We start from the raw sequence: 138580 nt of genomic DNA, 5'->3' as shown, positions 1-138580 counted from the left end.
GCTATCAGTGCATGCTGGCAATTGTAGTGCCACAAAGGTTTGTACTTGTCAGGATTGTGTATTGGATGGAGCTACTAACTGGTATTAATACAACTGAAGAAGGAGGCGTGGAATCTAACGCACTCCCGATTTTCCCCAGGAACCCCCTGTAAGGAGGTTTGGGCTTGGCTGCAAGAGGTGCGCAGGTCGCGGTTCTCCAGGACAGTTACCAGTGTAGTAGTGTTAAGAGTAGTCAAATGATCCGGGTCAAGCCAATCTGGATAAGCAGTACCAAGGGGAGATCCAAAAGGAAGGTCAGATTTGCAACAGAACCAAATCAGTATCCAGGATATTTTTTTTACTTATCACAGAAGCAGGGCCATAACTAGGGCTGTGCAACAGGGGCGACCGCCCAGGGCGCAACGCTGAAGGGGGGCGCAATTTAGGAATATTTTAGGTTCATTTGGTTAAAATTGAGGGCTAGGTTGGCGGCATTTGTCTTTCTCGCCCCAGGTGCTAGAATTCTAAGTTACGGCTCTGCACAGAAGTCTGTAGCTTAATCTTTTAGGTGCCTATATTTGCTGCTGGCTATCATGTTATTTTTCGAATACACATGCTTTTGATTATGTTATTTAATAAACATGAAAAAATTATATTTTTTTATTATAGGTTTTTACAATATATTTGTATTTAATATCACATAAAATTATATCATGATCTCATTGAAGGAAGTCGATTCTTTCCTCTCTTACTATTTGTTTTACTTAGAGCCACAAACCTCTTATGGTCCCAACCACTCTACTTCAGTAAATAAGGAGTAATCTTAATTTCTTAATAATTATATAGCACCCAAGGTATTTTTGTTTATTTTTCCTTCATGTATGCTTTAAAGTAAACTATCTCTAAGTACACCAATTGTCAACTATCATTTGAGCTAGACTTGTTATTCAGTATAAAGCTGGACCGAATGATTTCCCAGAACTCAGCAAGAAGAGGTACCTTCCTCCACCCCTCCATCATACCAGGGTGAGTTGAGGACAAAGAGCACAAGTTTTAACTAAATGCATATAATATGGTAATATAATACAGACAGGGAAGACCATATACCCAGAGACCTAAATGAAATGTAGAGAAAACACAATGGGTTAGATTTACTAAGCTGCGGCTTTGAAAAAGTGGGGATGTTGCCTATAGCAACCAATGAGATCCTTTTGCCCTGACTTCTGTTGAAACTTCCCCCAGGGCACCGAGTTTTCTGCCATCCCGCTTTCAAAAGGAGGGGATTTCAGCAGTATATTAGATTATATATATATATATTTGCCCATTTTGCCCATATGCAATTATCTGTAGCCTTCTAATAAGTAGTGGGTCTGTTTCTTAATGGTTGGAGTGGGAAATATTTCATATCTTTTTTTTTACCGGAATAAAACATTGGCCAAAGCTGTTTTATTGTTTGCATGAAAACTGATGATTTCTGTTCTCCAGACCACATAGTGTCTTTTATTCAAGTTTTCACCCAGTGACACAGATTTTGTATTCATCCTAATTTATGCGACCAAGTTCTGTTCCGTTCCGTCATAGCTCACCCCCTCTTCCAGGAATATCCTCAGCTGCCTGTATGTGAGCTCCTACAAGTCTGTGCTTGGTCAGAGTGTGAAATTCTGTTCCACAAGAAAAACACAATACTGCAGTGTCAGTTTCCCCTTGTAAGTTCTGTTTGCTAATTCATTTGGTTCAAAAGAGGAAAATGGAAGCCAGTGACCCATGTAAGGTTACATTTCCTGTTAAATATATGGATCTATTCTATTATATTTATAGAACAAGGTTAGTTGTGTATTTTTGCAGCTTGCTGATATAGAACAGCATCAGGAATCCACCAAAGACTGGTGATCTATGTTTGTTTCAGCTTCTTAAAGAGAGGAGGACTATGGCAACTCATTGTTGTTCAAGCCAAGAAATATTGTCAAAAAACGCCAAGAAAGTTAAAAAAAAAAAAAAGTATTTTTATATATATATATATATATATATATATATATATATATATATGAAATAATTCATAGTTGCTTAATCACCTAGAATGCCTGAGACACTCCTGAACTAGGGAAAGTCCTGAGACAGCAGTCAATTCTCCCAAAGTTTGCTTATCTACCTGCAAGGTGAGCAGGGACGAGCTGTGATTATGCAAATTGCTAATTACTGCCCTATCCACTGAGGGATAGATTTATCAAACCCTCTAAAAAGATAAATTTGATGTGTTGCTCATGGCAACCAATCAGAATGTAGCTATCATTTATCTAGTACATTCTAGAAAGTGATAGCTAGAATCTGATTGGTTCCTATAGTCAACCTCCACTTTTCCTTTTTAAAAGGTCTGATAAATCTACCCTGTGTGGCCAAAGGCAATTAGTGTTATTGTACACTTTGATTCACCCACTTGAGGATACAAATGTCATAAAATTGCACCTACCTCTGATTTTTATAGCTCTTTTCTCCAGAGAGGAGATATGAAAAGTAGAGAGGTATGAAAGACGAAGAGAGAGCTGCAGACAGTGTATATTAGGCATATTCTAGGTATGGATCTCCAAAATATAGGCAAAAAACTCTTTCTGGAAAGCCCAAGCATTCTAGATAATATATCCCATACCTGTGCTATAGTTATATATAAAAATGTAATGTGGCATTTATTGGCCTGGCAGAAGTATTCTGTCAAAATAATCATGCCCTTTTTATTTATTTTTTTAAATGTAAATGACACATCTCATAATATTTATAAATGGCAAAAAATTTGCATAATCTTATAATGCTACTAAGCAGCAACCTTGTACATCATCATATTGAATGCTAATGCAGTTTTTCCCAGAGTTCCACCATTTCTAAGAAAGGATTCTGAATTAATCGGCTAGTTAAAAGCATTAACCAGCCAAATATGTTTGCTAGACAAGGAACTTAGCCCACAAAAGTTAGCCGTGGATCACAACGTAATGCATAAGATCTAAAAAGCTGATTCTTGCTTGGACTATGCCTAAATACACTAGTCACGGCATCGATTCTCCCTGAGGGGCTATATGACATGTGGAATTGGAAGTAACACTATAGTGATCTCTTACATACACATCTGGAGACTGGTTGGGAGCAGCGTACAAGAACACAATCATCTTTTGCAAGTATGCACAGCTAGTGTTAATTAGCAATAAGAAACAAAAGAATTAGTACGTTGCTATTATCTTAGATTGAATTGTGGCCTGATAACAAAAAAACTTTATTAGAGAGAGCCTTACATCTACTTGTAAGTGCTTTGTTATTAAAGTGTAAGTTTTATACTATAAATATATATCCCTTTCAACATATTTGGATTTATGGAGACAGTTTTGTAACATTGCAATACAATACAATATTTTTATTTTGTTAGTGCCCTAGAATGGCTGCTGAGGTCTGAGCGATGAACTATATCAATAATATCAATTAGGATATCCTATTGTCCATAGATTTTTATTTATTTATATAGAATGTATATTTTTCAATCTATTATTTGTGTTCAGCACCATTTCTAGGTATACATTTAAATTGGCTGCTATAAGTGAATTAGTCTATTCACAATTGGGTTATATGAGTCATTGTACATCTTGAACCCGGTGTTAGTACATAGCTGAACCGAATCTGGCTTAAGAATGTGAATGAATCAACTCTTGCCTGAGGAGCAGGTGTGTGTGTGAGGAGCATCTAACATCTGCCTCAGTCTCTCAGTCTTTTCTCACAAATGTTGTGTGTGATGTTTTGTATTCACAGTCTTTCCTACAAGTATAAGTACTAATAACATATAGTCACACAGAGAAGAGACATCCAACATCATAGAGAAGCCTTTTGTGATCTGCTTGGTTTATATGGGTTACGGCACATGAGTGCACTTTACACCATATTATTAAATAAACTTCATAGTGCAATTTGCTAGGCACAGCCAGGGCATGGATTTGGAGAATCTGTTTGTGGCATAAATATTTCTGTACCAATTTGGTAGCTATAGTTTTTTTCCTCCCATTATTTCAGCACTTCAACAATCAAGAGCAATCTGTTAGTTCATCCGAGCTGTTGTGAAAGTAATAACTGGATTGGTGCACTTCTTCTGCCTTACTGCACAGATCACCATGAACATAACATTAGTGCATAGTATTTAATAATTTATTACATGTACTAACAAAATATAAATCACAAATTTACACCCATTTAGCACAATTTCAACTTCTTTTTTTTTATTTTTGGAGGTTTGGGATTGTCTTCACTGGCTGTGGGAGCCCCAATGGGATGGATTAACTTTTTGTAGGCTTGAGGGCAAACCCTTGCAATTTTCACTATGAGTGCAAACCAATTGTGACCGATGTGCTGCAATTGATCACAACATACATAAATCAGTGAGTTGATTTGGCTGTTCAGACCCCATTTCCTACAGGAGGTTCCTGTCCAGCAGGTGTCTTCAGCCCCTAGGGACATATTTGTTCTCTGTGATATAAATAATGTGATATCTTAGAAAGGCCTAACTTAAAAACAGAACAGCAGAAATAAATACATTGAGCCAATGATTGGGTGTATTCTGTTTGGGACACTCCAATAGTCCCAGCACAGCACCAGCGGGTCTAATGTGTTACCTAGTGTTAGCCGAATATAGTTGTCCCAATGAAGTTACGCCATAGTGCATTCAATCTTGCCCAGCTCCCATTGAGGCCAATTTTGGCAACATGGAGGAACGCCATAGGGGGGTATCATGATCGAAACCATCACCTCCAAGGAGTTTGTGCACTAAATCCCAAATTTTTATGGCTTGCTCGACTGGGGATAATCTATTACCCATTCTCTTTTCTCCTTGCAGAGCCTGTAGTGGACTGTAATCATATCCTTCCTGTTTAACCAAAATGGTATGAAGCCCTTGGCACTCACAATCCATGACCCATTGCCGTTTATGCACCAACTGAGTGGCATAATAATATATCTTAAAATTAGGAAGTGCTAATCTACTGCTTCATGCTTGACAGTGGACTTAATCTAATACTAGGCTTTTTTTTCTGTCGAGACCAAATAAGTCAATTTTTACGTACAACTTCTGGCGGAATGAATACTGGGAACTGCTATAGGACATAATTTTGGGTTGGACTGCCATGTAATTAGGTTTATTCTGCCATACGCAGACAGGGTCAGTCTTTTCCAAACCTGAGACCTACTCTTGAGATATTCAATTTGTTTGTAAACATTCAATTGTATATATTGCAAACATATTATTTGTAAGCAATGCACCTAGATATTTAAACATAGATGTCCATTGAAGGGGCAACTGTTCTACCCCTGGTTTCTTTAAAAGTAGAATATTGGACTTCTCCCAGTTGTTTTTATAACCTGAAAATGTACCAAATCTATCAACCAGTCACAGCAGAGAGTTTAGGGACTCATCAGACTAGCAGCATATCATCTCAAAACACCCCAGACCATGAATAGCAAGGTGTTTTCTAATTATACAAACAAGTGGTTCAATGGCCATTGCAAACAAAAGAGGAGAGAGAGGGGCATCCCCAAAACCGAGCTGCAGGATTAGAGTACAGCAGCTTTACCCAATCTTTAAATATTGGACCTACAGTGTATCTTTTAGTAGTATGTTTTGTAGTATTGTGTATGGTCGCCGAAGATTAGCCGTGGACTTCCCAGGCATAAATCCGGTTTGGACTGGGTGGATTTGTTGAGATACTGCAACAGATTCAGACTTAATGTTGCATGAGTCATCTAACTGGAGGAACTACAGGTGGAGCTGTTCTTAAATGTGTTAGTTACTGTGTTGGCACACTGTATTATAGTAATGTACTCTCTTGTACATGGAATCTTCTAGTTTCTTCTCATGTTGATGTTACATGTGAAATGTGTTCTGTATGCTGATATAACACTAGTATGTCTATGTTAGGGAATTTAGACTGTAAGCTCCTATTGGACAAGGACTGATGCGAATGACAATTGTTCTCTGTACAGCGCTATGGAATTAGTGGCACTATATAAATAAATAATATGATGATAAATGCACTGTTTAATATAAAGTTATTATTCCACAAAGAAATTCCCAGCATGTGCCTATGGACAGTGTATGAAAGAAGCACAATCTGCAAGAGGATTACCTCCTGAATAACTATATTGAAGAGAGTTGTCAAAATTTCAAGAACTTTAACATCCATAGAAAGCAAGAAAATCGAGCAATAAGAGTCAGTGTAAAGTGGATCCCTCCTTCACTTTGGAAGCATCACAATCAGAGCCTCAGACATGGATTGGGATAGAGAACCAGAGGTCATCAACCCATTAAAAGTCTCATGGGACATAAACTGTTCCTTTCAGTAGTACATAGTAGTACATCTACCCCCGTGTGCAGCACAGTGGCTTAGTGGTTAGCACTTCTGCCTTACAGCACTGGAGTCATGAGTTAAATTCCCGACCATGGCCTTATCTGTGAGGAGTTTGTATGTTCTCCCCGTGTTTGTGTGGGTTTCCTCCAGGTGCTCCAGTTTCCTCCCACACTCCAAAAACATACTGGTAGGTTAATTGGCTGCTAACAAATTGACCCAAGTCTGTGTGTCTGTGTGTGTGTTAGGGAATTTAGACTGTAAGCCCCAATAGGGCAGGGACTGATGTGAGTGAGTTCTCTGTACAGCGCTGCAGAATTAATGGCGCTATATAAATAAATGATGATGAGTGTTCTTTAATATATTGTCAGAGGATCAATTTCCTTTTTTAGTTTGTGAGCACAATACGAGGTACCTGCATGTAGCAAGGCACGCTCCTTCCATCAGAAGATGCATATTTTGTAATGCCCAAAGATGCCTCCATCGTGATTTGTAAATGTTGAGCCTCCCATAAAAACTGGTGCACTTGCACAAAGTTAGGCATATATTGGCTTTAATAAATGAACATGAGCTTAAGATCTACTAGTATACATTTGTGTACAGTTATGTTTTTATGTTTTATGCATTTTGTTTCATGAATTAGCTGCGTGTCAGTGGAGAGGTTTGCTTCCTAATCCATCTCAATAACTTTCCAGATTTCACAAAACTTCTGTTGAATAAATAATCTTCTGCTTTAAATGTCATTGCACACAGCCTGGTATTATTTGTGTGATGTCTTTCATGGCGTATGACATCATTACATCATTATTACAAATAAACTTTATTATTAAATGGTGTGATGTTGCCCAACTAAATTAAAGGGATTTAGCTTGCAAAGTCACGAATAATTAAAAAAAATAAAGATATTACACTGTGTATTAGCTGTCTGCAAGTCCGAGGTGACAAATATCTTCTAGGAAGGATCAAATTTGTAAGATGTTTTCTGTGTTTATATTCACAGAAGTTATAATTAAGGAAGTGACATAGTTTGCTGTTCTGTAATTAATCTTCATGTGTTAAAATTAGAAGTTGCCAAAATTAATGGTTGTGTATATACCTCGCAGAGTTGGAGGCCATAACAATAAGGATTAGCTGTATAGTTATTATATAGAATATGACTAGTATTGTTACATCAAAGTGAAGTGAGAAATATATGCATTATATAGCTTAATAAGTATATGCCCTAATGAGGAGCCACTTTCACCAGAGGACCCATGCAACAGGAACTGGGTCCCATGCCACCCAGGGAAAGGCAAACAATCCCAATTGTGGGGCGGTAGGTTCCCCCAGTAGTCCACGCCATGGGAACAGAAGAGCCTTTAAAAATGGTGGCTGGGGATATTGGGGTATTTGAATGATGGCAACTGATTGGAGGTTATGGCTGTGTCAGACAGTATGAATCGGGTGCTGAGGACCTGTGGATACCCTGTTTGACTTATTCTTAAAAGAGTTATGGCACTTTTGGTGATTATTTTTGTAACAAATAAAATTATACCATTCTCATACTTCCCAAAATACTGATTCAGGGGCGCACGTAGGATTTGTGAGGGGGGGTTTCCTCCGCCCCCGGGGAAAAATAAATAAATCCTAGAGACCTGCCGCGCATGCGCGGCAGCTCCGTTTCAGCTACACTGTAGTATACAGCAGGCGCGGCGCTGTCAAAGAAGCGTCCGCGGCGGTGCTGTATACAATACAGCACGGACGCTTCTTAGACAGCGCCGCGGCTGCTGTATACTACAGTGCCGACATGTAGGGCACTTTTTAGCGGAGGGGGGGTTTCTGGAGACCCAGAAACCCCCCCCCCCTGCGTGCGCCACTGTGATTTAGGCAGGACAGTTCCATTTTGAGGGACAGTTCGGACAGTTGGGAGGATGGGAGTTAAAATGGGTGTATTAAATGAGGGGTAGAGAGTGCCAGACATGTCCCTAGGGCGATCTTCTTCGGTAAGCACTGAGGTATGCACAAAAAGGGGTTTCCCAACTGAAAAAGTTGTGAGATATGCATATTTAAAGTATGATATCTTCTGGGTGTGAAATTACTTACCCACAACACAGAATTTTGTGATAAACTGACATGATCCCTGCCAATTAGGTCTGGGAGTTGTTACCGGTTAGCTCCAGGACCCAGGACACTTAATGCCGATTAGTGATTTTAAATAGTCCACCCTAACATTGTGACACATACTCTCTTTCACACCTCTGCTACAGGTTTAAATGGCCAAAGAGAAGTGAGGCAGAAAGTCACTGAGAACCATGCACTTCAGTAATGCACTGTGTGGATTGGTTGATTTACACACAGAGGCAGATCCAGTGATGTCACAGCAACTGTAAAATGAAGGGAGGGCCATCAGCTGTAAGAGAGTGGGAAGTGTATATTTTACTTTTTTAACTGAGATTAAGTAGAATGTCATATTATCACTGATCACTTGTCAGTCTTTTGGCTAATATCAAGTGTAGTATCAGTTCTTATCAGGCCCAACACCTGGTGGTTGAAATGCTGATCGTGGCTCGCTCCATAGCATGATCTAACACTGGTGAGGGTTCAAACTGTGTAAGACTGTGCTGCATCTTGCTACCTACACTGGCCGGAAGAAGGAAGACAACGAGAAAGATCAACTTCGGGGAAAGAAACTCTGCTAGATCCTGCCTGCTGGAAGAAAATTTCAGAATCAACTCCTGCTAAAGAAGCCTTCTTCCCTTTAGGAGACCCTGTCCTGCTCTTCTCTGCTTGGGAGAAGACTTTGGGATCAACCCCAGCGGAAGAAACCCTCTTCTCAGTGGAAGATGCTGCTCTTCCCTGCCCAGCGGGAAGAAATCTTCATAGCACCACCCCCTTGAAGATCTCTCTCCTGACCAGTTATTCAAGCCCCTCTCCCCTGGGAAGAAGTTGGCTTGTGGAGCCTCAGAGACCTTACCATCGAAGGGAAAGCACTGCTGCTACACGACGAGATCCTTCCCGTTCTGCAGTACACAGCCCAAGCTTGGCCACCTCTTGCTGCCATCTGCAAGACAATCACAAGGACAATCTTCCACTCCATCTGGGGCTCCAAAATGGACAGAGTGAAGCGGTCGGTTATGTACAAGGAGCCCTTCAAAAGTGGGAAAGGAATCCGGGATATCCCGACCATGCTGCCAGCCTTCTTTGTTTGTAACTGCACCCCCTGAAGTCTTATTGAAAAGAACATTTTCTCTGCTGGCAAGTCCATGTTTTGCTTTTTCCGCCTGCCTCTTTGGAGAACCCTTGGTTGAGACAAGAGGGACGGCTCCTTCCCTTACAACTGGACTAGAACTTGGTTTTACCTGGATGTTGAACAATGTGTGAGGGAGCATCATCTGGAGGGACTTAAACCAGACTTGTGGAAGCCAAAAACTGTCCACAAGCTCATCAGAGTGAAAGACATTATGGAGTCTGTTCCAGGGCTCCCTGTTGCTACAGCAAAACACGTGTTGGAGAATGTGGCCTCTAAGAGGCTGACTAATAGACATAAAGACATTACTTGGATGGCTATCCAGGCTGGGTCTGCCTCCCAGGACATTTATGCACTCCTGGAACCTGTGCACATATGTTCACTTCCCCTTCTGTATCTCCAGAAGGGAAATAACACAGCATATTTTTTGGGACTGCCCCACTGCGCAGGCACTGTTGGATGCCTTGGAACATGAACTTAAGGACAGTGTGCCCAGGACTTGCCTTTCATATCATTCAGTATTTTATGGATTATTTCCTGGAACCCACACTATTGGGGCAATCCAGGAGGCCTGGTGCCTTATGAACTGCAGGAATTGACTCATCTTGAAAAGGGAGAAGACCATCCAGGACTGTCACAGGCTCATCCACAGCCTGCTAAGAGACTATAACACCCTTGACAGTCCTGAGGAAGATGATTGATTGTTGTCTCCTTCTTCTCCTTCTCCCCCCTATGTGTCTGTTTTTTTTCCATTAAAGTCTTGGGCTTGTGTTTCCCCTCCAATCCCTTCCCCCATCACTGTTTGAAGTGTTATTGAATATCATGCCTTATTTATAATCCCTTCCCATATTTGTGTCTGTCCTCAATAAAGCTTTCAGCCTGTGATCTCCCCACCCTACCCACAGGGCTGCGAAGAGGAATTCAGGGCCCGGGTACAACAAATTCATGGGGGCCCCCCTCATAGTCGAGTAAGCCCCCCAAAAAAATTTCCACCGCCTAGCGGCGGCGCAAAAATTTTCGAGGGTGTGGTCATACATTTTAAAGGGGTGGCAATGTGCCATTGGGGCGTTGCTAGCCTAACGGCGGTGCAAAAAATTTCGGGGGTGTGGTCATACATTCAAGGGGGTGGCAATGTGCCGTTGGGGCGTGGCTAGCCTAACGGCGGTGCAAAAATTTTCGGGGGTGTGGTCATACATTTGGGGGCATGGCAATGCGCCGTTGGGGCGTGGCTAGCACATCAAAATCACTAGGTCCTGAATTCACCAGAGTGTCACATATGTCCCAGCACTCCTGACTTTTAAGACATCTAGCACCACAGTGTAGTATACAAACAATGCAGTGTGTACACAAAGAGTTCAGTCTTGGCCTGCACCTTACATTGGGCACAACACTCACCAAAAAGTGACATTGTCCCTACTAGAATCACAACATTTCACACACTGTGCTGCTCTCTCCTACCTGTTCTTCTCACTTTCTCCACCTGTGGCTGCTGCTTTCTTTAGTTGTGGCTTGTCCGGATCCTGGAATGTTGAAGGACCTATTTGGAAAAAAAAAAATGGCTACATTTAGAAAATTACAACCAGCCCCGACGTTAAATCAATAGCACCCACAATTAATAATTAGGCCTTCCTCCAGCCCCAACATTAAAATAATAGTATTCACATTTAATAAATAAACCTATTCCCTTCCTGCAAACAGCAATACCTATTTCCTGCAATCATTATTACTGCCATTAAATAACTCATAGTCACATTTAATAAATAAACCTCATTCTCCCCAAACTCACCCCCATATTTATTAGCCCCCAAACCACCCCATCTTAAATTAATAGTCCCCACTATTAAATTGCCCCACCATCACCCTACAAACAAAATAGCACCAATTAATTAGTGCTTCTCTCCACCTTTTTTTTTAAATTAGTGCTTCTCTCCCCTTTTTTTTTTTATTAGTGCTTCTCTTCCCTTTTTTTTTTAATTAGTGCTTCTCTCCCCTTTTTATTTTAATTAGTGTTTCTCTCTGTTTTTTTTTTAATTAGTGTTTCTCTCCCCTTTTTTTTTAGTGTTTCCCTCCCTTTTTTTTTTTTAGTGTTTCTCTCCTTTTTTTTAATTAGTGTTTCTCTCCCCTTTTTTTTTAATTAGTGCTTCTCTCCCCTTTTTATTTTAATTAGTGCTTCTCTCCCCTTTTTATTTTAATTAGTGTTTCTCTCCCCCTTTTTTTTTTTACTCTCTGCCTCTCTCCCCTGTTTTTTTTACTTGCTCTTCCTTATAGCACCGTCCCTTTCTGTTTCCCTCCCCTTGCCTCTCCGCTTCTTTACTTACCTTCTTTCTTTTCTTTTCTTCTCTTCTCTTCTCTTCTTTCTTCTGTCTTCTCTGCTTTCTTCTGGTCTTGTCTGGTGCTCCTCACTGACTGCCGCGCGTGACTTGATGACGTCACGCCCGGCAGTCAGTGTGAATGAAGAAGAGAGGAAGGAGGGACGCAGCGCCGATCACGTGAGTATGAATCATTTTATTTTTTTTACTCTCCAGCTCCCCCCACTAACGACGGACCCCCCCTTCCCCGCGGAAAAATAAAATAAAAATAAAATAAAAAAAAACACCAAATAGAAAAAAATAATAAAAAAAAATTAATTACAAATTAGGACGCGAGGGCCCGGCCCGGGCAACATGTACCCGCTCCCCCCCCCCCCTCTCGGCGGCCCTGCCTACCCATCTCACCTCCCATCCCCTCACATCCATAGTTTTTTTGAAATGTTATATTGTTTAAGTTTGTATGGTTAGTGCAGTACTTGATGTATAGTGTAGGATGTTATATCTTGTACTTTATGCCTTGTATTGTACTAAAATGTATGAATGATTATGTTTCACAGTGTACTGTGTACACTTGAATGTAATGAATCGTGTGTTTTTTGTACCTTTATACAAATAAAGTCATGTTATCACTGAACCATATATATTACTTCATGGTTCATATCTGAAAATTCCAGTTTTGAGGCCCAGGTTCATTTGAAGGGGTATTCTACCTTTCTACTATATATCTTTTAATCTCTTCCCCCACATTAGTCCTTTGATGGGAGCCCTGCAGCCGTCATCAAAACCGAAGCTTGTTATCATTTTAAGACCTGCATTGATTCCTCTAGTGCTTAGTCATCGTTATGGGGGCTGTTTACTCTTCCTAAAGAGGAATTAAATACTATCTATAGATTACACAGAAAGTGTGCCTCTGACAGATTATCATATTGCCCTGGTGTATAGGAGACATGTCTTGGTCCTCAAAATAATAATCTGTATGTTTAGGGGTCCTAAAAAATTTGAATGTTTGAACTTAAAGTAAACTGTTTAATATAAAGGTGTACTTTACATGTCAGTCTTCCTGCACCAGTTAGATAGGAGCCCCACAATGCTAGTCTGTTTTGTTGGGTATTTACACTGTTTAATGCTTTGCCTGTTGCTCCCTGCTTGCCTATTACCCTCCTCTCACCCTCTTCCTTACATCATAACACTGCCCTCTTACATGCAGCCCTGTCCTCACTGACATAATCATAATCAAGTGGACAGGTCATTTCCAAAATTCTACTTTGATGCTGATCTGAATGACTACAGGTTGTTTTATCTCCACCACTTTAAAACTGAGGACCAAAAGGCCTTTAAAAAAACAGTACCCAGGGAAATTCCAAAGTCGTGTCTCTTCATGTAGAAGCAGGGGTGGGCTAAATCCATCTCTCTGCATATGTGGTGGCCCCCGATGTACATCAAATAATGAAGGAGGAGGAGGAAGAAGTGTTGGAAATAGGAGTAATTGTCCCCTCCTGTATTGCCTGGCAGCCAGTGTTCTGTCTTACTCTATTTCCCCAAGAAAGACAGTATCACACAGTTCTGAAAGTGACCAATGCCTACTCCATGCTCTGCATTGACAGCTTCCTGGCCAGCTAAAGGAGGCCCATTATGTGTATACTTTAGCAGTACCTGGGAGGACCATCTGAAACATATCGCCAAGGTCCTGGCCTGCATCTTAAGGCAAACTGACAAGTATCAGATAGGATGGAGGGGCAGTATTTGACACCTGAGTTGGAAGGGGAAAAATATAGCCTAAACCAGCCTAAGTGAGGGCTAATCTGAATTGGCCTTGACCCTCCATCCAGCGGCAGGTGCACACCTTCTTGGGCACAGGTCAGGTTTTGTATCACAGCCCCAAAATATAAGTTTGGACCCTGCTATGGTCTCTAAAATGTTAAAATGCATTCCTCCGGTGCTAGTGGCTCTGGACTTCCACAAGAAGGTCAGAGTCCAGACGGATGTTCCCGAACATTCTTAAATTCTCTTGTGTGATCCCTAATGTGAAAACCAATTGTGTATAAAACTGATACTGAAGATAAGCCACTTAACTTTTGACTGTAAGGTTTTAATCCAAGGAAGGTACTACATCTTCCCAGCTGTAAGCTGATCATCGGTCAATGTTCCCCGAGTATAATTCCCCATTGCATGCACACTGTTCTTCAGACCATGCAGGTCCATCAGAAGGCTGATCGGTTGTCTCCTAACTTGTCCATACACTCAGTATGGTTGTGATGGGGTCTTTTTTAAAGCGATTACCTCATTTTCGTATTGCTCTTAGAAATAAAATGTACATTTTTTTTCTACAGAGATTTGCCTAGATGTGAAATATTTACCCATGTAATAGTAGTGGTCCTAGGGGATACTAGCGGGCCTAGAGGAGGCAGTGTAACCTGATAAGTGTTGCATCACTGCAGAGTAGTAACTAATAGTCATTGGAGACATTGCCAATTAACACAGGGTAAATAGCCATGGCTCACCCTGGTTTTAGGACACAATTAAATGCATTTTTAGTGTAATAGTTGCAAATATAATGTAAGAGAATGGACCTATGCACACATACATTTTTCTAAGAATCGTTCACTTTGCTTAAACATTAATGTTGCCTGCAGAATTCAGAAGCATTAATACATTGTAATATACAATGGCATTCTACGGGAGTACTTATTAAGTACATAGTGCACTATGCTGCAGGGAGGCTTTGAGAACACACTTCTCATACTCTGTTAAAAGCAAGCACACAGTACAAGGTTTTGCCTATGCTTTAACTGCATTTGACTTATTTTAAAATAACAAATAATTTCAGACAAAATGTAAGTGATAAATGTTTATCTTCCTTAAGTGTGTTGTGTTATCACGCCTTCAGATAGATTTCAGGAACTATTTTCTGTATTTCAGACCACCCATATTAATATATGTAAGGCTGGCCTTAGCTCAACATTCTCCTGCAAACATATCAATAACCTGGGAAGTGGCCTTACTGTGGCTAGAACAATAGAACGTTCCAAGGCACTTATCCTCTAGCAAAAGATATCAGGATACTGAAATCAATACAATCAGAGCTGGATTACAGGTGGGGCATCCTAGTAAAGCGACTGCTTGAAAAAGTCTGTTCATCAGACGAAACGCGTCGCCTTATTTTATGTTGCCTACCACTATCTGAGTGCCTGAGTAATTTGATTGCTATTACCAAGCTTGAAACGTTATTATCATTGGGACCTATCATCCACACGTCATTTGTGTGTCTGGATCCGGATTTGGTGCCCACCGAAGGAACTGCTGTGTGTTTTTTATCCAGACCCGCTTTCTAGTAAGGTGGTTAATCTTTGCCATTGCTGACAGACACTCATCATCAGCCGATTTGGATCCCCAGAGGTATGTGGTCTTTTGATTATATAGAGCCACTGAAGCGGAAAGATGCTGCACCTCTGTTGGACGCTTAACATACATAGTATGCTTCTATATACGGAATTGTTATTGAATTTCAGTCGCGGCTGCGACAGGAGATCTTATTTTACTGATGATTTATAATATTCAAATTCTCTTCATCTGTCTATTTACCGGATATTATTCGTATTAGATCTACAATAACGGAACTGTTTTTTTTCTCGGAGACATGTGGTATTTGATTGCCAATAGCCGCTGAAGCACTAATAAGCGGTGCCTCTATTTGATGTTTCACACACACAGTGTGCTACTCTCTATACATAGGATCATAATTGTTTTCTAACAGTGACTGTGACAAGAGACTCCACTTTCTGGATAATTAACAGCATTTTCATTATTCCCTTGCACTGTTTGATAACTGGATATCATCTATATTTGATCCTTATAAGGACAGTTTTTTGAAGATCTAAACTCCAATAAGAAACATCATTTGCATGTACATGTAATAGTTCAATTTCAACTGTATTTATATATTTGAAGAGCAAAAAGGGAAAAACAATTTCTCTGCCTTCCTTATATCCTGCAGGATCCAATTAAATCTGGATATCCCAATTATATTTACCAGCTGGTGATAGATAGGTGTATTGGGTTGCATCACAATATATGTATGTATATACATGATTATGAGGTCATGCGATCTGTTTTTCATTGAGATCTATTTATATCTTTACATTTTTATGTTGATTTTATTTGTTTCTTAGAAAAGCTAGTGTATACATAGTATACGTTCCACCGTAACTTTGTGGTTGTCAGCATGCGATACATGTATTTTACACAGCTGTTTGACATTTTTTATTAAAAACCTATTAGGTACTTCTGCGCAACTCTCCTTTTTCCCTTTTGTATCCTAGTAAAGCTAGCCATGGGGCCTTCACTCAAGAGGGCAATACAAACTACCCCTGATGCAGCCCCCCTGCCCTACTCATTGTGTGACAGCACAGTGTGCACTGTTACTGAGAGGTGTGTGGTTCCTCTGTCCTTCTTTCTGCCAAGACTACACAACATTCACTGCAGGTAGACAAGTAACCAGTGAGGTGTTTGTCTGACCATGTACATGGGCCGGTTGGATAGGACCATGGATGCCAAGTGCCGGCAATGCTATATTTTTCATTAATACTGCTTAATGAGCTAAGGCTGTTGAAGTAAATGCAGTTTTAGTGGCAGAGCACCCACAAGTTACTAGCCCTGGGGCCTCCCCAAATCTTAACCCAAAGCTTAAGTGTTACATATGCCAGCTGAAGGTGGAGGTTTATTTGCTGCCACCTATAATTTTAATATGGTGTTTTAGCACATGCATTTTGGAATAAACCGCGTTCGCTTCAATGGTACCTTGGACCTTTCTCTTTATTTTTCATTCATTAAGAATCTACCTGTTGACCTGTTCAGTGTCTGGCCAAGCTACGGTCTGACTGAGCCACCAGTCTGACTGAGCGCCTGGACATATGGGGCTCCAAAATGTCTGATTTTGGCTCCTAATAAAGCCAGGAATCTGTCTTGGGGAGGGGAGGCTTTGAACGCCGTCCTGCATGTCTGAGTGACTCATACTGTCACACAGACATACAGGACAGACAGGTAACTCTGTGCTGGGCGCTGTGACCTTAGTAAACTGTTTTAATGACTCCTCCCATTCTGTGACATAAGCTGTCTGCCCGTGGCACCAGAACGCTTGGGCGAGCACTACGTCTCTTCAGGTACACTGGGGAACTATTCATGGAGCTACTTTAAACCATGTGATTGCATAGTACGTCAGTTCATTCTACATAACTAGAAACTCAGCTCATATACAATACAGTCTAAATTCCACATTCCACCTTCACGTTCCCCATCACTGGTTGTGTGTAATAATAAAGTTATATAAGGAGGGGGAGGGCTGTAGTTATCAAACAGCAAAATCAGTTGGTGCTGCAATTAGTGGAAACACTTCATGATATTACAACATTCTACTTTCTTTAATATTGGATTCACATTTATCATACCGTTTCTGCTGTAACATCAAAGCCCTAAAGCCTAAGGTGGAACAGCATGACACGAAATATCACGATGAGCACAACACACTATATAAACCAAAGGGGAAATAGAAACAACTGTTAAATGCAACATTTGTCAGCTCATAATATACACCAAACCATAGAGGATTTAGCAGAACGTAATTAATATGGCCCCATATTATTATTTCTATTATTGAGTCATAAAAGAAAAAAAAGATAAGAATATTTCACAGTCAAGTGCCCGGTTAAGGCCGTAACAATCAATAAAGCATTCTCAGTTGAACCTCTCCTAAAAAAAGTGAATACTGTATAATGGTGCAGGGTGCATGCAGCCACCCCCCCCCCCCTCCTGGAAATAAGAATACTGCAATATATAATGATGCAGTCTATATGCACAATAGATTGTTTCCCTGTAGACCAAAGTGACGTGAGCTGTGACTTGGTTACACATCTGAAGTACGGATGTTTGTGTCATCTAGACTATATGGAAATGGATCATCTCTTGGCCGTTGGGGCTCGGACATATGTCTGGATCTTCCCATCCCTTCAACATAATCGCTAGAGCCCCCCAGTGTCTTTGCTCCAGACAGCTCTGTTTCGTATTTGGGTACTGGGGTCCAGGGCTGCCAGGATGATTTCATTGACGTACACTTCTCCAGTGGCCTTTTGGCATCACAGTGTGGCAAGGAGTGGACAGAAGCCGGGGAGGAGACTGGCGTGGAGGCACGGTTTAAAGACATGGTGCGTGCAAAGGAGTCCTGTGGAGAGAAATAATGGTTTATAGGTTTATAATTTATAGTTATCAACTCTGTGCTACAATTATATGGAGGGCATAGGGTACGTTCATGTAAGCCCCTGACCATAAATAGTGGTTCTAGTGTTGTAACCACCATTTTGCTGGCATGCCACCATCCACCTCAAACTTACCCAGAAACCCCCGCACAGGGAATATGGCATAACGATGAAGCATTTTACTGGATGAAATGCAATTTATGTAATAAAGGGATGTAGAGAGAGAATTGTGTAACTTTAATTATGTAATATGATTAAAGCTATAAATTTTAGAATAATTTGATTGACATATCCAGCATGTTTATTGCAATGAATGATGCAACATTCTATTAATTATGAACAAAACACATTTTGAAAAGCATTTTTGAGGAGTGTTGTATTACATCATGGCACATATTACAATAATAAAAGATAATGTCACATCAATATATTTTTTTCTGACTCCTTTATGCGTTATGTTACCATTTATTAACATCAATTAGACATGTATTTGTTAATAGCATGTGCTGTTCTATTGGAGCTCCCTGTTGACTCCCACAATGCATTTACCTGTGAAGAGAATAAGATGCACTGCGGAAACGCAAACAGAACACTACCGTAATTCTATCAAATGTTAGTAACAACGACATGATATATGGTGACACATGCCAATGGTTTCTAATGTCATAGCTATTTACATAGCTAATAGCTATTTACATGCATTATCTAACATTAAAAATGCCACTTTAATTAACATCAGTGGATAGGAGGCCTTACTTCTTGGAGCTAGTTTGTTAAGGTATTAAAGCACATCTGACAAAATTCCCAGTGGGAAAACTGGGGCCAATAAGACCACATCCCTTATCCACCCAAACCACACTCTGATATGCTCAAATCACACCCATCTTCTGTGAGGACAAACCCCTTGGATATCAGGACTGTTGGCAGTGGAGACATTTTATGGCATAAAGTACTCATGGGAATGGCCATCAATTCACTAGGAACCAGTGACCTTAGTAAGAATGCAGCCAATCAACTCACTAGGAACCAGTGACATCACTTAGAACACAGCCTATCAACACTGAGTACAACAAACAAACTTTTTCTTTATATATATGTTATGCTATAATATATATATATATATATATATATATATATATATATATATATATATACACACATGATTTTATTGCCGCTTATAGTGGGGATTAAAAACCCCTTCCCTTTGGTATTTACCAAACATTATTGCCTGGGCCCAGAGCTACTAACCCAAGGTTAACTTGTTGTTTTGCTGAGCCAGACTCCAAAATGCACATGCATGAGCAGTTATGGGCTTTCCATTCCACTAATGTGGAAAGTGGAATTAAATTAAATAAGAAATATACTGCTGCAATGCAAAGCATGAGAAAGCCATCATCAGCGAAAGCCAAGAAATCCTACCGGTGGTAACCCTTTGTAGGATGAAGCAAAGAAAAGCTTTAACTCGGTTCTGTTTATGCCAACACTATGGCTTTTCACCCTTTATTAATTCTGCCTACACATGTGCTGATCAACAATAGGGTCTTCCTCAGAAAACCTATATAATAGTGAGTATGTACAAAAAATAATGCAATCCTCCAAACATTGTGCCGTGTTCTTTGCTGCATCAATAAACATAAACCTCATGGGCATCACTAAGTAGTATCTGTGCGCAGTCTTTAAACAATATTTTCATCCCTTCCAATCAACTGAAACGAAGCCCGAAACAAAGGAATGTGTACCCCAAAATGATTGATTGTTTTGTAACCAGAAGTTACTAGGCTATTTGTTTTATTTTATGTATAATGCTAAACTAATTTAGCAATAACTTTATTTAAAAATGTAACTGTACTATTTATATACGTGTTAATATTATATTTTGCAATATTTCATAGAAAGGTTAAGTCGAAAGCTGCCAGAGACATGTAAACCTGTGCCAGCCACTTTGAGGGCAGATTTATTGCACAGTTTATGTTGACAGTATGATATGAATCTGGCTGGGACGCCGAGCCTCAAATTGCTAAATCTTGTTTTTCTGCATGGAAAGTTACTAAATTAATCTTGTGAAATCTTATTTTAGGTGCAAAGGAAAATGTTCAAATACCTTAAAAAATATGAAACATGTGTATAACAAACGTGCGTTTTAGAGGACATTAATAATATATTAACATGAACTTCCTGATGTTCTAGGTGTGCTCCTGATATGGGAGCTGCATGTCAGTGTGTAAAAAGGTTGTTTTAAAATGTTTTTTTACCTTCATATAAAGTGTGACCGACACATCTGCACTTTCTAGTGTCAAGAGTGGATGCGTAGGCAGCGCAAGACTCAACTCAAGAGGTATCTTGTACCTCCCAGCCGTCAGTCCTGATTTTAGGGGACTGTCCTGTTGTCCCGATAGTCAGCACTGGTGAGGAAAGGGAAGTTGAGAGCTCTTGCATGCTTCTGTGGCATGGAGCACGCCCTAACCCAGTGATGGCTAACCTGTGACACTCCAGGTGTTGTGAAACTACAAGCCCCAGCATGCTTTGCCAGTAGATAACTAACTGATAGCTGGTAAAGCATGCTGGGGCTTGTAGTTTCACAACACCTGGAGTGTCACAGGTTAGCCATCACTGCCCTAACCTGACATGACCACGCCCTCTGCAATGTGGGATCCCCATCTTGAGACCACAACCCTTTTTACATAGTGACAATTTTGGAAGGTATAGTATCTCACAACTGCTTGAGAAAGGGGCTGTTTTACTATTATTTCATGTCTGTATAAAGTTCTTTATTAACATGTATTTTACAAAAGATATCTAGAAATATATATACATACCCGGCAGCGGGTCCTGAAGGTTTGAATGGCGGCATTTATGGCCTTTATCCAGCTGTCCATCTCTTGAGGACTGTCAGCCTATGAGAAAATAATACAGTTAATACATTCTGCACCCAATAAACTAGACTTAAGGTCCCACAGTAGGTGAGAGACACATCACATTGACTTGATTAATCTAATAACATTACGTATAATTATTACATTGTTAAGGATGTTTGACTAGGATTACAGCATTGTTAATAATGTTCATTTCTTTGTATCCTGTGTCTTGTTGGTATAGAACAGACGTGTCAAACTCACGGCCGAAACGCATATTTTTGCGGCCCTGAATTGCTAAAAACAAGTTGAATGCGGCCCATATTTTATTTAATTCAGTTGAATGACTTAACAAGTCTCTGAACTCACACGCAAACTGTTCTGTCGTATTCAGTCAACCTTCCCCGTCAGTGTCACGTGACACAAGTGTGCGCCGATTTTGCTTTCTTATGCTTAAAACATCATTATTCGTTTGGTAAGTTGGTGTCCATGTACATTTATCTGACAGTTTGTCGATTGTTTATCAAATGTATGACCCGTTTGTGCAGACGATGTATATTTATTTATTTTTAGTTTCTTCACACAATCTTAATTATTTGGCCCAATTGGGGTTTTTTGAGTTTGACATGCCTGTTATAGAACAATCTGTAGCCAATTATATTACAAAAAGGCTGACAGCAAAACAGATTATTTCAGGAGATGAGTGTACCGACCTTTTGACTGTGTACGTGTGTACAGGGCTGCATGTGACTCTGGCAGTGTTCTGATGTGAGTAATGAAGACACGTGGGAAATCACTAGAGATGGTCACTGACCCCCGTGTTTTGGTTTTGGATCTGGATTACCTTTGTGTTTTGGTTTTGGAAAACCACCATTGAGTGTTTTGGTTTTGGTTTTGTTTGGTTTTGTTTTGCTATTTTGTTGGAAAATCAATGTTTTTGGGCATAAAATAACCAAATTTAGTGCTCCACCTGTTTCTTGGATAAGTAATGTAATTGTAAAGCTAATAAATTATCAAAAAAACTGTTTAATTCCTGGTAGGCCATCATTAATTCTACACACAAACCAGATTGTCTTCCTCTCCATCTATGCATATTGGCAATGCAGACATTGTCTTTGGATGTATATTACACCCTACACTTATAGTTAAATATCTAAAGAAATGGACAAAGGCAGTTTGGTCTCTGTCTCTATAGCCACCCCCCCCCTCCACTTGTAGTTGAATAAAAAAAAAAAAAAGCAGCCTGGATAGACTGAACAATATAAAAAATAAATGGACAAAGGCAGTTTGGTATCTGTCTGCATCGGACCGTCCCCCCCCCCATCCACTTGTATTAAAATAGAAAAGTAGCAGCCTGCATAGACTGTAGAATTAGAATATTAAAAGAAAGGGACAAAGGCAGTTTGGTATCTGTCTGCATCCTAATCATCCACATCATCATATGCGCCCTCGTCGCCTACACAAATCTCCCCCTCATCCTCTTCTAATTCCAAAGTGGCATCCTCAATTTGTGTATCACCGGCTACACTCGGGCTGTTCAGGCACACATCAGCAGAACTGCTGAAAGGGCCCTTCTTTATGGGTACATTATCAGAATGCTCACGATTGGACATACCACTGTTGGATGGACTCTCCACAGGGATTGGCCTTAGTGTTTTCTTGCAGCTCGGCTTTCACACGTAACAGTAGTTGTGCACCACTTTGGAATTCAAATTACTTGGTCTTACAAATTCTATAGACAAGCCTGCTTGTCTTCCTCTTCATCAATGACTCTTAGCAATTGAGCACTCGTCTTTGGGTGTATATTACATCCAAACCGTATGAGTGTAAATTAGTAAAAATACAGTTTAATCCCTGATAGGCCCTCCACCATCCTATGCATGTTAATAGTAGGATTGGTTGGAGTTATGGTCAAGGTCACACATTTTTAAAAAAAATCTTTCAAACCAGCCCAGATGTTAATCTGTTGTGCTCCTGCGTCATCCCTGCTTGTGTTTGGAAAGTGCATATTGGTGCCAGAACCTCACGTGCCAGAACTGCTGCCACTGGTGTCACACTGCTGCAGGACTTACACAATCAACCGCATCCTCATCGTCGGATACCCAAATCTCCCCCACATCCTCTTCTAAAGACAAAGTGTCATCCTCACTTGGTGTATCACCGGCTACACTCGGGCTGTTCAGGCACACATCAGCAGAACTGCTTAAAGGACCCTTCTTTATGGGTACACTAACAGAATGCTCATGATTAGACATCCCACTGTTGGATGGACTCTCCACAGGAATTGGTGTCATTTCTGATTCAGAGCAAACATTATCCTCTAATGCCTTACTGTTCTCTTGCAGCTCGGCTTTGACACGTAACAGTAGTTGTACACCACTTGTAGGCTCGTTAACATTTTTGGATCTGCCACTAATAGAAAAAGGCGAAGGCCTCATTCTCTCCTTGCCACTGTGTGTGTAGAATGGCATGATGGCATTTTTTTTTTTATCGGCAGTTAACTTTTCCTCAGTTGCACTTCGTTTTCGCTTCAACACAGTAAATTTTTTTTGGGTGTGTGTTTTTTTGGCTGATTTCAAAAGACGGTGTAGTTTGACATCGCCTTTCCCAGATGACGTACTGGGAACACTACCATCAGGACTGGTGACAGAACCTGGTTGCTCATTTTGCTCATATGTGGACTGGTTTGAATTCATTCTGAGCCCAAAGCACTTGTAGTGCTACAAATTGTTTTTGACACTGCTGCAAAATAGTACTTTTTTCACAGCCAGATAAATTTCAGCAAAAGAATGGTGGACACCCCAAAAGCCAATGGAAGTTCTAACTATATTAATTATTAAAGTGCTGCAATATAGTACTTTTTTCACAGCCAGATACATTTCAGCAAAATAATGGGGGACACCCCAATAGCACTTGGAGAGCCAGAAACTGAACAAAAAAACCCTTCTCTCTTCTCCTCTTACTGCTGTAACAATCTGGTATTAAGCTTTCAATGCTGTTTAATACAATCAATCACTGTCCCTGCGCTGATATAGCCAGTGTGACCTAACCCTGCTCTCTCTCTCTGTCAGATGGCGATGGATTGCTGTGGAGGCTGGTATTTATGCTTTTTAAATCTTGCGAGATCCGAGCTCAGAAAAACGAATACGTCACGATGACGTTTTGCCTCGATTTCGAAACCGAATGGGCGGGAGAGTACCGAGCATGCTCGGTTCGGTACTCGGATACCCTAAATTCGGTAGGATTCGGATCTTGGGGAACCGAGCCCACCCATCTCTAGAAATCACAGACTCAGAGTTTAATAGTGAAAGGAACAGGGACCCCAACAGCCCAGAGTAATGATTTGAGTCTCCTTTTCTACAACTTAGACTGTGGTTTTAAATGTACCTCTATATGAACCAAAGTTCATACATATTGAATTTGTTGGGTAATGTAGAACTGAAAGGAAGGGATATATCTGACATAGTTGGCCAGCTTAACATGTATTGCAAAATGTGGAGCTAAGAAACTTAAACACACAAGCATTACTATCTAGACTAATTAGCCCATTCCCGAAGCCCGAGGCTGCTCCATGCAGCCATTTTCCTGGGGCCCCGGGGTGCATCTCACATCCACAGCTGAAAACCTGTGGAGTGGGGGAGAGGGTAAACGGGAGAACCAATCGGATGCTGCAGTGTCTGCAGTAATTTACAAGTGTAAGATAAAAGTAGATTGCGTCATGTTTTCCCAAGAAAAGAGCACAAAACAAGACAAAAAAACAAAACACATTTTCTTTAGATTTGCACTGGTACAAATTATGCTCTTTGAGGACTTCCTACATTTAGAATTTAAGTTAGTAACATCAGGACTCTGTATGTACACAGGGTGGTATTAAATCTTTCTGCCTTTTCTATTTGGCCCAAGAGATATTACGAACACCATGGCAACTTACATGAAAGTGGAGATTTGAAACAAGGGGTCTCTTGTCTTGTCTCTTGGATGCCAGGATGAGACAGAAACTGTTTTAGCGCCTCTTTTGTCTATACGCCATTACTAGATTATGGGCCGATATGTCTTGGTGGACTCAGGACAATTGCCCCAATTGCCTCTTTACTAAACAGTCCTATATTTCACATATAACATAAACTGTACAAGTGTGTGAGCACATAACTGTCTTATATATGATCCTTCCTTGTAGGATATGATAAACAGTTGAATGTAATTTGTATCACCAATTTTAAGTAAGACCATGCTTTAATGTATAACTTCTTAGTACAGTGCAAAATAATCCCGAAGAGTGGGCATAAGCTGCTATGCTGGGGGTTATGCCTACAAACTACCATCTCTGCCTAGCCTGCTGCCAGTGATTGACCATCCAACAAAGGTAGAGGGGCACATGAAGAGAAGATCCATACTTTCATAAAGAAGATATGTGTGAGATCATTGAGCCAGGAGTGATGTCATTATAATCTACAGAGAGGTATCTTTGCAATGGTCAAATCCTGTCATTAAAGTGTTTATGTGTCAGAATTAAACTAAATAACCCATGTTTCCATGTAAAGGTTTCATTTTTGGAAATAGCAACTTTTCCACTAAAATGTAATGTACGTCCAAGACAAACACCCAATATTAGATCTGAAAATGTGTCTACTCATTGCTGAATTTTAAGGGAAGGAACATGAGCCTGTTCTGGACATCTTATTTAATTTTCTTTTTTCATGAGACCTGCCAAAATATATAATATCTACCAACAGAGTTAGACTATGATCAAATAGGGTAACAGTTTTGGGACCCATCCTAGGCTCCTAGGTGTACCACACTATGGTATGCTCCACACATTGTTAATATCAAGATCAACATCACATTCCACAGACCTAATGAGCCACATAACCCTTTGTCTGCAAAGATGAAAAGGGGGAACCGTAGACATGGAGTCATCAGCTGTAACTTGTTAAATGGAACTGATGGAGCTCATAATGGAGCTGGTGAAGTCCAGCCTGCTCTGTGGATCTTTGGCATATGCTGTTACTGTTGCCATGAAAGGAAAGAAAGTCCCAGTTGGCAGTGCCCCAGCAAAGATCTTTGTTTCATCTGTCCAAAACCTCCATACGATACACACACTGGAGACAGCTAGAGCTATGTGACCTTCTGAGACACTCATAGTATTAGTTGTACCAGGAACCTCCACAGACACAAACCTCTTTACTGGGACACTGCTCGGTCTGCTATTCTCCATGACATCAGAAGCAACACACAGCACCAATGTAAAGGTAAGGACTTTACCAATCCCTTCACCAATGCCAATGCACTATTGCCAGGGTTGAGTGGGGGTTAGCGAAATATAAAAATAAGTGTGGTAGACAGCCTCAAACCTTGCCGTTATTTGTATTTTACATATGCACCTGCACTCCCGCAAAAGAGGGTGCTTCATCATTTCTCGGGTGTAGTTCCAACAGTGGAATGTGGGTGTGCACCTATGTGTTATAGGAGAGATTGGCACCAAAAGAAACATGCTACACATCTGCCTATTTTTTGTGGCCGGTGAATGCACCCTATTGGTTTATTTCCTGAAAGCAGGAAGCCTATGGGGAGTTGCATTGTTTTGTGCAGACATATTTACTGACATGTTATTTCAATAATAATTCTTGCACATGGGTTTTATATATGTAAAGCGCTACAGAATTTGCTGGCGCTATATAAATAAAGGTTGATAATGATGATGATATATGTACAATTATTTTCTTTTACATTTTGTATATATTTTTGACTGCTTCTATATTAAATTTACTGCTAGCAATTGAGCCAAAAATGTGCTGCTGATGCCTAATGTTTTGGGTCATTTTTAGTTCATATTTTTTGGGACACATAACCATGGTTAGCTACTTTGATTGGGTGTCTACCTCCTAAAATCCACAATCTTGTATGCACCTATATTTATACACATAGAAGATGACTGAGGTTTGGGAAATGGAGTGCTTTGATGATCATTTCCAGCACTGGAGGTTAAAAAAAATGGAACAGCATTTGGCTTTGATCCTCCCAAACTTGCCTCTAACTCACCTACCCATATCTGCAATTTGCTAACCTCTGGGCCACTTCTGCTGATGCTGGGAATATGGACTATCCCAGGAAAATCAAAACTTTTGGGGGGATTACTGATGAGGAGGGAGTAGGGAGGAGGTGGCACGGCAATATCCACCTGGAGGAAGTTATGTTAATCTGAATCTGTTTTACAGTAGATGGTGCATTATTCCTTATAATATACAAGCTTGAATTTGAAACATAGGGTGTTTGCGGTTGGTGTAGTATGGAATTTGTGAACGATTATCCGCTGAGACCTAGTATAGTATCTCTAAATACAGTATCAAAAAAAAGCACAGTTTAGAAGACTTACAGGACTCATTGGTTTGGGAACAAAACAGATAGCAGCTCAGAGACCCAACAATCCAATCTGTGGAATCAGCACAGGGTGGTGGCTGTCTTGTGGTGGGGGCACTTATGGTGGGGACGTTGTTGCATCACTAGCCAGCATCTGATGCAATTAGTTGACATGTGATGTTGTTATGTAATATTGAGTGCTGCCATTTGATTAAATATATTAATCAGTGAGATTGTTATCATCATCATTATAGTTTATTTATTAGGTGCTATAGAATTTGCAGCGCCGTAGAATCAACAAAATATAAACAGAACAAAATGCAAATAAGTATGGGCAAGAGAAGCCATGGCATCAGGAAAATGAGTACAAGTTGGTACATAAGAAAAATCAACAATGTTAGAAAATACAACTGGATCAAGGCAATCCTTTCAAAGAGGACGAGGAGAGGACATCCAAGAGGGGTGGGGATGAAGAGATGATAGAGGTGGAGGGTAGAGTAGAAGAGGTAGGTGAAGTGAGAGGAGGGACTTGTTATAGGATGGGGTAGAAAAGCAAATGGAGACAAAAGGGGTGTACCATCTTGTACTCAGAGTGTAAGGGGCATATGGAGAGTGAGCAGAGAGATGTCTTTAGATGAAGCAGGCAGGGGCGGATCTAGAAAAAATTTCTACCCGGGCGATTTAGGCCTCACCCCCTTTCTGCCATCTAAGGCTGCCGGCGGCTGCACACTATGTGCAGGTCCGTTCGGCAGTGACAATGTGCTGCCTGGCTGCTGTGATTGTGTTTAAAACACAATCAGTGCAGCCGGGCAGCACATTGTCACTGCCGAGCGGTCCTGCACATAGTGTGCAGTCGCCGGCAGCAAGTCCCGATCGCCCCCCCCCCCCCTCCCCCTGGATCTGCCACTGGAAGCAGGGTAGGTAAGTGTGAAAAGGTGAATTTTGAGGCAGTGCCTGAGAGATTGGAGGTTGGGGGTGGGTGTGGTCAGATGGGGAATGAAGTTCCAAAGGTGGGGAGGAATTCATGTGAAGTCCTGAAGGCAGGAGTGTGAGGTGGTTATAGGAGAGGAGGAAAGATCAAGCTCAATGACAGAATTGAGTGGGTAAGTAGGGGAGTATTTCTTGACAAAGTCAGATATATAGGAGGAGGGTTTATATGTGAGGGCAAGCAGTTTGTATTGTATTCTGAAGAACATGGGGAACAAGTGGAAAGCTTTGCAAAGAGACAACAGCATGGCCAATGGTCTTGCTGACATGCCGGGAGAGGAAATGGTGAGTATTAGCAATATAGCAAATGTGGAAGTGACAGGACTGGGCGAGGGACTGGATGTGGGTAGTGACATTGAGGTTGGAGTCAATAATGACCTTCAGGCAGCACATATGATGAAGTTGTGATGTGATGTTTAATACTGCCATCTGATGCCATAAACTTGTGATGTTGATTTTCAATATGGCTATCAGACTTTTGGAAATGTTTGTATGGCTTCATTTCTTAATATACATAACCACTAGTATATTGTAATTTTTTAAAAATAAATAACTTTACCTGGATATAGAATGTCCTGGGACCAGTAATGATTTCAAACAGATTGTCTCTCATCAGTAAATCCCTACAAGAATAAAGGCATTTTATAAACAATGATTTAAAACATGCATCAATAAAGTACACCTGTCAAGTACACACAGTGGAGGCTGACATTTTTTGGGCTGAACCAATATTTATGAGAATGCCACTATTCAATACACTAGCCAACCATTACATTAATAATGTTCCCTATCAGTGTAATAGGGACATTATCTACGTTTTGAGATGCCCAGAATCATCATACAGTGTAACGCTGGCATTATCTGTGTTTAGAGATACTCAATGTGATTATATTGTACACTCTGGCATTGTCAGTGAAGTTAAATACATGAATTTTCTCTGAACAGCCTTCATGTGACCCACACACAGTGCTAGACATGACCTCATTAAGATGGGAAGTAATTATGATATTCCAGTAATTATGTTTAGCAGCTAATGTGTGATGGCTATCCAGATGTCTGACTGAGCTCAGTAAGTGTCAGGGCACAAACCAGACAGTGTCAGGTTCTGTACATTATGTGCACACATCTACACCACCCACATTCACATCTCATGTCAGCCTGGACAGGCAGAGCTGTGCTCTAAACAACTTAACCTGCTTACTGAAACTGATAATGAATAAGCTGCTCTGTATAATGATGCCGAGTATCTCTATACACTGATAATGAATAAGCTGCTCTGTATAATGCAGTGTATAGAGATACTCGGCATCATTATACAGTGCAGCGTGATCATTATCAGTGTATAGAGATACTCGGCATCATTATACAGTGCAGCGTGATCATTATCAGTGTATAGAGATACTCAGCATCATTATACAGTGCAGTGTGATCATTATCAGTGTATAGAGATACTCAGCATCATTATACAGTGCAGCGTGATCATTATCAGTGTAAAGAGATACTCAGCATCATTATACAGTGCAGAGTGATCATTATCAGTGTATAGAGATACTCATCGTCATTATACAGAGCAGCATCCTCAATTACCCCAAAACTGTCCCGATTTAGGTTGGACAGTACCGACTCTGGTTTCTGATATCTTGCACGGAATGTTGGGGGTATGTCACAGTGGTGATAGGAAGCCACTACTACGCAATGCAAGGGTATTTTCAGGGGAAGGGAGTGGAGTCCGGGAGGACCTAATTGGTGAGGAGAGTCGTGGTGGCCAGCAGCTGACTGTTTCATCTTTCATGTCTGCACCTTCCACGGTTTCTCCTTATTCCAACTCTACAACAACAGCGGTAGCTGCACAAAAATGCCAGTTACCAATTACTGCTTTATTATTGGTGGGTGATAAAGCATTCACATTAGAGTAGCCACACACTTTCTCTACCACCCGATACAATCGCTATTCTGCTATATGTTATATCAATTGTTCCTCACACCTGTTAGATCGTGAGCTCATTTTGACAGTGTTATATTTGCCTTCTGTTTCATGTCATTGTACATAAATTGTTTGTATTATGTTCTCCTCAATATACAATGTGTAATAAGTTGGTGCTTTATAATTAAAGGTTAATAATAATCATAATAATTATGATAATTATTAATAAGATATTTAGCACCATTATACACTGTTCATTATCAGAGAATAAAGATAATCATATAACAATGTTATATGGTGCAATATGTTTATTATCAGCCTATAGAAATACTTGGTATCAATATGTAATGCATAGAGACAATTCCCATCATTGTATAGTGCAATGTGTTAATTATATGCGTACGTAGAAGTATTTGCACCCTAAACTCTCCTCCCATACTTGAACTCTTCAAACTCTTCCTGGAAACCCATTTTTTTTTTGTAGAGCCTACCCTACTCCCACCTAAACTAATCCCACTGGTGCACCTGTACTGTCCCAATGTCCACTCTGATCCACACTCACTCCTCTGATCCACACTCTTTTTATCAGCCTTTTTCCCACTAAATTGTAAGCTCTTATGCATCTGTATTTATTTATTCTGCCTTATATTTCCATATTTTATGTACACCCAGTTTGCCCAATGTCCCACACTGTAGAGAACTGTGGCACTTTACAAATCAACAATGATAACAATAATAATGATACAGTATTGTGCATTTATTAGCAGTGTAGTTGGGCTTTCTGACTTTATATGTATAAGCTTTTAACATTATTATCTGTCACTGTAAGGACTGTCTTGCAAGCAATAGTTACATCTCAGAGAGGCACAGTGGATTCAATCTTGAGACTATTCAGTCTATCTTGATGCACAATTATTTAATTCTTGTTGGCACATATTATTTGCAGGGGGTGGGGACGGCCATGGGCACCCGTTTCACCCTCAGCTATGTAAATCTATAAGTGGGTGAATTTGAAGTACAATATGTGTGAAGAGGTGAATATAGGGTGAACCTGGTGCTTTATGGCCATTATATCAATGATCCGTTTATGGGATGGGGATTTGATTTTGTTTCACATTTGAACCAATGATTTCAACCTCAGGTTCATGCACACTTTTAATAAGATCTGCACTAACTTCCTGGATGTGACCTCCACTATACTGGAATGTAAAATTATTACTTCTAACTACCAGAAACGGTTTATACTAATGATTATTTACATATTAATAGTGCTCAAATTAAGGACAGCTTTTGCATCTAAAAAGAAGCTTTTCATCAAAAGAGATATTTGATTCACAGGCCAAGCATATGATCAGCCACTTTTTAGGCAGAGGCTATTCATCAGACATCTTAACTAGAGTTTATAATGCAATTAGTGGTTTGGACAGAAATATTTTTCTTCAGATATATCCAAGTATTGAAGAAAATAAAACAATTGATACAATTATATGATAATTTAGCAATCATTATGAAGTTTATTAAATCACCCTATAAAATAAAAAATACTGAAGAAGAATTATCCCATTCTCAAACAAGGGATCTACCTTCCAGCTGATCCATTAGTTATCTTTTAAAAAGGGACAAATCTAAACAATATGTCATCTCCTAGCTATTCGAAACCTAAAGAGAACAGTGGTAATGGTGAAGGTGGCAACAAGAATATTAATTGTCTTCCAGTTCGACCACATGGACTCTTTAAATGTAATACATCTTGGTTCACATGTAGGTATGTCATCAATAGGGCTATGGAAGCCATTTCTTATACATACAATACTGAGTTTAAAATGAATAGCTTCATCAATTACAATACAAGTTGTGTAATCTACCTATTGCAAAGTATATACAGTATATAAGAAGAACATCTAGTAAAGTATAGGTTTGCTGAACACTGACATAACATTATTATTAAGAATAAGCTCCAAAGTATACCATGACACTTTGAGATGTGCCAGATTATGGATCCCACTGATTTGGGAGTCATAAAGATCGAGTATGTGCCTAACATCAAATGAGAAGGTGACGGATACAAATGTCTTTGCAGACAAGAAGACTATTGGATATTCAACTTGGGGTCTCTTTACCCTGATGGTGTAAATGAGGCAATAGACTTTAGCAATATCATATGACTGCGGCAGCTTCTATTTGTTTTACTTTAGAAACAGTGGTGGAAGTGAGCCAATATTCGGTAGTATGGCATACTGCACTCAGGGGCGGATCTAGGCAACTGCTGTACCCGGGGCGATTTAGGCCCCGCCCCCTTTCTAATTTCTAAGGCTGCCGGCGGCTGCACAGTATGTGCAGGTCCGCTTGGCAGTGACAGTGTGCTGCCCGGCTGCTCTGATTGATTTAAAACACAATCAGAGCAGCCGGGCAGCACACTGTCAATGCTGAACGGACCTGCACAGTGTGCAGCCGTCAGCAGAAAGCCCCTGCTAGGGGGGGGGGGGGGGGGGCGACCCTGGATCCGCCACTGACTGCACTTCTCCTACAGCTTTGTTTGTAAAACTATCAAATTCCATTCACTTACATTTTCCCTATCGTCACTTCTAAATATCCACTTTGACCACTGTTCAGCAATGTTACTTTAGAATATTTGTTAATTGGTCTGTATTATAATATTTTTCCAATGATATGTTCTGAATTTATCATAGCTAGCTAACACATATTAACATCATCACTAGTTTATCAGCCTGTAATCCTCTATATTCTCCTTAGTTATTAGGTGGCAAGTCTTCTTCATCTTTGATTTAGGTTGGAGATAAGACATTATTTCATTGCCCAGATCAATCAGTTTTTATTGATTTATTTCTATTAGGTGTGTACTTTACACACTGGATATATGTTACAACGTGAATAAGTTTCAGAATATGGTATTGTCGTTTATTTTAATGTTGTATGTTACTGATTTGTATTATCATCATGGGACATTTGTTAGACAACCTGAATGGTATATACTATAATTGTGAGTGTTACCAAACAATACCATTCAATATTATTTATTGCACCATCAGATATCAATAGATATCCATCTAGATGTGATTAACGACACATTTTTAATGTTTATCTCTATGAGCTAGACAGGTTTTTTCCATTTATAATCCCCATATTCACCACCTGGTAGTGTTTTAAAACAGAGGAACACACTACCATATTGAGGGAATCTTATTTTCAATTAATTTTCAGCATTTTGTATTTTGCTGTTTATGATCAAGTACATTGTCAAATAGGTTCCTCCATGTAGTGGTGCACAGTGGTATATATTTGAGCTATATAACATTTAGAGGGCTAAAACTTAATTTGCCAATCAGTCTGTAATAATTTCCAAATAATCATTAAATTGTTTTGGCATTTAAGTGGTTCAATGCATATATCAACCACAAGGGGGCATGGATATTGCAGTTACTTAGCCAAGAAAACACACCTATGTTTGTGGTGCTTTTACTCTTGTGAAGCAACATTCTAACTTCAACCACGCTGTTATTTGATATGGTAATGAGATATTATTATTAAGATTGTTGGGATGGTTGTTCCGATCTGTATGTTCTACATATGGTGTATAATTTATGCAGGCTTTATCCCAATTTGTATGATCATTCAACTGTGGGATGGTTTACAACATCTATTGGCACATTTGTTGTATGTTTTGTTTTCATGAATATATTAGAGACTGTTTTCTGAAACATTTTCACAAGTTTAATTAGGCCTTTTTGGGCTGCTTTAAATATTTGATTTACATGTGTTTTTTCCTGTGTCTTATAGAGGCTTTGCTGCCTCTTCGGTACAGCCGCTGGTATCAGAATTTTTAAATACATTTCAGCACCATGAGGTGGTTTTTCTTTGTTGACGTTATTTAGTTGTCGTGTTTAGCCCAGTACAAGAGCTAGACCAGTGTTGGCTAACCTGTGACACGCCAGATGTTGTGAAGTCCACTCCCAGCATACCCTTCCAGCAATAAGCTGCTATATATTGACAAAGCATGCTGGGACTTGTAGTTTCACAACACTTGGAGTGTCACAGGTTAGCCAACACTGAGTTAGACCATCATTCACACCTCTCTGTAATGCGTCCATTTTCCCCATTGTGGCTACATGTTCTTCTTACTTAAGCGCATGTAAAGAAACTGTGGGAGCAGCTGCAGTATTATAAACATAATATAAATTATAACCATGCAAATTAAAACAAATAAATCAGTTATTCTTGCGCTGGAGTCCCCTTGGATTTGTGCCCCTCGTGTGGCATGTTGTAGTGCTCTATTTACAATGTTCATGCAGTTAGAAAGAACAGTCTGCACTGTTTAATTATATAAGGGGATAGAAGACTTATACACTGTCCCTGTCTTTATACCAGATACAGCTGGCTTTGGGATAGAAGATAACTTCAGGGATAAGGGTATAGAATTAGGGTTTAGAATTGAAAGCAAGGGACAAGATACACTCGTAGTTACAATCCGAGAAGTTTTCTTCCAGGACACTGTAGGGAACATTTAAATGCCCAAATGTCACCAATACACACTATCCCACCTCAAAGATGCTTCCATTCATACCACATCACTCAGAGGCATTTTAAGCACATCCATCTAAAGAGTGATACACTCTCCCCCATTATTTAAATTTTCCTTCAAAGCCAAATACAAAAAACAAGGAGACATATCTCATCTTTGTACATACTGAATGGTTAGTGCGGTACATCACAATACAAAATAACCTCATAACATAACATACTTCCCAACAGCAGTCACAGAATCTCTGCAATGAAATGTACATTTCCTAGTAATAAATATGTATAAATATTCCCCATATATAAATATTATACACTACAGTCTCTAGGCTGCACATAGAGCCCTTGGTTGATCTTCTTCACTCAATAAGCTCTATAGAGACATTACTACTAGCAATGTAAAACCCTGGATGCCCAGCTCCATAGCGCTTGAACAGTCACTCAAATGTGAAAGTGTAAAAGTAACTGAAACTTATAACGTTCAACAAAAGCACCTGCCCTTGCCTTACATGTCCCCGTCCCCCCCCCTATTTTTCTGGGTTAGTAGAGACTGGTGGCTCTCAATAGGATCCCCTCTCCAAACAATCTCTGCAATAACAAGAACACAAATGCAGTACATTACAAATCCAACTGATTATAGTGGCATCTGTTCAGGACCCATCTGGCCTGGGGTGATATGTAAAATATCTTGCTTTAAGTTCATGAATAAGTCATTGTACTTTGTAATATTCCCACTCCTGGACATTTTCTTGGTGGGGTAATACCACACATTGAACTGCTTTCCAGACATACCATAATAATAGATGATCCAACTTTCTCTCGTTTGGCTCATCCCCTCAGGAGTCATCTCTCTAGGGGTCACCAATTCACTACTTTCAATTTGTAGGGTAGTTTCAGAGAGGCCTATCAGAAATACATTCCATTTGTTGTCTGTGTTCCCTGGGTTCTACATCGGCAACAGGCTCTGGTTGTTTTACAGGTTCCTCTTCTGCGGCAGTTGGTAGCTTCTTTGATCTCCTCTTACACCACGTCCACATCCATATATTCAAGAGTGGGGTCCATATATTCAAGAGTGGGGTCAGGCTCCTCATGGTTCAGTAGCTCAGGGGCAAACGCAGAATTTGAGGATTGAAGTTTCCACGCCACCAGTGGGCGTGGCCAGCATGTGTAGGGGCGTGGCTATAATTTTACACAAGCAGTAAGGCCCAACATTAGGGCAGCACGGTGGCATAGTGGTTAGCACATCTGCCTTACAGCACTGGGGTCATGAGTTCAATTCTCGACCATGGCCTTATCTGTGAGGAGTTTGTATGTTCCCCCCATGTTTGCGTGGGTTTCCTCCGGGTGCTCCGGTTTCCTCCCACACTCCAAAAACATACTGGTAGGTTAATTGGCTGATAACAAATTGACCCTAGTCTGTGTCTGTGTGTGTGTTGGGGAATTTAGACTGTAAGCTCCAATGGGGCAGGGACTGATGTGAGCGAGTTCCCTGTACAGCGCTGCGGAATTAGTGGCGCTATATAAATAAATGGTGATGATGAAATGGTGATGAACATTCCATTGGTCCATCAAAATGTGTATGCATTGCTATGTCTAGTGTGCAGCTACACGACACTAAGAACTGAATAAAAAAACTGTTATAATTACAATAAACGATAAGCAAAGTGACACTGTGCAGTCATAGAGAATGTGGCCAAACATCATACGCGATGCTTTGTACTGAGAGATTATTATAGATTATTCTGGTTATACATACAACTGAATGTTTCTATGCTTAACAGCCTAGATGCTGCATACAAAGAACAGACTTGCCAACTCTCCCGAAATATCCGGGAGACTCCCGCATTTTGCGAGAGTCTCCCGGGCTCCCGGGCGAGTGTGGCAATCCCCCGCATCTGGATAATTCTGCCCACTTCCTAGTGAAGTGGGCAGAATTAAGTCCCAAACGCCGCGATTCCCGGTGAATCGCGGCGTTTGGCCCCGCCCCCCGCTGTCAAATGACGCATTTTGCGTCATCACGTCATGGGGGCAGGTCCAAAATGACGTCACTTGGAGCCCCCCCGTCACGCCCACCTCCTCTGCAGGCTCCCGGATTTCACCAACAGAAAGTTGGTAAGTATGACAAAGAATCATTCTTGAAACTCAACACATCCCAGTATGCTCCTGTACGCATTACAACATTGTTCTTAAACATAAACGCCATGTGCTGTATCTTTTCCCATAGTAACAAACCCTGCTTACTGAGTATTCTTAAGTAAAATCCTATGTAAGATGTTTGTCTGTTTATCATTGCTGTATCACGCAAGCTGAATTCTTCAGACATGGTCAAATGTTATACTGTACAGGCATTAAAATCACACATAGGTGGTCTATATTGTACTTTTAGGTGATATACTGTTTTGTATGCTAATGTTAATGATATTCAGTGTTTGCTGCCTCATGGAAAAAAAATATGAAATTATATAACATGTTTTTGGCACAAGCTTATTAGCAATTTACAGAGTTTTGTGGCTTCTTTCAACTAGTAATTATCTAACTAGAATAGTCAGACTATATCACAAATGCATATCTCCTATCTGTCAAACACACAGACATGTAAACTGTCACATACACAGACAACCACAGGATCACACACACAGACATGTAAACTGTTATATACACAGACAAGCACAGACTCACACATACACAAACACACACAAGACAGGGGTTTCTGGGGACAAGGAAATCCCCTCTGGGTGCGCGCCTCTAGCTAAAGACAATAGTCATGAATTACTTACAGACTTCTGTAGTCCCTGCCTTTACCACTTCAGCAAGAACTAAAAGTCATATGGTTTTGACCAATATTCACAACATGACGGTCACACACATCAATGCGCAGATATCAGTTTGACATGACGGGGCACATTATTCCCTCACATAAGAGGGTCCAGCTAGCTCTTTCCATATCCAGCAGTGGAAATTGCAACCCACGCCTCCTCCACTGTCATAGGGTGGGATTTTGCTGGCTGGATCATTCTGGAAAGTTCTTGGCAGGCCTCTTATTCAACCTCGTCCTGACTGTCACTCACAAGGTGTTTTTTGTGCGTCTCCCTTTGGTCTCAGAGCCAAGAAGAGACTAGCTTGTTTCTCCTGCCCGCCCTGTCTGGAATATAATTTGGGTTTTTGATGGAGCTCCTTCCACTTCAGTCCATTGAATGAAAATATTTTCTGAAATCTGCCACTCCACTTCGTCCTAATGCTGTACATTATCATAGATATTACAAATCACCTTTGATGTCTGTGACCTTCTTTTTTTTAAGCTCCCTGTGACTTCTACTCTCCATATAATTTGCAGTGTGCATTTGTGTGTGTGTGTGTTTGTGTGTGTGGGGGGGGGGGGGAGGGGGACATTATCCTATATAAAGAGAGAGTCACCATCAATATACAGTGCAGCATATCCATTATCACTGTATTGAGGAACTCTTAATGATTAAACAGTGTAGTATGTTCATTATCAGTTTAAATATTATTAATATTTATTTATATAGAACCAACATATTATGCAGAGCTTTATAGAGAATATTTAATCAGTCACATCATCCCTTGCCCTTAGGAAGCTTAGTCTAAATTATCTACCAAACAAACACACATATAGACTAGGATCAATTTTTTCAGAGACCAATGTATCTACCAGTATGGTTTTGAAAGCACCCAGAAGAAATCCCATACAAACATAGGGAGAACATACAAATTTCACACAGGTAGTGCCCCAGTCGGAAAAGAACCATTGCCCCAGCGCCGTGAGGTAGAAATGCTAACCACTGTGCCACTATGCAGCCCTATATGAGGTACCCATACTGTAAATTATATGCATAGTAAAAGTCACCAAAGAGTTCTAGAACCATTTAAAAGCACAAAAACTTTAGGCGGAGTTCTATTTCAAAGGGCACAGATATCCAAGGTGTCTTCTAATATCAATAATAATTTATTGTAGGGATACATTATTACTTACAATATACAGGTTTAACTAATGTATACTGAAGGGATGATGTCAGAACGCACACATTATAAGTGATGATATCAAAACTTCATGTATACATTTATACAACTATCACTTTATGGGTCACCAAGGAGCTCAAGGACTATATAAATGAATGAGGCTCAGAGCCGGATTTAGACCTCATGGGGCCCTAGGCAAGATACTGGTTTGGGGCCCCCTCCCTGAAAAAATCCATAGCACTATAGTTTTTTAGCATAACATATACCCCTATTCAGGGGCTGGCTGGCAGACTTTAGCCCGGGGGGGCAAGCATATAGCACTGGCCCATAAGTAGCGTCCCATTTTTAAAGGGTGGTCTCACCGCCGGCCCTGGGAGGGGCCTCTGGGGACCGCTGGGCCCTAGGCAATTGCCTAGGTTGCCTAGTGGTAAATCCGGCCCTGATGAGGCTGCAGGCTTTTGTACAGGTCACGGAGCTTCGATCCTTATATCCGTGTCATACAGGAAACAGGCAGCTGTGAAAGACGTTGCCAAGATATTATACAGCTGATTATGCACTTATTCTGATGATAGATATATTATACATATATTAGAGCCACTTTTTCATTATAAATAGTTTATATTTACTGAGTCTATTGACTGGCTAAGGGACCTTTTTATGAGGTTTAAATCCCTCGAAAACTGCAGATTTACAGTAACAAAGGTATTTATTAGAGGATTCCAGCAGATATCAGAGAAACCTGCTGTGGTCCCAGCCTCTTCGATCACAAACGCAGTCCTTGTAGGTGTCTATGGGGACTGCAAAAATAGAACCGCTGTCCCAGCCAATCAATGTTACTAAATTGCCTTGTTAAGTCATTTCTTATAATTGCCGAAAACTTATAAGCAATGTGAGCAATATGTGATGGGTCATAAATAGGCCCCTATAGGTGAAGCACAATATATCTACTGTATAAATGTTCACTTTAACGATCAGTACATGTCAGTTTGTTCTTTATGCCACTAGAGGGCATGTGTTCCTCAGTAGAGAACATTCTTAAGCCTAGGAGGCTTATTAACAGGATCAATAGACCTCGCTACTATTGGAAAACCCTTTAGCTTCTTCTGAGAGCATCATGCTGTAGACTGGACAGAGCTGGTTGGCTCAGTTTTAGGTGTTGTTGATTATTTCAGTGATCCTTCAAAACTGGTGCCAGAGATGACGTGGATGAGCTAGACAAACCTGCCTCCAACCATCAATAAGAATATTAACAGCAGCACAGGAGTATTTCAACTCAGACAACTGCTGTGTTTCCATGTGTAGCACAGAGCAATGATGTCAGGCTCCTTTCAAACTGGTTGTGGTGTCAATCACATTACTATGAAATGAAGTCCATACACCATACTTGCCAACTCTCCCGGAATGTACAGGAGACTCCCGCATTTTGGGTGAGTCTCACGGACTCCAGGGTGAGTATGGCAATCTCCCGAATCTGCCCACTTCCTAGTGAAGTGGGCAGAATTTGGTCCAAAATGCTGCAATTCTCCGGGAATCGCGGCATTTGGCCCCGCTCCCCCCGGTGTAAAATGATGCGCTTGCGTCATTACGTCACCGGGGGCGGGTCCAAAATAATGCGATTTTTGGCGCCCCGTCCCCCTCATGCCCACCTCCCCCGGCAGGCTCCCAGAAGCCAACTTTATAAAGTTGGTAAGTTTGTCATACACCAAACATGTTTTATGCAGTCCCCTACCCATGTCTGATATTTTACATTACTAAAATCATTGTTTTGTTTTTTGTTCCTTGCATCCTCTTTCAGTGGTACTTTGAGTACTACAAAAGAAAAAGATCCCAGTGCCCCCCTGACCATTTAAGCTGCCCTTCTCTGTAGGGAGCGGCTGTAGTGCTAATGGGTAGTACTGTTTTTGCTGATTAGCCCAGTGCTTCCACTGCAGTATATAAACTAAGAAAAAAAAATCATTAAAAACCATAGAAATAAAATAATACTTTATCTATTATTTTATGTCTATGGTTTTTAATGAAAACATTTTTCTTAATTTATATACTAGTGGAAGCGCTGGGCTAATCAGAAAAAGAGGGTGATCCCTACAGTACTACCCATAAGCCATACATAATTATTCATGATTGGTGCACCATGTATATTGCACACTTGTGGTACTATAAGTGCCAGCATGTGTTTGGATCTATGTACGTACTGGCAGTTGTAGTGCCACAAGTGTGCCCCTTTAATCAATAAATAATTATTGCCCTCATAATATAGACACTGGTGCTCCCTTTTATGTTTTGATGACAAGATAGCTCAAACAGCATACTGATTTAGTTATCTAGCCTACCAGCAGCAGCTCTAAAGAAAAATTGCCTTTTTTTCTAGAGTTTTTTTTGGTGATTTCAGTGTTTTTGAAGCACCACACATCACCGGTGATTTGAGTTCTGTCCCTACAAACCACTGGATACATCTGTAGCTTGATACTGAAAGAGTTAATTGGATTGCTCAAAAGAAAATATTGCTTAGGCCATACTACAGCCCACCTGTGTGTGTTTACTTGTCTCTCCGGCCGTATTGGTGCACCTTATTTGATTAATGACCACTTAAGAAATATTGCTAACAATATATTTCTCCCAAAGTCTCTTTCGTGGGTGAAATATATTACACACCCTCCCGCAAAGCAGGGAATGTAGAAACACCCATCCACCATTTTATCTCATGTAAATAATCTCATCCCCAAAATGTAACCCATACTTGCCAACTCTCCCGGAATGTCCGGGAGACTCCCGCATTTTGCGAGAGTCTCCCGGACTCCCGGGCGAGTGTGGCAATCTCCCGAATTCTGCCCACTTCACTAGGAAGTGCCCACTTCCTAGTGAAGTGGGCAGAATTAGATCCCAAACGCCGCGATTCCCGATGAATCGCGGCGTTTAGCTCCGCCCCCCGCTGTCAAATGACGCAATTTGCGTCATGACGTCACAGGGGGCGGGGCCGAAATGACGCGATTTTGGCCGCCCCGCCCCCTCACGCCCCCCTCCACTGGCTGGCTCCCGGAAGAGAGCTGAAGAAAGTAGGTAAGTATGATGTAACCTCGTTCTACACTTCACTGCAAAAACCTCGTCCACACATCTCCCCATAGTTGCCACCATCTTGGCAACTAAATCCATGCATTTCACCCCCAAAACTAGATAAACTTGCACTATTGTAGGTATTTTACAATACAAAAGAGCATTCATGCTGAGGTTCTGCACAGAGACACCCAATGCATCCTAATAAATCAATGATGATCTTATACAGAGAGACCCCAGGGCAAATCCCATTTCTCAACTACCCTTGTTATCCACATATAGGAAAGTTCCCATGATGGTGATGTCATACATAAACTGGGTGCAAGCTTTGGAGTTGATAAATATGATTGATGGATCTTTGTTCCGGGCGCATCTATGTGCTAGACTGAAAGTGGGCAACACAGAGTACGGAAACACAGGTGTGCAGACACATACAGGGCATCTCTGCATTTAAAATCAGGCCCTTTGCATTTAGGTGAAGTTCTACAAAATCTAGTACACACTATCTGACCCTTCACCATATGTTTCTGCAACGAATCACTGTGGTTTCCTTAGCTGGGATCTCTACTCTTCACCACTAGATGTAACTTGTGATAAAGGCTGGGGTGAGGTACATTCACAGAACGTAATGGAAATATATTATTGTAGAAAACCTCAAAATTAACAGTTTAATTACAGAAGAAACCAGATTCCAGGTCCAGAGCAAATGTACACCTCAGTTTCCAAAGCTGTTTTATCTCAGAAATAACTTTTCCATTAATTACTCTAATGAAGAGAGAGAGAGGAGGGAGAGGGAGAGAGTGAGAGAGGAGGGAGATTGAAAGAGAGAGGAGGAAGAGAGAGGAGGGAAGACAAGAGAGAGGAGAGAGGGAGTGAGAGAAAGGAGTGAGAGAGAGAGGAAGCAGAGGCGGGCTGGACCGGGGGGGCAGGGGGGCAGCGGCCACCCGGGCTGCTCAGTCTAACGGCTGTTCGGGCCGGCCGCCTCCCCCCATCAGCCCCCGTGGATGAAATAATTTATCAATAGCACCGGCGGCCGCATCCGATGCGGCCGCATCAGCACACAGGCGGCCGCATCACGTGACACACGATGCGGCCGCCTGTGCGCCCCCCGGGCCGAAACCTGCCAGTCCGCGCCTGGGAGGAATATAGAGGAGAGCGTGAGGGAGATAGGAGATTGGAGAGAGAGAGTGGAGGGAGAGGAGGGAGTGAAAGAGGGAGGGAGAGAGAGAGAGGGCGAGAAGAGAGAGGAGAGAGGAAGAGAGAGAGGAAGAGAGAGAAGGGGAAGAGAGAGGAGGAGGAGAGAGAGCACTCACCAGTTTAGCACGAGTTGATTTTATTACATCAAGTAAAACAAGCAGATGATCACTTGTTTCACTACATAGAATAACCAGGGTGATGTCTGACGATAGTCACCAAGTGTGTCTTAAAAGTTGCAATAAAACATTTCCTTGTTACAGGACCCATGAGTGAGCCCTATAATATTATAACTCTCTCTCTCTCTCTGTATATGTATATTTTATGTATGTATATATATATATATATATATATATATATATATATATATATATATCTATCTATATCACACGCACACCATTACACCAACAGGGACTGTTATGACATTTTATTTTAATACATATACTTTAATATGGCGTTAGTCCCACTTTTGCAGAAATATCAGCTTCCACTCTTCTTGGAAGGCTTTCCAGAAGATGCTGGAGTGTTTCTATGAGAATTTGTGCCCATTCATGAGCATTTATGAGGTCCTGATGAAGTCTATATGACGAAACGCGTTGAGGCTGTTCTCCATTAACTACTCCTGGTATGCGTAAGGTTGTACTGTCTACCTGGTCCCTGAAAAGTTACCCCATTGAGAACTTCTGTGCGGAGCCCATTGGTGTCTACTTCCTATATATCCCAGTGATCTACAATGTGTAGCAGTACCCTATGTCCACAGGATTACAGATAAGCTTTTATACCTTTTTTACATTGTGAGTGTGTTTTTTTTTATGATACATGCTGAATGTTAACATTGTTTATTCCTTGATCGGAGTACCATCCGAAAATTGAGAGGGAGGCTGCCTTCTCTTATGAAGAAAAGTGTATACTAAAATTGGTTATTCATATTATTATTGACTCACCTATTTCGTGTTTGAGCGCCAGTATTTATTACATTTATTGTTACATATATATATATATATATATACATATACACACACACACACACATATATATTTCTGTACTGTCAGCACCTACTGACGGTTGGTAGGCACATGCCAGGTGTGCCCTGGCTGTCTATCACATTCTGCTGGTTTAGACTTCTCAGTGGTACTGAAAGGTGAGGAAGTTCAGATGAGACATCCTGTGTACTGTGGTTTGCACTGACTTCAGAGCGGAAGCTTCACTTTATAAGAGTTCATTGGGCTGTAATAGTAATAATCGGTGTAATTGCATCTTGATTTAATCACTTTGTGACCTGGGTTAATAATGCTGTACTGCATACCTGTGTACACCCTAGGCTGCATTAACATACACAATTGTATAATGTCAATCAGTTTTCCCTAAATATCACTATACCAAGATAATATATACAATGATAATATATATCCCTGCACACAGATAAAGATCATGATGCACTGTATAATTACTATGAGTATTTCTATACACTGATAATGAACATGCCGCAATACCATTATGATACAAATCTATATACACTAAAAATAAACGTGCTGAATTGTATCATTATGATAAGTACAGAATTGTATCATTATGATAAGTACAGCACTGGCGTCATGTGTGTGTGTGTGTGTGTGTGTGTGTGTATGTATGTGTGTGTTAGGGAATCTAGACCTTAAGTTCAAAAGGGGTAGGGACCGATGTGAGTGAGTTCTCTGTACAGCGCTGCGGAATCAGTGGCGCTATATAAATAAATGGTGATGATGACTATCTGTATGCACTAATAGTGAACATGCCGTACTGTAGAAAATGATTAAGTATCAGTATCCACTGATACTGAACACACTGTCTATGTTCGGTCACCTTGGCTTGTCCTGCACCCCTTGTGTGGTGGCTCTGCTTCCTCCCACCTCCTGTGGGTGTTTCTGGCGTGCGCTTCATCGCCACCATCTTGCCTCATATACTGGAGATGCTCCTGCAGAGCTGCCTTCTTGGATCTCTGGCTCCCTACCAGACCAGCAGTGTTCACCATCCTGAGACACAGAGGCACCATCCAGGCCTCGATATACTAGACCCATGCACAATCCAGGCCTGCTCAAATGCAGGCCTCTGTACCATCTAGCCGCCACAATGGACCCCTAGATCATCTAGGATTCTGCTCCATCTAGACCCCGCACTAGACCATCTGCACCATCTAGGCCCCACACAGTCCCCCTACCCCATCCAGGCCTCAAACATCTACGCTTCTGCTGCATCTAGGCCATGCACCGGACCCCTGCACTACCCAGGCCTCCAAACAGGCCTCTGCACTATCTAGGCCTCGAAATGGACCCTTATACCATCCAAGACTCCACCAACTAGGCATCTGCACAATCTAGGCCCCATACAGTCCCCCTACCCTATCCAGGTCTAAACCATCTATGCATATGGTTCATCTAGTCTCTGCACTAGACCCCTGTACAATCTAGGCCCAAGCTTCATCTATTACTAGATCCTAGCATCCAGATAAGGCTTAAAGACACCACCCACTACACCTGTACAATCTATACATCATATACCTTGGATGTCTAAGCCTGGAACTATGTTTACCAGATCTCACCATATTCTCCCTCCCAGTAGAACAAGATCCTCATGTGTGAAACCCCCCCTAGATTGTAAACTTGCAATAGCAGGGTCATCTCTACCCTCTGTGTCAGGTCTGTGTCTCATCAGTATTTTAAGTAATCCTGTTCCCCTATTATCTAAATGCATAACTTGAGCACAGTCAAGCTGGATGCCCATCCTTTAAGCCCTGTATCACGTCTGTCTTTTCCAATATTGTAGGTAATCTGTCCATAATGTTCCTCCAGGCATAACCTGAGTGCATCCAAGATGGCTGCCTCCCCTATACTTGCCTTGTACCCAGGGCCGGACTGGGGCTAAAAATCAGCCCTGGCATTTAAAGCACACAGGCCCACCTCTTGTAGGCTCCATGCACTATATTGTTGCACACTGATGCTGGCGCAGTGTGTGTTGCTGGTGCAGTACAACATGATGTAGTATGAGTGTGTGTGTGGGGGGGTATTTATTTCTCCTAATGACCCTCAACATTACATTGTTAGCACCTATATTACATCAATAAATACCATGACATTACATTATTAGTACCCAAATTACAGTAATAAATACCCCCCCACACACACTCCTACTACATCGATACCCACCCACATCACAGCAACCAGCATTACCCCCCTTCCCCACATTACAGCAACCAGCATCACCCCCATATTACAGCAATCAGCATCATCCCCCACATTACAGTATCCAGCATCACCCCCATTCCAGCAACCAGCATCACCCCCACATTACAGCAACCGGCATCAACACACACACACACACACATTGCAGCAACCAGCATCACCCCCACATTCCAGCAACCAGCATCACCCCCACATTACAGCAACCGGCATCACTCCCCCCCCCCCCCCCCCACACACACACATTGCAGCAACCAACATCACCCCCACATTCCAGCAACCAGCATCACCCCCCACATTACAGCAACTGACATCATCCTCACATTACAGCAATACCCTATCATACTTATTAGCAATACTAAGCCCCAAACACACTACAACATTTCCACCACCACGCCACCCCATACTACAGCAATACCACCAATAATACAGGCGCCACTGTAGGAAACCAATGTTTTGCTTTTTTCAAATCTCCCACAAAATAGCAACAACAGAATACTTACACACATAGGGCCTGAGTCATTAAGGCAAAAAAGGAGTAAATGTTCTCTGGGACAAACCATGTAACAATGCAAGGGGTGCAAATTAGTTTATTATTTTGCACATAAGTTAAATACTGGCTGTTTTTTCACCTAGCACACAAATACTTATTAGCTTTTTTACTACACTGAAATTTAAAGTTGATCTAGTTCATGCCCTACCCCAACTATAAATATGTTCCCACATTTTAAATTTACCTCCCCTTCCAATGCAACATGGTTTTGCCCAGGTGCAAATGTTACTCCTTTTTTATGCTTTGCTCTCCTTAATGACTCAGGCCCATATTATTATTATTATTATTATTATCCTTTATTTGTTAGGCGCCACAAGATTTCCGCAGCGCCGTACACAGTACAAACAGTAGACTATACAGGGTGAAACAGTACAGAACAATAAACAAAAATACCAATACTTCAGAAACTCCAGGCAGGCTGCTGCAATAAGCATGGAGCAGAAGAACAGGTGAGGAGACAGGAGGGAAGAGGGCCCTGCTCATGTGAGCTTACATCCTAAGGGAGGGTTAAACAGACCAGGCACAAGAGGAGCCAGTTGAGGGAATGGGAGAGAGGGGAGAATGAGCGGAGGAGATAGGGGTTAAGTGGATGGTTGGTAGGCTTTGAGAAAGAGGTGAGTTTTGAGTGCACGTTTGAAGAAGCACAGAGTGGGAGAGAGGCGGATGGAGCAAGGGAGGTCATTCCAGTGAAGGGGGGCTGCACGGGAAAAGTCCTGGATTCTGGAATGGGAAGAGGTGATCAGAGTGGAGGAGAGGCGACGGTCATTGGCCGAGCGCAGGGAGCGGGCGGGAGTGTGAATGGAGAGGAGTTTGGAGATATAAGGGGCAGTAGAGTGGGAGAGCGCCTTGTAAGTGGTGGTGAGGAGTTTGAAAAGAATTCTGTAGGGGAAGGGGAGCCAGTGAAGGGCAAGGCAGAGAGGAGAGGCAGAGGAGGAGTGGCGTGAGAGGTAGATGAGTCTTGCGGCCGCGTTGAGAATAGAGCGGAGGGGGGAGAGACGAGAGTGGGGGAGGCCGGTGAGGAGGAGGTTGCAGTAATCCAGGCGGGAGATGATGAGTGCGTGTATGATGGTTTTGGTGGCCTCCTGAGAAAGAAAGGGACGGATGCGGGCGATGTTGCGAAGTTGGAAGCGACAGGCTTGGGCAAGGGAATGAATGTGGGGGCAAAAGAGAGAGAGGAGTCAAGGGTGACACCCAAGCAGCGGAGTTGGGTGACGGAGGAGATGGTAGTGTTGTTAACGACAATGGAGAGGTCATGGTGGGATGGATGGTTGGGAGGAGGAAAGACAATGAGTTCAGTTTTGGAAATGTTGATTTTGAGAAAGTGCTCCGACATCCAGGAGGAGATGGCGGAGAGGCAGTCAGATACCTGAGCGAGGAGGGTGGGGGAAAGATCAGGTGAAGAGATGTAGAGTTGGATGTCGTCAGCATAGAGGTGATACTGAAGACCAAAGGAGGAGATGAGAGCACCAAGTGAGGAAGTATAGAGCGAGAAGAGTAAAGGACCGAGAACAGAGCCCTGCGGGACTCCAACAGGGAGAGGGTGGGGGGAGGAGGAGGAGCCAGATGTTGATACAGAGAAGGAGCGGTTAGCAAGGTATGAGGTGAACCAGGCAAGGACAGATCCAGAGAGGCCAAGAGAGAGAAGGGTTTGCAGCAGGAGGGGGTGGTCCACTGTGTCAAAGGCTGCGGAGAGGTCGAGGAGAATAAGTATAGAGAAGTGACCCTTGGACTTGGCCGTTAGGAGATCATTAGTAACCTTGGCCAGGGCAGTTTCGGTGGAGTGGAGGGGACGGTAGCCGGATTGTAGAGGGTCAAGGAGGGAATAGTCAGAGAGATGTTTGGCGAGGCGGCTGCAGACAATCCGCTCGAGAAGTTTGGAGGCGAAGGGGAGTAGTGAGACAGGGCGATAGTTAGCAAGAGAGGTGGGGTCGAGATTGGGTTTTTTCAAGATAGGGGAGATAAGAGCGTGTTTAAAAGAGGAGGGGACAAAGCCAGAGGAGAGTGATAAGTTGAAGAGGTGAGCGAGGTAAGAACAGGCAGTGGGAGAGAGAGAGTGAAGGAGGTGAGAGGGGATGGGGTCGAGAGGACAGGTAGAGGGTGGGGAGGAGAGAATAAGGGAGCGGACTTCTTCACCTGTAGTGGGGCAAAAGGAGCACCAGAGTTGGTTGTTGGGGGGAGGTGAAGCAAATGAGGGTGGTGGGGGAAGGGTAGGAGGAGGTGTTCAGTCTGATGGCCTCAATTTTGGACGAGAAAAAGGTGGCGAAGTCAGAAGCGGAGAGGGAGGGCGGGACAGAGGGGGGGGGAGAGAGAAGGGAGTTAAAGGTTTTAAAGAGGCGGCGGGGATGGGAGGACTGAGAAGAAATGAGGGACTTAAAGAAGGTTTGTTTAGCGAGGGAGAGGGCAGAGCAGAAAGAGGAGAGGATGAATTTGAAGTGAAGGAAGTCAGCCAGGGAACGAGATTTTCTCCAGAGGCGTTCGGCAGTGCGAGAGCACTTTTGGAGGAAGCGGGTGAGTTTGGAGTGCCATGGTTGGGGGATAAGGCGGCGTCGGCGGATAGAGGAGGCCGGGGCGACCGCGTCAAGGGCAGTAGTGAGGGAGAGGTTATAGAGAGAGGACGCCTGGTCGGGACAGGCGAGAGAGGGAAGGGGTGATAGGAGAGTTTCAATGGAGGAGGAGAAAGAGGTAGGGTCGATAGCGTCCAGGTTGCGCCTAGTGAGGGTGGCCTTAGGCGGGGTGGGAGAAGGGGAGGAGGAGAGAGTGAAGGAGAGGAGATGGTGGTCAGACAGTGGGAAGGGAGAGTTGGAGAAGTCAGAGAGATCACAGAGGTGAGAGAAAACAAGGTCGAGGGAGTGACCAAGACAGTGGGTGGGGGAGGAGGTCCACTGAGTAAGGCCAAGAGAGGAGGAAAGAGCGAGAAGTTTGATGGTGGCGGGGTCAGAACAGTTGTCGATGGGGACATATAGTTAACAGGTACCCTTTTCCCTCAATTAAATAGTAATGGCAGAATTTTCATGAATCATTCCACATGAAGTAAAACTCTAACAAATATATCAGAAAAAACATAACTATTGAATGATCATTTGAACCCACGCGGCCGCATTAAAAGTATTTCCAACTACAGAAAAATGTCAGAGAAAAATATTTTTATATACTACTGTAACTGGTTATGCGTCCTTTCTATTCATTTTAAATAACACAGTATATTAATTAAGGGGGATAGAGGAGGTGGGTGAGAGATAATTGGATGTGATCCATCAGTTTGATTAGATAGGAAACATTTAGATTATTTACCTGGAGACATCTACCCCCTTGACTTACAGGCAGGGCTGAAAAGAGGAATTTTGGCACCCAGTACAGCAACTTCTTTGGGCCCCCGTCATATTCAACAATGAGAGACTTGCCTTTGGCAGAAGTTCATATTATGCCACACTGTAGTGCCCCCAGGTCATATTATGCCACATAATATTACCCTCAATTCATATTTAGCCATGCAATAGTGCCCACAAATCATATACCATACAGTATTATGCCACAATAGAGCCCCAAATAACATTAAGCCATACAGTAGTGCCCCCAAATAACATTATGCCATACAGTATTGCCCAGACAAAAAACTCATTCACAAATAAAAATTGGTACAGCATATCAGATACTAGAGTGTGAGTCCCAGGAGCAGCTTAATACACCATTTACAATGCAAGCAAAAATAGATATATTGACACAATCACAGATAAAATTTATGACAAGCAGTGTTTTTTCCTCTTAATTAAAAGTCTCTGTACAGATAAATATGCAAGAAAATTACAGCGCAATAACGAGCAATGCATAGTGTTTTAAACATCATTGGATACACAGTAGTGCCCCCAGTTCAACAAAGGATGGTTAAAAACACATTGCACATGAGAAAATATATGAACTTACCTGATTATGGCATCCTGTGTTCTGTATTCCTACTGGGCACGCTGGGCAATGAGGGATCTGCAGCTGTCAGCTCACACAGCCAGTCGGGAGCAGGGACCGAGGGCAGTGGTCAAAGTGGAAATTTAGAAGTGGGGGTATGGAAAATATAAGTGAATGGAGTATGAAGGCTTGATTTTTTATTTTCTTTTAACACTTGTCCCCTCTGTGCATTCCCATTCTTCATTACTACTTTTGTTTTATGATGGCTGCTTGCCTGACATTCCCATTCTTAAGATGTCTCTCCCTTTACACTTTCTTTTACCTATGCCCCTGCACCATCTTCTCCTTTGTCCCTCTCACTTTTCTTCCTGCACCCCCTTCCCCCCTGGCTATCACCCCTCTTCCTGCACCCCCTTCCCCCCTGGCTCTCTCACCCCTATTCCAGTACCCCCTTCACTCCAGGCTCTCTCACCGATCTTCCAGCACCCCCTTTACCTCTGGCTCTCTCACCCGTCTTCCAGCACCCCCTTCCCCCCTGGCTCTCTCACCCCTCTTCCAGCAACCCCTTCCCCCCTGGCTCTCTCACCCCTCTTCCAGCACCCCCTTCCCTCCTAGCTCTCATCCCTCTTCCAACACTCCCTTCCCCCCTGGCTCTCACCCTCTTCCAGCACCCCCTTCCTCCATGGTTCTCACCCTCTTCCTTCCCCCCTGGCTCTCACCCTCTTCCAGCACCCCCTTCCTCCATGGTTCTCACCCTCTTCCTTCCCACATGGCTCTCACCCTCTTCCAGCACCCCCTTCCTCCAAGGTTCTCACCCTCTTCCTTCCCCCCTTGCCCGCACCCTTTTCCTTCCCCCCTTGCTCTCACCCTCTTCCAGCACCCCCTTCCTCCATGGTTCTCACCCTCTTCCTTCCCCCATGGCTCTCACCCTCTTCCAGCACCCCCTTCCTCCCAAGGTTCTCACCCTCTTCCTTCCCCCCTTGCCCTCACCCTTTTCCTTCCCCCCTTGCTCTCACCCTCTTCCAGCACCCCCTTCCTCCATGGTTCTCACCCTCTACCTTCCCCCCTGGCTCTCACCCTCTTCCAGTTTTCCAGCACCCCCCTTCCTCCATGGTTCTCACCCTCTTCCTTCCCCCTTGCTCTCACCCTCTTCCAGCACCCTTTTCTCCATGGTTCTCACCCTCTACCTTCCCCCCTGGCTCTCACCCTCTTCCAGCACCCTCTTCCTCCATGGTTCTTACCCTCTTCCTTCCCCCCTTGCTCTCACCCTCTTCCAGCACCCCCTTCCTCCATGGTTCTCACCCTCTTCCTTCCCCCCTTGCTCTCACCCTCTTCCAGAACCCCTTCCTCCATGGTTCTCACCCTCTACATTCCCCCCTGGCTCTCACCCTCTTCCAGTCTTCCAGCACCCCCTTCCTCCATGGTTCTCACCCTCTACCTTCCCCCCTTGCTCTCACCCTCTTCCAGCACCCCCTTCCCCCATGGTTCTTACTCTCTTCCTTCCCCCCTTGCTCTCACCCTCTTCCAGAACCCCTTCCTCCATGGTTCTCACTCTCTACCTTCCCCCCTGGCTCTCACCCTCTTCCAGTCTTCCAGCACCCCCTTCCTCCATGGTTCTCACCCTCTTCCTTCCCCCCTTGCTCTCACCCTCTTCCAGCACCCCCTTCCTTCATGGTTCTCACCCTCTTCCAGCACCAGCTCCCCCCCTGGCTCTCCCACACTGGTAAAAACCCTGCCCCCCGTCCCCGCGCGAGAATCGCGGTCGTCCCCCCCGTGTGAAAATCTGCATACCCCCTGCAAAAGTCACGGCACCCCCGCGACTCCCGTGCAAAAATTCGAGCACCCCCCCCTCCCCGCAGGCCTCTCCCTGGTCAGAAAAATAAATAAAAACTGTAAAAACTGTGTCCACATTGCAGGGAACAGTGCACAAGATAAGGGGGAGGGAGAAGATGAGCCCTCGTCCGTCGCACAGCAGAGGTGCAGGAATCCAAGAAGTGTCGGCCGGCCCATCTAGACATCGGCCCTTCTGGCATTTGCCAGAAGTGCCAGATGGCCAGTCCGGCCCTGCTTGTACCTAATAATATATATGTCTTTGTTTTATGTCTTTTGCTTCATATCAGATGTTCTATTATGCTTATTGTATCATTTATTCTTCATATGTCAAGTGTAAAGTGCTTTGAGTCTTAATTGGGAGAAAGGTGTTAAATAAATACAACTATTATTATTATTGTTATTATTAGGGATATCTCTATACAGAAATAATGAACACACTGCACTGTATAATGATGCTGAGTATCTCTATACACTGGTACACATTTTGACCTGTATCAAATACCAAAAGGACACTCTCCTAAAGATGGGAGATGTGGCATTGTCTGCCTGAGGAAGTAATACACTGAGGAAGTAATACACTTTTAGCATTTTATTTTTAATAGAGCTTTAGTTAAACGTCATGTATGAAAATGTAGGTTTTATGGTATAGTGATCCTGTAACAGTGATAAGTACACAGAGCTCCCCCTCCCCAATCAGTGGCAGCATCATAGGCCTCACTGAGATTTAGGATGGTGGAAATGTACACCAGGACAAACCATATTGTGATGCGAGGGGTTCAAATGCAATCTTTTATTTGCATGCTGGTAAAAACTACTTTCTTTTGCATACAGCACACCAATACTACACAGCTTTAATTTTAGTTTGTAATAGAGATGAGCTCCCTCCCATCTGCTTTTACACCTTTGAGAGTGGGTCACCATCCAAATAACATCCAGCATGTTGCAGGCTAAGAATTACAAACATTGGAGTATTGGGAATATATTGCATAGTACTGTTCTCACTGTTCCATGCTGGTGGGATCACCCGGCCTGGACTAGGACCAAGAAGCAGACCTGGCATACAATGCACATCAGCCCACATACAGGTACAAGCCAGAAGCCAAATTTAATATGTCACAGAGCGCTTCATCATTCACCAGACAGCTCCTGATTGGGTACATCTGTTTTGATCAGAGCCAACCTAGTAAAGTAATAGGGAGAGAATACAGAACATGCAGTGGCTGAAGCCTTCAATTATTTCATTAAAAGTAAGGCTGGGAGGTTGAGCATCCCTGTTTAAGAAACATATGGGGAGACCCATTCAGTCCACAAATACTCTAGTGGGGCTTCTGACAAATACATCAGTTACCAGTCCAAGCTCACTGGTTGTCCACACGGGAAGATTACGGTGATAGTGTACTGGTGTGGAATGAGATTCTACGGCACTCTATGGGTACAGCAACTTTCCTGAATGGTACCTGACCACAAATCCCAAAATCCAATGGAGTGTTTTGCACAGCTCTTCCTGCTGGGGCCTCGGACCAATACCTCTCTAGGTGTGACATCAGAAGGAAGCAGCAGAAATTTACAGTGAGCTTCTAAATCTATTGGCTATATACTGTAGATTACAGAAGAAAATAGCAGGAGAGCAGCAAGTGCTGCAGTGGGCACCGTGTGGTAAGTTTTGTAACCACAGAGACTGACTGGAAGGGTTAGTAGTCAACCTTCATACAATGGATGATGGGGTCACTACCCTCTCTAGGACCTCAGTGCGGTGGGTCACTCCCTGTGCTGGGAGTAGATCCATACCTCCTTTCCACAAGTCATGGAATAGTTACAAGAACGTTCACGAAAGAAGGTAAATGCCTAGTTCATGTGAATGAGCAGGCAGCCGCACTGTATGATATAAGATAAGAATCTTTTGGGAACATGTAAGACTTTATCAAAGGGCAACAATTACACTAAAGCAATGACATCTTATCATATCCAAGGATACTGCCGGTGAGCAGATGCATTTAGATGCGCAGCTTCGTCAAAGCCTTGGAAGAGTGTGACAGCACTGGCCCGGTAGAAAGCTATTGGTCCGTTCAGTCACTTTGCTCTGCCTATATTGTAGCTCAGCTGAAGCCCAATCTACCCACTATCCACTCGATGCCCTTCATGACATGACGTGCATTAAAACTGATAAGGTTAATTAGACCTGGTACATGCATAGTTAGATTGTAGATTGTAGACAATAACATACCTCCAAACATGTGGGTAGACGGCCTTGGGACATGGCATGTGGTTACAGCATGATGGGGACATGGCCACATCTCGGCCTAGAACCACTCCCCTTTCATTCAAAACCTTCATTACACACAGCACCCATTCATCGCTGCTCTGCCATGCAGTGAACAGGCACTACCTCGTACCTCCCTAATTTCCCACCGATCAGGACAAAGTTGTCCCAATCGGGATGGCAGGACAAAGCCCTCAAATCGAGACTGTCCATCCTAAATCGAGAGGCATGCAATAACATCTCGTATAAACAAGGTAAGCAGATTACAGCTGCTGCTCGCTACAGCCAGCCATAAGTTTGTGGACATGGTTTACCTAGTCTCACAGTGTGATTGCTTGCATTCAGAAGGGAATAAACTTGTATGAAATGCAAATAAATAGCATTTCATACAAACTCATAATTGATTCCTCTGTTTACCTGCAATTTACATCTAAATACACTGGAATCAGCCATTTTTCTTTCAATGCAGACCATGTAGGCAGGTAGGCAGCTGCTGCTCCTGCAATGTGTGGGGTGGTGCAGAGGGGCTTCCACTCTGAATTAAGGGATGTGGCAGGGAAAGCCCTTGTAAGCAGCCTGTCTACCTCCACTCACAAGATGTGGGGGGCACCATGGCTGTCGCCATTTGCTCCAGCCCCAGCCCCCCCCCCCCAAGTATGCATCTTCCAGAGAGGCAGACGTCCAGCTCCCTGCAGCATTGCTGACATAACTAAATACTGCATGACGGTGTCAATGGAGAGGTGATGAAAGGAGCCAGCAAGAAGGGGGTAGCTGGAGAGAACAGGGGGTGGGAGGGTAGCTGGAGAGAACAGGTGGTGGGGGGGGGGGGGGTGACTGGAGAGAACGGGGGGGGGGGGGTGACTGGAGAGAACAGGAGGTGGGAGAGTGACTGGAGAGAACAGGGGGTGGGGGGGTAGCTGGAGAGAACAAGGGGTGGTGGGGTGACTGGAGAGAACAGGGGGTGGGAGAGTGACTGGAGAGAACAGGAGGTGTGGGGGTATCTGGAGAGAACAGGGGGTGGGAGGGTGACTGGAGAGAACAGGGGGTGGTGAGGGGGGTAGCTGGAGAGAACAGGGAGTGGGAGGGTGACTGGAGAGAACAGGGGGTGGTGGGGGGGTAGCTGGAGAGAATAGGGAGTGGTAGGATGACTGGAGAGAACATGGGGTGGGGGGTAGCTGGAGAGAATAGGCGGATACATGAGGAGCCAAATGTTGGGTGGAAGATAATATAAAAATGGGGGTGGGGTGAGATAATAAAAGAGGAGGGCCCTGTCTGTTACATTTGTATTGGTCACCGCAATCTCTGGTGGCAGACCTGCACATAGGCGCAACTGTACAATACCAAAGTAACTTGCTGTGCACATTCAGGCCCTGATTCAGTATGAGACAGACGTCCGTTTGTGCAGCCTATCATTGTGTTTTCCACACTGTGCATACTCACAAAGTGAATGTTTGCAACTGCGGCTATTCAGTCCTGCAACTATTTGGCAATTATGACTCCTTATATCTGCGACACAGTCGCACAAATAATTTTATTTGCAGGTAGTTAGGGGCAGGTGTAAGTAGCAGATAATGATGATGAACACCCAAACTAGCAAGCTGCTTATAATTAGAGGTTTGCAAATGATTCACTGGCGCTAGAAGTTACTTGCCCATAGATTAGGATTTGCTGAGTGTGTTGCAAGTTACGGTTTCCCTTGCGTTCCACTCTGAATCAGACCCCTAGTGCTCTTCATATATGAGGTCCCTTGTGTTCAGGTGACATACATTGTACAAACCACTATTTAGACCCTATGGCCATATGATAATACATAAAACACTTTGTACTTACCCAGACTTAACTAGACATTCATGGGTCTTCAGAATATCCCTAAGATGTATACAACGTAGAGGTTCCCGATCCTAAAGAGAATATATAAGAACGTATAAGACAGTGGTGTCCACAACCCCAGCCTACTTCTTTTCTATCATGCTCCAATCACTGGAAACGACTAAATATACATTCAATGAAATACAATTTTTCATGTGTTTTTCTATACAGCCACTTGATTATTGAATATTTAGCTAATTACATTAGAAAACTGGTTGATGCACAAAAACGTTCACTGCAATGTGGCTGCATATAGGCACAAAAAGGGGAAACGCTGAATGTATTTAATTTAACATGCAGTTTTTATTCATAAGGTATAAATACTAGAGGACAATGGCAAAGGTATGAATGAACCTAAGAGGGAGAAGAGGACAGAATGAAGACACTTTATGTGAAGGAGGTAAACAGGAAGTCACAACAATCTGCTTTACCACAGTCCACAGCAATAACAACTACTTATCAACCCAAGTGATCAAGAACTATTGCCATGGCACACACACACACATATATATATATATATATATATATATATATATATATATATATATATATATATGTAAACAACGGAAGTTGGAGCGATGAAACAATCATGACTTAGTACAAGGAAGGTGGAATCTCTTTGCCCATTTAACCAGATAGTGTCAGCTCCTGGTATTGTGGGTCTATTAATGGACAGGTAAGGGACCAGCGTTCAGTCCATCTCTGTTGTTACTGGGCAACGACTTAGGTCTTTGGTGATAGGGTAGCATATGGCAGGGCAACACACCACATTTTACACATGGAACATTTAAGAAAATAATCATATATATACACAATTATCATTGCAGCAAAAGAGGGTCCCACGTGGGCTTAAACTTTATTCAACGTATCTTGTACCCACCTCTGGCCACAACCATAGATAAATTAGAACATATACAATTTAAGGATATAATAACAAAAATTGACAGAAACAAATCTGACAAATTTCGAAGAAATCTGGTTCCCTTGGAATACTAGTCACTGTGGTCGCTAATTTAAATATATTTCCACTTTAATTTAATCAGTGCATGTACAAATTAGTCAGAATTCACCAACTTTATTACTTCCAAATGTTGTCTTTTAATAGTACTTTGTTCTTGTTTACTATGTATTATTTCTATTCAGTTTTTGTTCTTATATGTTATGATAATATTGTCATGTTACATTTTCCCTCTCCATGCCCCTGGCAGTAAAAAAGCTTGAGTGGATCTTGAGTCTGGTTCATGCAGACTGAGCTAGGAATAGCTCTATATCCCCCCTATTCTAACCTTAGGTCTGTGACATAGCTGTGGGCTGTCCACCATTTCTCCATGAAAGCTTTATATTTAGGTTGAGGGACATTCGCTTGTTATTCACTGTTTTGCTTTTTGATGTATTCTAACCTTCAAATTAGTAAGTTCTTTTCACAATTTTCAACTGAACTCAGATCTCATCACAAAGAAGGAACAAGATTGTTATTTGTGGGTAGATTTATCAAAACTTCTAAAAGACAAAAAGCGGAGGTGTTGCCCATAACAACCAATCAGATTCTAGCTATTATTTTCTAGAATGTACTATATAAATTATAGCTAGAATCTGATTGGTTGCTATGGGCAAAACTTCCACTGTTCCTTTTCTGAAGGGTTGATAATTCTACTCCTTTGACTGTAAGGAAGAATTAATTACCTTTTCACATTTGTAGTAGTTAATAGTAAAAGCGCTCAAGACAAAATATCTTCTTTTCCAGTTCTTCCTCTGCAAATAAGAAATGAAACGTTATTTACCTATTAACCTTTGTGTTATAAATGTTACCTCTGACTCTCACACTTTCAGTACCAGCGTTGTGAACGTAGAGACCACACATAAATATGTATAACTATAACTAGCCTGCCATGGTTTCATAGATACAGTAAGGGTCATTTAAGAATCGCAAAATCTGCAGACCAGCAATGCTTTTTAGGTGTTCAAATGTGCCTACTGACCCGTGTTATAGATCCACTTGTGGCTTAAACTGATCAACAGAATGAGGTGATCGTGGGGCTCTCTATTATGTATGTGTCACTTTTGTGTGTTTGAAACTTTTTATTACTTTTGCTGAAATGTGCTTTCCCACAGAATTGCAACTGTGAAATGCAAATAACTCCCTGTTATAAGTATAGGGTCAGGACCAGATATCTGGGACCTCAGAGGTGGGGAGAATTCAAGTTCTTTTGGATTTTCTTCAAAGCAGCAACTCCCCTGTAAATGCCCATCACTTCTATCTCATTTAAATAATCCTGCCCTATGTCATTTCGTTCTTCCACCAGTGCAAAAGTGGGTGCACTAAGCCCCTAATGCACCCTTGGCAAGGAAAGCCCACAATTCAACCAACTCCATCGTGCCTGCTAACCCCATGTGCTTGCTCACAATACCGGGTCCATGGTGTCACAAGATAGTATCTGCAGTTTTGTGGTTCCATTAGCTTTTATATCTTTATTCAAAGACAAAAAATCAACAGACTCTAAAAAAAACCACTACTGCAATCCATTTATTTGCGGTGCCTGAATAACACCCACAATCTCTCTCTCTCTCTCTCTCTCTCTGTATATTAGGGAATTTAGACTGTAAGCTCCAATGGGGCAGGGTCTGATGTGAGTGAGTTCTCTGTACAGCGCTGCGGAATCAATGGCGCTATATAAATAAATGGTGATGATGATGATGATACTACCAGATTGATGTAACTAGTGTTACTATATAAGAACAGGCACTGACCTGTAATTATTAAATAATCAAGTGTTTCCTGTAATGGCAGCAATCTGGAAATACCAGTTTAATCTAATCAAAACTCTTTTCTAAAGGGAATGTGAATCTGCTGAAAAGTGCAACCCTGCAACATGGAGTTTTACTTTATTTATTTTACTATATAATTTCCAGCTTTCTCAGCTTAAATGAAACTTTAGTTGAAATCATATGATTTCCTGACATCTTTGTTCCTATGATTTCTCTTTTGTTTAGCACTATCACTACACATTATTTATGGCACAGTAACATCTATTATATTATATATGGCACAGTATAACTTCACTAATTATTTTTGGCACAGAATCAACTCACTCGTTATTTATGGCACAGTAACATCTATTGTATTATTAATGGCACAGTAACACCTCATTCATTTATGACATGGTATCACCACCCTAATTTTTTATGTCACAGTACCATCTCATTGATGACACAGTCTCACCTCCCTTATTAATTATGTCACAGTGCAACCTCACTCATTTCTAACATGGTATCACCTCACTCATTTATTGTACAGTAACACCTCACTTATTAATTAAGGTACAGTAACATCTCACTTCTTATTTATGGTACAGTATCACCTCACTTATTTATGGTACAGTAACACCTCACTTATTTATGATACAGTAACACCTCACTTATTATTATGGTACAGTAACACCTCAATTATTTATAGTACAGTAACATCTCACTTAGTAATGGTACAGTAACATGTCACTTCTTTATGGTATTATTATTATTATTATTATTATCATCATTTATTTGTTAGGCGCCACAAGGTATCTGCAGCGCCGCACACAGTACTAACAGTAGACTATACAGGGTGAAATCATACAGAACAATGAACAAAAAGTACCAATACTTCAGAAACTCCGGCTAGTCATATGCAGTAAAGACGGAGCGGAAGAACAGGTATGGAGACAGGAGGGGAGGGGGCTCTGCTCATATGAGCTTACATCTTAAGGGAGGGTAAACAGACCAGGCACAATAGGAGCCAGTTGAGGCAAGAGGAGAGAAGGGAGGACGAGCAAAGGGAGGAGATGGGGGTTAAGTAGATGGTTGGTAGGCTTTGAGGAAGAGGTGAGTTTTGAGTGCACGTTTGAAGGAGCACAGAGTAGGAGAGAGACGGATGGAACGAGGGAGGTCGTTCCAGAGAAGGGGGGCTGCATGGGAAAAGTCTTGGATTCTGGAGTGGGAAGAGGTGATAAGGGTGGAGGAGAGGCGGCGGTCATTGGCCGAGCGCAGGGAGCTGGCAGGAGTGTGAATGGAGAGGAGGTTAGAGATATAAGGGGCAGTAGAGTTGGAGAGAGCCTTGTAAGTGGTGGTGAGGAGTTTGAAAAGGATTCTGTAGGGGAAGGGGAGCCAGTGTAAGGCAAGGCAGAGAGGGAAGGCAGAGGAGGAGCGGCGTGAGAGGAAGATGAGTCTTGCAGCCGCATTAAGTATAGAGCGGAGGGGGGAGAGACGGGAGTGGGGGAGGCCAGTGAGGAGGAGGTTACAATAATCAAGGCAGGAGATGATGAGTGCGTGGATGATAGTTTTGGTGGCATCCTGAGAGAGAAAAGGACGGATGCGGGCGATGTTGCGTAGTTGGAAGCGACAGGCTTGGGCAAGGGAATGAATGTGGGGGGCAAAAGAGAGAGAGGAGTTGAGGGTGACACACAGGCAGCGAAGTTGGGTGACAGAGGAGATGGTGGTGTTGTTGACGACAATAGAGAGGTCATCGGGGGATGGGAGTCTGGGCGGAGTGTTGAAGTCGTATAATTGGATAAACGAAAGTATATTGGTTTAATATTGGTTTGCCGTGCGTATTGCAAAGCGTATGCCACGTAACACGTGGCGTGATGCGATCGCACAGTAAAATACGCACGCACACACTAGCATTACAACATTTAGTTATTTATACAATTCATATTGGTTCCGTTACACTGTAATTTATGAGCAGATAGTATTGGGTTTATTATTAGTCTATATATATATATATATATATATATATATATATATTGATTATATGTACATTGTAGTGTTATTAAAGGTTTAGGTTATAGGAAAGGTGTCATGCCTGATATCATATTGTTCCCCTAATCATCAGCAGATGTCCGGTGCAGTCGGCGAAGAGATCGCACATTGCATACTTTAGTTATTGATATTAGGGAATAATCCTTTGTATGATGCTGGCTATGAAAGGAGCAGACCCCCTGGAGAGACGACCCCCACCTTTGGATTCCTTAGATTGAATCAACCTATGATCTGTTTACACTGGACCCACCCAACGTTTGGACTTATAGAAACAATCTACGTCATCTCTATTGTTCAAGTGTAACACTGTACTGTATATAATCATAGCTGCACACACCCTGGCCCTCAGTCAACTCTGACACAGTATTCTATACAGATATACTGTCCACCGGGTCCCGTGGGTGCGCAGCGTGGGCAAGCGATTGCATTGGTATGTACTTATCTTTTGGTATTGGCTGTACTGTACTTTATCATAATATAATAATGTATTGAATTGTTGACTATTTACTATAATAAATCATTTCGTGCTTTGGAAACACATACAATTGAGTGGGCAATGCTTATTTTAAAACGATAGAATTACTTTAATAATTGGGGGCTCATGAGTTTAGGAGTTACGTTATCGGCAGGTATGCAACGCTCACGGTATTCGGTTCCTCAACAAAGGGTGGATTGACGGACGCGTCGCATGGCAGGAAAGAACGTAATGTGTTCAAGACCTGTGGTTCACTTTGTGTTGAGAGACCGAATGTCCGTTGTTGCATAGACTGAAGGAACGCTAATTGGAATCTAGGGACAAGAAAGAAAAATGTTTCTTTTTATTGTCGTTTTACGTTTTAAAGTGTATTGAATTGCTGAGCGTATGTGTATTTCCTGCTGTGCGTACGCGAACTTCCGGTAGATTTGTTTAGTATTGCTAAGCGGTGCGATCAGACCGCATGGTTTTGCAACCGTGCTTGTGACTTGGGTTGAACGGCTGAGAGGAATTACGCTGGTACAAACGGGTAAACTCCGGCACTACCAGTTCAGTAATACTCAACAGAATTTTGTGGAGAGCCAGGATATCGAGGAGCTGATATTTCTGTTGTCCATAGTGATATTTCTGGGTTAGGAGGTGTGTGGGCGTAGCCTGTGAGACCGTCCACGGATAAAAATCTCTAGTAAGTTCTGTTTGAAAGGAGAACAGGTAAAAAGTCTTTTTGCGTAGTGTTGAGAAATAGGTTGTTTTCACAATGGGTGCGAAGCAAACGCTAGAGATGGTTGATGTTGTGCTGCTTAAGGAAGGACCGGTTGGTTCGGCAAAGTATGTTATGTATAATAAATATGGTGCGTATGCAACGGCATACTGCGACAAATGGGTCAAGATGACCCGGGAGTGTGTGAAACCTTTCCCAAACATAGGTAGTTTCGAAGCAGAGCTGTTAAATAATGTTAGAGATAAAGTGCGGTTGATCAAATCAACGAAAACAAGAACTAGACATGATGATTGTTTAAAATGGTGGCAAATGGAAGGTAGCACGTTGGCATAGCAGCGTATGCACAGCGGAAATCAGAGTACCGGAAACAAGCATTCCGGAAGTGTGCGTTGCAAAGCGTGGCGAACTGAGCGCAAACACGCCCCCGACAAATTCGGTTGGGGCGGAAAGTACAGCCAATACCAAAAATGTAAAAAACTGTAACTAGTAACTTGTATGTTGTTTTAAGTAATGTTAAAAGTAATGTTTCAGGACAAAGAAGAGGGACGGTCCCACCAACAGGGGCAGCGGCTGAAAGTGGTGAGAATAATGAAAAGGTTAACACAGGGGGAGACATCCATTGTACTGCAGCAGCAATTTCAGCAACTAGTTCAGAACATAGTCATTTGGTAGACTTACATCCTGTCTGCACTACAACAGTTCCCAATGGGAAAGCGGACAGAGATGGTGACGTTCCCTTAAAACATGTAGCAAAGCATGATACATGCACTAGGTCTGAAACATTTTCAATTTTGTCTGATTTCCCTGATCCTAGGAAAGATTTGACCAAATGTCAGCAGTTTATTAGATACTATGGTAATATGTATGAGCCAACTAATAACGATTGGCGAGTATTATTGAAAACCTGTCTTCCTCTCAATACTGATATACAAAAGTTCATTAAGGATTGTATGTTGGAGGAGGATGAGTCCTTACCTGAGGATGATAATCAGGACAATTTTAGACAAATAATCACATGGTTGGCCATATATTTTCCAGTGATAGTGGACTGGAGTAAAGTTTTTACAATCAGGCAAGAGGATAGTGAAAATGCAACAGACTATTTTTGCAGGGCTCTGATGGAGATGGTCAAATATACTGGGGTATCAGACATAAAAGATTATGTAGATTACAGAGAGGTTGCTGTTAACGTTCTAATGGATTGACTCAGGGAAAAAATTGAAAAGAAGGGTGCAAACTTCATTACCATACTGGAGAGGAAGTACTGTAAGTGTTCTCAGGGAGTCAGCTATAGGACATGATAAAAATAAACAGAAGGAGACACTAAGTAATAGGGTGATGATGGTAAGTATCCCAGCACTAGAGGGACTGCACACACGGCCACCAGCATACAACCCACATAACAGGAAACCCAGAATAGTGAGATGTTAGAATTGCAGAGAAGAAGGACACATTAGGAGAGATTGTAAAAAGGAAAGTGACAATACACATAGGGGTGGGTCACATAGATATCATCCAAGAAGGAATTCACATAGACTAGAAAACTCACACCTGCCCGCACATGTTATAGCAGCAAATGCTGTGCGTGAAAGCAATAATCAACTCGAGAGTTCAGGTCAGACCTGTAATCCTACAACTAGACAAAGTAAAGTTAACCTGTGGTAAGTATTAAGGTGCAAAATGTAGAAAGAAATTTATTTAAAAGGTAATCTTTGTTGATTTTGTTTGTTTGTTTTATGTTGTCACATGTTTGCTTTCCTAAATCGCTGGCCGATGGAAAAGAATGGAAATGTTTGTTTTGTTTGCTGTTTTAAGATAACTATCTTGTTTTTCTTCTCACAGATAAAGGGGACAAAAAAAGGAGTATAGATGTAATGTTTAAAAGGGGGGAGATAGAGAAATAGAAGAATTACTCTTGAAAGACTAATTAACACTAGACAAATGGAACACTCTTTGTTTTAGGCTGCAGTGTCTCATGATAATTTGTGTGGCTGAGAATCATTATCCAACAATGAAGTATATACATACTTTGCTCCAAAATATCGTTTAGGTATCTCAGATGAGTCATCAACAGTTAAATTTTACATTTCTCTATTATAAGTTAGGAAAGTCCGTTGAAAAGGTATGTAGTCAATGAGATACCGAGTTCTTAATGAACAAATGACGGATGACACTGGATTGCACGGTTAAGACCCCCTAGTCATTCTTGGGAGGGATTATAGTTAAATGAATACAGCCATTTCCCCATAGAGTCAGAGTCCAATCCAGCTGTCATTTTGTTGTAAAAAAAAAAAATCTCCTTTCTGCATGTATGTTTGTATTCAAATCTTTATATTCCCATCATTCATTGCTTTCCTATTTCTCATTCTTTACACAGAAGCTAGTACCTCTGTCTCTCTCTCTCCCTCTCTATCTCCCTCTCTCTCTCTCTCTCTCCCTCTCTCTCTCTCTCTCTCTGCTCTGGTAGAGATAAAATCAGACACAGTCTCAACAATGGGGCTAAAACATATTTTTATTTTTTTACATAAGACAAATTCAGAGATACACACACTAGATTGACATGAGTCACAGAAACAGTCAGGGGTTTTATTTTCATGTGTAAAGAAACTGCTGATTTTAAGCAGAAAGGTTCTGTTGTGGAAATGCGATTCATGTTTTATAGATTGCATATCTGTTTTGTTTTTTTGTTTTGTTTTATGATTCCTGCCTCCTGTACAAAAAATGTGCCTTTATATGGAGGCACAAAGGGTGGATAGGAGATTGCTGGAGGTTAGACATACAGATATGCATCTCTGTATAGAACATTGGAGTAGGATTTTTACCACAAGATACAACATAATGTGAAACCCTAGAAAATGTAGAATTTTCATGTTTTATATTTTTTTCACTGTTAGACAGGCATGTACTGGATACTGTTATATTTGAAGAAAGTGTTATAGAAATAGACCCCTTTGCCTTTCCCACTTAGTCAAGTAGCTGAATGTGAGGTACTGAGAATGACATGTGAGTTGGCAGTGGGAAAATCAATTGATATACATTGGTCTTCAGCATTTTTCTAGTCTAGGGGGCGATGTTGAGGTGACTGAGAAATCATTTTATAGCAATACCAGCACATGATTAGGACACTACATAGAGGACTTTATACAGTGACACAGTTACCAACTGAAGTAGCTGCTAGTAAGGTCCACACTTACACACACGACCATACATGGCTGTCACACCAGGGCGAACATAGCTGTCAAATAGGGTTTTATGTGACAGTTAACAAATCTATGTTTTGTTTTTCGTTGTATTGTTTTAAGTTTTAAAATGTGAACACACACACACACACATGCACGCATACACATATTGGTTAATATAGGAAGATTTGTGTTACCTGAGGGATAAACTGTCTGGAAGATGAAGAGATGTGGTGAGGAGTCTGGTGGACTCTGGAGAGATGGACAAGGTAGACCAATAGAGTCATCCCATATCCCTCCTGCTGATGGGTTTTCCTCCAGGTAAAACAAATACACGTCATCCAATTACCACCATGCAGGATCCTCAAGTATACACTGGTGTACCAATGAAATATGTTTGGGTAAAGGTGTATTGAAATGTGTCTAATGTATTACTGTGTCATACTCAAAACTTTCGTTATTCAATGTGATAGTCCTAGAGTTATAATAGATGATAGGGGTATTCATGTTATTGATAATAGAGGTATAATGTATGTGTAGTGGTAACAAATCACATATGTGAACATAAAGTAGTGGTACTCGGTAAAACGAATTGAATAGATTAAGAGTTGGAACTTGATTGAAGTGACTGATAGCTTCGGCCACTAGTCCTTTCCCGCTTCCAAAGGATCACTCCTGGGCAGACTCCTAACCTGTCAGTTTTTGAAATGTTCTTGACCCCTCGTGAGATGAGATTGTAACTGGGAGGCTAGGTTAGATCTTGAGAGAAGGTAAATAGTGAGACAGCAACAAAGAACGTCCAAAACACTGTTTCCTGAAAAGTCACACTAACTGTCAGGATGTTGGATCGGGAGAGTAAGTTGTGGAGCAGAAATTTCTTAAGCTTAGGTTATTTGACAGACAGGTACCAGGTGTAGGCTACCAGCATCACGGCTTCAAGGGTAGCAGAGACACACTGGTGCCCATTCCACCCACTGCAGAGGGGCCAACACTCAGAGAAGGGTTCAAGGGCACTCATGAGTCTGTTCTGGAAGGCCTCAAATGCAGTTAGTAGCACCTGAGCCGAAGGCTAAGACTGTTGTCCAGCATGAAGTTGTAGTTTTTCCTGTTTTGTGTTCTCTCATTTCATTCTCTTCTCAGGGCGGTTAATTCTTTTGATTATTAGCAGGTGACAGAGACTGGTTCAGGTAATGATAAGGAGGTATTGGGGAGGAAGAAGTTAGTAGCATAATCAGTCCAGCCAATTACTCTATTCAATTCAGGGGTAAAGGAAAATTTAGAAACCTTGGAGCTTGGAGAAAGTGCGAGAGGCTATTGTCTGAGTAGCATTACGTCCGTAAGTACGGCGACCCCATGGTTAGAAAAGAGATACACCCAGCGATGCCAGTCCAGTAATATTCGGACTTGAGCAGGCATCCTTGAGAATGATTATCATTCTTGGGAGCATAAGGTTTTAGACCAAACAAAGTGCTGGGCGTGCTCACACGTGCCTCAGTGATTATATCAAGTAGGATTAGTCCTCTTTCCACTAAATATTCTTGAGGTACCCGAACTATAGGCGGGAGGTCACTAAGGGAAAAAGTAGGACACCTAGGTCCCTTAGTCTGAAGTCTCCCAATGCTTTGCAAGCCGATCACTGTTAAATCTGAGTATTGGGAGACTGGGAAGAACGAACAGACAATAGCCCGCCCACAAGTGTTGATGAAAAGAACTGATGACATTATTAGAAGTGTGTATATTAACGCAGGCTGAAGGAGATTGCATATGACATTATTGATAGACATAGGATGATGCTATTGATAAACATAAAGTGTTTAAATGTATTCTGAGCTTAAAGACATGCGTTGGACAGAAGAACCTGTTAAACTTGAAGAACTGTAGTAGAGAATTCTGTATAGCTGATACATGTTCTATTGTTCCTTGTACCTTTCCAAATAATGTATTAAGTGTTTTATTGCACCCTTGGAGGGCATACAAAAGGTTATCTCCAAGCTCCAGAAGTGTACAGTTTATAGTAAAAGAAGAAATCGTTTAGAGGATTAAGACTCTCTCTTATGATAACTTGTTTAGATCTACAAACAGCGTGGTCATACACCAAGGGGAATTTGTATTACATAACAATGAAACGTGGTACTGAGATCCTGCATATAACATCTTTAAGGTGATAGTTTATTATAATATCAAAGGGTGGACTGTTGAAGTCGTATAATTGGATGAACGAAAGTATATTGGTTTAATATTGGTTTGCCGTGCGTATTGCGAAGCGTACGCCACGTAACACGTGGCGTGATGCGATCGCACAGTAAAATACGCACGCACACACTAGCATTACAACATTTAGTTATTTATACAATTTATATTGGTTCCGTTACACTGTAATTTATGAGCAGATAGTATTTGGTTTATTATTAGTCTATATATATATATATATATATATATATATATATATATATATATATATATATATATATATATATATATATTGATTATATGTACATTGTAGTGTTATTAAAGGTTTAGGTTATAGGAAAGGTGTCATGCCTGATATCATATTGTTCCCCTAATCATCAGCAGCTTTCCGGTGCAGTCGGCGAAGAGATCGCACATTGCATACTTTAGTTATTGATATTAGGGAATAATCCTTTGTATGATGCTGGCTATGAAAGGAGCAGACCCCCTGGAGAGACGACCCCCACCTTTGGATTCCTTAGATTGAATCAACCTATGATCTGTTTACACTGGACCCACCCAACGTCTGGACCTATAGAAACAATCTACGTCATCTCTATTGTTCAAGTGTGACACTGTACTGTATATAATCATAGCTGCACACACCCTGGCCCTCAGTCAACTCTGACACAGTATTCTATACAGATATACTGTCCACCGGGTCCCGTGGGTGCGCAGCGTGCGCAAGCGATTGCATTGGTATGTACTTATCTTTTGGTATTGGCTGTACTGTACTTTATCATAATATAATAATGTATTGAATTGTTGACTATTTACATCTACTATAATAAATCATTTCGTGCTTTGCAAACACATACAATTGAGTGGGCAATGCTTATTTTAAAACGATAGAATTACTTTAATAGGAGGAAAGACAATGAGTTCAGTTTTAGAGATATTGATTTGAGAAAGCGCTCGGACATCCAGGAGGAGATGGTGGGGAGGCAGTCGGATACCCGAGCGAGGAGTTTGGAGGAAAGATCAGGAGAGGAGATATAGAGTTGAATGTCGTCAGCATAAAGGTGATACTGAAGACCGAAGGAGGAGATGAGAGCACCAAGGGAGGAAGTGTAGAGCGAAAAGAGTAGAGGACCAAGAACAGAGCCCTGCGGGACTCCTACGGTGAGAGGGTAGGGGGAGGAGGAAGAACCAGACGTGGATACAGAGAAGGAGCGATTAGCGAGGTATGAGGCGAACCAGGCATGGGCAGAACCAGAGAGGCAGAGAGAGAGAAGAGTTTGCAGCTGGAGGGGGTGGTCCACGGTGTCAAAGGCTGCAGAAAGGTCAAGAAGGATGAGTACGGAGAAGTGACCCTTGGATTTGGCTGATAGGAGATCATAAGCAACCTTGGCCAGGGCAGTTTCGGTAGAATGGAGGGGGCGGTAGCCAGTTTGGAGAGGGTCAAGGAGGGAATTGTCCGCGAGGTGCCTCGTTAGGCGGCTGCAGACAATCCGCTCAAGTAATTTGGAGGCATAGGGGAGAAGAGAGATAGGGCGATAATTAGCAAGAGAGGTGGGGGTCAAGATTGGGTTTTTTGAGGATAGAAGAGATAAGAACGTGTTTAAAAGAGGAGGGTACTACACCAGAGAAGAGTGATAGGTTGAAAAGGTGTGCTAGGTAAGAGCAGGCCGTTGGAGAGTGAGAGCAAAGGAGGTGGGAGGGGATGGGATCGAGAGGGCAGGTAGAGGGTGGAGAGGAAAGAATAAGGGAGCGAACTTCTTCACCGGTTGTAGGGCTGAAGGAGCACCAGAGTTGGTTGATGGGGGGAGGTGAAGCAATGAGGGTGGCGGGAGAAGGGGAGGAGGAGATGTTCAGTCTGATGGCCTCAATTTTGGAAGAGAAGAAAATGGCGAAGTCAGAAGCAGAGAGGGAAGGCGGGACAGAGGGGGAGGGGGGGGAGAGGAGGGAGCTGAATGTGGCAAAGAGGCGGTGGGGATTGGAGGACTGAGAAGAAATGAGGGACTTAAAGAAGGATTGTTTAGCGAGGGAGAGGGGTACAGTAACACCTCACTTATTATTTATAATACAGTAACATCTCACTTAGTAATGGTACAGTAAAATGTCACTTTTATATGGTACAGTAACATGTCACTTATTTATGGTACAGTAACATCTCACTTAGTAATGGTACAGTAACATCTCACTTATTATTTATAGCATAGAAACACCTTGCTTATTATTTATGGCACAAAATCACATATTATTTATAGCACAATAAAATCTCACTTATTATTTATGGCACAATATTACCTGGCTCATTATTCATGGCACAGTAACACTGCATTCATTATTTATGGCACAATATCACCCAATATCACCTCACTCATTATTTCTGCCACAAGTCCTTCAATCATTACTTATCATACAGTAACACCATCGCTCATTATATATGGCACATAAACACTTCAGGTATTATTTCTGCCACAGTAAGCCCTTTGTTCACTATTTATGGCCCAGTATCATCAGTCCAGTAACCACAAACACTAAGAGAAGAAAGATGGCAGAAAGGTTTAACCATTATACACATCGCTCCAAAAGCCACAATAGACACTTTCCCTGTCTTTGATCTCTTGCAATTGAAATCATTCCATTATATCAAATCTGACATTATTCAGATTTCTCTCATTGTCCATTACATGTACTATTTGTAGAAACACAAGCCTACCTAATTATTACATTGTACATACAAAGGGCCAAATTAATTTAGCCAATCGGAAATTTATCCTAATTTCAAAGAACCACAGTTTTCTACAATTGATTTGCAAATCAATTCCAATTTGCCCAAATATGTGTCCACTAGACAATCCTGCCAATCACAGTGAATGGACATAAATGAGGTATCAATAAATATTACATGTTTATAGCCTTACAAAAGAAGCTTACAGCCCCTTGGACACTCATTCTATATGGATTGTGTCAGGGTAAAATGTCTGCGGACTAGAGGACTTGAGATTTTATAGTGGTCTCGATGACAGACAGGGTTGGCAACGAAGTGTAATCATGACTGCATTCTGTTTTGAATATTAATTACAATAATGCTCTTTACATTGCATAGTGGTCACTAGAATGCTCTCTGTATTGTATAGAGCGGTCACTAGAATGTTATCTGTATTGTATACAGAGGTCACTAGAATGTTATCTGTATTGTATAGAGAGGTCACTAGAATGTTATCTGTATTGAATACAGAGGTCACTAGAATGTTATCTGTATTGTATAGAGATTTCACTAGAATGTTATCTGTATTGTATACAGAGGTCACTAGAATGTTATCTGTATTGTATAAAGAGGTCACTAGAATGTTATCTGTATTGTATAGAGCGGTCACTAGAATGTTATCTGTATTGTATAGAGCGGTCACTAGATTGTTATCTGTATTGTATAAAGAGGTCACTAGAATGTTATCTGTATTGTATAGAGAGGTCACTAGAATGTTATCTGTATTGTATAGAGAGGTCACTAGAATGTTATCTGTATTGTATAAAGAGGTCACTAGAATGTTATCTGTATCGTATAGAGAAGTCACTAGATTGTTATCTGTATTGTATAGAGCGGTCACTAGATTGTTATCTGTATTGTATAGAGAGGTCACTAGAATGTTATCTGTAGTGTATAGAGAGGTTACTAGAATGTTATCTGTATTGTATAGAGAGGTCACTAGAATGTTATCTGTATTGTATAGAGAGGTCACTAGAATGTTATCTGTATTGTATAGAGCGGTCACTAGATTGTTATCTGTATTGTATAAAGAGGTCACTAGAATGTTATCTGTATTGTATAGAGATTTCACTAGATTGTTATCTGTATTGTATAGAGAGGTCACTAGAATGTTATCTGTATTGTATAGAGAGGTCACTAGAATGTTATCTGTATTGTATAAAGAAGTCACTAAATTGTTATCTGTATTGTATAGAGCGGTCACTAGATTGTTATCTGTAGTGTATAAAGCGGTTGTGGTGCCCCAAAATCTGAGTACCCTGGGGTGTATCTATATGTTTTTAGTTTGTTAATTTAATTTGTTAATTGTTAAAAGTGTTTATAAAGATTTAAAAAAATATATATATATTTTCTTGAGGGAGAAGTGACAGTTGGGAGTGGTTGGTGGTTGCCGGGAGTAACAGGAGGGAGGAGTGTGTGGCATAGCAACAAGTCCACTAACTTTGGTAATAACTGTGAACTCCCAGAAGGCAGTGAGAAGAGGAAAGTTCTAGACTTCTGAGGGAGAGAGATCCCCGTGTCTGCATAGACTGAGAGAGAAAAATAGGGACAGAATGAAAATCGGACAAAGTGATCTATAAGCAGATTAAAAGTGAAGTAAGTGTAAGAAGAGAAGTAGATAAGAAGTGAGCCAAAGAGAGATGTGAGTAAAAAGGAAAGTACTGAAAACAAATAAGCAGTATAGAGATCTGTGACATCACACTAAACAGACTGAGCTATGTACTGAGAACAGTGTGAGAGGAGAGAAAATAGAGAGACTGTGTAATACAAAAGATCATCAGTTTATTTGGCGTGAAAAAGTAATTTATGGGCCCCAACCACGTGCACCAAATGTTTTAGATGATGTTAATGTTATGTGATTTACCTGAAAATTGATTTATTGTTATTATATGTTAAATGCTATTGTGCTCTATGTTGATCAAATTAATATTTTGTCATTACCATTGAGTTGAAGGGGTCAGTGGCGCGGTTGCTTACCAAAATTATCTTTACCGCATTATTAATAAACCCAAGTTATTTGACCAATCCTTGTCCCTTTGATTGAAGTATTTATCTCCTGACCACCGGATATCCGAATAAAAAAAGAACCTGACTCGTGTCTGGAGGACAAGGTAGGGGAAGGAAATCCCATCAGTACTCGACCACCACACGGTCACTAGAATGTTATCTGTATTGTATAGAGAGGTCACTAGATTGTTATCTGTATTGTATAGAGAGGTCACTAGAATGTTATCTGTATTGTATAGAGAGGTCACTAGAATGTTATCTGTATTGTATAGAGAGGTCACTAGATTGTTATCTGTATTGTATAGAGCAGTCACTAGATTGTTATCTGTATTGTTTTCTGGTCAATAGAATGCGCTTGGTATTGTATTGACACTTTCCCTCCCTCATCTTGAGGGACTTTAATATCCTTATAGGGAAGCCCTCTGACCCTGCTGCCTCCAAACTTCTCAGCCTCTCCTCTTCCCTCTGCCTCTTTCAATGGACCTCCTCTCCCTTCCACAGCAGGGGCCACTTCCATTACCATTATTATGTAGGTGTAGTAATACACAGGCAATTAGTTGTGATATCAACCTGTACAGTATATTATTAAAACACTAGAAGCAGAAAATGGGCACATTGTTTGCTGCGTTCAAAGTCTGAGTTTGGCTATTACCAATAAACACACAAATGTTTCAGTCATTCATATTGCAAGAAAAGAAAATAAGTCGAAATGTGTCAGTGTGTTTACCCACAACAGTATATCAGTGTACTGAGCCTAATAATGAAATTCAGCTTTTACCAACACATACTGTCTATTTTTTGAGAACCCTAAGGGGAAATGAATTGCAAGTGCGGCTGCATCATAGGGGGGTGGGGCCAAAATGATGCAATTTGCAGTGAATTGGGTCATTGAGGCCCCCTTCCCGCACACTCCAGTATGAAGTAGGCAGGATGTGGGAGAATGGCCTGCTCTACCAGGGGTCTGTTAGACCTACCCAGAATTCGGGAGTCTTCCGCACATTCCGGAAGAGTGGGCAAGTGTAACAAAATGCCCTCCCAAGGAATGAGAAAATCTATTCACAATCCCAAAAAAATTTATTTTGATGGGAAAGATGGAGAAGTGGAAGCAGGAAAGTACATCGTCATTTCAGGGCTATTGCCCGATCCCCAGATAATAAATATTATTTTCTGTGCAGGGGGAGGTTAGATATCATATTAATTATGTTACGATCTTCCGGCTATATATCTGCACCAGGACCTGGACCTGCTCATTGGATCAGTATGGGGACTGCCGGAGCGATACGTTTCTCTTCTTACTCCGGGTAAGTAAAGTATCGCTAGGCTGCCACTGCGCTTAAATACTCAAAAATCATGACAAAAAGTAATTTCCTTATCACCGCTCTGAAGGACTCATGACCGTACAGTCACCTGGACTACAGGGCGGTGTCACTGAAAAGACTTGGCTGCTCGCCCTCAGCACTGGAACTAATGAATGGAATATTTGAATAGATAACCACCCACAAGCTGTAATTAAAATTCCAATGTAAATAAGACCTCTTCCATTTAATAATTATAGTTAACCATTGGTCAGGTCCCAGATGCTTCATGTAGACTAGCACATAGTGTCACTATACAAGCAGAAGAATAAGCATTTACCACACAATGCGATATAACTCAAAAAGAACTTATCTCATTACACAGATCCAGCTTCCCATAAGCCTTCCTATCTATTCTGTTTAGTGTGCAACAACAATACACATAAATTCTTGTAAATAATATCTCTATAAACACCTGTAAATAATATCCATTCAAACTGTATTCTGATGTCATCGTTTATAAATGGTGGGTTCTGATGTCATCATTTCAGTATTCGTCAGGAAAACACATGTATTATATAGTTAATACGTTCCCTACTGAAAATATTATGGATATTATAAGTCACCGAGGAGTTCTGTGATCATACAAGAACACAAGGTTCTATAGACAGAACTTCTATGTAACTGATCCATATAGCTTACAGAAGAAAGTGCATTAACCCATATATATATATATATGCGTCCGAACTATCATGAAACAAATGTTTACTTATGTTCCATCCTTTAAATATTGAGAAGTGTAATAATATTCAATATCACAAAGATCAAATATTTAGTTCAAGAAGATGTCTTGGCTGTGCCATCGCATTGCCTGGATCAGATTTCACAATGTTGCAGCACTGTGCATCAGTTCTGACCCAGCCTGTCTATCTGCATGGATGTAGTGGATCATTAAGGCACGCAAAATAAATGCAAATGCGTTTTTTTTTTAAATCGCACGTAAATCACCCATACGCATCAAGGAGAGGATGTGGCAGACAAGACAAAGCAGGATATGTCCAATACATATGTGGAATATAAAGTCCCAGCAGAATGCACAGATTTTTTTTTTTAATTAATGTCAAATGTTAAGATTAAAACTTTTAAAAAAAAAGTTTGTTTTTTTAATTCCCCCTCCCCCACCAAATAGATTTATTAGGCTGTTATTAAAAAACATTTTTATAGTTGCTGCAGATTGCAAACACATGTTCTAGCATGAATACGCGACCGTCATCACTATCACTCTGCACTTAAACCAGACCTGTACCTGGTGCAAGTGATAAGACAGAAAAACACGTACCTTAGAGATATCTAAAGCTTGAATCAGGCGCTGCTGCATGCGCTCGAGTTTGGATTGCCCGTACTATAAACTGACTATGTATATACGCCCATTTCCCTCCTCATTCTACACTTGAAATCATAGGATGTTTTAAGTGTCATTTGTGCTTGAAGATGGATTGGATGTTCTTGCGTTCACAGCTAGATGGTCTAATTCTGGGAATGCATAGAGCAATATTATACATAAATATGGCACTTAATGGCATTTATGTTCCTTAATGAATCAGGCCCAGTATGTTCTCTCTGGGTTAACACTGGCAAGTTAATTAGCTTTATAGTAAATTATCCTTGGCATAAGCATGTCTGCCTGTGGTAGGCAAATGGGATTGGGGTATATTGTACAGTATGTTGGTGCAATATAAATAAAGAATAATGTGAATGTCTTAGAGCTAATAGTTTATTGGTGCAGGGTTTTCATGGTTTTGTCTCTGGTTTAATAATCTGGAGAATATCTTGCCCTGTTCATTCAATGGATACCACTGGCTCTCTGAGTAGAGGACATTAACTCTAACAATAAGACAGTACAAATTTACAATCTGTAGAAAATAGATCAAAATCATAAGGTAACTAATGTATACTGAGCTAATAAGTGTAAGGACCTCTGAATTCTACATAAATAGTACAGTAACAGAGAACAAACAGGACACTGCATATGTATAATAAAGGCTGCAATTTTAGGTGTACTTACCATATTTCCTTGCTTGACACAATACCCGCATTTCAAAATAGAAAGAGAAGGCAACGGATTCTTCACTGATTGCGGTATGTGGCTTTGGCTGCGGCGGAGTACGGTATGAGAGGCCTCACTATGTATCACTTCCGGACACTCACCTCCATTCTATGGAACGCACAGAAGAAAGATCAAGAGCATTAGAATCTCCTTAATAGAAGGATCAGCAAAGCAGTGCCAACAGGACACTCCGCACTGTTTATTGGTAGCAGTTTTAAACTAAAAACACAAGGTGGATACTTTTATAGCAGGTGGATTTATACATGTTTGAAGTTGAACTTGGCGAACCTCAGAAATTAGAATAAAGCCTTAAATCATCAATTACAAAAGGTACCTGGCTGAGAGGTGTTTGTACGACCACTCCACCAATTATTTCCGTCTTGTATGCAGTTTGCGTTTTCTTTTCCTGGCCACCACCGGATCCTATCTCAGGTATCTGAGCAGAGCCTGACCTGGGTACCTAACAAGATAGACACACAAACTTAGTTGGACTGTGTTGAAGTAGGATAGGCTTTTAATTCAAACCATCAATGTCTCATTTTAGTTTTAGAATAGTTTTCAATAGATTCTCATCATAAAATGTGCACTTTATAAAAATTGTCCGAAACCGCTATAAAGCATATCTGTACAATCAGGGACAGAACCTACTGCACATGGTTCTCTGCTTGTTTCTATTATTCTGATCGTTTATTTACAGAGTGGCACCATATTTCACAGAACATCACAGAGAATATCTTACAGTACTTCCCAACAATTAAAACTTAATCCTGAAAATGGGCGTGTCACAGCAGGTGCCCCCAGAGCACTCTGTAGAGGAGCCAATGAAATAAAAAGAAGTTTGGATTTCTATTCCTTAAAGGGTTTTGCACATTATATGAAGCTATTTGGAAACCATACCTTACCAATATGTACTGTACGGCAGTGGGGGTGCTCCCCTGGGACCTCTACATTTTTTTTCAAGAGAATGGAGAGATCCTGTGTAAAGTTAGAAATGCCAGCTTGCTCTTAATTGGAAGGGCACCTCATCCATCCACTCAGAAGACGGCTATCATTTCCTGCCCTGTGTTAAAACCTCTGGAGCACAGAGATGATTATGGAAGCTAGCTACGAGGGGGCCCATAGTAACTGTATCTACTGTGATTGATTCCGATAATTTGTAAATACAGAGAGACCCTTACTGATGTACTAGTAGCGTTAAAAGTGGAGCTTTAAAAATACATGTGGAAAAGCCCTTTAAGGTAACACTGGGCATAGCAAAAGGATCTGTCAACATTAGTCTATACATAACTGTGTATTGTGTCCTATCTGAGATAGAAATGCCGATATTCCCCTACTCTCTGGTATGTAATCTAGCTGATGAACAGGAAAGTCAACACACAATGGACTGAATAAAACTGTTACAGGAACTCAGGTCAAGAGGCTGGGGTTAAACCATTGCCTTGAAAATGCACAGTGAAAGAATTTGCCATTGGCACATTTTCTTGCTTCTTCAGCTCCATTTAAACAAAGATGTGTTAATCACAAATCACTGGGCTCCTATTCCAGACAGCGGTTACACAATGTTGGCCGGTGGCCCAATTCTCACAGTATAATTAGCTCCAACAGAGTGTAACGCAGAGGACCGTATGCCCTGCGGTGTGTCTGCCTCCCACGTACACGTATTCATTAATGTTTTGCTATTTCGATCAAAGCCTTCATGCTGACATATGGGTATTATTTTTCTGTATATGTGTTTTTACCTGGTGCATGAGATGATAAAAGGAGGTTTTGTGCTGAATAGAGAAGAGTGTTTGTGCTGTCCACTTATATTATCAAATAGCCTTCACATATCTCAGAAACTTCATACAGAAATAGACAAACAGATTAGTGCGTGTGCAGTACTGACATAAAGAACTCTACAGCCCTGACTGCTTGTTTCCAGCAGTGAAGCATTATTGTCACATAATTAGAACAGGAATTATCACTGACTGGTATTAGCGCAACAAAACAGGGAGGCACGGAGTCTAATGCACCTCCGGTGTTCACCAGGAATCACCACAAGAAGATATGGACATGGCTGCCTGAGCTGCGCAGGTCTCGGTTCTCCCAGATAATTACCAGTGCAGTCATGAGAGAAGAGTAGTCGGACAGTACGGATCAGAAACAACAGTAGCACAGTACAATGTAGATTATCAGGAGAGTAGTCAGGAATGGGCCAGGGGTCAAAACCGAAATAAGCAAAGCAGTACCAAACGGAATCCACAGGGAGAGTCAAAGACAAGCTGAATTAGGAATAGGAATGCTGGAGCAGGGTGAACCAATAATCTGGCACCCTAATGGCGCCAGAGTGAGGTTTAAATAGAAGAAGGTGCTCCCTGATTGGAGCCTGAGGTTTTGGCGGTCAGAACGCAGCTGACCTCCGACAAGCTGGGAATGACAGTGTCCCATTGTCTGTGTTGCTAGGCAACGGGATGCGAGTGTGAAGAGAGAGACATCCGTCTCTGGCACCTACGAGAGGTGAGGAAGTGGCGCCTGACAGTTATGGTGGTTATCTCATGACATGGGAGCACATTTTTCTGGCAGGGTTATTGCAAATTGCTAGTTAAAGCTTCCGAGAGGTCATCTTCTCCCCATGTTGCAGCATTTCTTTCCTGATGGGAGATGTATGATGAACATAACGATGATATTATCCATATGTCACAGCACTAGATCTCAACCCAATCAAAATATTTACTGGATATACTGGAACAATGCCTGAGGCAGCATTCTTAACCACCAAGAACCAAACATCAGATTTTTTTATGGAAAAATAGTGCTGCACGTTTCCAAACATTGGTAGTCTCAATGCTACACCACATACAAACCATACTGGCTGCACATGGAGACCCAAGGCCACAAAAATAAGAAATCCCAACGGTGCTTGGGGCATTTTTAGCAGTCCCCATAGACACCCGATGGCGACTGCATCGGAGCGGTGGGAATTATACCACTCTGAGATTCTTCTAGTGTGGAAGATCACAATTTTTCAATAGCTCTTTGTCAGTAAAGTAGCCAGAGAGGACACCCTCTATTTTAAGGTGCAACATGTAACAATATATATACATTTGGTACCTATGTATATATATACTTCAACTCCAAACAAAACCGAATCACAAGCAATAACAAAAAAAGTAGGTTGGGGAATGGTTTACTTACCGTTGAATTTTGATCATTTATTTTTGCTATTCATTGAAGCGGAGCAGGAACAAAGAAATAAACAGCAGCTGTCGGGGGCGTACACTGATGGGTGTATGGGGCTATGGGATTTTTTAGAGGAAGTGCTGCTCACTAGAGCATTACAACCCATTTCTGTCATCAAAAACAACAGACTTGTGTGTCTTGTTGACTAACAGGTGGGTACCTAGAATGTCCAGTCATCAACAGTGAAACATTGTCTAAGAAGAGACCAGAACATGAGCATGACAATTATAACATCAGTTCTGTTTTTGGTTTAGCTCTACCTCTTTTTAGGTAGCTTTGTCTAACGTCTTGCATATATATGAAGCCCTACATGGCCGCTCGCAGCACACCCTGATGGCCACTACTAACACGCAGGACTGGGGCCTGGCTGCTCGCAGCACACCCTGATAGCCGGCACTAAAACGCAGGACTGGGGCCTGGCCGCTCGCAGCACACCCTGATAGCCACTACTAACACACAGGACTGGGGCCTGGCCGCTCGCAGCACACCCTGATAGCCACCACTAAAACGCAGAACTGGGGCCTGGCCGCTCGCAGCACACCCTGAAAGCCACTACTAACATGCAGGACTGGGGCCTGGCTGCTCGCAGCACACCCTGATAGCCACTACTAACACGCAGGACTGGGGCCTGGCTGCTCGCAGCACACCCTGATAGCCACTACTAACACGCAGGACAGGGGCCTGGCCACTCGCAGCACACCCTGAAAGCCACTACTAACACGCAGGACTGGGGCCTGGCTGCTCGCAGCACACCCTGGTAGCCACTACTAACACGCAGGACTGGGGCCTGGCTGCTCGCAGCACACCCTGGTAGCCACTACTAACACGCAGGACTGGGGCCTGGCTGCTCGCAGCACACCCTGGTAGCCACTACTAACACACAGGACTGGGGCCTGGCTGCTCGCAGCACACCCTGGTAGCCACTACTAACACACAGGACTGGGGCCTCATTTTGAATCAAACCCGAGATGACATCTGCATACAGTTTACAAGTCCTCTCTGTGCTTGAGATTGTTTCCTGTGAGTGCTCTGGTTTCCTGTAACAACCCAAATACATACTGGTAAAGCAATTGGCTTCTAACCGGCCCTGGTTTGTTTCTTTATGTGCCCGTGGATGGGGATTTAAATGTTAAGCACCACCGAGTGAGGGACTGGTGTGCCTGAAAAACAATAATCTGACTGTACACCGCCTTGGTATAAGTTGGCACTATCTAGAAAAATAATAATATTAATATACCCTATTGTAGGGCATTATCTTAGGGTTCAAGGCCTTCCAGTGACTTCACAGTCACGTGATATGCGGTGAGAATTATTTATCAGACTCATTGTCGCACAGTAATCGCCCCAATTTTTGTTTTCCCAGAACTTTAGGTCTCACTGATGGGATGGCTGATTCCCTCATATTACGATGCTGGTAGTGATTACATATCAGATGCTTGAAAGATTTATGGTTTTTAAAATATATACATTGTGAGTAATCATGCACATACATGTCATCGCCGAGTGAATCCGCCACCCAGATTAGCTCTGGAAGTCAACGGCACTCCCAAAGACCTTGAACTAGAGTACAATGCACATGAGGATTTATTCAGAACAGGATATCGTCGGCTTATTATTATTATTATTATTATTAAGATAATCCACATAAACCAATGTCTAATAAGCTATACGAGTAGAAAAAAGCTCATCAATCAGTACATAAACCCTTGTGAAGCTCACTTCACAGAATCAGACTTTCCATTCTTCTAAAATGTTATTTAGAATTAAGACTAGATATCTTCCCATAGCTCTGAGCTCTGCATACCCTGCCATAATCCTATAGATTGTAAAAAAAAAAGACCCTCTTACCTCTCTCTCTGTATTACCCAGTATTGTTTTATTACTGTAATTATTCTCAATTGTAAAGTGCTACGGACTATGCGGTGCTGTATAAATAAATATTGACGATGATGTTGATTATTCTATGATCAGATCTCGTTCTCTCTGTCCATGTACCTACTGTTCACCATTGATTATACATATTCCACAGCATGCTGAACAAAACTGCTGCCCCTTAACACTGCTGTGACACTAAAGTAGCTTGGTATAGTGTCATTACTGAGAACATGAAGGTAGTGACCCAGCAGTTAGGGGCACTGACCAATGTCACTGACACATTTGTAGAAGATTTTGATTTTAATCCTTGTGTCCGCTCCTTGTGACATTGGTTGAGTCACATTGTGTTCTTACTCTCTATGCACCAAAATAGATTGTAAGCTTGACTGAGCAAGGAAACTGCGCCTGACAAATTCTCAGTGTATAACGCTGCATAAAATTGTATGCTTGAAATAAAAATAATTAATAAATTAAAATAAAAGGGTGGCAGCTTCATCAAGTGCTAACTTAGACAGTTTGTAACCTATGACATTGGCCCAGTATCTGCTGTGAGTATGTTTACTATATTTATGTAAAATAAATGCTATTTTATAGAAATACAATAAATAATTGTATTATTTATTTGCATATTTACGCATGATTTTTCATAAGGCAAAGCTGCCTACAGTTTAACGAACTATAAAGGCGTCTTTATGAAAGCAATTCACCGAGCTTACCCCCACATGTGGTCTCACAAAAGAGGACAAAGGCAGACTGAGCAGGTGAGCATGCCCTGCCCACTCCCGTCAGGACATATGTGTGAGTTTTTACATGTTTGTTGAAAGTCATTACATTAGGAGGATTAAGAGCTGTCAGCGCTCAAGGCACTTTAAGTCAATAAGGCATAAATTAATAATTATGCATATGCCCATCAGCCTAACGCGCCCTCCTCCAACATTATTCTGCTGGTCTGTTCCCCCTCAGCTATCAGCCAGCCTTTTCCACGTGCTGGGTGAGTTCACCCCTCACTCTCTTGTCTCCTTGTCTGGCTGATGATGAACTATTTCTGTCAACAGATCTTCGTCACCACAGTGACAGAAAGTTTAGTTGTTTACCTCAGTTGCATTGAGCTGTGGCTTCATATACAGTACATAGGACTACAAGTCAATGCATATATGACTGGGAGTTCTAATATTTATGTCTTAGAAAACAAAGGATAAAATATTGACACGCTAACCTTATAACAGGCACAGAGGTAGAAATTGCTATCCTAAATGGAATTTCAATTATCTTGAGTCATCTTGCTCTAACTATACATCGGAATGTAGCTTAGCAAATGGTTCCAGAGATATCTATACTGGATAATTAATTTGTTATTGTTTATTTATATAGTGCCAATCATAGACAATGTGTAGTCATGCCTGCTCCATTGGAGCTTACAGTCTAATGTCCCCACACACACACACCCCTGGTGAGAAGTGAACTCATGAGCCAAGTGCTGTGAGGCAGCGATGCTAACCACTGTGTCACCATGCTGCTTCAATGATTGATGGCCTTACATACAACTCTAGATTATTGTTCACAACATACCTGTGATTTTAGTATTTACATCAGTCATGTATTCTACATGTATTTATACCACTTGGATTATATACTATTTCCCCATGATCTTTTTCTTCAACTTTTATACACCCTCTCTTGGCTACACTGTCTTACTTCCAATAGGCTTTCTGATCTCACATACTCTCTCTAATCATTTTAGAGGATTAGTACCAATTATTTAAAAAAAAAAAAAAAAAGTTGTGTTTTAACAATGTATGGAATAGTAACATGATTTCAAAAGTGTTGTAATATTTAAAGAGCATAGATCAGGTTACTGGTGTTTCACATACAAAGGAAACGTTTCGCAATACACATTACACATGAGACATTACCACTCTCACCAAACCTCTAACACCGGCTGCTTGGCTACCAACTGCAGAGATGAATATGATCAGTGGAAGTGACTGGACCACTGGACCAAATTAAAAGCCACCAACAAATTCTCTTTAGGTGGAGCACAAGGCCAGGACAGACACAAAATAGCCTCAAAAAAGATACATCTGAGATTGCGGTGGGTCCCCAGAACCACAACAGATTAACAACAGAAACAACAGCTTTGTGGCAAAAGAAATTCCTCAAGATTCAGTAAAAGCTAGAAGTGATTTACCTTTATAGCTCCTGACACTGGATGTTTCTTTTAACCTAGGTCTTTTTTTTCTAACAGCTTTTATAACGATAAATTTAAAATACACTTGACTTTAGGAAATATGAAGATGAATATGCGTAGATAAGCAGGATGAAGCGCCTACTAGTGCAGGATGGAGCTCCTACTAGTGCAGGATGGAGCGCCTACTAGTGCAGGATGGAGCGCCTACTAGTGCAGGATGGAGCGCCTACTAGTGCAGGATGGAGCTCCTACTAGTGCAGGATGGAGCGTCTACTAGTGCAGGATGGAGCGCCTACGATTGCAGGATGGAGCGCCTACTAGTGCAGGATGGAGCGCCTACTAGTGCAGGATGGAGCGCCTACTAGTGCAGGATGGAGCGCCTACTAGTGCAGGATGGAGCGCCTACTAGTGCAGGATGGCGCTCCTACTATTGCAGGATGGAGCGCCTACTAGTGCAGGATGGAGCGCCTACTAGTGCAGGATGGAGCGCCTACTAGTGTAGGATGGAGCGCCTACTAGTGCAGGATGGAGCGCCTACTAGTGCAGGATGGAGCGCCTACTAGTGAAGGATGGAGCGCCTACTATTGCAGGATGGTGCGCCTACTAGTGCAGGATGGTGCGCCTACTAGTGCAGGATGGAGCGCCTACTATTGCAGGATGGAGCGCCTACTAGTGCAGGATGGAGCGCCTACTAGTGCAGGATGGAGCGCCTACTAGTGCAGGATGGCGCTCCTACTAGTGCAGGATGGAGCGCCTACTAGTGCAGGATGGGGCGCCTACTAGTGAAGGATGGAGCGCCTACTATTGCAGGATGGAGCGCCTACTAGTGCAGGATGGAGCGCCTACTAGTGTAAGATGGAGCGCCTACTAGTGCAGGATGGAGCGCCTACTAGTGTAGGATGGAGCGCCTACTAGTGTAGGATGGAGCGCCTACTAGTGCAGGATGGAGCGCCTACTAGTGCAGGATGGCGCTCCTACTAGTGCAGGATGGAGCGCCTACTAGTGCAGGATGGAGCGCCTACTAGTGCAGGATGGAGCGCCTACTAGTGCAGGATGGAGCGCCTACTAGTGCAGGATGGCGCTCCTACTAGTGCAGGATGGAGCGCCTACTAGTGCAGGATGGAGCGCCTACTAGTGCAGGATGGAGCGCCTACTAGTGTAGGATGGAGCGCCTACTAGTGCAGGATGGAGCGCCTACTATTGCAGGATGGAGCGCCTACTAGTGCAGGATGGTGCGCCTACTAGTGCAGGATGGTGCGCCTACTAGTGCAGGATGGAGCGCCTACTAGTGCAGGATGGAGCGCCTACTAGTGCAGGATGGAGCGCCTACTAGTGCAGGATGGAGCGCCTACTAGTGCAGGATGGTGCGCCTACCAGTGTAGGATGGAGCGCCTACCAGTGCAGGATGGAGCGCCTACTAGTGCAGGATGGAGCGCCTACTAGTGCAGGATGGAGCGCCTACTATTGCAGGATGGAGCGCCTACTAGTGCAGGATGGCGCTCCTACTAGTGCAGGATGGAGCGCCTACTAGTGCAGGATGGGGCGCCTACTATTGCAGGATGGAGCGCCTACTATTGCAGGATGGAGCGCCTACTAGTGCAGGATGGAGCGCCTACTAGTGCAGAATGGAGCACCTACTATTGCAGGATGGAGCGCCTACTAGTGCAGGATGGAGCGCCTACTAGTGCAGGATGGAGCGCCTACTATTGCAGGATGGAGCGCCTACTAGTGCAGGATGGAGCGCCTACTAGTGCAGGATGGAGCGCCTACTATTGCAGAATGGAGCGCCTACTATTGCAGGATGGAGCACCTACTATTGCAGGATGGAGCGCCTACTATTGCAGGATGGAGCGCCTACTAGTGCAGGATGGAGCGCCTTCTATTGCAGGATGGCGCCTACTAGTGCAGGATGGAGCGCCTACTAGTGCAGGATGGCGTGCCTACTATTGCAGAATGGCGCGCCTACTATTGCAGGATGGCGCCTACTAGTGCAGGATGGAGCGCCTACTAGTGCAGGATGGAGCGCCTACTAGTGTAGGATGGAGCGCCTACTAGTGCAGGATGGAGCGCCTACTATTGCAGGATGGAGCGCCTACTATTGCAGGATGGAGCGCCTACTAGTGCAGGATGGAGCGCCTACTAGTGCAGGATGGAGCGCCTACTAGTGCAGGATGGCGCCTACTAGTGCAGGATGGAGCGCCTACTAGTGCAGGATGGCGCCTACTAGTACAGGATGGAGCGCCTACTATTGCAGGATGGCGCCTACTATTGCAGAACAGTAATGATGGAAACCACAAACTCATCACTAAAAGAGTCCAATCTACTGCAAAGTTATAACCACCCCTTAGGAACAGAAGGGCTTCAGGACTGTATTTAATACGTGTCAATAGCATTCATTTGATTGTGTATTTACATTGGTACAAATATGCTTTCTCGTCAACCCACAAATTATATTGTCTGAGTCCCAGTTTTCACAGTAAATGCTTTTTCTCTCCACCATCTAAATATCTTCTCTTCTTTGGTCATGTAGGCATAAAATAAGGTGTGCAAGTCAACCTATTCTGTATTCAGTTATCCACCCCTCCAGCTCCTTCCATCACAACATATACAATGTTACACCCCAGACACACCACCATCAGGGCCGGCCGCATGACGCTATGTTTCACCGTGTAAGTGACCTTACTGAATGAGACGTCAACTAGGGACACAACAGCACTGTGTTTGTACTTGTAAGTGTATTATTATAAATAACCATTGTTATATAAATAAATAGCAAATCCATGAAATAGTTATTATCGAAATATGCTTTTATAGCGCAGCAGAATGCAATACTGGTTTAACAAATCAGACCTCTGCCCTTGTACTATAAGTGCTCATTGACACTGCGGGGCTGACACTGAGCTTGTACCGTAAGATACGCAAATTAGAACTACACATGCCCGTAAAAAAACATGCGTTATACAGCGTTGGTGGGGTCTTCCACATGCCACTCCTTATATCTGAAAAGGTGATATGTGGGGGGAGGAGCAGGCAAATGCAGCCTATGAACAGTAAGGGCGTGTCCAGAGCTGGAGTAACCTAATGGTCTTTGTGGGCTATAGCCAGAGGCCTCGGGCAGCTGGGGGGCCCTAACAAATATTTTTATGTAATACTGCCGGCGATTGGGTCGGGAGCAGCCTCCCATTCACTCTGGGCAGGCGCAGCTAACAGCAAATCTGATGCTGATAGCTGCCCTGCTGTCAGTGGGGACTCGTGAGACTATGGGGCATATTCAATTAGCTTTCGGATTCGCTGTAACGCGCCGGAACAGCCGCGAAACGTAATACACGTTACCGCAATAACGTGGATTTTCGTTCGCAGCCCAAAGGGTTGCGAATGAAAATCCGCATTAATGCGGTACCGTAATACCCGCAAGAACGCGCACTTTACCGCGAATCCGAAAGCTAATTGAATATGCCCCTATGACTCATAGTCACGCGAGATCTCCTCACTAAGCAGCGTGCTGCCCACTGGGCCCGCACAGACAGCAGGACATAAAGAAAGAAGAGGAGTCTGCGGGCTGCAGCGAGAGAAGAGGACCAGGTAAGTGCTGTATATGTATTGGGTGGGGGGCCTCACAGTATCCTTAGCCTGGGGGCCTCCATTGCCTTAATCCGGCCATGGGTGTGTCCCTGTAATTTTGAGGCAGACCCACACAGAAACTGTAATGCTTGTGGGTGCCTGAGAACTGGGGCAATAACCCACAATAATTGTATTGAGGAGGCTTCCAGCACTAATTAACTGTTTCTGAATGGCTGACTGCAGATTCAACTCTGAAGCTGATAGGTGCTTTCCTCAGTGCTCATTACTGTATTGTATGATTTTGTGGGCCTATTTTAGCATGATTTTTTTTAACAGCATCAGAATTAATCAGTTTTACAAACTGTGTGATTAGGACACAGTGACATGATGCTACCATTTGTAATGTGCATTGCAAACCAGAGATAATTGATTCCTATGTTCATAATGCCTCCTCCCCATTCACACTAGAATACACAAAGTTCATCTCGCTGAGAAATAAACCAGTCCTGGAGTGATGGACTCTGCGAGCATTACAGTGTGACCTGTTAGGCATGGTGACCATCGATAACGCCTAGGTTATCATCACAAGCAGTAGACAAGCTGTCAGCACTTCCTGAAAGCACCTCTGGTAAAGCTCAGCAGAAGCATAGTGTGAACAAGTCATACCCTGGAGAAGATCACAACAGACACTTACAGTGATTTTACTTGCTGAATTTAAGGCATCCACCCATCCCTGAAGATCCTTCTGATCGCTGGCTTGAAGAAAATACCGTTGAGATAAGGCATTGATAACTGGTGGGAATATAAAAATATATGTAAAAATCATGCAAGTATGTTACATAAAGTTTCAAGAGGAGCAGCTATAGATAGAAGTTATATGGAATATTAAGAGCAGTTATGTGGAGAAGTCATATTAGGTAATAGGAGAATTTAAAGGTGATATTATATTGAGTAATGAAAGGAACAATTATAGGGAGAGATTACATGCAATAGAAGCTTGTTTTATAAGGAGAGGTTATATGGATTAATAGGAGAAATAAACGGGATAGTTTATATATAATAATAGAAAAAGTTATAGGAAAAGATTATATAGTAGGAGGAATTATAGGGAGAGAGTACATGGATAGACAGGAAGAGTTATAGGAATCAGTTACATGGAGTAACAGGAGGATTTATAGGGATGGGTTATATGGAGTAACAGGAGGATTTATAGGGATCGGTTATTTGGAGTAACAGGAAATGTTATAGGGAGAGATTACACAGAGTAATACTAATTTTTAGGGAAAAGGCATATAGTTTTACAGGAAGAAATCATATAGAGTAATAAAAAAAATTGTCGGGAGAATGCATATAGATTAATAAGGAGATGTTCTATGGGATAATAGAAGGAGTTATAGTGATAAGGTATAAAGATCTGTAAGAAGATGTTATATGAAGTAATATCTCGTGTCATAAGGAGAGGTTACACCGAATGACAGGAGGAGATATAGAAGGTACCACTCAGCTTGCAGATAAATGAAAGGGTAAAGGATGGGTAATAAATGTTGTCAGGAAGGAAAGTGGCAGGAAAAAGTGACTTGTTCCCCATAGTAACTGATGCCCAGTTGTATTTATGAGACCTATAGTAGGAGGAGTGATAGAGAGACAGAGGCCACATGAAGCACAAGGATGGAACAGTGTAAGTGATGTCTTACTGCTAATAGGATAAAGGTGATAGAAAGCAATGGACGGATAAAGCTGAGATATAAAGGTATTTCTAGTGGATGTAGAGAGAATATTTCCTCACCAAAGCAAAATGTCAGCTTTGCTTTTTGTTTCACAGGAGCTGTGCCAACCTGACGGAAAACAGACCGAGTTATTTATACACTGTGCTAATTAGGGAGCACGACGATACTTTGTGCAATAAAACTACTGAACAGCAATATATACATATATATATATATATATATATATATATATATATATATATATATATATATATATATATATATATACACACACACACACACACACATATAAGAGGCATGTAGAGAGATTAGGTAGTCCCTAGGTTTCCCCGCACACCTCCATAGTATGTACAGAGGTGCTATGTGTGTATGCAGACAACATGCATACACAGGCAGATAATACACGCTTAACTCATTCATTACAAGACCTGTACAGTGACAAATCATAGGCAAACCGAGAGGGGGTTTCCTAGTGCCTGGAAACCCCCTCCAAGCCTGGGGCACTGTATAATATTATATCCACGCCCCCATGCATGCTTGTCCCGCCCATGAGCAGTGTGGTGTGGAAACCCCCCTCTACAAATCCTGCGTTTGCCCCTGCAAATATACATTAAACAAATCCATATCATATACATGTTTTATCTTTATGTGATACAGACAGGGGCGACCTGCCCCTTGGAAGAAGCACAGCAGTGGTGAACTGATGCTATGCAGCAATGTAGAGGAGTTTTCAGGGGAGAAAGGAATCTGGGTGACACGTGGCATGCCACCAATGTGCCATGTCCATGCCCTCAGCTGAGTGTGGCCACACTCCCTTTTGTGGCAGTGCCCGGACTCTCAAAGAACAATGTTGGGGTGTATGGTATCCTTGTGATCTAGGTCAGATTTATGTAAGTTAATATAATGTTTACAATAATTAGCAATGCTTCTTTGTATACCTGTTTACAGGGTTCTCAAATATCTTGAGGACATCATAACCTGACAAATATGCCCCAGCATCTCCTACACTCTCATAGAGGCTTACACACAGTCACTTTTATTTCCCAGTGTAAAATACCATTTATTTAACATCCAGACCAGCAGTTATAAGAAAGAGACTTAACCTAATTAACCCTTAAATCATCTTAATAATAGCAATCTTTTAGATTATCCACATCCACACCCATCTCATCAATCAGTCACACCCAGTTCATGTATGTTAAGGTCTCACTTAAACAAAATTATCAAGGTCAAATTAACTAATAATTATCACCATCCAAGACAGCAGTAACAATTATATCTCTATTGCCCACAAGCTATATGACAAGACCTCTAATTGTATATAAATTATAGCTGTCAACTGTTGAAATGTCCAAATGAAGATTTGTAGAGACAAATTTTGCTGCATTCATAGAAAAATGCACACAGACTTGTAGAGGTTTCTATGACCCAACGCGTTTCTAACTCTGTATGTGACTACAGCCATAATACCTTGTACAATAGAGGCTTATCCTCCTGTGTTACTGTCTATACAGCCCTAAGCAACTCCTCGATTGTTTGTTTAGGATGTGTGCTTGCGTTTAGCACATAAATGAAAATATACACTTAATACATTTCTGCTTTATTAATATAGATACGCAAGTAAATATGTTGTGTGGATTAATACAGGTCCAAACAGTGTTGTATGAATTCACCATACATACAGACCAAAACATGGCTATTGCGATACTAAAGTAATACAAGTACCGGCATGTTTCAGCCTTATTTCCCAATACAGACATGCTTGCTCATACACTCTCACTTCCTCATCCACACTTCCTCTTCTACTCCCAGCTCAGATGATTATATTGTGCTGATGCAGCCAGACGAGTGTTGAGATCTGTCCAACACATGGACCTGACTAATTGGATTTCCCCCCGTTATTTAGCCAGCTCACTAGTATGACTATAAAACTCCATCATATACACTTTCACTACCAACAACAAATAGAAAAATCAGAGATCATATTGTTATTTATAATACTGTTGGTATGATTACAGGTAACACCTACACAACTCTGTATAATTTTATACATACCATCACCATCATCCTCATTAAACAGTTTTGGTAGGTGTTGGTTAAGCCAATTAAAAAAAAAATATGTAGCCTATTGGAATAAATATATTTTAAAATCCCTTTGCATGTTTCTGCAGATGGTTACTTGAACACAATTAGTGCAGCCCCAATAATTGTGAGTCAACACTTACCCAACTACTTCCCCTGATTATATGGATAATACTAGTAGGTTAATTGGCTGCTATCAAAATGACCCTAGTCTGTCTTTTTCTCTGTCTGTCTGTCTGTGTGTGTATGTCAGGGAATTTAGACTGTAAGCTCTAATGGGGCAGGGACTGATGTGAGTGTGTTCTCTGTGCAGCGCTGAGGAATTAGTGGCGCTATATAAATAAATGGTGATGATGATGATGATAATAAATATCTAAGGACCCTTGTCTGAAACTGAGGAATACATCACAGCTGGATGGTCCAATCAGGTTAATCCTGGTATGTTAAGCTCTCTTCCAATAGGAGGATGAACTCAATATTACATACCAACTCTTTAAACAATTGATTCTAGTTACTAGTAATACTTTCCCACTAAGGGGCATATCTATCAATATTGGGAAATAAGTATGATTTTTATTTTAATGCAATTTTTTAATAAAATTTTGTCAGAAACAATGTGGCTAGTAAATAATCACAGTTGTACCGGCCATACCCCCCTGATGGCGGCCCCTTTTCAGCTGCCCGAATGATACTGGTCTGATATAATAAGCGTTAATTTACCTCTTCAGTCTCAGGATTATATGAGCATGCATGACTCGGCTAGTTGGTTCACACATGCGCAGTGGAACTGAAAGCCAAGACTTGGGCTCTCCGTTCCACTAACAAAAAACAAATAATAAATAAATTGTAAAAGAAAAAAAATCTAAACACTAAAATAATAAAAATATTTCAAAACTATTTACAAATGGTTTATTCAAATAATAAAGCATTTGTTCACTGTTTTTTTTCTGATACAGCCAACCTGATATAATGATAACAGAAGTATTGTGGCGATACATGTTCTGCTGTTATGTTTGTTAAATATGCTTCACCATGCAAAGCTATCTCTGGTGAAACCAAGTGAACCAAGGTGATACATCGCACTCTTTTAGACTTGGCATGGGATTCTAAGCGCATTTCTGGGAAACACAGGACTTGAGTCACGCCCTGTGTTTCCCGGAAGTATGTTTGGTTTCACCTGTATAATTTGCACCAGCTAGAGGACAGGTGTAAGTATGAACTGATAGTGATGACTTACACGGTATAGTCTTTGTATTAAAAACTACACTGTACTGCAACTCACTAAACTCTCCCCAATACATGAAAGGGTTATCGCTGGTAGTAGGATGGCTTCCCCATGCCATTGCACTTGTATGGCCACCATACCTGTTCTGATAACGCCATCTCAGGATGGCCGGCGGCCAGTCAAGCCTACACCTGTGCCCCCTCGAGCCGACTGCTCACGACCTTAATCCCCGTTTGTTAAAGCAGAAAATAAGGAAGACCGTCGGCTGCTGACTCTTCCACATGTGACCTCCTCTGCACAATGCATGGAGGTCACGCGGCATAATGGAAGAAGGTAAGGAGAAGGAGAAGCGCGATGTGCGGCCCCCTTGAAGTTTGTAGGGCTACAAATGCGATCGTTGAAGAACAGGAGGCTGCCCATTACTGGCCTTAACAAAAGAAAATTATTTAAATAAAAAGGCTTTATTATATGCATAGAGAATTTTTTTAATGTTCAAGGGTTTATATTTTATATGTATTTATTTTAGTAACATATGTTTATTATTTTTGCATTACAAATGTGGACTTTAATTTCCAGTGTGCTTGCCGGTAAGTTTAAGAGGTGGAACTAGCCAGCTGTGGGCCCCGGTGCAGGGAAGCTGGGAGGAAGGAACCAGGACCCACAGCTCGCTAGTTCCGACCCTCTGCATCTGTCATGCAGCGGGCCCCATTATCTCCATGGGCCCCTGTGCACGGCACCTGCTGCACCAATGGTAGTTCCACAACAATTTTTTTGTGAATTGCGGTGATAAGGGAACTCCTATTGCCCTGATAAGCAGTGAGAAAAAAAAAAAATCTAAATTTTTTTCTTGTTATCAACATTTGGAAGAGTTGCCCGACACAGGGTCCAGAGAGTACCGATAATGTATTGATTCGTTTTTCACCCGGGCTCCAGGGAGAGCAGTGCATTCCCCTAAATTATTTTAGGAGTCCCCAACACATTTGCTGGGAGACTATTCCATGGACCTGTCGTCAAGTCAAAAAAAAATATTTCTTCTGTTACCAGTCCTCCTCCCCCTAGTTCAGTGTGTCCTTTTGTTCTAGAAATCCTCTTATGTTAACAAATACTACCTTCCCCAACTCTTTTATTACCTTTGATACATTTGAAGGATTCTATCATATCACCTCAGTCTTTTCCCTCCTCTAAGCTTGGAGTCTATCCTGAAAAGTTTTGTTATGCAGCCCATGTAACATTTTAGTAGCCCATCTCTGTTTTTTTATGAATTTAGGACCTGACAATTGTTCCTACATGGTTTGAAAATAACGTGTCAACAATAAAAATAATAAAAAGGGGGTATGGGAAAACAGAAGAGGGCCTATTTATCAAGCCTATGGGCTGTGAATAAGCCAGGTCCGAACCTGAAAGTAAAGTGATGGCAATCGCTGTCAATTTACTATAGACTCTTCGCCGGGACGCCCGCCATTGTCCCGGTTGAACAATTTTGATAAATTGCAAGGAAAAATCCTTTCTTATCACTGTGATAAGAAGTGATACTTAATGTGGACAAAACTGCAAAGTTTAATAAATAGACCACTACCTAAACACAAGAGATGTAGAGAGCATGTTATGGCCTATCCTGAGGTCACATAACAGGTCGGGTAAATAGATACAAAACAAAGAAGAAGCTAAAAGTTGAGGATTCAAGAAGAATCAAAACTTCCTTTTACTTCTGAACAGAAGACGGATGTAGTCAATGATAAAGATAAGTAATTGAAGCACTAGTAGGCCATGAGTTTGGCAGAAACTGCTTCCTGACCTATGGCACCAGATTTCTCACTTGAGAAGCATGTTAGAATCATGGGCGCAAGCATGGAATAAAGGATGCAACGGAAGTACCAAGACAATAAAGAATCGCTAACGATTTTACCAAAGACTGAAAGTCCCAATCAGCACTCCGATTCATGTGCACACACTATACACTTTTTACAAGATAAAACCTGCAGTGTGCACCCAGCCTTATTCAGGTGTCCTTATGTCAGTCAATTACCAGCAACAGAAGTGGCCAAGGCAATATGTCTACTAACAAGGACACAGCATGGTGATAGGTATCATTAATGGGGCAGGGACTGATGTGAGTGAGTTCTCTGTACAGCGCTGCGGAATTAGTGGCGCTATATAAATAAATAGATGATGATGATGATGATTATTGTTCTGGAACTGGGACAACCCACCTACTTAATCCTGCGTTAGGCAGATCTTCATTTCACTGAACGTCATCCAGCCACAAGCGTTGAAAGATCCATTTTTTTAAAGTGCTTTGAAGCAAGCCTCGCTCAACACCTTAAATATTCAGCAAAGTCACCATAAAACCAGACATGCATTTATGGTTCAGGTTTGAAGCACATCAGTGCACGCTCAGTTCAAAAATGGGAATTCTGTAAACTTCAAAGCAAATCATATGAAAATGTTTTTTATACTTTCACTTTAAAAGACACCATTGACGTGGAAAACATCAGTGGCAAATTTCCTGACCGCCACATGAATATGGAGTTAAAAGAGATAAAAATTAACCTATAATGCCCAAAATATACTTCACTGTTTCCAAAGAGTCAACCTGCGTTTGCCAGGTACAAAACATAGGGGCCTATTTATCAAGCTATATTCCCCAAGAACTGCAGTTTTCGGGGGATTAAAGGATAGGAATAGTAACGAGGATATTTATTAATGGATGACAGCACCAGATATCACCGATATCTACTGGGGTCCCAGCCTCTTCAATTACAAATCCAGCCCCCATAGTTGTCAACGTGGACTGCGATTTTGCTCTAATTACCAAACTCCGAAATTAGGAGCTTGATCCTGGTAGCTAACGCCATCTGAAGATACACACCACTGCGCTCTAATGCTGGACATACCAGAATGTTTCATATATTTGGTGAAACAAAACCAGACAAAAAGAAAAGAAGAGTTATTGTCCTAAGAATAACACAACATAATAATAACAGGAATCCAGACTGCATTGCATAACAACTGCAAAAAGGGGAACACTCTGGGATGATTAAATGATGGCCTGATACTGTTGTATTTGTGACCTTTGTACACTTTACCAGTTATACCCCTGGCTATGAACTTCTGCCATTTCTTCATTAAATGGAGTGTAATTTTTTCTGAATGTCAGCTCTTCTGCCTACTATTACAGAATTAGTTGGTCAATTGTCCTATACTGTGTACAGTTAGGGCCTGACTCAGAGTGGAATGCAAGCTTAAGCGTAACTGTGCTGCACACAAGTATATGTGTATGTACACTGTATTCAGAGCTGAAGCTGCATCCGCATACACACCCCTCAGACACTTAGGTCCAGCTTGCGAACATGTAAAAAAAACTTTTATATTATATGTTATGAATGCAATGAAGCATCCCTTAGATTGGAAGCTTGCGAGCAGGGCCCTCTTACCTCTCTGTCTGTATTACCCACTATTGTCTTATTATTGTGTATTTTCCCCATTGTAAAGCGCTACGGAATTTGATGGAGCTAAATGTTAATGATGTTGATGTTTTAAACTTGAATAACCTAGCTGATACAGCAGGAACTACTTCCTGACATTTGAACAAATAATTAAAAAAATTATCTTCAACACGCTCTGCAAATACTAATCTATGGCCTAGTGGGGCAGCATAGTGGCCTAGTGGTTAGCACTTCTGCCTCACATCACTGGGGTCATGAGTTTGATTCCCGACCATGGCCTTATCTGTGGGGAGTTTGTATGTTCTTCCTGTGTTTGCGTGGATTTCCTCTGGGTGCTCCGGTTTCCTCCCACACTCCAAAAACATACTGGTAGGTTAATTGGCTGCTATCAAAATTGACCCTAGTCTCTCCCTCTCTGTCTGTCTCCCTCCCTGTCTGTCTGTCTGTCTGTGAGTGTGTGTCTATATTAGGGAATTTAGACTGTAAGCTCCAATGGGACAGGTACTGATGTGAAAGAGTTCTCTGTACCGCGCTGCGGAATTAGTGGCGCTATATAAATAAATGATGATGATGATGAGTGACTACTAAAGTCTCAATAAGCGTCTGTAAATTATTTAAAAACCCCTAATTACAAGAAGTCTGCTAGATCAGGTGTTCATCATCATCATCCGCTACTTGCACCTGCCCCTGGCCAACCGCAATTAAAAATGCCTTTTTAGCCGAATCTGCCACTACGTCTGAGTCTGAATCCATATGCAATTGCTGGAACACCCCTTTACTGTAGATTGCCTACGTTGAAACACCTGTTTCCTCCCTGTCACTCCCCTTCAGCCGTAAGGAGCAGTAAGCAGCTGTGTACTTTCACTTTCTGAGATACGCTACGTAAATGGGCGTACGTCTTACTCTGAAGGAGGCCCTTAGTGTCAACTTTTCTCCCTTGCTCTTAAAATGTCAGCTATTTTGTAAAAATAATACACTTCTCGAGCACTCAATATATTTACTTACTTTTGAAATATATGTCAGTTTCAAAGACCCCACTGCTCCTGTACCGCTGGGTAGATTCTGAAAATAAAAAAAATGACATGATGTATGTGTGTTAAGAGTGACGACAACTCCTAAGTGCTTATACCTGAAAGTACTGATACAGTAAACATAACTAGTGATGCTGGTCATTATAACCAGTCTATGAGTGAAGCTCAGTGTTATGACTGTACACCAAGTTTCATTTATACACTTTATAAAGATTCTGAGTAAAGCCCAACTACAATGTACAGCTATTAACACAGACAGTTCTAGGGAAAATCAGAAGGCCTTGCTGCTCTCTGCCTGTGGCTTTAGCCAATTTGCATAATGCATAATGCAAATGAGCTGTAGTTGGGAGCTCTCCTGTGGCTGATGAACTTGTGACTCTGTGAAACTTGCACATGCTCAGTCAGTGTCAGTGTGTGGTAGGCAGGAATACATAGACAGGAGGTATACAAGCAGCCTAAGAGCCTGCTTATATACCTTTTAATGTATTTTTAGTACCTGCTGACTATTTCAAATGGAAAAATAGCTGCTGCTGCTGCTTTGAAGTCCTAAGGGAACTCAAACATGTAAGCAATACATTTTTTTTCAGCTACAGTACACAAAATACAGTGGGCAAACCAATATGGCTGAGACAAAGCACAAAATACTGTTTGATGGTCCAGGCAAAACAATGTATTATGCTACAATACATGATAATGATGTACTTTGTGGGAGATATATTTGGTAATAAAACTTTAAAAATGATTAGAAGAGTTTGAAGGCAGCTGTCTGTTCGAAAATGAATGATATTTATTTGTAAGTATATTAAGCAATGACAACTTAATGTGACTGTCATCAGCTGCGACTGCAGAGGAAGAGAGTTGATGCCCTTTCCTGAAGAACTGTAAAATTCTAGAACGGAACAGGAAGTGGTATAAACAGAGCTCTCCGTGCCCCAGAATAAGACTACCGGAGGACCACCTCTCGAATGTTGTGTTTTACACATATGTGTAACCATTCCAAAACAATTTTCAGAAATTTGCTATCAGCCAGGCGAATTTATTGAAGTTGTGAGAGGATACCCCCCTTAAAAAGACTCATCTTTGAGCCATTCTATTTTGTATATCCGTCAAGGTGAGAAAAGATAATGAATTATACACCAAAAATAAGGGGAGTGGGTTAATTGCTTATTACAAACCAGGTTCAGTCACAACTGAATCATCATAATTTATTAATATAGGGCCACCAATACCGCAGCACTGTACAGAGAATATTTGTCACTCACATCAGTTCCTGCCCCATTGGAGCTTACAGTCTAGATTCCCTAACATACACACACACAGACTAGGGTTAATTTTTGTCCGCAGCCAATTAACCTACTAGTATGTTTATTGGAGTGTGGGAGGAAACCAGAGCATTCAGAGGAAACCCACACAAACTCCACACAGGTAAGGCCCTGTCTGGGAATCAAACTCATGACCTCAGTGTGAAGCAGAAGTGCTGACCACTGAGCCACCGTGCTGCCCCACCTATCTGCACGTGAAACCAATATCTCAAATTTGTATTCTTATTCACTATATTCTTGTCTTTTCCCCCAGTGTAGCTTGTTTACTATTTCAATCTAACTAAATTTGTGCAATTATAATTTGAATGTTTTTTTTTTCCTGTGGCGTTGCCTAAACTGCTTGTGGTTTCATCACACATCTCTGACGTTTTTAGTATTCACCCTCCAAACCGCTGAATAGTCAATCCGGCATTTGGAGTTGAAAGGTTCTGGCTATATGTGGCAACCCTAAAAATTGTCTGCTTAGTCAGTTTCCCTCTTAGACTAGATTTTGATTCTATAGTTATATTTTCTGAGAGGAAATAGCAGTGAAAAGAATTGTAATGGTTAAAAAACAACACTCTAATAATCATTTCCTCTGAAACAACGGTGCATATTTAAAAAAATACGCTTGAAAGTGATTTCATTCATGAGCTGAAGGGAGATGTGCAGGAATTTATTTTGTTTGTGACACCCCTGATTTGCGGTAAAAAGATGGGGATCTGACGTCACAAAGGGCAGGCCTCAAAGAGTCTCTTTCAATGTGAATTTCATGAAAGCTAAACAGCACTTGAGAATTAAACAGTAGTCTTATTAGTCATGTTTCAGGTGACAGGTTTCACACTATGTAAAACGCGAGGGGCTTTTATCAAAATTGTGATTTAAATTTCTATAAATGTGGAATCATTTTATCTCCTTTTCTTCCAAACAGTTCTTACAATGTTTTTAAAAAATTCCCTAAACGTGTTATCACGTGGCAGTCACTACTCACCTGGGGATTATCCATGTACCAAAGCAGGTAATTCGCCTTGGTATCCAGGATAAAATATCTTCGGAGAAATCTCCCACTCTCTGCATCTTCGATGTCCAGAAAGCCACAGGTTCGGTTCAGCCGATCCACATAAGGCATTCCTAAAGAATCCACGCATTACCCTGTGCAGACAAGTAATGTTCCAGGAGTGAGACAATGATTATCAATGCACTGAAATTCTATTAAAAGTTTATACTCCAGCAACTCATATTTTTCAGACAGCTTGATGGGAAAATATAAGAGATCCAGGATAATCTGATCTGCTGTTAAGAGATTACCGGACATTAGGGCTCTGCCAGACAAGTAGTTTTCCATATTGTGTTCCCAAAATGGACATGTCAGCAAAAAACAAACAAACCAGGAGATCAGTGGACATATAATCCCAGCGCTGTCTGATCCTGTCCTGATATTCTGTAGCCAGGAGAACACTAGACATTATGAGCCTGATTCCTAAAGGAAAGTAAATGCCGATACTTGCCGTATTAAGCGTAAAACCGCTCTGTGCACGCCCTGAAACTAACCATATACCAGAGAATGCAGCAACGTCCAAATCATCTTCGAGCGCGAAGGACCCTTACCACAGCCTATGATTTCATGGGCGGAATGAAGATGGGAATGGGCGTATGCAAGTAGTCAGTACAGTAAGGGAGTGCCAAGCTCCAGCGCACGTAGCAATGTCCGATTCAAGCTTTGGGTATCTCAAAGGTACGTCATTTCGTATCAATTGCACCAGCTACATGTCTGGTGTAAGTGCTGATTATTAGTGATGACGGTCATGTATGCATGCTAGGACATTGCAATCAGGAGCAACTGTAAAAATGCATTTTATGTACTGTAGTAACATACTAATAAATGTACTTTATTGGAAAAAAATAAAAATAATGTCATTAATGACTATATTATTAATAGATGACATTAAATTTAAAAAAAAAAAATTCTGTGTGCTCTTTTGTAACTTTATATTCCGCATATGTATTGGATGAATACATAAGTGCATTGTCTGTTAGAGCAGAGTGTACCTAGATCTGTATTCAATAACAGACGTAGCTTATTTACATTTGTTCCTTGTTGAATATGGACGTGTGTATGTCTTATTTATGTGCGTTTAAAAAAAAAAGCACAATACATTAGTTTGGCATGCTTTGATGAATCAGGCCCTATATGTAATCCCAGCACTATGTGACCTGTCCTGATAATCAGCAGCCAGGAGGTCCCTGGACATTATATCTATAATCCCAGCACGGTGTGATCTACTCATGAGAGAACACTGGACATTATATATAACTGGACATTATATATAAACGGAGCACTGTGCGATCTGTTTGATAATCTTTAGTCAGATCACAGAACATTAGATATAAATTCAGCACTATGTGACCCTGTCCTGATAATCTGCAGCCAGGAGATCACTGGACATTATATATAAACCCAGCACTTTGTCATTTGTTCCTTATAAACTGCAGTCAGTAGATCACTAGACATTATATATAAACCCAGCACTGTGTGATCTTGTCCTGATAATATTCAGTCAGTAGACCACTGGAGATTATATATAAACCCAGCACTGTGTGATCCTGTCCTGATAATCTGCAGTCAGTGGATCCCTGTACATTAGATCCATACCAAGTGCGGCATCATCTTATCCTTATAAATTACGGTCAGGTGATCACTTGGCATCATATATTATTATATACCCAGCATTGTCTCATCCCAATACTTTGTAAAGATCACAATAAATCCTACCTTAACATGCGTGTTGGGTTTGCTTACATTTTTTCATTTTGCAATCTTTAGCTCCCATTGGACAGCTACGCTCTGCTTCTTTTACTGTATGTTTTCAATCCTTCCTGTCATACAGTTAACATAAAGCAGAATATCTTCACGTAGACTGTTTTTTCAGAGTCTCGAATTCTTCAGCCAAATAGAACTGCGTCTATATTACTAGTTGGACAGTTTTTCCTGCAGCTACTGGAAATTCTTTCCTCTTGAAGTATATTCCTAGTCCCAGTGAAGTTTGCCTAGATCTTTGCACTGGCAGTCTCTGGCTCATCAGAAGCTCTCTTGTTCTCTCCTCCTTCTGTGTTTGTCTCCTTCCCACTCACCCAGCCTGACAATCTGTGTGGCAGGCACGCCTCACACACACCCCTAAACACACACAAAAGAAAAACAAATGTGGGCTGGGTAACGATGAAATACAGTGTAAAGCAGGAAGCTGGAGAAGGACAATGTATCGCACACATACACCTCCCTGCTCACTTCTGACTCTACAACATAAGCAACATGTTGTCTTCTAAGGCAAGAGAAGTATCCACAGGTGGTTGGCAACAGACAACCTGCTGTATATGTTTGGGGGCTGTAGCGTGTCTCCCACTGAAAAGAAGCACTTGGGTACAACTTCACTAATAACATTTTACTGATATACGAGCAGGATTAATAATTTTGTATAGAATAGGGCTTCATTCTCAGGACAGGATTTACACCTGACACTGCCCAGCCACTTTGAGGGAGTAGGCCCACAAACAGTAATTGTGCAGTCCATGGTGTAAATGTATCAAGCTGAGAATTTTCCGGTGGGTTTGAAAAACCAATCATATTCTAGCTGCTATTTATTTAGTACATTCTAAAAAATGATAGCTAGAATCTGATTGGTTGCTATAGGCAACATCTCCACTTTTCAAACTCCCCGGACAACTCTCAGCTTGATACATTTACCCCCATGTGTTCATGTATCTCTATCCAACAATCCCTATGTCATTACTGTTACAAGGAAAAATGGGTAGTTGTTAAAGTAGCAAAATGCAAATAAAATACAAATAAATCAATTAAAGGGCCATAAAACCATTTTTATACTGCCTATTGAACAGTGCTTTCATAGGCAGGTGCATGTCTGACCTAAAGGATAAATACAGCCTAACCACTCCCATCACATTATGTTACTAAGCAGGGTTGTATTAAACCTAGCATACGTTGTGGTCAGTGTTCATGCCTTGACATACATTTCTGTTCATTTTTATCAAGGTCATACTTGCATCACCAAGTGACTTAATGGGCCGGATTCAGAGTTGGACGTAGCGAATCTTACGCAAGATCGCACTGTGCATGCTCACAAAGCGAGAGTGCGCAATTGCGAGCAATTCATACAAAAACGCACACTTTCTAAAATAAAAATAAAATGTTATCCCTTTTTTTTTAAACTATTAGAAAACTAGTCATTTGTCTGGGACAATTATAAAAGACATGGAAAATTTACCAAAGTAAGCGTTTTTATTTTTATGTGGGTTCTGCTCTGACTTAAGTGAAAATACAAAGCAAAGGGAAAGAAAAAGAGACTAGCACACCAGATAATATAGATTTAACTGTGTTCTCTCTTTCTTATGGGAAATTAAGTCTGTCTTTTTAATAAACTACATAGGGGTCTATTTAACAAGCATTTTTCCTGTGGTAAACCCCCGAAAACAACAGTTTTCGGGGGTTTACCGTGAAATCACTATGTACTATTGAAGCATTGCAGCAGATATCTCAGATATCTGCTGCTTTGCATTTCCTATCGTTTTTCTGAGCACTCCCCATAACAGTGTATGGGAAGTGCTCAGAACCGCTATGTATGAAAGTTTAATTAGAGAAACTTTTCTCTTTTTTTACATGTTAATGTACGCCATCTGAAGCTGGCGCCATCTGAAGCTGGCGTACATTAACATATCTGAAAACTTTCGCGCTGTCCAGCTCTGTTCTGAAGAGCAGAGCTAACAGCGCATGTGTGGAGGGATCATGTGATCCCTCCCTGTCAATCATCCTGCAGTTTGCCGGCCAGGATGTTACTGCGCATGCACCAACTTTTCAGTCAGTGCATGCGCACTAACAAAAAAGAAAAAAAAAAGAAAAAAAAAAAAAGAGAGAAGATCACTGCAGCCTTGAAAATTGAGAAGAGACTGCGATGATCAGGTGAGTCACTTCTCAGGGACAGCAGGTTATCGACAATGCTGTCCCTGAGAAGTTTTTTTTAATACATAGCCGTTACTTTTCAATCCTTATCAAGGAGATAAGGATTGAAAAGTATCAAGTCAAAAAAACGAAGGGTCATAAATAGACCCCAGAGAGAGGTGCTACTACAAAACTGGTAGAAACATTGAGATAGAGAGAAGAGTTTATCTGAAGTAGGGTACTGACAGCCAGAGAATTTTCTGAGTAGTATATCTTATTAAATTAATCTCAAATTGAAAAAATTATTGCTAAATAATTAAAATTCTATGAAATTAAGAAAACAGCAAAATATTAAAATCTTTTAGTGCTCAGGGAAAAGTGAAAATACAAACAGGGAAATGAGAAGCTCGCTGAGTGCTAATACAAATATATATTTATCATAGTAGTAGTCCTAATCATTGAATCACATAGAGGTAAATCGAGTATATTAGCTATATAACCCCATACTTGCCAACTTATGGCAAGTATGATCCGGGAGCCTGCCGAGGAAGGTGGGCATTCCCGGTGAATCGCAACATTTTGGACCTGTGAAGTGGGCAGATTCGGGAGATTGCCACACTCTCCCGGGAGTCCGTGAGACTCCCGCGAAATGCGGAAGTCTTCCGGATATTCCGGGAGAGTTGGCAAGCATGTTTATTACCCAGGGCAAGTAGTAAGTGTGTTTTAATGCGAGCTTCTTTTATTCACTCTTTTCATAACCTCTACAAGATAAATGTGTGTTACGGCAATGTAGTTGCATTAGTACATTGTTTTGCAAGTGGTACGATCAAAAAACTCAATCCCATTAACGGAGCTTACCACTCTCCCCATAGACATCTATGGGACAGCAGCACTAGTTAATTCATCAAGCTGCGAAACGCAAAGCTTCACTGAATTGTGTTCCCCGTCATTTATAGTGGGGGTTGGGTACGATCTGTAGACGCTGAACATGTCGACAGTCAGGAATGTCTGTGAGAAGGTGGGGGGATGTCCGAGCGCCCAAAACGCAGAAGGGGAAATGCGCCCCTGTTCTCGTGTGCCGGGTTGTAAGGGACAGGGGAAAATATCAGAGGGGCAGCTCCGCAAGGTGAGTGCACCACAGGAAAAGCTCTCGCCGGACTATACTCACGGAAGCGAGTCTACAATGTTGACTCCCTCTATCCCTCCTACTCCAGGGGTTCTCACTCGCAGGGGTCTTCCGAAGACTTTGTCTGACAAGCAATGCCTGTAAAACAAAGGAGACCAAGCCACACAGAACAATCCCTTCCCCAACACTCACACTCAACCAATCCCGAGGGACCACTACGAGATGCACCGTACCTTTCTTCTCCTTGAACGGAATCCTTCCACTCACACGTCCTCGGCCGCCCGGGTCCACTGGAACTCTGTTGCTCCACAGCGGCCCGAGCCCCAGTTGTTAAGCCCGCCTTGACTTGGGACTCAGAACTTTAGGTGCCCTTTTGGATGGGTAGAGGGGCTTTGTAAGACACTCTCAGTAACTTAACCACTTAACTATCAAGGGACCAAGTGTCCCCTATGCTACCCAGGGACCTAGCGTCCTGCTAGACCAGTGCCTATCGCCTACCACAAGGACCTATTGCCCTGCTAACCACCAGTACCTACTGTCCCTCTATCCACAAGGACACAATGCCACCCTGCTACTCTGTCAGGAGCCTAGCACCCCACTAACTTAAAAACCTGTGTCTCTCTACACTGAATGGCCTCGTGCCCTGCTACGCTCTCAAGGGCCTCGGACCCTGCTAATCTCAAGGGCCTTGCGCCCTGTTACAACTACCTATTAGGCCTTGTGCTCAAGTGCTACCCCTGGGGCCTGGTGCCTCCCCCTCTCTCCAACTATGGGACCTGGTGCAACCCTCTCTCTAACTATGGGGGCCTGGTGCCCAAAAGAAACCTACCTAGGTCCTATCTGTGGCTGGGCCTTGTGCCAACTACCTGCGCCATAGGCCCAATGCCTGAATTGTCCCCAGGCCTTATGTCCGATCTAACTGAATGTTTTATACGCACCTGCTCCGTGCAGGACTCTCAACTTGCTCCGACACGTCGTCCCCGGGTCTTCCAGACCCTACAGCCGGCAGCACCTCTTCTTCGGTTTGGCGCTCTGCTTCCCGCGGTCTTCGTGGCGGGGCACTCTTAGCCCTTACAAGGGCTTCCTGCTGACGATTTCCTCGCCGGCTTCATCTCTTGACGCGTTGTCTTCGTGTGGCAGGGTAGCTCCAAGCCCTTACAAGGGCTCCCTGCTACTTCCAACGGCGTCTCCGGGATCTCCGCCGCTGGACGTCCCATGACGTCCTCTTCCTTCTCCATCGGCGAACTCGGCCCTGATTGGCTCGCGGCGGCGCCAAGAGTTTAACCGCCGGAGGTGAGCCAGGATTGGCTCACCTCTCCGGTCGCCGACTGGCCAGCAGGGGGAGGTGAGCCCTGATTGGCTCACTTGCCCTCTGCTGCCGGGACCTGTAAGGGAGGAATGGAGGTACTCACCGCTGGAATGCAGGACTGGTGAGTAGTTTGTAGTCTCTTCTTTCTTCGCCCTCTTCCTGGGCACTGCAGCTGCAGGGCATCTCTTCACATGTCGACAGGTTCAATCTGTCTACCTGGTTAAAATGGCGACATTTGTGTCTGTCGACAGGTGATAAAGGTGCTGGCTGCAAATTCAAAACTCTCATTAGGCTGATCTAGAATCACATCAGACTCTGTTGATCTGTGCCTGCAAAGAGTGGGGTGACATTGGGCTTGGTCACTGCCTTACTGGCAGAAGACAATTGTAACAGACCAGACACCCAGCTTAAGCCATCGTTCAGGGGAACAGTGGCTATAATTAATCTGGGACAGGCACCTCTTTTATAGGGGTCTTCCAGAGGGAAGGCTTAATAAATAGGAAGAAGCACGAAATCCGATGAAAACTCCCATCCCAACTGGCAATAAGGAAGTTCTGAAAGATTGCAAGAGATAGCTGCCAGTCCCAGAGGGGAGTCTATCATAGCTATAGAATAAACTACCAATGGTCCTGTACAAGCTTCCAGAAAAGCAAGGGAAGTCCTAATCCAGCCCAGAGTAAAGGCCAGGGATCCAGGTGGAATCCAGAAGTGTTCCAGTGTTCTGCAGCTTTACTTCTCTCCCTCCTACCCCATCTATATTGCAATACAGTGTGGAGAGTTACTGGAGGTCATTCCAAGTCTTTGATTTGTATTCATCATCATCATTTATTTATATAGCGCCAACATAATCCGTAGCGCTTTACAATTGGGGACAAACATAATAAACTAATAAACAAACTGGGTAAAACAGACAAAGAGGTGAGAATCATATAGCATGCATAGAGATACACACACATAAACATGCATGCAGGAGTGGCTTTAAAAGTGACCTTGAATGATTGGCTCACAATTGCCATCCTCTGGTGACAATTTCACACTAGTCTACTAGCCTTGTTGAACCCATGTATCTCCTTGCTTTTGGCACACTTACACCATCAAGAAAGACATTAACCTGACACCACCTGTGTTCCTGTAAAAATGTTGCTCAGAGAATTGACTCTTGTCTCCAGTCGCCTAGTTCCACGGGAAAATGAATCCACAGCCAGCACTAAACAAGATCAAACTGCGCTCCATAACAACAAACCTTCTTCTACTCTAACTTTCTTAACTGAATTAATCAGGAGGGGATGGCTCTTGGTATGTGGGATCACTGTGTTCCCCCTGGATTACCTGCTAACCTATTCTCAGATTTGCTTTAAATGTTCTTTGGTCTTCATAATGAAGCCTTTGTTTGGAAATGCACTCACCTGTGATGGGGAGCCGTGTATCAGGCACATGTGTTAATGTTTTGTACTCCCTAAAACCCCCTCTAATCATTAAATGTTTCTTCCTAGTTCTTACATTTCAATATTTGTTAATACTCACACTGTGGAATGCAAGTGCATATCATTATTGTTATCATTATTCTTTATATAGTGCAAACATATTATGCAGCTTTATACATTGAAGGGATCGTGATAAAAATGAATAAGGTACAATGACATGAACTAGAAGGTAAATATGGTCCTGTTAAAATGAGCTTACCATCTAAGAGATGTGGTGAACAACTGATACATAAGGTAGATGAATAACATTTGTAGCTGTTGGTGGGGAAAGGCTACTGTGAAGCATAAACTTTGTGAGACACCAATGTTAAAGCAGCCACTGGTGATATTTCTGTGCAGCTACCAGTGGTGTGTTATGGTTGGAATAAGGAGAGACTGTGGAATGTTGAGACATGAAAGATAAAATAGTCATTGAGAAATGTTGAGACAGTCAGCTGATAACACCCATGACTGTCCTTCGCCACTTAACCTTACTAAACCTTCTTCCTCTTCTGGCACTGGAGAAAGCTTTCTATTTTTTGTTATGTGGGCTGCTTGTGGCTATCTGCTGGCATGGGGGGGGGGAGCTATAAAGTGGAAGTAGAAGGAATATTGAAGTAACTATTTTACACTTTCCATTAAATGGTGACATGTGCAAAAATGTGATGTAACCTATAGCAACCAATTATATTCTATAACTTATCTTCTGGTTTAGAACATGTAAGTGTCTGAATAGTTGGTATTGGTTAGAGTGTATGGGTGGACAAAGCACCATTATATTAGATAAGCTCCACTGTGTAGCACGCATCACTATGCAGGTGGGAAGATGCACACTTATAAAAAGCTATTAAAATTAGGTGACAGAATTAATATTTAGGTACCAAAGTGGATCAATAAAATACTCACGCACTCCGGAGATATAATGTACACTTATCCCATCACCCTCTCCCACCGTTCCACATTTGCTGCACCACCCTGCAAATCCAACCACGCTCCCCATAACTTCAGGTTTCAATTAAAGCTACTGACCCTCACCTTCAAAATCTTTTTTTTTTCAGTTTACCCTTTACCCCTGTGAAACCCCTCTAGTACTGATGTTGTGCGTTCATTTACTTGGGATATCCTGTTGTATGGTAACCCACTCGCTGTTGCTTCTTCATCTGCTCTGGCTATGGCGTGGGTGTGACATCCACAACCAGTGGGTCCCCTGAATACTCAGGTGTTTAAAAATAATAGACATGGAGTGATCACTAGTGGTGTGCAGTGCAAAGTCAAATAAATGCTGGCCGCAGATAATCTCATAGCAAAAATAAACGTTTGCATATATCATAACAGTTGCAATGGACATGGAATTAAACTACTAACTCGTCCAGGACAGATCATAGTAGTTATAAGCACAATTTCTCCAAACACCTCCAGAACATGTACTTCAAGCTCTATTACTCCTTTAGTCCATGTGCACTTTACTTGTTTAAGTCCACCAATAACTGTGTACCCGGTGCAGGTGTTCCACACTCTCTATTGTAGCTGGGCTCACTCTCACAGGTGTAAGCACACAATCAACATACTTCAGAGGTTCATACTTACGTTCCAGCAAGGACTAACTGACATCCCACTATCCAGGGATTCTCCTTGCCACGGTACAACTAATCCCTCACAGGGACCCTCTTACTCCATCTCACAATGCCACTTTTAGCTGCCATCCCAATATCCAGGGACCCTTCCATGTTTGGAAACCATGCTGCAGTGCTGTGCAATCTCATGAACGGTTACTTAGGCAGACCTCTTCAATACATCCCAGTAGCCAGGAACTCAGTTACAATTCTACAACTACAGGCCTCCATCTACATTTCACTGTGGGGATTCTTTTCCTCAAGAGTAGCCAACTGCCTAGTTGCATTGACCCCCCTCCCCCCCCCCCATGTTATGGGGGCCTTTTCAATTGGGCTCTCTTACAGGGGGAAGCTCCTACAGTACTTAAGTTCCTGCTAGCCAACTACCTCTGCAGTGCCCCCCCCCCCCCGTCACATTGTGGGGCCTTTATCTAGGGGCTCTACACAGGATCTTATCTCACAGTTTATGTGGCTTCAGCCATTCACACTTATCCCTTCCAAAGGTTTTTCTCTCCATCCATGCCTCAACTTCCAGGCACTGTCATACAAATTTCTCCTCCTTAAAGCAGGCGGGGACTCTCCCCCTCTTCATCATCATCATCATCACCATTTATTTATATAGCGCCACTGATTCCACAGTGCTGTACAGCGAACTCATTCACATCAGTCCCTGCCCCATTGGAGCTTACAGTCTAAATTCCCTAATATACACACACACCGGGAGAGAGAGACAGACAGACAGACAGATTAGGGTCAATTTTGATAGCAGCTAATTAACCTACCAGTATGTTTTTGGAGTGTGGGAGGAAACCGGAGCACCCGGAGAAAACCCACACAAACACAGGGAGAACATACAAACTCCACACAGATAAGGCCATGGATGGGAATTGAACTCATGACCCCAGCGCTGAGAGGCAGAAGTGCTAACCACTAATCTACCTTCTCTGCAGGTTGCTTTATTACTATCATTTTGACTAGGACAATGGATAAACGTATGTGTGCACATTGGATAAAATTGTATCTACGCGGCAGATCTGTAAAAAATGGAGGATAAAATTCTAAAGAAAATTATATAGTGATATTTGTAGGCAACATGTATAAGATACTGAAGTCTATCTTGTTTGGCCAACTGTTTCTCTGCAATTTACGCATGGGCGTCCCATTCAAAATACCCACCATCATCTAAAAAACTCTCAGCATTATCACCCCTTCATACATCTCAAGCTTCGTTTTAGCGCTCAACTGTATTGACAGGCCAGGATCTGGGAGTGGAGAGAGAGGAGAGGAGAAGCCTTTGGCTGGGACCAGTTTGGTGCAAAGTTGGAGTTTAAAATGTGAGGGTGTGTCCAAGGAAGGAATGCCGCTAAAACTGAGTTGACGGCGGAGGAAGGAGGTGTAGCTATTGCCGTTGAGCCGCTGGCGAAGAAGAAGCAGTTAGATCAGAGGACAGAGAGAACTGTTGCAGAGTGAAGTGACACTGCAAGGGAGTACTGAGAAAGCACAGTGAGTGCAGAGTAGAGAGTAATCACAGAGAGAAGAATTGGCATAAAAGTCAGTGTGATTGGAAGAGAGAGCTACGGGAGGCAGGGGTGTTGCCAAAGAGGAGATCGACATACTCAGAGATCTGCTAAGGTGGAGAAGAAACCACGTGAGGCCAAGACTGGAGAAAGCAGTTGTCATTCGAGTCATGAGGTCCAGAACTGAACCAGCAGCCCAAAAGGTGTCTAGAACCAACCCTGGTATCCAGAAGAAGTGCAGACGTGGTGCAGGTGTCCAAAGGGAGTCCATATATGGTCTAGGTGTCCCGATTCAGTCCTGGCTTCAAGAGGATAACCAGTTCTGTTCCTGGTGTTCCACTGGATTTAGGTGACCACTTTTAGTACCTTTCCAGCTCCTTGGCCAAGCGGAGAGGGCCAATGGAGACAGTTGGAGGCCTTTGAGCCTTACATCGGGTCCACAGGAACAGATCTATGTTCACGGTGTGTGGGTAGCCCTTCCAATTTTACACTGGCCCATACATGGGCTGGATCTTTTATAGCTCATTTTCTTCTAATAAAACTGATTAACTTGCTGTGAAACACATCAGGTTATTAAATTATTGAATGCTCCAATGCTGGCTTTATAAAATCTTGGTGAAAAAAACGTGTAAATCTTTGAAATAAAGCAGAGTGTCCCAGACTGGGGTCTGTATTGGACATTTGGGTTCCAGGGCTAAGTGCCGCTCTGGAAGGAATAGCAGTGAGTCTGATTTATTAACACTGTTCTCTATCTACTAAAGCTCCTGATCATTCACACACTGGTGAACTCTTTTTTTTTACTCCTACGAGATGCTGATTTCCATTCCTTATGAAGGAAACATATAGAAAAAACTGATTTCATGTGTTTCAGAGCTGATTGGTTTTTGATGATTGAATTTAAATGGAATTACGGTTTATTATTTAAGTAATTGGAAGATATACTCCTTGTGGGGTAATTAAGTAAAAGGGACAAAACATTCCAAATTCCCTTTTTATACTAATAATCCCCTATTTTGAGTTTTATTGGATACTTTGAAATATTAATTGCTTTTTGTATGTATTACTCAGCGGTAGGTGAATAAAGTTTGACTACGGTACACGTTATTTAGTTATATTCTGATGAGTGCAACTGTTACTTAGTATTGGGCAGGATCCCTTTAACATTTTTCATGCTTTCTGTGTGAATAAATTGATTAATGTTTTAATTCACAGAAGGATTTTTTTATGAGTGGCTCACAATCGGCTCTCCTTTTACTTTGTTTTAGAGTATTTTGTATTTTAGGGATCCAGTTTATCCAGTACATGATGAACAGAGTCAAAGAATAACATTTAGTTTACACAGATCTTGAGAATGGCATCCAGCACTCTATGATGGAATGCACTGGGTCCTATGGAAATTTACTTGCAGAAATCCAATGTACAGTCTAACTTGCCAGGTAAGATATAGAGATGACAGGCCGGCGTTGCATTGATTTCACCACTAGTTTTGACGCTTCCGTAGGTAGGAAGCAGCCATGCGTTCCAGAATGGAACACATTTCTTTAGCACAGGACAGGTTGGCAGCACTTATATGGCAAAGAGAAAGCCAGACAGACCAGCATGGAATTGGGGGACCCAGAATATCCTTCCATGGGAGGGACAGTAAAAGACTAAGGTAAGTGGCCAAACTATGTTTTATACTAACTGTGTGCAATCTATGATTGGCAGTGGGAGCTATCCCTATGCAGTACACTATTGGCAAAACCGGTTATCTGTGTGCAATATGAGTGATAGACCACTCATCATATTAAGTCTTTGCCCCTTCTTTATGTATTCTATTTTTTGCAAATTTGTCACATTTAATTTTCAGAACTTCAAGCAAATCTGTATATAAGACAAAGACAACCTGAGTAAATACAAAATACAGTTTTTACATGGTCATTTCATTTACTAAAGGAAAAAAAAGCTATTCAACACCTAAATCACCTATGTGAAAAAATTGGCTGGCACCCTAAACTTAAAATTGGTTGTGCCACCTTTAGCAGCAACAACTGAAACCAAACACTTCTGATAAATGGAGTTCAGTCTTTCACATCGCTGTGGAGACATTTTGGCCCACTCTTCTTTGCAGAATTGCTTATTTTAGCCACATTGGAGGGTTTTTCTAGCATGAACTGCTAATTTAAGCTCCTGCCACAGCATCTCAATTTAATTCAAATCAGGACTTTGACTAGGCAACTCCAAAACCTTAATCTTGTTACTTTTAAACCATTCAAAGGTGGACTTGTTCTTGTGCTTCGGATTGCTATCTTGCTGCATTACCCAGTTGTGCTTGAGCTTCAGGTCACGGACTGATGACCTGACATTCCCCTGCAGAATTTTCTTAGAGCAGAATTCATGATTCCGTTAATTATGCCAAGTCGTCCAGGTCCTGGAGCAGCAAAACATCTCCACACCATCACACTACCACCAACATGTTTGACTGTTGGTATGGTGTTTTTATTGTGGAATGCTGTGTTAGCTTGACACCAGATTTGGAAGACTCATTAGTCAACAGAACATTAGCCAAAAAGGTCTCAAAATCATCAAATTGGCAAATGTGAGAAAAGCCTTTATGTTCCACTTGGTTAACAGTTGTTTTCGCCTTGAAACTCTCCCATGGATACCATTTTTGCTCAATCTCTTTCTTATGGTGGAATCATGAATGCTGACATTAACCAAGTCTAACGAGGTCTGCTGTTCCTTAGCTGTTCATCTGGGTTTTTTTTGAGACTTCCTGGATGAGTTGTTCATGTACTGTTGGGAGAATTTTGGAATTAAGTAGGCCAGCTACTCCTGGGAACATTCACTACTGTTCCAAATGTTCTCCATATTGAGATAATAGCTTTCATTAAGTTTGCTGGAGTTCAGAGCCTTAGAAATGCTTTGTAACCCCTTTCAGCCTGATATATTTCAATAATTTTCATTCTCATCTCATTTGGAATTTCTTTGTATAGCGGCATACTGTGCTGCACGTTGAGATGTTTTGGCGAACTTTACATTGCTGGAAAGGTTCTATTCAAGTGTTGTTTAGATTCAACATAGAAGGCAGTAACCAAACCTGATTGTGTCTAGGTTAATTGAACCCAATTATCAATTCAATTTGGTTCAATGGTTGAATGAGTAAGACTAGGTACACACACTGAAAATTTTTCCAACTGACGTGTTATCTCAAACGATTATACCTACAACTGAAGGTCCGATCAGTTTGGCGATTCATCCATATAGACTGACCTTCAGATCTGTGCTCTTCATCTGATCCTTCATTTGGTCCTCTAGTCTTCAGAGAATGACAGCACAATATTTATTCATTCATTTTTGTCACATTGTCACACTGATTAAAACCGCCTTGTCTTAGCTATCCACATGTCCTAACGAATTTCATTAGCTTCTGTGACTCTAAAACGAAACATTCTGTCTCAGAACGAACAAATTAATTATTCCTTTTACAGCACTCTCTACATTTATTCCCTGGGACATTCATCGCTAGCATCGGCTGAAGAGAGCCGAACACTGTAACCTCTATGGAGATTGTGAGCATGAGTGCATACACACTACAGGATTGTTAGGTGATTGGTTGTAAAATATTAAACAGTACGACCAACCAAATGAGCCGACAATCAACACTTTGGAATGACTTTCGACCATCGTGTCACTATACACACTAACCTGACTTCCGACCAAACGGTCGTATGTCGGCTGATTTGCCCGATTATTGGACAAAAATACTTTAGTGCAAGGCGGGGTGGACTTCGCTGCCAGGAGTCGCAGGTCGCGGTCCTCAGGTTCGCCCCAAGATGTAGTGCAGCGGAGTGGAGCGGAAGATGCGGAGTCAATCAAGCCGGGTCGGTACACAGGAATGGAGGCAAGCAGAATCAGGAGGCAACTCGGAGTCAATCAAGCCGGGGTTGGTACACGGATCACAAGAGTAGAGGGATAGTCAGCAAGCTGGGTCAGTACACATGGGTTGGAGAGCCAGGATAGTCTAACAAGCAGAGATCAGAACACAGGAAGACACAGGAGACTGGAAGACTCAGCAATCCACAAAGCACAGGAGCCAGGAACAGGTAAGTGGCAACTTGTTGCTCTGACAAGGCTGCAGTGGCCAGGTGAGCTTAATATAGTCTGTGGATAGTAAAAGCCACCTCCCAGCCACGATCATGTGACCACCCAAACCAGGAAGTGCTGCTGTACACAGAGACAGGAAAATCTGCAGCATGAAAGCAAGTATGTTTGTGACAGTACCCCCTCCCTTAAGGGTGGACTCCGGACACCTAACAGGGTTTTAGGGGAAATTTTTTATGGAATAGTTTGAGTAGACGGGGAGCGTGTAGATCAGTGGCTTTTACCCAGGAGCGCTCCTCAGAGCCATAAACCTTCCAATCCACCAAGAACTGTATGGAACCTTGAACTTTGCGAGAATCCAGAATAGTCTTAATCTCATATTCCACTTGATCCTGGTCCACAATAGGAGGAGGAACTCTTGATGGAGAGGAGAATTTGTTGGCTACTATTGGTTTTAACAAGGAGACATGAAAGACATTTGGAATGCGTAGGGAAGGAGGCAGACTAAATCTGAAAGCTACCAGATTGATGACCTCAGAAATAGCGAACGGGCCAATGAACTTGGGAGCAAATTTCTTACTGGGAACCTTTAAACGAATGTTTTGAGTGGATAGCCATACCCTGTCACCGATAGAAAAGCTTGGGCTTACTCTCCTCCTCTTATCATAAGATTTCTTGGAACGAATGGTTGCGCTCTTTAAATTCCTCTTGGTTTGTTCCCAAATAGAAGAGAAGTTACGAAACAACAATCCACTGCCGGAACTTCAGAAGTTGTAATTTGAGAAAAGGTGGGTAGTCTAGGATGGCAGCCATAAAGAACAAAAAAAGGGGAGTTAGAGATGGCCTCATGAAAATGATTGTTATGGGCGAACTCGGCCCAAGGGAGAAGATCCACCCAGTTATCTTGATTACTTGAGATAAATATTCTTAAGAATTTTTCTAATTCTTGGTTGGTTCTCTCCGTAGACCCATTGGACTGGGGATGATATGCAGAGGAAAAATCAAGCTTAGTTCCGGACCTACTGCAGAAGGACCTCCAAAATTTTGATATGAACTGTGATCCACGATCGGAAACAATATGTTGAGGACAACCATGGAGGCGAAATATTTCTTTAATAAAAATATTGGCTAAGGAGGAGGAAGATGGAAGACCTTTAAGAGCAATAAAGTGGGCTGTTTTAGAGAAGCGATCCGTGACCACTAGCACCACAGTACAGGATTTGGAAGGTGGAAGGTCTGTGATAAAGTCCATCGAGATCTGTGACCACGGGTATTCAGGAATGGGTAATGGGAGCAAATATCCATAAGGTCTTTTCCTAGAGGTCTTGTGTTAAGCACATTTGGAACAAGCAGAAACAAATCTCTTCACATCTTCCAGTAAAGAAGGCCACCAGTAACTTCGGGACAACAAGTCCCAGGTTTTGCGGATGCCTTCATGCCCAGCGAAGAGAGAGTGATAAGCCCAGCTGAGGAGTTGAGTGCAAGATGAATGGAGACGTGGCAAGATGAATGTTTTGCCCGGAGGGCAACCCTTGTTAAGGTGTGTAGTTGCCAAAACTCGACAGGGGTCTACAATGAATTTATTGTCCTCCAAAGGTTCCATATCAGCTGGATCAAAAGAGCGAGATAAGGCATCCGCCTTCATGTTCTTGGATCCAGAATGAAAGGTGAAGTTAAAATCAAAACGTGAGAAGAATAAGGACCACCTTGCTTGTTGAGGGTTTAGACAACGGGCAGTACGTAAGTATAGTAAATTCTTGTGATTGGTATATATGGTCGATTGGAAATCGCGCCCCTTCTAGTAGATGTCTCCATTCAGAGAGAGCCAACTTGATGGCCAGGAGCTCCTTGTCGCCAATCCCATAATTTTTGTCCGCAGGTAACAAGCGACAGGAAAAGAATCCGCAAGAATGAAGTTTGCCAGAAGGGCTCCGTTGTGAAAGTACGGCTCCAGTACCAATGGAAGACGGATCTACCTCCAGGATAAAAGGACGTGAACAATCAGGCTGTTGCAGAATGGGTGCAGATGAGAAGAGAGACTTTAATGATATGAAAGCTTGGATGGCCTTAGTGGACCATACGCTAGCATCAGCAGATTTACAGGTCAATGCAGTGATGGGAGCTACCAGAGAAGAATAACCTTTGATGAACTGACGATAGTAATTGGAGAATCCTAGGAAGCGTTGGGTAGCCTTAAGACCTGAAGGTTGAGGCCAGTCAAGTATGGCTTTCAGTTTGGTGGGATCCATCTGCAGTCCGGTGCCAGAAATTATATATCCCAGGAAAGGAATTTGTTTCTGCTCGAAGGTGCATTTCTCTAATTTGCAGAAAAGATGATTTTTTCGGATACGAGAGAGAACCTCCAATACATGACTGCGATGAGATACTAGATCTTGAGAAAAGATGAGGATGTCGTCCAAGTAGATGACTACGGATTGATACAGGAGATCTTGAAAGAGCTCATTCATAAAGCCCTGAAAGATACCCGAAGGGCATGACCAGGTATTCAAAGTGGCCTTCTCGGGTGTTGAACTCTGTTTTCCATTCATCCCCCTCCTTATTACGTATGAGATTATACGCTCCTCTAAGATCTAGTTTAGAGAAGATGGTGGCACCCTTAATACGGTCAAACAATTCAGAAATCAATGGCAGAGGATACCAATTTTTAATGGTAATAGCATTCAGGCCTCTGTAATCTATGCAAGGGCGGACACCCCCATCTTTCTTTTTTACGAAGAAGAAGTAAGCCCCAGCTGGGGAGGTGGACTTGCGGATGAAGCCCCTTTTTAGATTTTCTTGGACGTACTCCTCCATAGCCTTAGACTCCGGAAGAGAAAGGGGGTAAACACGGCCCCTAGGAATAGGTTTACCGGGTATAAGATCAATGCCCCAATCCCAGATACTGTGAGGAGGGAGTCTTGTGGCCTCTTGTTGACAAAAAATGTCAGAGAAGGGTTGGTATGGTTCAGGCAGAAGAGACACTGGAAATGTTTGGGAACGTCTGAGAATGTCTGGAGGGACCACCTTCTGGAGACAATGAGAGAAGCAGAACTGTCCCCAGGACAATATGTGACCTGATTTCCAGTCTAGGGTGGGAGAATGGAGACAAAGCCATGGAAGTCATAGGATGACTGGGTTGGTAGATTTCTGAATTACCAGAAAGGAAATCTTTTCCTGATGAAGCGCTCCGACCTGGAGAAGGAGGGGAATGGTGCGTACCAGGATGGACCCCTCAGGAATTCTTCTCCCATAAATGACCAGCAGTGAGATGGGTTGTTCCAAGGCTTGTGTGGGAATGGAGAATTGTTTGACTACTGTGGCTGAGATGAAATTTCCTGCAGCTCTGGAGTCAATAAGTGCAGACTGCGGGAAAGTATTATGTCCTAACTGAAGGGAAATAGGAATAGTAAGGCAATCATTACTACAAGGAACTGACTGACTCTGAGAGAAGAGGCCAAACGATATAGCTCCCGAACTCGTTAGGCCCTGTCGTTTCCCGGACGTTTGGGACAAGAACTTAGAAGATGGCCACCTTCTCCACAATACAGACACAACTTGTTCCGAAATATCCTCTCCCTCTCCTTGCCGACAGGCGGGTCCTCCCCAGTTGCATAGGTTCTTCGGGAGGAAGAACAGGTATTTGGAAGTTGGGGGCTAAGCTAATCATACTGCGCCGAGATTGTTCTTTCTTGGAACTACGCTCCTTGAAATGCAAATCAACCTTGACACAGAGGGAGATGATATCATCCAGAGACGTAGGGAGTTCCCGAGATACCAGCTCGTCTTTGATCTGGTCTGAAAGGCCCTGCCAGAACGTAGCCACTAGAGCCTCGTCATTCCAGTGAAGTTCAGAGGCCATTGTTCTGAAATGGACTGCATACTGTCCCACAGACTGGTTTCCTTGGCGAAGACGTAATAAGCCAGTAGCGGCATTAGACACCCTTCCTGGCTCGTCAAATATCTTCTTGAAAGTGGACAAAAAGGTGTTAAAGTTATACAGAATGGGATCATTCCTCTCCCATAAAGGGGAAGCCCATGCCAACGCTTGACCGGACAATAGTTAAATCACATAGGCCACTTTAGCTTTTTCGGAAGGGAAGTTCCCTGGCAACAGCTCAAATTGTATGGAGCATTGATTTAAAAATCCTCTACAATATTTGGGGTCCCCATCGAACTTAGGGGGGTTAGGTATCCGTAACTGCGAGGAAGAAGCTGCCGCTATGGGCGGTGGTTCTGGGGCTGCAACCGCCGGCGCAGGTGGTCCGCTAGCCACCAAGGTGTTCTGGACAACATCCAACCGAGTAGATAAACTATTGAGGAATTTTAAAAGTTGCTCTTAGTTAGCCTCTTGCTTATCCATCCTTCCCACTAAATGCTCCAACAGATCTTTTGCCGCTGAATCCATGGTCAGAGCAAACTGTAACAGATACTGGATTACTAGTACTAATCTTGATTAGCGCTGGCTTATCTGAGGTGCGGAGTCTAACGATCTCCCCGGTGTTCACCAAGAACCGCTGAAAGGCGGGGTGGGCTTCGCTGCCAGGAGTCGCAGGTCGCGGTCCTCAGGTTCGCCCCAAGATGTAGTGCAGCGGAGTGGAGCGCGGAAGATGCGGAGTCAATCAAGCCGGGTCGGTACACAGGAATGGAGGCAGGCAAAATCAGGAGGCAACTCGGAGTCAATCAAGCCGGGGTCGGTACACGGGTCACAAGAGTAGAGGGATAGTCAGCAAGCCGGGTCGGTACACAGGGGTTGGAGAGCCAGGATAGTCTAACAAGCAGAGATCAGACACAGGAGACTGGAAGACTCAGCAATCCACAAAGCACAGGAGCCAGGAACAGGTAAGTGGTACCTTGTTGCTCTGACAAGGCTGCAGTGTCCAGGTGAGCTTAATATAGTCTGTGGATAGTAAAAGCCGCCTCCCAGCCACGATCATGTGACCACCCAAACCAGGAAGTGCTGCTGTACACAGAGACAGAAAAATCTGCAGCATGAAAGCAAGTAAGTTTGTGACATCAATAAATAAATAAAATTGTCTTTGTCTTATATTCAATTTTGTTAGAATATTTGAAACAATAAAGTGTGACAAATATGCAAAAAGAGAAGAAATCAAGAAGGGGGCAAAATCTTTTTCACACCACTGTACATATAGACATTCAGGATAATTTAGGGAAAACGCAGGGTGGAACATAGATGAAAAACTAGACACAATGTGAGATGTAATTCTGGTCCATATAAAACCAAGTGAATGGAATAGAGAACTAAATAGAGGGGCAACAAAAGGGAACTGTCCAGGTGCAGGGTGTGGAACTGTTAATTAATGTACAGTGATCGTACACTTTTGGGGAGATATAAATAGTGGGTTTCTAACTAGACTTTCCACGTAAATCAATGTACTCATTGAAAAGTCATGTAAGTTGTCCTCTGTATGTAAGTCCAAACATGGTGTTGTTAATGCTGATTGGGAGGGGGGCAGTGGAGGTTATCCCTGTGCAATATATGTATAATGGTGTTACCTGTGTGTAATATATGATTGCCAGTGGAAGTTACACCAACATGTATGATAGGCCATTATAATTTTCAGCTCCAGGTATACTAGACCCTTTATCCAGCACTGCCTGAGCTGAAAGGCACTGGAATTCTTCACAACTCCCAAGGCCTGTGGGGGCTGGGCCACTCCAGGGCATTCCAGGGATCCCAATATAGTGGACAAGGATCCCTACAAACTCTGTAGTCCATTTGCACATAAAATTATTTATTACTTTCTTGATCCCCAAAAATCCAATGAGAAAATATACTTTCATCTGTCTTGATCCATCATAGTCCAATGGGGAAGGAAAGAAACAAGAAAAAATGAATCTTCACACTAGCGTCGTCTGTTGCTAAGTGATGAAAGCAGTTCCATATAATCAGCCAATCACAAGTGGTTTTCCACAATGGCTACTTGTAATAGGCTGGTGGCCCCGGGAACTTCATGATTTGATTCCACATCAATAGAGACTAATTTAATCTCTATTGATTTGGCAAAAAAAATTAACATTTCTGTGGAGCTCCATTCATTTCAATGGGCCAATTTCTATGGCCCACAATTGATAAAAATCACCAAAATTTGCTTAATTTGGAAAGAAAACCGCTGTTTGGCAGATTATAAAGTATTAACAATGTATTCACTTTTATAACGTAAGATCAATATTTAGTAGATTCATCCCATTGTGTCATTCTCCAACTAACTGTTATGTGCGTACCGTCACTAACCAATAACGATTGTCGAACCTCGATTTGTGTTTCCAAAGCACAAAGATTTATTCGCAATAAGTGGAATAATATGCTCAAGCGAAGTAATAGTAAATACAGCCGTTACTTATTGCAGGCGCTCTGGATCCAGTGCAGTCATTCAATCCTGAAGTCTGGGGACAAGATGTCTGCACTCTGGATCACAAGCTGCTGCTTATATACACAATCAAATACAGTAATACAATGAAGATGGTATAGCTTGCATCTATTGGTCCGGGTCTCAGGAATGTCCAAGGGGTCGTCAATCATTGGCTGGTTCATCCTAAGGAATCCAAAGGAGGGGGTCATCTCTGCAGGGGGTATGCTCTGCTCTTCCCGCCAGGATTCCTTAGTCTTAAGTAGTTCATAATTCCCTATCATTCATAACTTGCGTATGCACTCTGCGATTCCCTCGCAGAGTGAACCAAACAGTAGGATATGTAACAAGGTTCATTATGATACCACTCATGAGGTTATTCCTTTAACCCGTTCCGTGTATTTCACTAATATGCATGTAACTCTGATATAACATATAAATACTACTATATTTCGACATAACTAACTATGTGTTGCAACTACCACTAATGTGTACTATTTTATAAGTATGCGTGTTTGTGCGAATGTATGGTAAAAGACCAATTACTGTTGCTGCCACGTGCAGTGGATGCGTACGCCCTTTCACGCCGTAGCGTGCCCTTGTACGTCATAGCGTACCGTACGCATCTTTTCAGACAAAGACAACCAAGTTTGCTAGACTTTAATTGAAATGACTTTATCCAATTTGCTGACTTCGACAGTTCCACCCTTTGATAGTGTAATAAACTATCACCCAATCACCGTTTTAAGTTCAGGATTATACAATACTTCTTCACAGACCATGATCTCAGTATCTGGTACCACCCGTTCAGTCTCTTTCTCAGTGTTACTCCCATGAGACCGTTTTCCACACTTCAACACAGTAGGAACACATTTGACAACTAAACCAATTGCTAAGATGACACCCAGTATAAGGAGAAGGAGCTTACCTACACTCGCAATCATTTCCTGTACCCACTCCCCCAGACCGGAGAACCATTTTGCTGGGTTCAACCATGAGAACCAACCCGCCACCTTTTCCCCGACCTCATATAACGAAGAATTATGGCTCTTTCGAAATTCCCATTTCAGCTGCAAAATTTCATCCATCTTCCGGTCTATAACCTCTTTAGGGTCATCAGTATTATTAGTAATGTACGTGCAACATTTGACACCGAACTGGGTGGCCAGTGTCACACAGTACCCACCAGTAATAGTGGTGAGATAATTTAGTACCAGTCTATGTTGCACCAACTCCTTTTTGTACGCTTGTAGCTCCCTTCCAGTATACCTGAAAGTGTCATCATACATCTCGGTGATATTATCTATTAATTTAGCTAGGTCTTGGATATATTTAAAGTTTAATGTTCCCCGAGCGGTCCTGGTGAGATCTAGAGCAACCATAACTTGGAAACCAGCAGTTTCACTAATCAATTTTGTAGCTATGGGTTCCTCACCAGGAATCATATTTCTCTTGCCACGGTGTTCATACTGTGTGTGTATGTATGGTGGTGATGTAGTCTTGTGAATATCAACCATTTCTTCATGAGTAATAGTCATGATTTCAGGAACCAGTTTAGCTAAGAAACACAAGCCTTTGGAACTCGGAGTCACCCAGGAATAAGCTTTTCTTCCACAAACAAAGTACACATCCTCAGGGAGAACATAAGGGACGGTATGCCCATGAATTATGTCACACAGAGTTTTGATAAAACTACCCATGCCTAGTGTCTCCATGTCACTCACCGGACTGTGAGTGCTTCTTCCCGGACATTTAGGAACCGTGGTCGTCCTCCATCCTGAGGGACTGCGCATGCGCAGCCCTTTCTATTCCTCCAGTGTATGTTCCTTTAACTTAATTGGCAGATCAGGCAACCTCCCTATATTAAGCACCTGTGGTCAACACCACGTTGCCTGATCTTGGAGTCTCATTCCCCATGAGTCTCTGAAGGTGTTCCTGTGTTTCCTCGTTTATTCAGCCCAGCTGATTCCTGTGGTTTCCAAACCACTTCTACCTCTGTGGTTTCCAAACCACTTCTCCTACTGTGGTTCCCATACCACTTCTACCATCTACTGCATCATCGTGACTGTGAGCTGATTCCTATCCGCTGCCTCCGTGCATTACAGTCTTCTAAGCACTTCAACTCCACCTTGTATCATTGGGACTGTTAGCTGATGCCTATCCGCTGCCTCCGTGCACTACAGTCTTTCATTCACATCCACTCACCTGTTCATGATTGTGACTGCCCGCTGATTCCTATCCGCTGCCTCCGTGCACTACAGGCTTCAACCTGCAACTCGTCTGTGTTTCATCATCGTGACTGCTAGCTGATTCCTATCCGCTGCCTCCGTGCACTACAGTCTTCAACCTGCAACTCGTCTGTGTTTCATCATCGTGACTGCTAGCTGATTCCTATCCGCTGCCTCCGTGCACTACAGTCTTCAACCTGCAACCCGTCTGTGTTTCCTCGGGACTGTTTAGCTGATTCCCATCCGCCGCCTCTGTGCGCTTCAGTCTTCAGCCCTTGTCAACTCTCCCGTGTTTCCTGGAGTCTGCTGCCACTATTGCTACCCGCTACTCTCCGTGATCAACTGTTTCAGTTCAACTCTGCTCTGGTGTCCCATCGTTACTGCACCTGCTGGTTGCTATTGGCTACCTCCGTGTTCCCGCAGAGACCCGCTGCTGTTGCTTCTCAGCGCTACGCATCCATCTGCTGCTGATCCGCTCTCCACGCCTTCCTGGGTTCCCTGCTGGTCTACCTACCTGTGCGCTACACCTGCTAGACCACCGCTTCACCCATCCAGGGACTTTGCATCCTGCCGGCCTCCTGCCGTTCAGGTATCTCTGCACTTCTGTCTGACTGCCTTCTCCTGAACCACGGTATGCATACTTCCCATTGACTGTGCTGTGTATTGCATACCTTGCTGGACTGTGTGGGTTCTCCTCTGGAGTGTACTATCTACTGAGTCTATTGCCATCATTGACTGTGTTATCTCATGCTGGATTACTTCAAGAGACTTTCTATATTGGCAGTGTTGTTCAGTCATTTATACATTTATATTGTGCATATTACTGTGGATCAAAGTCAAGGTGCCCGTGTATATATTGTGTTGCAGTCTCTCCCCGTGCACCTCCTCACATATATATTCAGTGGTACAACTTGCTAGTGGCAGACCACTGACCCCTGTTTCCAGTTTCACCCGTTCCAGTATTCTCTCACATAGCAGTGGTACAACTTGCTAACGCAGACCACTGACTCCCCGGATACCTCCACTTGGATTCCATTCCTTCACTCAGACAGCGGTACAACTTGCTATCCGCAGACCGCTGACTCTCATCACCTCCTCGTTTCTGTTGGACATTCCTCCTCACTATAGCAGTGGTACAACTTGCTACCGCAGACCACTGACTACCTTCACGTGTCCTTTGTCCATACAGTTCCTCGTGTATTACTACCTCCATATTGCCAGTGCTGCTAGTCATAGACTTTCCTGAGCATCTCATCATCTGCTATTTCCTGTTCCGTGATCACCCTGCTACCAGAGTACCATATTACCACCTATACTGCTCTGGTAAGCCTATCACCTGGTGATCCCTGGGTAAAGACTCCTAGTGCCCGTGACACTCCATCTGCTCCAGACATGTGTCGGCATTAATGACATTTTCACATTTATCTGTAGAGACTTTTCCAATGGATACCTTCTTATGTTTGGTTATACGCCCTAACTTGTGACTTCCATCAATATTCCTGCCTAGTAGTGACCTTGTGAGTCTCTCTCTAAAATGAGTGTGGCGAGCCATTGTCTGATCTGATAGGTCAGCCTCCCAATTCTCCAGGCGCTTTGCGATATGTTTAGGCACAGCAAAGATCTGCCTATGGAGTATTGTCGAAGCGTCAGACTAGGGGACCTAGTGTTATTGTAGCTCCCTTCTATGGGCCTCCCACCCCTTAATTCGAGTACTTCGGATATGTTCAGAGGGAATGGCACTAGTCCTATGTTATGCTGCCTTTGAGGCACATGAGAGCACACCCAACACTCGGTTTGGTTTAGCACCTTACCCACCAGGGAGTGATAATCCTCCAAAGGATGCCCGCCTATATTCAGAGTACTGGGGGACTGGCATCGTTGGATGCATCTCTCTTCAACTAGGGAGTTGCAGAACTTGCAGATACAATACTCATCAGACAATAGCCCCTCACACTGCCTCCGAGTTCCTGAGCTAGCAGACCTTTTCATAACCCCTGGACCAAGTTTGATAATGGGCTGCTCAGGATATCCTATTAACTTTTCTTCGGCCTCCATTTCATCCGTATCACTCCCAGAACTCTCCTCCGTCCTCCATCCTCCTTCACAAAAATAGAATGTCCTAGAAAAAGTAAAAACAAGGAAAATCCTGGAACAAAAGAAAAACAAAAACCGCCACTCCATCGCTGGAAAGATAGTTCTGAGGCAACGTCTCTGGTTCAGGTGTCTCAACTGCAGGCTTTAGGTCTCCCGGAACAGGCTTACGAGTGACAGCTCTATGTCGTCGGTCTGAGTCTTGTCTTGCACTTTCTCCGGATTATGGACTCTCCTGCAGTGGGTGGAATGGACCCAAGTGTCTCTCTCTGCAACCTTCAGTGATGTAGTACTGGTCAGCAGCACTTGGTACGGGCCTTCCCAACGGTCTGTTAAACAACCTGAACGTAAGAAATTGCGGATCATAACATAGTCTCCAGGTTCAACATCATGACAGTTCGTCTCTGGCATACCAGGTGACAGCATTTTTAGTTTTTGTTGTTGTTGTTTCAGCTGTCTACTCATTCTTATAAGATATTGTACAGTCACTTCATTATTACACTTTAATTCGTCTTGTGGACTCACGATCAAATGAGGTTGTCGTCCGAACAGTATCTCAAAGGGGGACAGATTAAGAGGAGGTCTAGGAGTGGTTCGAATGCTGTGGAGGACCAACGGCAAAGCCTCAGGCCATGCCAACCCAGTTTCAGCCATTATCTTACCTAGTTTGTTCTTGATAGTACCGTTTACTCTCTCCACCTTACCACTGGCTTGTGGTCGGTAAGGGGTGTGAAGTCTGCTACTGATTCCCATGAGTTTACACATATTTTAGAAGATATCACCAGTAAAATGGGTACCCCTATCACTTTCAATGATTCTAGGGATACCGAACCTACACACAAAGTCTTGTACAATTTTCTTTGCAGTGAACACAGCAGTATTAGTGGCTGCCGGATATGCTTCTACCCAACCGGAAAACACATCAATACACACTAACACATACTTTAGATTCCTGCACGGTGGTAATTGGATATAGTCAATTTGTATTACCTGAAAAGGTCCGTCTGTAGGAGGGATGTGGGATGGCTCAGTTGGAATAGTTTTCCCAACATTTTTCCTCAAACAAGTAAGACATGACATTGCTTTCTTACCAGCTTGAGAGGAAAATCCGGGAGCACACCAGTATGCTCTCACCAGTTTGCACATACCTTCTTTACCCAGGTGAGTCAGGCCGTGTGCTGCTTCAGCCAGGCTTGGATAGTATGTTCGGGGAGCTACAGGCTTACCTTGTCCATCCCTCCAGAGTCCTGAGGACTCTTGACCACATCCCTTCGCCTTCCAGACCGCCTTCTCCTGCAGGGAACACAAATCTTGCATTTGTGTTAATTTCTGCGTGTCTAATGTCTGAAAAACCATCTTAGTCTCGGTCGATACAGTCATAGGTTGCCCTGCTGCCCATTTAGCAGCTTCGTCTGCCCTGTTGTTGCCCAATGACACTGGGTCTTCTTCAAAGGTATGGGCTTTGCACTTTATGACGGCTACTGTTCTGGGTAATTGTATCGCTGTCAGAAGTCCTTTTATGTGTTGTGAGTGTGCTACTGGTGTACCTGCTGCTGTCGTAAAGTTTCTAAGACGCCAAAGGGCCCCAAAATCGTGCACTACCCCAAAGGCGTACCTAGAGTCAGTATATATATTGGATGATTTACCCTCTGCCAATTCACACGCTCTCCTTAGTGCTACTAGTTCCGCCACCTGGGCTGAGTGAGGTGGACCAAGGGGTTCAGCTTCTACCACATCCTGATCATCTACAACAGCGTAACCAGTACATAGCTCTCCTGTCTCTGTCTGTCTATGGCAACTTCCGTCTGTATAAAACGTAAAATCTGCTTTTTCTAAGGGGGTGTCACGTATGTCGGGCCTTGCAGTAAAGGTCTGATTCAGGTGTTCCATACAGTCATGCGTGTCAGTATTCTTGCCTAACTCATCATCAACCAGGGTCTCCTCACCTCCCACCCTTTGTGTCTCTTGAGACACATACGGAAGGTATGTAGCTGGATTTAAGGTGATACATCGTTTGATGGTGATGTTTGAGGGTGCCATCAGGGCTAGTTCCCATTTTGTGAATCTAGCTGAAGAAACATGTCTGGTTTGGGCTGAATTTAACAAAGCTGATACAGCATGGGGTGTATAGATGGTTGAATTATGACCTAATACTACATCTTCGCTCTTACTTACTAAAAGGGCCGTTGCTGCTACACTTCTGAGACATGTTGGGAGTGACCTTGCCACATTGTCTAATTGTCCACTGTAGTATGCTACCGGTCTGCTAGCGTCACCATGTTTCTGTGCGAGGACACCTGCTGCCCAACCATCAGCTTCTGTACAAAATAGCTCAAAAGGCTTTTCATAATCAGGTATTCCCAATGCAGGTGCTTTTGTCAGACTATCTTTAAGGTTAAAGAATGCTTGCTCTGACTCTTCTGTGTGTACAACACGCTCTGGTTTTGAGGAAGAGACTAGCTCCTGCAATGGTAATGCCAGAATAGAAAAACCTGGGATCCAGGACCTACAGTATCCACACATCCCCAAGAAAGTACGAATCTGCTTCTGGCTCTGCGGCAGGGTCATGTGTTGTATGGCCTCAATTCTGTCGGTTGTCAGGTGTCTTAGCCCCTTAGTGAGGCAGTGTCCTAAGTATTTGACCTTAGTCTGACATGGCTGTAATTTATCCTTTGCCACCTTGTGCCCTGTTTGTGAAAGATGAAGCAACAACAATTTAGTATCATGCAAACATGACATAAAAGAATCAGAGCACAACAACAAATCGTCCACATATTGAATTAGAACAGACCCATTGTGGGGTTGAAAGGATTGCAAACAGTCATGTAAGGCTTGGGAGAAAATACTGGGGCTGTCAATGAACCCCTGGGGTAGTCTGGTCCATGTATATTGCACTCCTCTGTAGGAGAATGCAAAAAGGTATTGGCAGTCAGGGTGAAGAGGGACTGAGAAGAAAGCAGAACATAGATCAATGACAGTAAAATGACTGGCAGATGGTGGAATCTGCATGAGGATGACAGCTGGATTCGGCACTACAGGGAATTGGCTCTCAACAACTTTGTTAATTCCCCTTAAGTCCTGGACTAATCTATAGCCCCTCCCCCCACTCTTCTTCACAGGGAAAATGGGACTATTTGCTGTACTGGCTGTACGAATTAAAATCCCTTGTTGTAACAGCCTCTCAATAACAGGATATACCCCTAGTTCCACCTCCGGTTTTAATGGATACTGTGGGATTTTTGGAGCTATCCTACCGCTTTTTAGATTGACCATGACAGGGGCTACGTTTGCCATCAGTCCAGTGTCCTGTCCATCTCTGGTCCATAGGGAACCTGGTATTCCCAGCAACATCCCCTTTACTTGAGATGGACTTTGTTCTATAACAGTAGAGTGTAACATTAACCTTTGAGGGGTGTCCAATATATCCTGTACCTCATGTGCGACCTTCTCTGGCATATCTAAGAACACACCATCAGAAGTACAGTATATGACACATCCCATTTTACATAACAAGTCTCTCCCTAGCAAGTTAGTAGGAGCCGCTGCAGCCAAGAGAAACGAATGCTTAGTATGCAGAGGCCCGATAGTAACTTCGGCGGGTTTAGTTAGAGGGTAATGTAACACTTTTCCCGTTACCCCCATAGCTGGAATAGTTTTACTGGTCACCTGTAGGTTGAAAGGAGAGGTTATCACAGATCGGGCCGCCCCTTTATCTACAAGAAAAGTTTGTTTCCTACCAGCTATGTCAACTATCATTGTTGGTTCTTCACTCTGACTCTCAGTTAACCTCACTGGCTGTAGACTACAGGTATGACCTGACCCCTAACGCTGACTATTGATTTCCCGCGCAGCATTTGCTGCCGTAATATGCGCGGGTAGATGTGGGTCTTCTAGTCTATGTGAATCCCTCCTTGGAGGATATCTATGTGACCCACCTTTCTGTGTATTGAGTCTTTCCTTTTTACACTCTCTAGCGTAATGTCCTTCCTCGTTACAGTTGAAACACCTGATCACTTTAGGTTTCCTGTTATATGGGTTGTATGCTGGTGGTCGTGTATGCACCCTTTCTAGAGCCTGTATACTTACCATCATTAACCTATCACTTTTCTCCTCCCTTTTTCTAAAAAGGTTTTTGTCAGGCTCCACAGCAGACTCCCTAAGAGAGTCTACCGTGACGCCTCTCCAATTAGGTAATGTGGTTTGTACTCTCGTCTTTAAATTTTCTCTAAGGCCATCCATCAGTACTCCTACAGCTACCTCTCTGTGATGTGGGTCCTCACTTATGTTGGATATCCCAGTAAATCGTGCGATCGCTGTTATAGCTCTAGCAAAGTAATCTGAGGCAGTTTCACTATCCTTTTGTTTAATGGTGAAAATCTTACTCCAATTTACTACTACTGGAAAACAGATGGCTAAGTGTTTGACAATTTGTTCTATATTCCGTTGGTTAATCTCATCAGTCAAGGTTTCATCTTCCTCCAACAAACAATCTTCAATAAATTTTTGTATGTTAGTATTGGGAGGAAGACACGCCCTCAACACTACCCGCCAATCCTTACTGGTTGGTTTGTGAGCATTTCCTAAATCTTTAACAAATTTCTGACATTTAGCTAACTCTTTTCTAGGATCTGGGAATTCAGTCATAATGGAACGTAATTCTGATCTAGTCCAGGGACAATGCATTGTAACATTTCTTAAAGGAACTACACCATCCTTATCCGGTTTTCCATTGGGAACTGATATTGTGCGGACCGGGAACGCACCCTCTGGTACACTGACTTCAGGAGACACTACAGGATTTACTGGTCCTAGATTTAGAACGCTTTCACTCCTAGTGATCATGCTACTCTCACCTATCTCAGCCATTTTCTCATACTTGCGCTGAGCCTCTAGTACACTAACGGCATGGGCAATGGCCGAAATCACAGTGGGTTCATCTTCACTTTCAGATACACTTGATTTAAACTGGTTTAAAACAGGATACAACTTAGCAATTTTTCTATTTTCAGTTTTAACAACGGCTATACTTACCCCTCCCGCCACATAAGGTGGCGGGGGCGCGCTTGCGCTGAGTTCGCCACGCTTCGCAACGGTTACATCCGCCTTGCACGCGCTTTTCGTCATGCCTACTTCCGGTTTGCATTCGCTGCTCTGCCACGTGTTACTTTCCATTTGCCACAATTTTAAACAATCATTATGTTTATTCCTCACTTTCGTTGAGGTAATCAACCATACTTTATCTTTTACAGTATTTAGTACCTCTGCATTAAAACTTCCTATTGTTGGGAAAGGCCTATCACAAGTTTTGGTCATCTTGACCCACGTGTCACAATACACAGTTGCGTATGCACCATATTTCTTACACATGAGAAACTTCGCTTAACCAATAGGGCCTTCCTTAGGCAGTACACTGACCATCTCTAGCGTATGCTTAGCACCCATGTTGAACAATATACCTTCTACCCGGAACACAGACACACCGCAATGCTCTGTTCCTTCCGTCCAAATGTGAAACACAGACACACCGCAATGCTCTGTTCTTTCCACCTAATAATTTCAACTCTGTCGCTATACTCACCGCTAGAGATCTATAATGCTCGGTGAAAGTATTTCCTTTAGCCGCGTTCACTCGCTTTTCTCGCCCCTGGCGAGGATCCCTAATACAGAAATATCACTGTGGGCCCCAAGGGCTATCAGCTCCTCGATACCCTGGCTCAACCACAAAAATCTGTTGAGTTTATTATCGCTGGGAGCGCAAGTTAATACAATCAACCTGCCTTTCCAGTATAATTCCTCGTAGCTGCTTCACCAATTCGCACTAACGGTGCGATCAGATCGCACTGCCTACCAATACTAATTATTAGCAAACCTTGCGATCTATTGGTAGCACTTTGCGAAAACCCGGTTTTCGCATTCGGTATACCTGCCCTGTATACCGTCCTTCAGTTGGGCAATCCGCCTCGTCAGACAGCAACTGAGCACAATCCACAATAAAACAGTGTATCTACGTTACAACATCACACACTATACACCTTTTCTGCGCAGAAAATCAAAAGTTCCCAACAACAGTAATAATATCTCAGAGGCTTTCACAAGTAATTATACTATACATGTACAATAACTATCAAAACGATTGTTTAACCACGTGGCAAGTCTACCGGAAGTTCGCGTACGCACAGCAGGAAATACACATACGCTAAGCAATGCAATACAGTTAAAACGCACAATGACAGAAAAAAGAAACAGTTTTCTCTTTTGTCCCTAGGTTCTAGTTAGCGTGCCCTAGATAATGCAAAACGGACATTCGGTTTCGCAACACAGAGTAAAATTCAGGTTTTGAACACCATGCGTTCTTACCCGTTTATGACGCGTCTCCACCCTTTGTTGAGGAACCGAAATCCGTTGGTCTTGCGTATCATCGGCAACGAAACCTCCAAAGCTCACGAGCCCCCAAATTGTAATGTGCGTACCGTCACTAACCAATAACGATTGTCGAACCTCGATTTGTGTTTCCAAAGCACAAAGATTTATTCGCAATAAGTGGAATAATATGCTCAAGCGAAGTAATAGTAAATACAGCCGTTACTTATCGCAGGCGCTCTGGATCCAGTGCAGTCATTCAATCCTGAAGTCTGAGGACAAGATGTCTGCACTCTGGATCACAAGCTGCTGCTTATATACACAATCAAATACAGTAATACAATGAAGATGGTATAGCTTGCATCTATTGGTCCGGGTCTCAGGAATGTCCAAGGGGTCGTCAATCATTGGCTGGTTCATCCTAAGGAATCCAAAGGAGGGGGTCATCTCTGCAGGGGGTATGCTCTGCTCTTCCCGCCAGGATTCCTTAGTCTTAAGTAGTTCATAATTCCCTATCATTCATAACTTGCGTATGCACTCTGAGAGTCCCTCGCAGAGTGAACCAAACAGTAGGATATGTAACAAGGTTCATTATGATACCACTCATGAGGTTATTCCTTTAACCCGTTCCGTGTATTTCACTAATATGCATGTAACTCTGATATAACTTATAAATACTACTATATTTCGACATAACTAACTATGTGTTGCAACTACCACTAATGTGTACTATTTTATAAGTATGCGTGTTTGTGCGAATGTATGGTAAAAGACCAATTACTGTTGCTGCCACGTGCAGTGGATGCGTACGCCCTTTCACGCCGTAGCATGCCCTTGTACGTCATAGCGTACCGTACGCATCTTTTCAGACAAAGACAACCAAGTTTGCTAGACTTTAATTGAAATGACTTTATCCAATTTGCTGACTTCGACATAACCCAGACTTACAGAACAACATCCCAGCAACATGACAACTCAGGATTAATCCCCAAATATACATATCTGCCTATATTATTCATGTTTTACACCAATTATACACAGTATAACGTATCAGGACCAATGAGAGGTCTGGACACGGGTTTTAGGAGTCAGAATTCTGTAGCTGAATAGAAAATTCTTACTCACAAATGCAATAGGCTGGGTCATGTGAGTCCACATCCCACAGGTACAAAACTGTGCAGTAATGAAATGACATATTAGTATCCAATAGGTTAGCTACATACCTATGGTAAAACAACACTAGCGAATGTGAAGTTTAATAAACAGCTAAGTAATATCTCTAAGGGTTAAGCACTTTCACCATTATTGCTACAATATGATTATATGACAACCAGTTGTGAACAACTTTGACATAGTGGGTTCTGTGACCGATGTTCAGTGGGTTTGCTAGTATTCAGGGGGAAGTAATACATGACTAACATATAACACACTTCTTGGGCTACAGTTCCCCTCCCTGAAATATGAATCACAGTCAGCAGCTCACATAACTTCAACATTATGCAGCATATAACATCAATTTCCTTTACTGTACTTAGAGTTATCATAATGGACTTTTCTGGGCTGTGCCCACTCTGTGGAATTCCCTACCTTGGACTTTCCTGTAGCCTCCACACATTCCCTGAAAACTTACCACTTTAGGAAAACTTATACAATTCTTGAACTAACTTGTTAACCTCCCTGGGGTATTTTAAAGATTGCCAGCCCTCTGTACAGTTCTTTCAACATATTTATTCTCCTTCTATACTGAAATAAACTACTGACCCCCAAGCCAACATTGTATTTTTCCCATTGTGTCGTGAACATAGAGAGCTTGCAGTTATTTATAAGGGATAATTCATAACTGCAGTGTAAATAGGTTGTATCAAATGAATCCATTGATAAGTTAGTGTAACAGTTAAAGACGCAGAGACTGATGTGATTGTGTTTGATGGCTTTGCACATCCCAGTGTGAACAGATAGAAGTGTCACCTGGGGGCAGTTCAAAGGACTCCCGGGGTGAGATCTAGACTATTTGTGACACTTGAATAGACTTTTAGGTACCGCTCAGCATGTGATCTGGCTCAATGAGGCTATGTGCTAATATAGCCTATATGTAATACTGTATAGACAAAAAGAATTCAGTTTTAAAATATGCCACTTAAAATCAATAAAAGTAGTGATCAACCACATATTCCTCAATAGCATGATGAAGGGCAGCTCATATGTTAAATTAAGAATTCTGCCCCACAGAGAAATCAACAAAAGGAGTGTAAGCTCTGCGAATGCACTGTACTTAGGCATGTTTGATATGAAAAGATGGACAAAGTCATAGGGGATTTGTTAATGATAAAATTGGATCGATGTAACGCTGTCCAGGAAAAATATATCACATAGTAGAATTGGTTAGTAAATCAGGCAACATGTAAATTTGGTTTGAAAAGGTGTCCCAGGACACAACCCCCGATTAGCATTAACACTGCCCCTGTCAATGCCGTCCCATTTGAGTTTGCTTAAGAATCTGTGTTCTGAGGGGAAAAGCGGTCAGACTTCTGGAGAAATCAAGTTACATTGGTAAGCTGTCCATCTTCCTAGCCAAATTCCCCTTGGCCCGATGCAATTCATGTTAGTGCAAATCTGAATGTAATCCTTTTTATTTTAAACTGTTTTTGCTTGTTATGTCAAATTTATTAATTGTTATTCCTTATTTTTGTTATCTGTATGCTCTGTACTTTTTGTATATTAAATCTATAATTTATGATACTCTAAAGAATCCATAGCCTGTTTAGAAGAGATTGCTCGTCCAGGTTACCCTGTGTGTGATTTGTTGATACATTTGATTAACAAGCTGTGTGTGCTTGTATTTACATTTGTGTAACAGTCTGGAGGTGTGAAGAGTTAACCCTGTGTGTGCTGGTGTGAGTCTTGCTAGTTTGTGGATAACTAGAAGCCTGTGTGCCAGTGTGGGACAGTATATTGGGGTCCTTTTGCCCGTACCCAATAGGTGGTGGCTGAACCTTGAAGTGTCTGGGGGTGTGAGAGCGCTGTATTTGGGAGCGATTCCGTAGGTCTAGAACCTGTGTGATAGGTAGAGAGAGACTGCGGGCTGACATCGTGTGTGACCTCATACAGCAAACACCCCAAAGTCACGGCAGCTGGGAGCGTGTTCGTGACACATTGCGATCTGGCCGTACTAATAAGCATAACATGGGGTTTAAACTTTTTAATCAAACTGGTATTTTCCTATAGATTGCGAGAAGGGCCCTCTTACCTCTTTGTCTGCTTGTAGATTGCACAATCTTGTATTATTACGATGCTTGTTCACAATTGTAAGGTGCATGTGGGTGCTTGCTGCCGGTGCACCTACCTCTGGCTCTGTCTCTTTACATCGCTGGGCTCTGTGGGCTTGAATGTGGAAGTTTCCCTTCACCATGCAGGGGTGAAAATCATGCTTGCAGCAGGACATTTTTGTGTCAAGATCGGTTGACTCCATAATTTTGGGCTTGATGCACTATTGATCCCAGCATGTCCCTGTGGTCATGCCAATTGCCTGGTGTACATTTTGGAGTTTAAGTCCATCAATGGTTGTGTGATGGAGTTCTACTGGGGCAACAGTCCCTGGATATCCCCAAGAAGGCTCGTTCTTGGTTGTAGGGTAAGGATAACCTCAACTTTGGCCTCCTCTGAATGAGTCTTGCCTCCTCCAGCCTTGTGCCATGAGGTAGAGCACCTCCCTCATTTCCAACCTGCAGCTGTTGGCACGGATGGTCTGCCCTACTTTGCAGATTATACATATTTCTACTTATTGGAATTGGCAAGTTATTATCTATGCATTATGATTCAACTATAGTTCAGGCTTAGTTGCAGTAGGATATCCATCTTGGGGTCGTCTATGGCAGACTGCCATTGCATCCATCTCCTGTTTCAGGTACACCTTGACCCGGTTGATGTGGTAGGTCCATAGTTTGTCTAAGTTGATGTGGTAATGTTTGCCTGCATCATCTAAGGCGACTGTGTAGTCAGCCTCCCCGTATCTCTGTACCATGGTACAGGAGCCAGCTCAGGTATCTGCAACTTACTCTTTCTGGCAGGGACAAAGATAATTGGTTAGAATAGCCCACGGAAATAAAGACGGTTGTTTGGGAGTTTGAAGATGTAAAATATTCGACAGAAAATAGATACATTTGTCATCCGCATAGAAGTGAAGCTTAGAAGGGCATAAGGTTTGATAACATGATGGGGTATATGGATATAAATGGTGGGTAATAAGGGGGTAAGAGATTGGTCACATGATGGGTGTCACAGACAGCACTCACCTGAGTCTGCGTGATGCTTATGTGACACAGGGTTAACCAAACAACAACCACCTGGTCTGTCTAAAATGATTAAATCCTTCCCTATCTATGCCACACACTAGCTTTGCGATACTAATTACCACCACCAAGGTTTTTCGGACAAGAGCTGACACTCTTATTTAGGAAGCCTTCGGTTCTCCCTAGCATTAATATAGCACAATTTACTTTAATCAGAGTTCACATAAACCACAAGGTTTGCACAGTTTCAATTAGGTAGCGTCTGGACCAAACTGTCGCGTGAATTCGTAAGAACACAGAGACTTGAACTTATTAAGTGTAATGTTATTTATTATGGAAAATACATCCACAATGCTTAAGATAAAAAGATAATAACAGACGTACAAATATAATGCAATTGTTTCTTATAAAATAAATGGGATGAAAGTACAGAGCATTACTTACAAATAATAATCTGTATGCCTGGGGCAGGCAGGAAAGATGGACAGTCCTTCAATTAGATTGATCCCCAAAAGTCTGACAGGTTTTCCCCTCAGAACACAGATTTTTAAGCAAACTCAAATGGGACGGCATTCACAGGGGCAGTGTGAATGCTAATGTGGGGGCGGAAATGTCCCCTGGGTGTTACCTCAGGTTTGGTCAAACTATTCCTAAGTTTTGACCTGTTGGTAATTCTTCACAGATATATCTCAGAGAAATAACACCCCCCTCAATAAACCAGTCATATTCTCCCGCACATTTAAATACCAAACATAATGGAACTACAACAATATCCAATCTCATCCTGAAATACATGTGCCTATGGCTGTTACCTGTGTTGTGGGTATCTATGTTTCAAGACCCTTGTGTGGTTTTGGCCCCTCCATACAGAGTGGCATCCGAATTTCCCAAAATATGAAAAATGAATTAATTTCCTTTCAAGTGCACATTTCTATATACTGGCATAAAGACCATAGAGGTTTTATACAAGAGTCTCCAAGATCCTCACCTAGGCGTCTGGCTCTCCAATTTACACCTAGGGGTTAGTTTGTGTTTATAACCCTATTGAAAGGAAGTCCATTAGCTAGGGAAATACAGGATCAAATACAATGGATGTCTGTGATCTGCATATCTTAAGCTGGTCTCTGCACAAAGGGTTTACCTAATTCAATTACCGATTCCTGGGCTCATTTGGTCACACATTTATCTGAATTGAAGATCAGGTTAATTTAGGTATTCATGCAAAGATTTATTTTGGGTCCTGACATCCAATATTCTATTTCAGCATATCAGATTTATGCTCTCATCCTGACAATGGGGTATATGGGATTTGAAAATCCTAGGTGTCAGTATTACAGGTAAGTTATTCCATAAATGTAGAGCTGTAGGAGAAGGCAATACAGCCATATTCCTTACTGAAATTCCTTACCTATTTTTAGGAGGTAGTTCTTATGTGATAAGTACTGTAAACTACAGAGGTAAAGTCTGTTCAGGTATTTAAGTTTTTGGCCAGAAAGCTTCTGAAGGGAAAAATTTACACCTGATCTGGACTCCACGGGCTGCTAACCTAGGTCTGATAACATGGTTATATAGCCCCAACGGAATATGTTGGCACTATATAAACAAATGATGATGATGATGATTATGGTACAATGTTCTCTAACTTGACAGCAAAATAAAATGGTAGATTATGTTGTAAAGTATTTCAAGCTTAAAGATGAATACCATAAACTACAGTCTGTAATAGGCATTAGTTTTTGTTGTGTAATGCGCTCTCTATCAGGAGTCGTTTCAATAGGTCAAGCACTGTTTGGAAAACATTTTGAATATCAGGGTGTCAATATGCAAACCAAATGAAAGACTAGTATCAAGCCAAAAATCCAAATATTTATATTTAGATATTAATTTCAGATTTGTGTTGAAGTTTCCTGTAGCCAGTAGATGCAGGGCTATCTTAATGCATGGGCATGCTGAGCAGTTGCCTGTGGGCCCCATGACCGTATGGGGCCCATAGACTTGCCAACTTTTCAGTATATTGTTCCGAAAATTACACTCAGAGTGTTCATATGCATGACGGTGACCAATTGTGCAGGAGAACGTTTATTTTCAAGATTAAAACTGATAAAAAAAAATCAGCTTTGCAGCACAATGGGGCAGCAGCATTTCAACTGGCTTTCACTCATATGTATGGAAAATGACATCCTGAAGACCATTGACTTCAAGCCAATTATAAAGCAATTCTCTGTAAATACATTTTGCAAATGTTTGTGTTGAACACTTGATTAATAATAAATAATTTCTAGTAATTTTGTACTGTGCCATCTTCGTCTGTATGATTTACCATTTTTATGTTGAATTTCTTGTTTTTCAACTTCAAGGCTCATGTTGTATTGTCCAAACATTTGGATTAATATCTGCTGTACAGCATTTTTTTTAATGTTTAAACACTGATTTTGTTAGAGGTACCAATATCTATAAGCTTAATTTTTATCGATAATTTACATTTTTATTCCTGTGAGTGGTTCTGTAAGTAGGGTCCCAATGCACTGCTTTGCCTGGGGGCCTGTAATGCTGATAAGATGGCCCTGAGTAGATAGATAGTGTGTAATACACTTTGCATTACAAGTTTAGCTTTTGTCCCACATAACTGGAATACTGTTTTATCAGAGTTCAAAAAATGTTTTGCTAGAAATAAAATTGCAGTACATTTTTAAGTTGAGAGATGAACTGAAATGAAATAAGCCAGCACTCTGGTAAGTCTGAGTTCTCCAGGGTCCCAGCTGCGCTGTAATATAAATGCCCTAAATGGATACAAGACAAAAACATAGCAGTTGTCAGTACTTAGTCTTACTGTTGCAAATCTGTAAGCACAATGGTGCTAGAAAGTTTGTGAACCCTTTAGAATTTTCTGATTTTCTGCATAAATCATACTTGCCAACTCTCCCTGAATGTCAGGGAGACTCTCTGAAGTAGGGGTGATCTCCTTCACTCCCTGAAGAGTCTGGCATTCTCCCTGATGCTGAGCCAGTAAAAGATGTGGTTGGCTTCGCCATCTGTGGCATGATGACACAGTTCAGAAATTGTGTCCTATGTCCATGTATTGATGCCTATGGAGGTGGCCATTTTCATGGAGACCAAGATTTAACCAAAGACTGCCAGGTAAGACAACATGACTTCAGTAATGAAGGCAGAAATGTAAAAGACACTTCAGTCTCTAGATATTCATTAGCTGCTTTTCTTTAACGCATAGCTGCCTACTCTGTCCGGGAGATTCCCGCATTTTTGGGAGACCTCCCAGGCTCCCGGGAAAGCAGGGCAACCTCCCGATTCTTGCACCCACAATAGATAAGTGGCGGGGCGGGGCTTAATGACACAAATATTGCGTCATC

At 42.3% G+C, this 138580-nt stretch overlaps 1 protein-coding gene across 5 annotated transcripts; it reads right to left on the bottom strand.

Moving 5' to 3' along the window:
* Window positions 1-17272: 17272 nt before the first annotated feature.
* PLEKHA2 (pleckstrin homology domain containing A2) lies at window positions 17273-100961 on the bottom strand. 5 transcript variants are annotated; one of them, XM_075207014.1, is made up of 12 exons: window positions 100588-100960; window positions 98806-98966; window positions 96488-96544; window positions 88789-88837; window positions 87697-87794; window positions 76494-76619; window positions 76118-76267; window positions 58320-58388; window positions 56598-56668; window positions 28883-28946; window positions 20944-21021; window positions 17273-18093 (listed from the first exon to the last, which is right to left on the bottom strand). In XM_075207014.1, the coding sequence occupies exons 2-12, from the start codon at window positions 98941-98943 to the stop codon at window positions 17779-17781; spliced, it is 1215 nt and encodes a 404-aa protein (XP_075063115.1). In that variant the 5' UTR covers window positions 98944-98966; window positions 100588-100960; the 3' UTR covers window positions 17273-17778. The 5 variants fall into 5 exon arrangements, with proteins under 5 accessions (XP_075063115.1, XP_075063116.1, XP_075063117.1 ...); XM_075207015.1 differs by having other exon boundaries at window positions 100615-100960; XM_075207016.1 differs by lacking the exon at window positions 100588-100960 and adding an exon at window positions 99323-99384.
* Between the last annotated feature and the right edge of the window lie 37619 nt (window positions 100962-138580).

Source organism: Mixophyes fleayi, chromosome 4, assembly GCF_038048845.1.
Source record: "Mixophyes fleayi isolate aMixFle1 chromosome 4, aMixFle1.hap1, whole genome shotgun sequence".
In the NCBI taxonomy this organism is placed as follows: domain Eukaryota; kingdom Metazoa; phylum Chordata; class Amphibia; order Anura; family Limnodynastidae; genus Mixophyes; species Mixophyes fleayi.
This window is presented reverse-complemented; position numbering and strand designations above follow the sequence as displayed.

Excerpts from the sequence above, each read along its gene's own strand:
- PLEKHA2 (XM_075207014.1), bottom strand. The coding sequence starts at position 98,943 with ATGCCTTATGTGGATCGGCTGAACCGAACCTGTGGCTTTCTGGACATC. Across the intron at positions 87,795-88,788 it reads AAAGCTGACATTTTGCTTTG|TTATCAATGCCTTATCTCAA; the intron begins GTGAGGAAATAT and ends TATTCCCACCAG. Across the intron at positions 18,094-20,943 it reads CCTTCAGGACCCGCTGCCGG|GACTCCTTTGCACGCACCAT; the intron begins GTATGTATATAT and ends TTCTCTCCACAG.